The sequence below is a fragment of the Trachemys scripta genome, chromosome 1 (assembly GCF_013100865.1).
Source record: "Trachemys scripta elegans isolate TJP31775 chromosome 1, CAS_Tse_1.0, whole genome shotgun sequence".
Taxonomy (NCBI): domain Eukaryota; kingdom Metazoa; phylum Chordata; order Testudines; family Emydidae; genus Trachemys; species Trachemys scripta.
In genome coordinates, this window is record NC_048298.1 from 234031650 (window position 1) to 234175828 (window position 144179).

At 42.4% G+C, this 144179-nt stretch overlaps 3 protein-coding genes across 7 annotated transcripts in view; 2 read left to right on the plus strand and 1 right to left on the minus strand.

Moving 5' to 3' along the window:
- The first annotated feature begins 19035 nt into the window (after positions 1 to 19035).
- GPR45 (G protein-coupled receptor 45) lies at positions 19036 to 40753 on the plus strand. Of its 2 annotated transcripts, XM_034758036.1 has the most exons (4): positions 19039 to 19133; positions 30119 to 30366; positions 37086 to 37200; positions 38961 to 40753. In XM_034758036.1, exon 4 carries the CDS (start codon positions 39251 to 39253, stop codon positions 40364 to 40366), a length of 1116 nt encoding a protein of 371 aa, XP_034613927.1. In that variant the 5' UTR covers positions 19039 to 19133; positions 30119 to 30366; positions 37086 to 37200; positions 38961 to 39250; the 3' UTR covers positions 40367 to 40753. The 2 variants fall into 2 exon arrangements, with proteins under 2 accessions (XP_034613928.1, XP_034613927.1); XM_034758037.1 differs by lacking the exons at positions 30119 to 30366; positions 37086 to 37200 and having other exon boundaries at positions 19036 to 19133.
- Positions 40754 to 58278: 17525 nt separating this feature from the next.
- On the minus strand, positions 58279 to 119368 carry TGFBRAP1 (transforming growth factor beta receptor associated protein 1). 3 transcript variants are annotated; one of them, XM_034758040.1, is made up of 12 exons: positions 119226 to 119368; positions 112343 to 113047; positions 103259 to 103453; positions 95092 to 95246; positions 79215 to 79297; positions 70276 to 70617; positions 68243 to 68300; positions 66302 to 66445; positions 64950 to 65126; positions 61847 to 62006; positions 60204 to 60637; positions 58279 to 59195 (listed from the first exon to the last, which is right to left on the minus strand). In XM_034758040.1, the coding sequence occupies exons 2-12, from the start codon at positions 113025 to 113027 to the stop codon at positions 59022 to 59024; spliced, it is 2607 nt and encodes an 868-aa protein (XP_034613931.1). In that variant the 5' UTR covers positions 113028 to 113047; positions 119226 to 119368; the 3' UTR covers positions 58279 to 59021. The 3 variants fall into 3 exon arrangements, with proteins under 3 accessions (XP_034613931.1, XP_034613929.1, XP_034613930.1); XM_034758038.1 differs by having other exon boundaries at positions 112343 to 113044; positions 119226 to 119356; XM_034758039.1 differs by lacking the exon at positions 119226 to 119368 and adding an exon at positions 118861 to 118995.
- A 12249-nt stretch (positions 119369 to 131617) lies between these two features.
- Positions 131618 to 144179, plus strand: part of C1H2orf49 (chromosome 1 C2orf49 homolog) — a 15710-nt gene continuing 3148 nt past the window's right edge. The window contains exons 1-4 of one of the 2 annotated variants that reach the window (XM_034758043.1): positions 131651 to 131737; positions 133319 to 133361; positions 133555 to 133721; positions 138543 to 138912. In XM_034758043.1, the coding sequence (XP_034613934.1) occupies positions 133356 to 133361; positions 133555 to 133721; positions 138543 to 138912 (543 nt within the window). In that variant the 5' untranslated portion in view covers positions 131651 to 131737; positions 133319 to 133355. Of the gene's footprint in view, positions 131738 to 133318; positions 133362 to 133554; positions 133722 to 138542; positions 138913 to 144179 lie in introns of both variants that reach the window. The other variant, XM_034758042.1, reaches the window with a different exon arrangement.

A 144179-nucleotide genomic window follows, 5' to 3' on the forward strand; every position in this document is an offset into this window, starting at 1 on the left:
CGTAAGAACCACCACAAAGTTAAAAGAAGGAATCGCTTTTAAAACTGGAAGTAATATTAGCCTGCTGGTGAACAGACATGACCCTGATGCACCATTTCAAAAGAGCAGAGGGTTTTTTGAGGAGAGGATGAGTGTTGAACATATTTATTTTTAAAAGCCCTTGATAATTTCCCACAGATTTAGAAAAATGTCTTCCAAGCCTGGGGAAAAGTCATTGCTGCATCTCCTCTAGAGAGTGTTACTTTTAAGTAGAAAAGGACATCTTCTAGGCTTCTGGGGGAAGTGTGGGACACTAGAGAAACCAAGAATGTAGCAAAAGAGCTACAAAGGTTTTTGCTTGCACCTGTTTCTTATACACGAAAAGGTTAATGTCTAATCTAATGATTTAAGACTGGTGTACAGCAACTGACATACCATTCTTGATTCTGGTTGCTACTCCTACCAGCAAAACCAATTTCATTCCAGGTTATTAAGGCTGACCCACTGTCCTAAACATATGTTGTTGTGCCTGAATATTGGGGGCTCAAAGTCCAGAATATGATCTCCCAGACCACAGATGCTGTCCTATACAGTAAAACAGTATGTGTTAAGAATAGAAAATCTGAATTTCTATGAATTTTTTGACTGTCACAAAATGTAGTTTGCTCTGTGTGTGTGTGTTATTGATAGCCTGATTGGTTGACAAAAATGAATGGGCCAGATTCACAAATGTACTTAAGTGCCTAGAGCTAAAACCGCAAAGGTACATAGGCATTGCAATACCCAGGGCCGGCTCCAGGGTTTTGGCCGCCCCAAGCAGCAAAAACCAAAAAAAAAAAAGCCGCGGCCGCGATCGCAATCTGTGGCGGCAATTCGGCGGGAGGTCCTTCACTCCGAGCCGGAGTGAGGGACCGTCCGCCGAATTGCCGCCGAATACCTGGACCTGCCGCCCCTCTCCCAAGCGGCCGCCCCAAGCACCTGCTTGAGAAGCTGGTGCCTGGAGCCGGCCCTGGCAATACCTACTCCCAAGTGCCCTGCCAACTGAGTCAGCCATCAAAGCTCCCCATACAATGCATGGGGAGAGTTAGGTGCCTAAGAAAGGGAATCTCAGATGTCAGCAAGCTGAGCAGGGAGCCACCTAATCCAGGTAGGATTGAAATGCAGAGGAAAGAGAGGGAGTAGGTCCAGATCCTCAAAAACATTTTGGCACCTAATACCCATTGATCTGGGCCTCTAGACATCTGACTGACAGGTCAGAGGCAGGCAGTGATTTCTGCTCAGTATTCTAAGCTATGAACTCTTTTCTGGCTTTCGGTGCCCAAGCCAGGTCAGCCCATGCTCAGGCAGACAAAACCCAGCCCCATCTAGTACGGAGAAAGCCAGAGCCAGACATACCATGATAGCCAATAGCACAGTGATGAGGGCACTCACCTAGGGTGCAGGAGACCTGTTTTCAAGTCCCTGCTCTAACTAATTCAGAGCAGGGATTTGGACTTGCACCTTCAGTCAGGCGCCTAAGGTTCTGATCAATGGGAGTTTGGGGGCTCTGAGCCTAATTCCCATCCCTTTCCTCTGCATTTCACTCCTGACTAGCTTAGAGCTCCATGCTCAGTTTTCTGGCTTCCGAGAATCCCTAGGTGCCTAACTTGCTGTTGAGAATTCCACTACACAGCAGGGTGTGCAAGTCCATTTGTGATTCTATCCCATATGTCTAGTATGATAAAGAATGATTGAATCTGCTGCATTTTTGTGGAATATTTTTATTTTTATATAAACAGATTTGCAGTGTTTGTTTTAAAAAATGGCATAAACTTAATTCAGAATTTTATGGTTCTATATCATGACAGACTTGCAAAACAAAGCTGAGTACTAATTTCTGGCAATTTAGCTAAGTAATAATATGCATCAACTTTCTATCTCACTAGTGTAAGGCTTTTAATGTTGCCCTAGGATGTGGAAAGTTCTGCAATTAAATCTGCACTTTTACCGGTACAGTTAATTTCTTTCATAAAATGCTCATGCATATAGAAATGAATCATTACAGAAAGTATTTATTTATATAAACACTTTTGGAGGCAAGGAAAGGAAGCAAGCGGGACAATCAATTTGCTCAGCACAAAAAAATCAGAATGCAAGAACATAAAAATGGCCACATTGGGTCAGAGCAATGGTCCATCTAACCCTGTGTCCCGTCTTCCGACAAAGGTAACATATAGTATTTCATTGATGATATTGTTTCAGATATCACCTTTTCATACCATTCATGCTGACCTTTTAATCTATCACCAAAGTAGCTAGGTGCTATATATGAAATGAAAATTGCATTGATTCTACCTAAAAAAAGCTCCACAGATTGTGTGCAATCCTTAATGGGTTCAAGGTTTGGGGGTTGGCTGCTAAGAGGATGTTGCCAGTCATTCTGCAGCTCTTTCACTGGGGTATCTGCCTGTGCAAAGAGGTGAGTTTTGCACTGTGTCCATACATTGGCAAGCCTTGGACACATCCTGATCTGCACTGGTCAGGAATGACACAGCCAAGGCCCTCCACTCTTCCCACTGATGCCTACGAATCTCACCTTTCAGGTTGTTGGCACAGTCGGTTGCTTGTAGCTGCTGTGATTTGGTATGGAGGGAAAGACCATCACAAGGAGAAGTCAGGCAGGGGTTGGCAACCTTTCAGAAGTGGTGTGCCGAATCTTCATTTATTCACTCTAATTTATTCATTCTAGTTTCACGGGCCAGTAATACATTTTAACATTTTTAGAAGGTTTCTTTCTATAAGTCTATAATATATAGCTATTGTTGTACGTAAAGTAAATAAGGTTTTTAAAATGTTTAAGAAGCTTCATTTAAAATTAAATTAAAATGCAGAGGCCCCCCGGACCAGTGGCCAGGACCCAGGCAGTGTGAGTGCCACTGAAAATCAGCTCGCGTGCCCCCTTCGGTACGCATGGTATAGGTTGCCTATCCCTGGTCTAAGGACTTTGAATCCAGAGCCAGTACTGTGAATTGAATCTGAAACTGATTAGAGATTCAGAGCAAAATCCAGAGTGTCTGAAGCAACCTCTCTTGTTCATTCTCCTTAGTAGAAGACCAGTTGCAATTTCTATATGCCCTTCATGCCAGTCGCAGATAGTGCTCATTGCTGTAATCTAGGCTGGGAGTTTCAGAAATGCCTAACGCAATTAGGATCATTGAAAGTCAGTGGGAGCTGCTCGCTTAAATCCCCTTCAGCTTGTCTACATAATGGAGTTATTCAGGAATAGCTATTCCACATTAAATTCATACACTACCCTATTCTGTAACTACTTTCATTTGTAGACAAGTCACGAGGCTCCTTTGAAAATCTAGTCTTGAAATGACAAAAGCACGGAGCCCTGTATCCAGATCTATGTATGTGAGGAAGGGGGTGCGCTCTTTGGGTGGTTGAAGAGGGAAGCTGTTCCAAACCACTATAACTATTAGATATCAATGGAGAGAAATCCAATACTACCCTGCCACTGTACACTATCTTGACAATTAGGGGAAGATATCCTCAGCAGGTAACTGCAACCACTTCCTCAAAATAAGTTCCCCTTCATAGTAGCGCCATCTCCACTTTGTCTGGATTTAGCTTGACCCAACCACTTTTTTGTTCAGCCTCCTGTTCCCCTCCACATACTGGGACAGCTGAGAGCCAATATAGCCTGTACTTAAAGCACACTGCAAGTAAAGCTGTTAGAATAACTGGTTTTTTGGTTTGCTGGCAGTCCTGAAAAATCAGGAAGAAAAAAGACATTTTGGGTTAACCTAAAATAAAAAATTTGAATTTTTCAGCAAACTGAAAAGTAAAAAAAAATCATTTTGGGTTGAGTAAAACATTTCATTTAATTTTTGAGCTTTTAAAAATATTTTTTAAATAAAATTCAATACATTTCTAATGAAAGATAATTCAGAATGGAAACATTTCATTTAGAAAATATTGAAACAAAAAGTTCAGATTTTTTTGGATTCTTTAGGGTTTGGTTTTTTTTTACCCAAATAATTTTGTCAAAATGAATGCATAAAATGTTTTAATTGACCCAAATCTGCATTTTTCAATGAAAAAAGTTTCAGACAATTTTTTTTGCCTAACTCTAATAGTGAATACTACTGACAACAAATAAATATGCAGTATTGTTGTAGCCGTGTTGGTCCCAGGATATTAGAGAGATAAGGTGGGTAAAGTAATATCTTTTATTGGCGAGAGACAAACTTTTGAGCATACACAGAGCTCTTCTCCAGGTGTAAGCTTGAAAGCTTGTCTCTCTCACCAGCAAAAGCTGGTCCAATAAAAGATATTACCTCACTCACCTTGTCTCTCTAACAGATAAACAGGAATGAATATAGATTGAGTGTGCATCACAGCAGAATTAATATTCCTGAGGAAACGTTAACTTTTTGAATTTCCTAACTTTCGGGTGCTTGATATTGTAACTGTCTTATTATTATTCATTATTTATATTCTGGGACAACTGAGAGGCCCCCATTTGTGGCCCCATTTTAGCAGGTGTTTTACCAACACATAGACTGTCTCTGCCCACAAAAAAAGGTACAGTCCTGGTAGGCAAAACAGATGAAGGATATGACAACATACAAGCCAATGGTCAATTTGTCATGTTAAATACAAGGTGTTTTTGTTATTTTAGGGTCCTCAGTGAGAACTATATAGAGATAGAAAAAAGGGGTGGGCTTCAGAGCCTGAGCTCCAGCCCAAGCCATAACTTCAAAGAGCCGTCTACACAGCTATTGTTAGAGCACTCTCACTAGTCTTGCTAGCTGAAGTCTGTCGACCTGGACCGAGCAGACATAACCTTATAGGTCTCCTCAGAATCTCCCCTCTTGCTTGTCCAAGTTACCTGACATTATAGGGGGAGAGGGATGGTAAGCCACTGAGGTTCTGTATATTTTAATGTAGTCAGATTTTGGACAAAGGCTAGCACTTTCCAAAGTGCCTAAGTGACTTGAATCTAAGTCCCATTTACTTTCAATGAGGCTTAGGCTCCTAACTCACTTAGGCACTTCTGAAATTTTTACCTGAGATCTGTGGATTTGTGCATTTGAAGTTAGGCATTGATCCCAAATTGTCTAGGATTGCATTTTTCTTAATAGCCTTACAACTTTCAATAGATACAACTTTCACATTAATTGGGAAAAAGCTATTTTATGTTGCTTCACTAGCATCACAGTCCAGATGGTAAATGCAGAAGCCTTCTTCAGACATTTAAAAAACATACTTAGACTGTAAGCTCTTTGAGGCAAGGACTGTCTGTTTGTGCTGTGTTTGTACAGCGCCTAGCACAGTGGGGTCCTGGTACATGACTAGTTGCTATGGTAATATAAATAATAATAATACCTTGGAATTTTTGGGTCCATTCAATTACTCTTGGACTTTGCAAGGTAAAGCAGTAATATATGGTACTTAATAACTCAATAAAACAACAGAAAACTCACACATTCAGTCACTAGTCAAGCTAATCCCACTCCTCACAAAATCTTAGATCCCAAACACAAGTTACAGTAACTTTCCCATTTTCCCCTGAAGTGGTGCACTCTTCTATCATAGTGCCTTTAGAGATCACCTCTCTCCTGGGGATGTTACTCCTCGTGAAATCAGCTGAGGTTCCTCTCTCCTTGGAATGTTACAGGTGAGATCAGCTGAGGTTCCCATAAGGTGATATGTTGCCAACTCTCATGATTTGATCATGAGTCTTACAATATTTGTTGCTTTTCTTAAAGCCCAAGCCAGGACTTGGATGGAATCTCAACTTTCTTTTTTTTTTTAAGTATGTTTCTACCTTGGTTGCAGAGAACATGAACCCTAAATGCTCAAAAACCCAAAGACAAATAAATTCACTCCCAATTTTATTATTATTTTTTAAATCTCATGATTTTTAAGCCAATCTCATTATTTCTGTAGGCTGATTTCTGAATGGTTGAGAGTGGTAATACTGAGATAAGTCCCTAGACTTGCATGGCTAAGGGCAGGGTATTCCGTGCAGAGAGTCCTTGACTCTGGAATCAGCTTTTCCCCTTTGACCTGACAAACCCCCAGTTTGTGGACTTCCATGATGTGCTGCCTAGCCCCTTTATTTATTCCGGGTTCCCTGAAGAGATGGGCCCAGTGTATTTCCTTTGTAGAGATGAGGGTGAGACTTGTTTTTATTTTATTGCTTTTTTTAAATGTGTGTGTGTGTCCTAGAAATTGTGACAGGCACACTATGGAAATCAACAAGATAAATAAGGGCTTCCATTTATGTGAAACCCATGTCAGAGAGCTTATGCAGCTTAGAGTGGCTTGTTTAGCCACAAACCAGTCCAAAAAGGGGACAGTTGATTCAGTCTTCCTGCTTATTTTTGGCAAACAAAGGACAAGGCCACATCACTCGATCAGGGATACAGCTCCAGATTTAGAAAACCTGAGGACTGTGCCTAACAGCTAGGCAGGTGCTGAGCTATGATCACTGTTACTAATTGATTAATGTGCATATGCTATTATTGCTATTCCTTTGGCTCCCCTACCCTCACCCCGACCCACTTCTCTCTTCCACCTGTTGTTATTATTATGACGTTATGAGCTTTAAGGGGAAGGGATTGTCATTTCCTATGTTTGTACAGTGTCCAGGACATCAGGGTCCCCATCTGGCTGGCCCATAGGCAGTATTGCAATAAATACTTGGCACTTATGCAGATAGACCTTTTCATCAGAGCTTTTCATGAGGGGGAGGGATAGCTCAGTGGTTTGAGCATTGGCCTGCTACACCCACAGTTGTGAGTTCAATCCTTGAGGGGGCCACTTAGGGATCTGGGGCAAAATCAGTATGTGGTCCTGCTAGTAAAGGCAGGGGGCTGGACTCAATGACCTTTCAGGGTCCCTTCCAGTTCTAGGAGATAGATATATATCTCCATATATTATTATTTATCCATACATTTCAAAGCACTTTATAAATAGAGCAGTATCATTATCCCTATTTTACAGATGGGGAAACTGACATTGAGAGCTGAAGTGACGTCCCCAAGATACCCAGCAGGTCAATGGCAGAACCATTAATTGAACCCAGGTTTTGAGTCCCAGCCCAATCCACTGTTAATAATGATCAATGGCAAAAAAAACAACCCGATGTTAATGCAGAGTTAAGGTGGCTTGGTGGTATGTTGTCCCCTTGCAGAACTCTGAGTTGAGCAAAACTCAAATATCTGAAAAATGGTAAATGCACAGTTAAGGTTGCACATGCAACCTTAACTCTGCCCTCTTTCAGCGATGCCCCATTATGTTCTGTTACCACACATACCTTTAGTCTGGCGACTCCACAGTAGCTGAAATGCACAGGCTCTTCACTTTCACAAGTGCATTATTTAGTGTAAAATTATTTACACTTTTACAGAATATTATTTGTATTGTGGTAGTTTCATTGATGATCAGGGCTCTGTTGTGCCCCAAATAGCTTATCATCCAATACCAAAATGCTTTATTTTAATATAAAGCTTATAGAACCAATAAAAAAGAAACAGGTCTATTGTACCAACTGAGAGAAAAGAATATATGTTGTATAAAGAACTCACAAAAAATCAAAGCTCCATTTTATTGGCTAGAAATCTGTATTTGCATTGAAGGCACCAGACTTTTTTCCTTTAAATTTTCCCCTTACCAGTATCATTAAAGAAACATGGCTGTTATTTCACAAGATGAAACCCAGCTTATATTTATTATATTTCTGGCTCATCTCCTTAATCACTTGGCCATTCCATGTGTGTATATGTAAATGTCAGTTGTGCTGGATGTGGCTGCTAAATTTGACATGCTGACACATTTTCAATAAGGCTGAATGGGAAAAACCAAGACCACTCATGTGGGAACTTTTACCAAACATTTCTCTGGAATGTGTGTGTGTGTGTGTGTGTTCACTTCAATAAGAAGCACAGTAAGTAAGCAGATATATAAAGCAAATAATTGTTTAGTTCAAAGCATTCAACTGAGAGGTTCCTAGCTGTGTCAGTATTTAAAGCATAATGTAGAATGTAAGCTGAGAATTACATATTTCTAGAGACACGGAGCAAAGCATTCTGGAATAATGCTGACTCTATACCTATACCTACAACCCAGTATTAGGATTAGGCCGGGTAAGAAGAGTTATATACATCCTTATAAGTTGCTTATGGTTTTAACATTTTAAAAAGACAGCTAAATGGAATTGGGCCAAATCTTGGACCAAAAATGTATGGCTGAAAATATATTATATTATTATACTTTATAGGGTTTTTTTTTCTTGCTGCTTCTTGAATTAACATTGACTGGCTCAACATCCTCCCCCTCCCCCACCAGCACCCCCTCCCAACCCCCGGAAATCCTTCCCAGACCCTGGACTATGCCCAGAGTCTCAAGATTCAAGAACTCCACATCCTGCCCGCGTTCCTTCTCCATCGGAGAGGAGCATCAACGGTGCTTGTTCATCTGGGTGTGGCACATATCTCTGCAAAGTGCAGTATCTGCCGATCCTTCCCATCCAGCACTCGAGAGGCCCAAGAGCTCCAATTGAAAAAGTTCCTGAAGGAGGACCCTGTACCCCCTGTACATCAGTCTCAGACAACCAGCAGTGCCCCTCCATGCACATGTCTGGGAGTGGAGCCTTTAACATTGAAGCCCAAGGACTCTCCTGACAGCGCCCCATGTGAGAGTACGGGGGACACTCAGAGGCATAAGAGCAGACGCCTGCAGAGAACTGTCTGCAGAGTTTCTCCAGGTTGGGGGGAGACGTCGCATGTGGAATCCCCGGAACCAGCGCCACTGAAAACCCTCAGACTGGAGGGCAAGGGGCACAAAAAGAGGGATCTGCAGGTACCAACAGTGACTGCTGTACCAAAGTGGAAAGACAGACTTTCACCAGCCTCATCTACGAGTGCAGGTCCAGGCTCATTGTCAGTACTGCCTCATTTACTCAAAGACCATTTGGCTGCGACAGATGAGCCAGGTCCTTCAGGCATCTCTGCTGGAACTCCCTGGTCTCCAGGCCACACAGAGACCTTTGTAGCACCAGAGGACCTACTCCTCCCCTACTCACAGTCCCCACTCCTTACCGGCCCTACCTTCCTGAGGGATGTCCTCACTCCAGAGGACAAATCGTTGCCAATGTCTCAGGAGCAGTTCCATCTGCAACCGTTGGTCAGGAGCGACCGCTGCTACCGACGGAACTGTCCTTGGCACTGGAGGAGTCAGAGGAGATAGCTGCACCAGTATCTCCAAGGAGGCATAGGAGCCCCAACAGACAGTCGAGAGGCTGTGCTTACCATGCCTCCAGATACAACGCCCCCAGGGACTGTTGGTATCGAGTCCCATGGGGCCCACCGCAACTGATGGATCCCTCCTCTGACCTAATTGGGGCCCTTAGGATTCTTCTGACAGGTGTCTGGACCCCTTTCAGGGGGTCATACCACTCCTCCCCTATCATCAACTGGAACCATCAGTGCACGAGGAGGAAAAGCTGGAACCAGTTCTGCTGGTACTGACTGTCCCAACAGAGGCTCCCTTATCATCTCCAGATGACGGCATGACTCCTTAGTCGCCTTCTCCACCAGATGATTACTGTCTGTACCAGCAGCTATTGCAAAAGATCACTAATGATCTGCAGAGCCCATTAGAGGAGATCCAGTTTTAGAACATGATTAAGAACAGTGCGCTGTGTGGGTCCCAGCCTGGTGGCAGATATGGTTATAAGCTCCTTTGTGGATGGGGGAAGCAGTCGCTATTAAACCCCTCTGTGAAGGTGGCTTGTTCTCCTGGAAAGCATGTAGAGTTCTGCAACATGTTAGAGATCACTGACATATTCCTTAAACTAAGGAAAAGAATTAGTATTTTCAGTGTTCACACTTAGTTTTTGATGCAGCTTGCATGCTGCGTCAATCTGTTCTCCTCTCCCCCGCATAAAGCCTGTTTAAGAATCTAATATTTATTCTAATAAACATGACGGCAGCTCCCTTTATCCATCTCTGTAGATAATACTCATCCCTTCACTGTGAAGACAGATGTCAAAAATTAAAACTGTTATGAAGAAGCCTAAGAAAATGTGTGCTTCAAAATGTTTATTACACAACCATTTAAAGCATCTTCTGAATCATGTCATTGCCCTCATTTCATTTGTTCCTTTAGTTCATTTTTTCCCCTTGTGCCATTTTCCTCCTAAAACTGTTCTTGCTGCTTCCTTATTATTCAGATGTATAATTAGAAATCCATTATTATGTTTTATGGAGATGTAAAGTGTAGGAAGAAAGCAGCGTAACTACTTTTTACATACTGCATGCAAATTATCCACCTTGTGTATTTTGGCAGTGGCTCTGAATGTTCGGCAGATGTAGTTTTCATTTCCCTTGGAGCTCTGTTTACCCATTTTATTGCTAGTCATCAAGCAGAGCAGCAGAAAATCTAAAGAAGAGGGGGAAAACTTTCTATACAAGGAGCTCAATATGTGTGGATTGTAGCTCTTTGGCTGGAATGTATATACATTAATGTGCTGCACCTACACAATGATTTTCATGGCTATTATATATAATTGATGGCCGTAAAACACACGAGGAAGAAATATACCATACAAGAACTGTCACTCCAAAATTACAATTGTTAGACTAGCATTTTATAAGATACGATTTTAAATATTCTGCCCCAATAAAGTACGCGTGGAATAAAGGAGATGGAAATACAGTGCGACTGTTTCCTTTGTACCTCAGCACTGAGAATTTTTAAAAAGCCTGTTTCCTGAGCCTGCTTCCTCTAACTGAGCATATTTATGACCTCATAAATGTCAGTAGTGCCTTGGTTACCTAGGTGGTTTGATGTACTTAGAGCCTGATGAAGTCTTTTGCTGTGCACAAATGTGGCACTATGGTATCATTCATAATGTGCATACTGTATATCATGCCTTGTCTGCCTAAGTGATGTGATGTACACAAACGAACAAATTCTGGTCTCAGTTGTGTCTGTAGAACCTTGGCCCATTTTATGGATGGTCATTACAACTACCTAGTACCTCGGCTGTGTAATGGACATATTATTTTATACTGGTGTTGGTCACTGTATTTGGGACAACCGCATGGAAATAGCTTTTACAAGACAGCAAAAGAGCAACATTTCTTCCACAATTACTTTTTTCTTTTCCTTAAGGTATTTGGAGAGGGGATGGCTTGAGGGGAAATAGGGTATTTGTTAATTGAGGTACTATGGAGCTATGGTATGTAAATGTATTATAAATGTACATAATGTATAGATGCACATAATCTATGGTAGTGAATTTTAGCAGTTCGGTGTAAATTTGATTCCTGTGTTCTAAATATTGGAAGTGCAATGGGGGAAGTCCTCCTATGTATGGTTTAAAATGAAAACAAAGAAAGAATAATGTCAGAAAAAGTTACTATCTGACTCCTTTTATCAAAGGGGCATTCATGATAGCTGAATGCACCACAGATAACATATAGTCTTTTGCCAAAATGAACAGTTCTTTGTTTTTTCCTTAAGATCTAATTTCATGCATCTGACCATAACAATGCAGTATTTCAGAGTATTAGGGCATGTCTATACTTAGGGCTAAATCAGCACTGGTGCGATCAATGCAGCAGTGTCGATTTAGTGGGTCTTGTGAAGACCCACTAAGTTGATAGCAGAGTGCTCTTCCATCAACTTCTGTACTCCAGTCCCCCGAGAAGCATAAAGTAAGTGAGTGGGAGAGTGTCTTCTGTTGACACAGTGCAGCGTAGACACTGCTTAAGTTGACCTAAGTTACGTCGACTTCAGTTATGTAAATTACGTAACTGAAGAAGCGTAACTTAGGTCGACTTATAGCTTTAGTGTAGACCAGCCCTCAGTTCCCTTTCAGTGGTGGAAAGAGGAGGAAGCAGATTTTAGAAAACCAAACAGCACTATTCACTTAATGCTACAACATTCACCTACCAGATTATAAACATAAGAATTAAGGATGACTGTTTCTTTTTTCACTTGACTATTATATTTGTATTAACTTGTTTGCATTAGTAATGGCACATAATGAAAGCCTTTTGTTTGGGAACTGAAACTATGCTTTAGTTTTGAGGGAGGGAGTTGAATTGCTTGAATTGATTTGGAACCCCAAAATTATGTAAGAAAAGAAGGATGGTCCAGTGACAGGTTTCTAATCTGCAACTTAAGAGACCAAGGTCCAATTCCTTGTTCCATCTGCAGACTCCCTGTGTGATCTGGAGCAAATCACGCCGAGCCGGACTCTCAGCTGGAGTTAATCAATAGAGCTCCAATGAAGTCAATTCATTTGTACCAGTTGAGGATCTGCCCCTTAGCCTTTCTGGCTTCAGTTCCCCATCTGTACAATGAAGATCAATTGAGTACTTCCCAACCTCATAGGACAATTGTGAGGATAAATGAATGATTGAAAGGTGGTCAGATACTGCAGGAATTGGGGTGATAGATAGATATAGATATGTGATAAAAGATGTCAGTGAGGTAGAACAGGCTTTCTTCTACTCGCAGGTGTGTGTCTTGTATTTTGGCTTTTTTGCATAAAAGGGAATTATGATGCCTTCTTTCTCATTAGAGAAATAAAGGCATCTCGAGGACCTTTACATGATTCCTATAAAGGAGTAGAAAATTAGGAGAGTAACTTGATGAAAATAGCAAGATCCATTACCCCTCCTCCTTTCAAACCTGCTTTTTCTTCTTTTTCTAAGAAAAAATGTGCACTGAGTGAAAGGTAATAAATTCACAGCCTTGGAGAGTAAAGTCTTTTATCCGTGCACAGGACAGGCATAGCACAGATGGCACTGCAGGCTACCTCATACCGCTCTGTTAATGTGCCTCACCTCTGGACTAGAGGGAGCATCTCCCAGGGTAAAGCATTGTTAGATTTGCATGTCATTCCATTTGTTCTCTGCAGACTGAGACTAGTGATTGGTGAGCTTTAAAGATAAACATCTAAAAATGTATATGTCTGTCTGAATTAATCTCACTCTTAGAAGATGGCATCTTTGTGGTGGGTGTTCAGAAGAGTCCCCCTTGCCTCTGATACGGCAGTCTTTGCGAAGCCTCTCCCCAAAGCTAGGCTCTGAACAGCCTTATCTTCAAAAGGAAGATGCTAGAGCAAGAAAAATATCCAAAGGGGTGGAAGGATGGACTCCAGAGGAAAAAGTAAAGTGCTAAACATGAGTAACTTGGTGGGAGGAGGTACAGTCTGCAAATATTTGAAGGGCATGAACGCAAGAGTGGCTAAGTTCTGAGGAAGGAGAGAAATTATTTACAGTAACAATGGGTGCAAACCTGGATGAAATTAAGAATAGGAAAGGTAAGCCTGAATATCATGACAGATTCCCTGAATGTTAGATCCATTGTGTGACAATGCCCCTCATAAGGCTTTATGGAAATATGCTTATGGATGTATATATGACATAACTTGAATATGTTTTATGCTACATATGCCATGTAACATATCTCTGTAAAGGTTATGATCTACTGAATCTATTAATCCTATTTGTATGCATGTGTCGTTGTATTCGAAGTTATGAATATTGGCTGTGTACTTGCTTGATTTTTAAGTAGCCTTTGTAAATAATTTGGTCAGCTTCTTGAGAAAGGAATGTGCAAATTAAGTGCCCAATCAAGAAGCACTTAAGGGACAATGGATCTTGGAAGGCTCCAATCCATAAGAAGTCTACATGAGGATGTTCAAAATAGCATGTGAGCAATGGACATGTGACTTGCCCAGGTGACTCCAAAACTCCATCTTGGAGCTGGACTTTGCATAGGAGAGAGGAGGGGGTCTCCACCCACAAGAGAAAGTCTATTTAAGCCCATGGGAGACCCCTTCATTTGGTCTTCAGCTGGCTAAAGAGGGAGCCTTTCCACCCCCAAGGATACCTGAAAGAAACTGGAACAAAGGACAATAACTACAGGTGGTTTCAGTGATTGCTGGACCCAGACTAGGAGGAGACTAGTCTGTTAAAGGAAGCTTACTGGAATTCCTCTAAGGGTGAGGTTTTTATCTGTACTCAGTTCTCTTACTGTATTAGACTCAGACTTGCGTGTTTTATTTTATTTTACTTAGTAATTCACTTTGTTCTGTCTGATACTACTTGGAACCACTTACATCCTACTTCTGTATTTAATAAAATCACTTTTTACTTATTAATTAACCCAGAGTATGCATTAATACCTGGGGGGGGAGGGACGACAACAGCTATGCATATCTCTCTATCAGTGTTATAGAGGGTGAACAATTTATGAGTTTACCCTGTATAAGCTTTATACAGGGTAAAATGGATTTATTTGGGGTTTGGACCCCATTGGGAGTTGAGCATCCGACAGGAACACTTCTTAAGTGGCTGGGTTTGTGTCTGGAGCAGAAGGGCGTGTCTGGCTCAACAAGACAGGGTGCTGGAGTCCCAGGCTGACAGGGAAGGCAGGGGCAGAAGTAGTCTTGGCACATCAGTTGGCAGCCCCAAGGGGGTTTCTGTGATCCAACCCATCACACATTGGCTGTGGAATAATCGCCAAGGGAAGTGATGGACATGTCATTGACTGGGACATTTTAAAATGGTAGTATGCAATGTTGCACTGGAAAGGAGATAGACTAGATGACTTACTAGGCCTAACTCACCTCTAAATTCTCTAAAGTGAGTGAAATATAACCAACCATGTAAAGAAATTCTGGTGTGCTTTTATCAGACATGCCCACTGACTGTTGAAATCCCAGCTCTTGTTTTAAATTATATGTAGATAACGATTTGCGATAATGAACCACTGGAACATTGTGCAGGCCAAAGGTTGATCCAGATGAGGTGAGAGATGTTGATGACAGTGCAACATAAAAGCGTGTAGCAGTGGACCGGTAGAAAAAGTGAGTGCTGTGATTTATGTTTTTACCTTAGGTGCTATTATCAGGCTAGTTGTGCACCTATCCTAAATCTATTGATTGTTGTTAAGCATCATTTTGTATACTGCCTCCATGATTAAAATGGCAGGCTTCTTCTGTTCCCCTACTGAATAATACTGACACCTTTCTGTCCTTCTATTTTAAGCCTCTTCACCTTGATTTATTGAAGTAGCTGCACATCTCTCACTGCCACCAAGATCAAGTTGACGCGTCTGAATTCCTTACAATTCTATCTAGAGTGCAGAAGAACCACATGAGCATGGTTTGGGGGTTTTTTTCTCCTCTTCCTTGGGATGGTTTTCCAGAAGACAGAAGGAGATTTCTCAGAATGTATTGGTCACATCCAGGGGCGGCTCAATGTTTTTTGCCGCCCCAAGCACAGCAGTCAGGCAGCCTTCAGCGGCGTTTCTGCGGGAGGTCTGCCCCGGTCCCGTGGATTCGGTGGCGGTTCTGCGGGAGGTCCGCCGGTCCCGCGCCTTCAGCGGACCTGCCACCGAATTACCACCAAAACCGCGGGACCGGCGAACCTCACAAACCTCACGCAAACATGCCATGGAAGACAGCCTGACTGCTGCCCTCACAGCGACCGGCAGGCCGCCCCCCACGGCTTGCCGCCCCAGCACACGCTTGCTGTGCTGGTGCCTGGAGCCGCCCCTGGTCACATCCTGTTTAGCCAAGCATGTGTAGAGCTCGGTTGTTGCAAGGACTCGGAACTTTCCTTCTTCCCTTTGCAGGACTTGTTCTCTTAATGGCTTATTGATACAATTTGCTTAGCTAATAAGTTAAAAGATGTTGTTTTTAATGTAAACTATATGTAATGTAATGTAAACAAAAGTAAACTGACTTTCAGATCCCAGTTTGTCTGGGTTCTATACTGCTTGTGCAACATCACCGCTAATAAGGAATCTTCAGGCCAAATGCTGCCCTCCTTTACATTTGTGCTACTCCAGTGTCTTCAAATTCTGCCCTCAGTTACACTTCTGCAACCCCATTGCCTTCAGCTGAAGCCTTGGCCCTCTATGTGTAGGCCTCAATCCTGCAGACAGCCTCTACACTTGCACTTCTTGAAGTGAATAGCTCCATGTTCACCTTTGGGGACCAATTTGCAAGGCTAGAGTCTGAGGCCTCGTCTATGCTGGATGTTTGCCATGATTACAGCCATTAGTGACTAAGCAATGGTGTAGCTGAACTGATGAGAATCATTAAACAAGCAAAACTGCTATTTGCATTGGTGGCGCTTACCTTTGCTTGAAAGAGAAGGCAGAATATGAAGACAATGGAGGTGCAGATGGGTTGCATCAGTGCAGTTATACTGCAGGCTGGCCACTCATGGCTGCAATTAGGCAAATCCCCAGTGTGGACAAGTTCTGTTGGTGTGTGAACCCGAAAGAATACGGCTCACTGTCCCATAACCATGTTGGCTCTGCAGTGCCAAAAGCTGTAAAGACTAATGCAAACTACAGTATTTTTAAATCACTAAAGTAAGTAGATACAACTCTGGATAGACACAGGAAGCAGAGGAAGCAGGTGTCATTTTTACATAGCTACTTTTCAGAGCAAAATTGCGCTTTAATGATCATTTTTAATTTGAAGGCAGTACTGTGTAAGAAAAATTGAAGTGTTTTTGAAATTCATTTGATCCAGCTGGAGCTTGCACTTCCTCTTTAACTTTTTCTTTTGTTATTTAAAAATCTTAATTATCTGAGACAAAATTGGTAAGGAAATCTGCAGAATCTGGGGATTCCACAGAGCTCTATCTGCAAACACTCATGCTATTCACTGTTGCCAAATAGAAATGTGCCAGCATTGAAATACCCACCCACTCCCTCCTGCTGCTGCAGCGAACTAATAAGCACATTGACTACATTCATTTAAAGAAAAATGCTGTTCTTTTAATCTTTACATTCTGTAGGCTTTAGATTTCCGATTGTGAGTAATGTCATGTTTATCACACATCAGATGGTGCAAAAGCTACTTGACACACCTCAGTGCATTAGGTATTTAAAAAAAATGCTTTAAGGGTGCCAGCCAGTGGAAGTAGCAGAATATCATCATTGCCTGCAAGTTGTCATATACCTTTTGTGTGCCAGTATCACAGCGAATGAATCAGAGGCCTCTGAAATCAGAACTGATTGTTTGTTTGTTTGTTTTGGGGGGGAAGAAGTGCTAGTCAGATTCACCAGTTGACCTCGATAATCCTGAAGCCAGCTGCTCCAATAATAGCAGACAAACTTATTCAACGTCTTCCACAATATTTCCAAACTAAATCATTCTGACAAGGATTACATTATATCTACACTGATGTATAAAATTATATGTTTAAATTAAGACTGGATGACTCTATGACAGAGGTGGGCAAATTACGGCCCATGGGCCCCGTCCGGCCTGCGGGACTGTCTTGCCCAGCCCTTGAGCTCCCGGCTGGGGAGGCTAGTCCCTGGCCTCTCCCCTGCTGTCAATCCCTCTGCCGCAGCCTCAGCTCGCCATGCCGCCAGCGCTCTGGGTGGCGGGGTTGTGAGCTTCTGCTGGGCAGCGCGGTGGCGTGGCTGGCTCCAGCTGGGTGGCGCGGCTGCCAGTCCTGCTGCTCTGAGCAGCATGGTAAGGGGGCAGGGAGCAAGGGAGTTGGATAAGGGGCAGGGAGTCACGGGAGGCAGTCAGGGGAAAGGGAGCAGGGGGCGGTTGGATGGGACAGAGATTCTGGGGACAGGATACGGGGGGGTTGGGCGTGGGAGTCCCGAGGGGCCTGTCAGAGGTCAAGGGTGTGGTAGGGGTCGGGGCAGTCAGGGGACAGAGAGCAGGGGGGGTTGGATAGGGGGTGGGATCCCAGGGGGGCGGTTTGGGGTGGGGGTCCCATGGGGGGGCAGTCAGGGGACAAGGAGCAGGGGAGTTGGATGGGTCAGGGTTCTGAGGGGGGCAGTCAGGAGGCTGGAAGTGGGAGGGAGCGGATATGGGGCAGATGGGGGGGGGGCAGTCTGTTTGGGGAAGCACAGCCTTCCCTACCCGGCCCTCCATACAGTTTTGGAACCCCGATGTGGCCCTCAGGCCAAAAAGTTTGCCCACCCCTGCTCTATTAAGATATATTCTAGTTCAAAGACAAGTTGATGGTTTGACTGGGTGAAATTCTTTGGCCTGTGTTATGGAGAAGGTCATACTAGATCAGTGGTGTCAACCAGGGGTGTGCATACCCCTGGAGGGATGCAGAGGTCTTCCAGGGGGTGCATCAACTCATCTAGATATTTGCTTAGTTTTACAGCAGGCTGCATAAAAAGCACTAGCGAAGTCAGTACAAACTAAAATTTCATACAGACAATCGCTTGTTTCTACTGCTCTATATACAGTACACTGAAATGTAAGTACAATATTTATATTCAAATTGATTTATTTTATAATTATATGGTAGAAAGGAGAAGGTAAGCAATTTTTCAGTAATAGTGTGCTGGGACACTTTTGTATTTTTATGTCTGATTTTGTAAGCAAGTCGTTTGTAAGTGTGGTGAAACTTGGTGTGCGCAAGGGGTCTGGAAAGGCTGAGAGCCACTGGACTAAATGATGCCCTTTCTGACCTTAAAATCTATATCATGTAAATGTCACATGTATATGAAAGCTGGAGCTGGGCTGATTCATTATTTATAAATATGCTTGTTGACTAGGATGAATTTCAGGATGTATGAGGAGCATATTATTTGACTGATGTTTAAGTTATTCATGAGGCTCGGATCTGGAAGCTCAGAGAGCCCGCTCCTTCCTAGGTGCCTGAATCGCAGCCTAGAAATCCTGTTCTTCTTTTGCTTCATGTTTAAACATACAGCTTATTTGGGGGGGGGGGGGGGGGGGAAAGGGGGGGGGGCAGACGCGCCCTGCTGGGGGGGGGTGTGTGTGGGGGGGGTCCCTGGCATACAATGCACTTGCTGCAGCCCCACCTGAGGCAAGTCAGTGAGCCGGAGGAAGACACATCCCCCAGAGCAGGGAGCTGTGATGAGCCATGACCTGGCTCTCGCTCTTCTCCCACCGCCCCCGAGGATTGCCGCCCTCTCCCCGGCAGCTCCCTTGCTGGTCAGTGGGAGGCTGGGGAGCGCCTGGAGGGGGCGATCTCGGGCGCTCGCTGGGCCACTCCATGCTCAGGAGACGCCAGCTGTTGAAATCACCCCGCAGCTTGGGCGGGCGGCTGAGCTCCGGGATCGGCAGCCGCAGCCCCTCCGCCCGCTTCCCGGGGCCGCTGCGTCCCTGCTGCACCGGGGTAAGTGTCCTTTGCCTGAGCGCCGCGAGTTGGCTTTTGTAGGGGGATGGGTGAAAGGGTTGCTGAGGTGGGGGGCTGCCCCCCTGAAGAGTTTGGACGGGGGGTGGGGCTGCTTGTGTCACTGCCCGTGGGCGGGTTCAATCTCCCTTCTCCCCAAGAGGAGGTTGAGCAGGCGGCCCTCCAGCGCTGAGGGTCAGCGTGGTGTGGGGCTGCCCCCTCTGCTGGCTGGGGGAGGTGCTCAGAAGTGCTGTGTTCCCTGGGGCAGGGGCAGCAGCCTGGCGGGTGGACCCCCGCGCAGGCAGTCCTGCCTCAGAGCAGAAACTGTGCTGAGCCCCTACACACAGAGACCCTCCCTGAGTGATCCATCCATGAGGAGCCCAGGATGTCCCCGGGTCAGTACTACCCCTCTATCTCTTCTTTCTTCGTGGGGTAGTGTGAAGGGTTAAGGGAGCCCGAGTTTTATGATTATATGTTGTTTTTCTTCTGCTTCTAGTGCCAGCTCTTCTTAAAAAAAATCCCATTTAACTCAATAATAAATTAGATAACTATGGAGGGTGAGGACAAGGACAGGCGCTCTGGGAGTTTTCTGTCCTGTACATTTGTTTTCCTCCAGTCACTAATGTTGGACAGATCTAATGTTAATACTGATGAGAAGTTAGTAAAATGAGGACCAATGACAGGTCAGCTGTTTGCTGTGGATAACCAACCATTCCATGTGTTGCAGTAATTATCTAAAGTTTTTCATAGCTTCATGGTATAAGTTATGTCTTTAGGGGCCTAATCCAAAACCGCATCTCATGATCTAAATGAGCTTTGGATAGGTCATACTGACAAGAGCACATCTTATCTGAGTAATTTAATACCTATCACTAAAAATGCACATTCTTTAATAATTTATACCTCAGTTCGGTCACTCTCACTCATAGGCACCTGAAGATGTGATGCCTTTGAAATTCCCACCAGGTGCATCTTCAGGTGTCTAAAAACCTTAAAAGTCTGACCCTAACTCCACTAATAGCGGGAACAGCAAACCACAGCCACTGGGAGCTGCGGAGGGCTATGCCTGCAGACGGTCAACATCAGCAAAATGTCTCGTGGCCCGCAATCAGATAACCCTGATGGGACACAGGTTCCCCACCACTGTAACTAGAGGATTGTTCTAGAGTGTTTAGAAGAATGAGGAGCCCAGGAACTCCGGAATCCTAGTCTTGGCTTTGCTATTGTTTTAAACTGTCCACTTTTTCCATCTGTAAAGTAGAGATAATACCCAAAATCTAACCCTTTAACAAAAATCCTAATCCCTTCCCCTCAAATGAAAAAGCAAACTGCCAGAATTTATGGAAGGTGGGACTTTGTCCCCATTTTCTTCTTGCTCCAGCCCCAGTTGCAAGCTGGCAACATGCTGGTGCATGATGGAAGCAGCAGCATAGTATCTTTAGTGACCATGAATGGTCAGAAGCTGTCAGCCATTTCATCTGAAAGAACTGGCATTTATATTTGGTACTTCTGACAGCAGGACTGGCTCCAGGCACCAGCTAAGGAAACAGGTACTTGGGGTGGCCAATACAAAGGGGCAGCACCTCTAGGTCTTCAGCGGCAGTTCGGCGGTGGGTCCCTCAGTCCCTCTTTTCCTTTTTGAGCTGCCGCTGAAGAGGAAGGGAGTGAGTGAAGGACCCACCGCCGAACTGCCGCCGAAGAATGGAGCGGCGCAATTGAGCTGTCGCCGAAGTGCTGCCGATCGGCTTTTTTTTTTTTTTTTTCGCCGCTTGGGGTGGCAGAAAACCTGGAGCTGGCCCTGTCTGACAGAGCTGTGCTGTCAAATCATATGGATGTTACTGGTACTTGTCCTAGGTGTACATGTTCTGTAGAGCAGGGGTTTTCAACCTTTTTCTTTCTGAGCCCTGCCCAACATCCTCCAAAAACACTTCACGGCCCGCCTGTGCCACAACTGTTTTTCTGTATATAAAAGCCAGGGCCAGTGTTAGGGGCTAGCAAGCAGGGAAATTGCCTGGGGCCTCACGCCACAGGGGGCTCTGCAAAGCTAAATTGCTCAGGCTTCGGCTTCAGCCCCAGGTGGTGGGGCTCGCAGCCCTGGGCTTCAGCCCCACATACCGGAGCTTCAGCTTTTTGCGCGGGACACCAGCAAATCTAATGCCAGCCCTGCTTGGTGGACTCCCTGGAACTTGCTCGTGGCCCTCTAGGGGGCCCTGGGCTGAGAACCGCTGCTGTAGAGATCTCCCATCCAAGAATTGTACTGCAGCCTCAGAGCAGCCTCAGCTCGGCTTGCGAGATCTTGCTGGATCAGAGCAAAGAGACGGTGGGATAGCTGCAGACAGTAGTGCAGTTCTTTAAGTTGCTTCTTTGCTAAGGTATCTGCTGCCACTGAATTTTGTTTTCTCATGCTTCTGGACTGCCTACTCCTGTGTGCTCTATGTCAGTGGCTCTCAACCTTTCCAGACCACTGTATCCCATTCAGGAGTCTGATTTGTCTTGTGTACTCCCAAGTTTCATCTCACTTAAAAATTACGAGCTTACAAAATCAGACATAAAAATACAAAAGTGTCATAGCACATTACTGAAAAATTGCTTACTTTCTAACTTTTACCATATACTTATAAAATAAATCAATTGGAATATAAACATTGTACTTACATTTCAGTGTATAGTATATAGAGCAGTATACAGTCATATGAAATTTTAGTTTGTACTGACTGCGCTAGTGCATTTTATGTAGCCTGTTGTAAAACTAGGCAAATATCTAGATGAGTTGATGTACCCTCTGGAACACTTCTGCATACCCCTAGGAATACACATACCCATCTTTGAAAGCCACTGCTCTGTGCTACAGTCAGGGAGTAGGGGTATCTAATGAATGGCTGTGGGGGGCATGGATCAGCTTTCATGTTGCACTCCCCGTCAGTATCTGGCCCAGGCTGGGGAAGCTAATGATCCAACCAGTGGACCAAATTCTGTGATGAATCCTGGTCACGTGCCACCTGAGGCATGTTGCACATATGCTAAAAAGAAGATGAATGGCTGTGAGGGCAGTGGTATGGAATAGCAGCGATGCTGGTAAAAACAGCTTGTGAGAAGGAGATGGTGGGAGGTTTTAAGACTAACTTTGCCCTGTCCTTGACATAAATCTAACCTCAAAGGTTAAAGGTCTGCAGAGACCACCATTATGTGTCCAATGCTTGAATTGGAGTGGATACAGGTAATATCCCACCCCCTCTTTTTTTCTACTGCTGGTGAAGTAAGCCCAGAGTCCCCACAATTCTAGCTCTTCAGGCTGGTTCCTGTTACATTATCCGGTGAATACATCCATAATTATGGTAGCCAACAAGGTGAGATCATTAACACAACTGTTTATTATTAGTCAAAAATACACTCCTCTTTTTTCCCTTCATAGCTTTTGACATATAAATTATTGACAATCACATTTTCAATCAAATATTAAAGAGAGACATTAGAATGAAATTTTTCTTGACATGTATGCAACTGTTCTATACATCTGTCCTAATAGACTTTCGGTGGTGAAATTTCCGAAAAATGTTCCTAATATTATTACTGTTAAGCTCCTCTTTCTCAGAATAGCTTTTCTATAGGAACGTGGCAGATAAAGCATTATCATCATCCCATAATACACAGTGACAGGGGAATGTTAGAACTATACTAGGATAGCCTTCTGTATTTTAACCAGTTTTCCTTTCCATCTTCTTTGTTGTCACATTTCTACTGTCTTTCTCCTCCTCCTCTCCCCCCTCGAATGAGCCCAGACTCCCAGAAGGGTTGATATCTTTCCTTCCTTGTTACTTATAAGTTTTCTGCTTCTGACAGAACAATATAAAACAGCTGACCCTGTCCGGAATAATAGCATTAATGTTACTCAAAGAAGACAGTTGTATTATACTATGTGTTGGTCTGAATCTGTGTGAAGCTCCTTCTGAATTCTTGTGGAATAAGAAAATGTGATTTATTTGTTTTAAGAATTATAAACAAATGATGGGTTTGGTACGTGGTTAACTTCCAACTTACTGAATATAAAAGCATTAGTATTTTAATACCAATGTTAGAAAAAGGGAAATCTGGAGCACTGCATGCCTTAAAAACTCGTTTTAAAATTAGCATTATTTTGATGTATTAAATTCAGTGACCATGATAAGCACAAAGGGATCCAGAGAGGGCTATGTTAACATGGAGTAAAGAAAAGAAATACAAGAGCGTGAAAGAATGCCAGTGGTGTGGCAGATCACTTCACAGCAGATGGCTTTCTCCAGCAAGGGATACCACATGCATAATGTCTTCTTTTTAGACATTTCCTGCAACAGTCTGCTGATCTAAATGTGTGGTGCCAGCTGTCTTTCAAGAAGACCCAAAGACTGCTGGGGTTGTATACCTTGAAGCCATTGGAGATACTAAAAAGAACCACTGTGGAGCCCCATAGGAAAACATAAAATGAACTTCAGAATAGACACAGCTGCTGATATAACTGATTCCATAATTACTTTAGAGGAGGATGAAAGCACCAACGTTTCAAGAGCCAAAAAAGATATTGAAAGGACCAGGACAGTCCCCATTAAACATGAAAGGAAAATATTTGGCCACTCAAAGTACATCTGAAGATGTCTATGTTGTAGATGGCCTATGCACGGTTTTGTCCGCCCAGCAATCATAGCCTTAGGCCTGGTTATAAGGATGGAACCAGTCACCATGGACCTAGAGCCAAAAATTTCCTAAATTATTCCAAGGAGTAGGGAAACTAGAGGGGGAATAACACATTAAGCTTGTACCAAATGCCAAGCCTTTGTTCTGTTGTTGCCTAGGAGAGTCTCTCTTCCTTTTTGCCCAGGGTGAAGGCATAGCTCAGCCACATGGAGCAGATGGGTGCCATTTCCAGAATAGGCACACCAACTGAATGGTGTACAGGCATAATGATCCCAAAACCAAATGACAAGGTTCAGGTCTGTGTAGACCTTACCAGACTTAATGAGAAAGTCTGTTGAGAGTAACTTGTACTCTCATGCATTGAAAATGCCGTGAACAACTTAGTAAAGCAAGTCTTCTCCATATTGGATGCCCAGTCTGGTTTCTGGCAGATATCAGTTGCTGCAGAATCTATACTAGGAACAATTTTCATCACACCTTTTGAAAGGTTTTGTTTCAATTAGCTACTATTTTGGCATATCATCTGCTCCTGAACACCGAGGAAAATCACAACACCTCAAGGGTCTGCCTGGAGGGGTTCTCTGACAAATGGATATCATCTATGAATCAACTTAAACCCAACATGACCAGTGTCTCTTTGTAGTCCTGGAAAGACCGGAGAAAGCACTTAATGACAAATGCAAAGTCTCAAAAGACAGAGTCAAGTTTCTAGACCAGATCATTAGTGGAGCAGGGGTCAGGCCAGATCCAGAGAAAGTGCAAGTGATTACCCAGATGAAGGTGCCTCAGAGTGTCAGTATATTATGTCGATTCATGGGCATGGTGACACACCTGGTAAAATTCTTACATCTCCTAGGAGAGAAGTAAAAGCCATTATGAGATTTCCTGAGGCCACACAATCCTGGTATTGGAGAACTAAACAGAGTCTGACATTGAGAAATAAAGCAAGATCTGAGCACTCCACCAGTTTTGGCCTTTATATAAACCAAATACAACCACCACAGTTTTGGCCGATGCTTCATTATATGGGGTAGTGGCAGTCCTCCTTCAGGAACAATCGCTTTCCCTATGGCATCCAGTAGCATATTCCTCACAAGCACTCACCAGTACAGAGCAGCACTATGCAGACATAGCAAAAGAAGTCCTGGCCATTAGATGGATTTGTGAACATTTTAGACACATTCTAGTGGGCATAAAATTTCATGTGGAAATTGACTACAAACTATACCTATCTCATAGAGCTGGAAGGAACCTTGAAAGGTTATCGAGTCCAGTCCCCTGCCTTCACTAGCAGGACCAAGTACTGTCCCTGACAGATTTTTGCCCCAGATCCCTAAATGGCCCCCTCAAGGATTGAAGTCACAACCCTGGGTTTAGCAGGCCAACACTCAAACCACTGAGCTATCCCTCCCCCTAGAAGAGTTACTAGTTACTCTTCTAGGTTCAAACAACTTAGATGAGTTACCATGTGGGATGCAGCATTTTCAAATGAGTCTCCTGAGGTTTCAGTTCTAGACTGCTCATATACTTTAGAAGAATCTTGTGGTAGCTGATACTTTCCAGGGCACTGGTCCCAGACACACAACAGCAAGAGTGTAAACCGAACGAGTTGTTCATAGAAGGTTCTGTAGATACAGTCCTTACTACTTTCCCAGTCACAGAAAGATGCCTGCAAGAACTGAAAAAGACGCAAGAGGCAGATGAATTACTGAGCCACGTCATAATTAACTGCAAAGAAGGCTGGACCAAAAGACACAGTCAGAAACCTCTGTGAAACCATATTTGGTGGTTTCTGGCGATCTTACCATAAACCAAAGTCTGTTGTTGGTGGGGTCCAGATGGGTTATCCCTACATCCATGCAATAGGAAATCCTTGACAGACTTCATGAGGGACACCAAGACATTACAAAGTGCTGGAAGATAGCTAAACAGTCTGTTTGGTAGTCTGGGCTGAGCAAACCACTACAAAAGAGAGTTGAGAAATGTGGTGATGTGATCCCATGAGAACGAACCCACTGGAATTGTTGCTACCATCTGCTCTACAAGACAGGCAATGGGAGCAAGTTGGGACTGATCTTTTCTGTCTGGATAATACAATTTATCTTTTGATTGATTATCTCTTTATTCTTTGAAGTTTGCCTGGTTGCTCGTCAAGTGCCGTTGTGGAGATTAAACCACATCTTTTCCCTCTTTTCCCATTTTGGGATTCCAGAGTGTGTAATCTCTGACCAGTGCTTCACAGTTTTCCTCTGAAAACTTTAAGAGGTTTGCAAATACCTATGGTTTCACTCATGTTGCTGTTGTCAGTAGCTACCAGTGTGGTGCTCTGCTCTTGTTCGATGCTGATAACAGTCGGCTGCGTGCGTGTTCCCCCTGTGAGCTGCCCCGGCTCTGCAGATCGCTGACACAGCAAACTCCGAGAGAACCCCCAAAGACCACAGAGTCTAGTAAGGTACGAAGGAACCCAAGCCAGGTTTATTGTCAAACTTATAGACTCTACAGGACATACTACGAATATGTGCCCCCTCGCAATGGACACAGCTCAGTCAGTGGCGGGACACTCCACTGCCCCCTAGGCTGGACAAAGATGCGCACTCCGGGACCTACTTTTATACAGTTACAGGACAGATTACTCATCCCTACTGACGTATTGAGGTACAGCCCCTTGGCTCATTAGGGTGCTGTCTCCCCCTTTGATCATGGTGATTCAGACAAACAGATCTATCCATCATGCTGTCCTTTTGACCCTGTCTTTAAGAGGCACCTGCCTGTTCCTTGTTATGTCTGTGGAGTGTCCTGATGTCATCTTGGCACAAGTTCCTCTTATTAGCACTTATGTGTGGATGCACCTGCTTCTAGCAACCCTCTTCTGTGAGTGGGGCCTGCCTCTGGCTCACAGCCCAGCTTTTGCTTAGCAATGCCTGGAAGTACTTTGGTTCAGGATTCAGGCCTCAGACTGGGCCTCTGACACAAGAGTTTGTTTCAGGACCTCATCTTAATACAGTCGCATCCAGCCCACAGTTCCCTCAAAGCAATGGTGAAGCAGAATATGAAGTAAAGACAATAAAACAACTTTTATTTCTAATTCCTCAGATCTTCATCTTGTCCTGTTGCATACTGGTCAACGCCCCTAGCAAATGGATTCAGCCCTGTGGAACTGTTGATGGGGAAGAAGTTGAGATCCATTATCCCAACCATCCCAAGACTACAGAAGAAGGAAGCTCAATATAAAGCCTGTCAGAAGAAGGACTTGAATGCCATAGTCAAATCCTTGAGGGTATTGAATCCAGGAGATTGCATTTGGGTGAAAATTTCTCAGGAAAAGGGGACAGTGTAAGGAGGGGCCAGAGCTCCTCGATCCTGCTTTGTTAGGCTGCCAGGGGAAATTATCTGTCGGAACAGGAGACATCTTGTTCTGGAGGTTCACCTTTTGATGCAACACCCTGATTGCTACCCCAAGACTGAACCTATGAACAACACCCTGCCTGTCCACATAGAACTGCCAGCAGTTTCTCCAGCTCCTTTCCCCGCAAGGAGATATCCAGTAAGAGAAACACTGCCTCCTGCATTCCTGGAGAATTATATAAAATCTTGAAGGTTCAAGGAAGTCAGAGAACTAGTAATCAAATGTCATAAAAGGGCAGAATAAATCCCTGGTGCAAGGCTGAAGATTCAGGCAGCCTACCCTGCTCTTCACATGGCTTTTTGTTCTTGTTTTGTGTTGATATTTCATTCTTGCTATATGCTTTAATGTAAAGTTTGGATAAAGGTCTATGAACCGTCCCTTTTCAGAAAGGAGGATGTGGTATTGGTCGTGAATCTTTAGAGTGGCCACTAGAGGGCATAGAGCAAGCAGTTAAGAGCCTGAACAAGAAATAGTAATTTTTGCATTCACTTCAGCCCTGATATACTGGCTGTCTGTAATCTCTACTGTGGAGATTACGTCCCCCCCAGAGGAAGGTGGGTGCAAGAGACTTGAGTGTGACTCTAAAGCATAGTCTACATTACATACATACTTCAACATAACTATGTTGCTCACGGGTGTGAAATCACCCATGAGCGATATAGGTATACCAACCTCAACCCCCATGTAGATAGTCTATGTTGGCAGGAGAGCTTCTCCCCTTGACATAGCTACCGCCTCTCGTGGAGGTTGACTTACTAAGCTTAGAACGTCTTCACCAGATGCGCTACAGTGGAGCAGCTGCATCGGTACAGCTACACTCATGTAAATTTGTAATGCAGACCTGCCCTGAGATACAATTTGGTCCTTTTTTTCCTTCCTTGCTCAGGGGGTGGAGGGAGCAGGAAGACTGGAGGAATAATCTGAGTTACCTTGTGTGTCTGGGTGGCTCCTGGCAGTGTAACTATGCACTGCCCATTACTTAGGTTTTGTGGTAAAACCGAATCTAGTTCATGGATATTAGCTCACATCAGAGGCTTGCTATAATTTGGGGCCACTCAAAATACTTCATGGCCCGGAGGCTGTATTTAACACAGATGGCTTTTATCGCTGGATATATGTAAGTACCTTAGGTGAATGCACTCTCGGCTAATATTTAACCAAGCACATTTAGTGAATAACTGATGTTTCATTATAACAGGAAGCTTTTAGTACCAAAAGGTTAAGTGGTTTATTTAAATATTGCCCATGTATCTTTGCCATGTAAATTAAAAAAAAAATTGCCCCTCTTGTGGCCAAGTCTGACAGGCAGTGGATAAAAATAACGGTAAGTTACAGGAGTCTGCTGCCATGACATAATTTTACTGGCATTCAGCAGGTAGAAAAATTTTTAATACTTCCTCTGTAGACTTTTATAAGCATGGATCCTCATTCAGTCTAATCATAACCTGGTAATAGGTCATCCTACGATGGGAATTATTGATTGGTTAGATCTGAAGCATTTGCTCTTAGAAGCACTAAGGGATTAGGGGGGAAGTGTTCCTGATACTCAGAGTGCATCAAAAGCAGCAGCTATAGCTAATGGAGATAGAAGAGGGTCAAATTCTCTGCAGCCATTTACCCAGCAGAGAGCTCGGCTCAGAAGACATTGGGGGGTGGGGGAGAGAGTAAATCAATTGCTGAATGCCAATTAAATGATGTGATGTAAGCAGACTCCCATAACCTGCCATTATTTTTACCCACTGCCTCTCAGCCTTGGTCACAACAATGGCAAAATAACTATAAACAATAATGTTTCTTGGTTTACTCTAAACTTTGAGATCTTTGGATAAGGGTGCTATAAACAAATTATTATTATTTATTATTCAGTTTACCATATTCTCCTGTTCTGCTTATTGGGGAGGGGGGGGATGGAGGAATGCACCAGACATATTGACTGTGCACTGTTCTGTTTTGATGCTTTGCCAAATGGGGAGCTATTTCAAACTTGCCTTCCAAGTCTTGCAATAATAGTCTGTTTGTTTTCATATACTAAAGCAGTAACAATCTCCAGAATAACCTCAGTGGGGTTGTCCCTCCAGTGACGCGCATAGTAAATGATTTGTTCCATCTGTCAGTGTTTTAGCAATACCAGTATTGATTGTTTAACTGAGTACTAAGCCTACTTATGTCCTTTCATCTTTTAAATGGGGTTCTGATACTTTTCCATTGTATTTTCCATGTGAAATCCTTTGTGCTAGTGACTAATGATGATCTCCTTGCAACTTTACACCTCTGGAAAACAGATGTTACTTATCAGAGCGATGCAATTCCAAGAGAAATGTGGCTTTGATTTAGAGGTAGAGGTGTGAGGGTTGATGGGGAGTTGGAGGGGAAGGGGGTCAAATCAAATTCTTTGGATGATGTTGGGTTTCTATTTAAAAGGCTGCATTTGTCTGTAAGCAAAGTATGGACTGGTTTCCTTGCCTTATAATTAAGTCTAAAATGTTAATACATTCAAGTATTTTTTCCTGTTTAAGTATAAAATCTTTTTGTTTAATAGGTAAGGTAGAGTGCGGGCTTCTTTAATTTCTTTTCATTTCTTATTTACACCAGTTTAGATTCTTAAGTATTGATAGAGTGGCCTATGGGAGTCGGTCCAAGCATAACTGAATCTATATTAGGGTAAGAGGATCTCACTTCCCCTTCCCCTCCGAGTTTGACCCACGTGCACACCTAAAGCTCTCTGAGACAGTGACTGTGTTTTATTATATGTTTGCATAGTAGGGCCCAACCTCACTGTGCCTGTGGGTGCTATTGCAAATCCCTATTTCTTTTTTCCAGAGTGCATCACTATAATTTTAGAAGTGGGGGAGGAATATCCAATCCATCCTTTCCTTAGAAACAGGTCTAATTTTTTTTCCCATTTACACCACAGTAAATCAGGAGTGACTCCACTGCGGATAAGGGAGTTACGCCAAAAAATGAAGGCAGAACTGGGCCCTGAATCTTTAAAGAATTCCTCAGAAGAACATCCTCCAGAGAGCATCATGAGGAGAAGAACACTTTGTCTTCTACTGTTGGAATGAGTTGAGCTGGACTCTGTGCTGCAGGAATAAACATCAACTGCTCCTGTTTCAAAGACCGTTTTTTCTCGCTCTCATTTTAGAAACTCAGTATTCCAAGGTATGTAAGGGTCTATCTCCATGTCCTAGTTAATGTCACTCGTATATGGGCTGCATCCAGCTAGGTCCTGAGTACACTTGCCCATATCAAGCCAACCACTTAAGCATGTGCACATGAAGCATGTGCTTAAGTCCCATTGACTTCATGTGCTTAAGTGCTTTGCTGGGTCAGGGTCAGAGGGCCCAGCATCTTGCAGCATCCTGTTCCTGGACAGATTATGAGTTTGTGCAGGGGAAGGATATATAAACATTTGAGAAATATCCTGGCATTTGTTGAATAAAGTATTCAGATTTTATTACATAAGATCTAGCTTCAGCATCACACGAACTGATCTTGCTCTCTGTTGGAGCTTGTCCTCTCTGTTTCCCTTCATGTGTCACTTCTGCCTGTTCAATCCGCAGAATCCGGCTTTGTGCGCTGGGTCAGTCTGAGTTTAGTGGACCTCCAAAGTGCATCTTTCAGCAAACCTCTTCAGAGTGTCGCTAAGGATCAGGCAACTAGGTAAAGCGCTTGAGACCAGAAACGCAGTCAACGATTAGGCTTGGAAAAATACGAGAGCACAAATTGAGATCAAACAGCATGTACAGAAACAGGAACTAAATGAACTGGGAACAATTTAAAAGTGGTATTTATTAGGAGTGTGCATTTCCTGCAAGCAAACACAGCAGCCTCAAGAGGGAAAGAGCTGCATCTAATAGAGATTTTGCAAGCTCTGACTACAGGAAGGAGTGGTGGAAGAGTGCACAGTTGTTGATGCATCTTCTCTGCTCAGTGGTTTAACATCAAGTAGAGAACTTATAAAGCAGTCCGTGTGCAACTGCAGTGTGAGAGAAGTTAAAGAAAATCTGCTGTCTTTGGACTGCTCGTCTGTTGAAACCAAAGGCATCAGAAATAAATTAACCAACTATCCAGGCATACTTCTTGGATATATGAACAAGAGCTGTATCCAGTGATGCATTTCAGTGCACTGCCATGCAGTTTCTTGGATAGAGGCCCAGGCCCAGGCAATTTGTAATGAAGGATCACTGTTGGCATGCGCTATCTCCTCGGAAGGTTATCCCTCAGAGGTACAACAGTGCACATGTCATGAGCAGCAGCTGTCCTGGCGTGCAGGCAATGATATGTGAGTCTCCCCTTCTGTGATCATTACTCCATATGCCATGTGGATGCAGACAATTGAAAAGCAAAGCATGAAGCAGGTTTTGGACTGGTTTGATTTTGGTGTCTGAAGTTAGTTTTATTGTGGAAAATGCCAAGTGCAAAATTGGTTGGAGAATTGTTAACGTTTTGGCTATCTCATAACCTGACCCTCTTCTCCACCACCACCATCCTCCCGCCACAGCTCATTGTGAAGTGTTGAGATTCTAAGATCTTGAAAGGCACAGTACTGTGAACACTCAATGTAATGCCGTTTATGGCATTCTATTATAATGCAAAGCAAAACTGGAGATACGGTAGATATCTAATTTACAAGCTGTTTACACTCTACATTGAGAAGCCATGTTGTCATCTGCACATATGCTTTTTTCTTACATCTTCTAAGGCAAATACAGTGTATTGTTTCTTGGCAATATCCATAAAGTATTACCAAAGCCAAGAAGTTTGCATATGATGCATTGTCATTTCTCTCAGCTAGTCAAGGTGATGTTCTGGCTGGGCTCGGAAAGCAAATAGGAACAGGTACACAGCAATGGCATCTCCAGGTCCAATCAGACCCTTGCAGAATTACGTATACTTGAATCGTTAGTTAGCTGTATGTTCTGGAATGACAAACTGATCCAAATAAATTCAGCAATCCCTAGTCCACAGTTAAATAAGCTTGTTTCTTAAACTGCCCACTCCAAAGAGTAAAGAGTGCTATTCTCTCTTAGAGGGCAGGGAAACTCTGACTCTCTGAAACCACTGGGTTTGGGTTTTTTTTACAGGAAGGCAGTTGAAGAAGGCTTATTGCTTAGAAGAACTGCCGTGCAGTTAGGTTAGCAAGCAGCCCATTGTCCACACAGTTTTTTCAATGTCTTGCATGCATTTCAGTCTTCATGGGTAGACTGTCTAACAGTCATCTAGTGTAATCCACTTCTGAATTAGGTGACATTTTTATTCTTGCTGTAACTGTAGTGAAACTTGCTCTAAGGAACCACTTCAGTAGGTATTTTAAGCACCTACTTTAAAGTACCCCTAAGATTTCCAGTACCATCTTCTCCAGCCTTTAGTTAAACCATCCGTGTTAGGCAACTGTTTTTGCTGGTCCCTGGAGGTTGCTTATGATAGTTTCAACTTCATTGCCTTCACTCCCCTGAAATCAAACCTATCTTTTTGTTGTTTAGCTTCCCACCTGCCTCACAGTGGCTTAGCATATGTGGATGATTCATTTATTCTTTGCATTGCATTGTTTGATTACATTTTTTCTGCCTCTATAACCTTGTTTTCTTTTTCACAAAAACTTATTTAGACGCTAAGATTCTGGGTGAATCCTCTATAATCTTTCTGTTTGTTGGAGATCTAGTTATTATTAGATTGTTTACTTTTAATTCTGAAGTTTAATTATGTTTTTCCTTCTGCCATTGGTACAGGTGCAGCAATTAGATGGCATTAAGTCTGTCTCAGGTTCATTAAATAGGCTTGTTATTGCACTCTGGTATATTTTAGGTGCTGTAAATAAGTCCCCCCCCCCTTTTATTTATTTTTTTTTTTTTTTAGTGGATTGGACTGAAGTTGGTGAATCTTTGGTGTTCTTCTGTTTTAGTACAACTGAGAAATTTCTTGCGTTAGGTATCTCCAGTATCATGGCTCATTAACCAGTTCAGTCCAAACCACCCTCTTCCACTGAGGCTGAAAAAGCCAGAGCTGACCAGAGTTAAAAAAGGGTCGATGGTGCACATACACACACATGTGCTCGCTCTCTTTGTTTTAATGTACACTTTGATGTATTTACTTGCACCTTGTAGCCGTTCCCATATAAAGGGAGCTTGCAGAAGTGGTTTAATAGTCAACTAAGATAAATGAACCTCAGCAAGGGTGGGGGGTGTGGACAGTTCCAAGATTCCCAGGGCAAAACTGGTTATACAAAGTTGTTTGCGAATGTACTGATCTGGTTTCCTTGGCAACAACTGAGATGAAGGTTGAGAACAGCAGTTGCATTAAGGGAGCCAGTTCTGTCTATGACAGCAAGGAAGATATCGGTTAATTCCTAGATTTAACAAATGAGAGCCCTATTTTGAGAATGTATGTATATAGGAGAGCGAGAGAGTAATCAGTCCCCTAGGATTTACAGGAAAACAGTCTATTCCACATGTAGACCTCTTCTGTGCAAAAGGAAGTGTCAGCTGCTCTGCAGCACCATCTCCTCCATCTTTGATCTGAAAAGAGCTTTCTGAAGATCTCTAGATCCCCCTGTGGGGACAGCATGGACCAGGGCGGGGAACCAGGTAGGTTATGTTCAGTCCCGGCGGCAATGAGCTGAGGATCGACGGAGGAGTTAGTGCAGTCTCAGACGACATTAACTCTCAGCTGCTTCGCTCTGTGCTACGGTATACGCGGTGCATGTCACTTGCAACTTCTTTTATTGCATCTTTAAATTTCTAAGAGTCTGGCTAGCTGCAAAGCTACTTCCATTTTCTGGTGCAGCACACTGCAGAGGAAACATGCATCATGCACTCTCCTGGGGAAATCTTTTTTTTTGTTTCTTTTTGTTGTTTCTATTTAGAACTGTGGAATGGAGTCAATGGGCATAAGTAAAAATTACTATAGAGTACTTACTCCTTAGTGGAGTGAAACCAGACTCTGGGGTAATGTTTTGGTGCTGGTCCTGTGTAGAACTCTCAGTAATAGAAATTAATGATGCAGCGTGAGTAGAGACCATTCATCTATGTTCTCTCTTGACATTCAGAACACGTAATGTATTTACTTGATTTAGTGCATGAAGACTGAAGCATAACAAAGTAAATTTACCTAAGACCCCAAATTTCAGTGGGCAGTTCATTCAGTCCTATCTGAAATAACATTTGGTTTAGTAGTTAAGCCTTGTTACAATGAATACTTCATTTTATAAAATATATGTCAAAGTATGTTTTCTTTTCAACTCTCCTGTACTTAACCACTGTCAAACAGACATGTATTTTGGTCCAGTATTTGCAAGAGGACTGTTCACTGGCCACTGCAACATGAATCCATTAAGTATAGAAAGAGGGGCACAAAAGCATCTACAAATATTTGAGCAGTCAATGATCTTGAGGATGGAAAAGGTGATGCATAATTAAGAGTAACAGAATGAAATTAAGAAAAGGAAACTTAGACTGGGTAACCAAAAAAATATTTCTTGGCAATGAGATCTGTCAGGGAAGAAAAAGTTCCAACTGTTGAGACCTAGAAAATTAGACGGAACAAAGAACTAGAAAATCAACTGTGGGTAAGATTCCTGCACTGGCAGATGACATAGGTGTTTTCTGTTTTTCACTTCCACCTCTACCCCGATATAACACTGTCCTCGGTAGCCAAAAAATCTTACCGCGTTATAGGCGAAACCGCATTATATTGAACTTGCTTTGATCCGCCGGAGTGCGCAGCCCCCCCCCTTCCCCCCCGGAGCACTGCTTTACCACATTATATCCGAATTCGTGTTATATCGGGTCACGTTATATCGGGGTAGAGGTGTATATTATTCTGGCTGTTGTTTGAAGTGAAGTAAGTATGACAATTAATGGCAATGAGCCACATTTAGAGGTAAGTCTAAGTAAGTTTAGAGGGGACATTAACTGATGTAACTTTACACCTACTTCCAGTAGCCACTCTACCAATGTCTGAGGAAATCTATGCTGAATATGTACCCCTAAAGAGAGTTGGGAGAAAAGGTCCCTTTAACTGCATATTACTTGCAAATTCATGGACAGAATGTCTGAATCATGTCTTTTGAGAGCTAGTTTTACTGTAAAAAAGAGGCTCCCCCTTCACTGTTTCTAGAAGAAATCTACATTTACATCAAACTCCAACATAAGCTGTTGTTTTGCCTGCATTTCTGATGATCAGTCTGCAAACTATCTCTTGTTGCAGTGACATTTGTTCAGCGAAAGGAATTTTGACTACTGCGCTAGCCTGCTGAGTCTTGATTCATGTTTTACTTTTTCTTATTAATGTAACCCTTCTAACTGGTGGGGACGGCAGCAACCAGGGCCGGGTTCGATATCTAGGAGTTCCTTTCCATCAATACAACACAGAACCAGCTCGAGCCCCCACCCCTGAGTGCCTCTGAGAGGCAATACTTCCCCACTCGCAAGCACAGAGTCTGAATGTAGAAAAGAAACTTTTAATGAAAGGAGGGAAGTCACACAACATTAATTAGGGAAAATGCCACAAGCAGGATTCATAAACATAAAACTGTGAGCAGGACACTCACCCCAGAGTGCGAGGGACCATGTCTTCTGCCTCATGTTCTTGAGTTCTATAACCAAAGGTTCCTTTTCTGTGCCCCTCTCTGCTCCCTCAACACACCCCACTCACTGTGGTTGTCTTTGGTCAGTGAGGACCCAGGGTGTAGAAGTGCATCTGTGTGAGTTTTACCTCCCTCCCAGGGAAGAAGGCACCTGGCTTGCTCCACCAGCTGAGCACTTGCTTTGGCTGGCCGCCCTTGCTAGCCACTGTTCCTCTCTGCTGGCCACCTCGCCAGCCGCTGCTCCTCGCCACCTGGACGTCCTGTCAGCAGCTGTTCTCTGCTCGCCAGTCACCTTCTGCCACCTGCCTCTCTTCTGTGATCTCTGCAAGTCAGTCTCTTGAGAGGCCACCCAGCTCTTAGGGCTTGTCTACATTACCCACTGGATTGACGGGCAGCGATCAATCCGGCGGGGACTTGATTTATCACGTCTAGTCTAGATGCGGTAAATCGACCGCCGAGCGCTCTCCTGTCAACTCCGCTACTCCACCAGGGCGAGAGGCGCCGGCGGAGTCAACAGGAGAGCGTCCGTCGTCGACTTACCGCAGTGACGACACCGCGGTAAGTAGATCTAAGTATGTCGACTTCGGCTACGTTATTCACATAGCTGAAGCTGCATAACTTAGATCGATTTCTTCCCCCTTCCCTCCAGTGTAGACCAGGCCTCAGTGATTGTCAGAGAGATGCTGAATGCAGGTTTATTTGAACAAGTGGAACTTTATTAAACCCTCCAGACAGCTCTAACCTAATTGGTTCTAGTCTAACTCCCTGCATTTCTATTGTCCAGTCAATAATAGTCCCTCCAGGAGACAGGGGACCTCTGATTGCAGTTCTACTGGTCAAGATACGCTTGGTTCAAGTCCCCATTCTTGGGGTTTGAACTGGGGTCTGCCACAGCACAGTTGAGTGCCCTAACCTGTGAGCTGTGGGCTAGTCTGTTGTGGGTGGCCTCAATTTCTCCTGTTGAAGCTGTTCTATTGGGGATAAATAAACTTATCACAGCAGGGGGACTCAATCATGGCTCTTCCACATCCCGGGTGAGTGCAGTAACCATTAGGTAACAAGTATTGGGGTAGCAGTGTTAGTCTGTATCCACAAAAACAACAAGCAGTCTGGTGGCACCTTAAAGACTAACAGATTTATTTGGCTTTCGTGAGTAAAAAACCTCACTTCTTCAGGTGCATGGAGTGAAAATTACAGATGCAGGCATTATATAATGACACATGAAGAGAAGGGCTTATTAGGCAACTGTCAGTCTTGTGTGTGCACTCAGCCAGTGACTCTTATTTATCCACAGTGGAACAACTTCAAGAGGAGAGATTGAAAGAGCCTCACAGCTGAGAGATGGCAAATCCCTGTTTAAATTCTCTCTCCTTCTCACAAGTAGGACCTGACGCAGGGTCTCTTCCAATGTGAGTAACCACTGGACTAAAAGTTAGGGGTGGGCTCTCCTTCTCCCTCCCCCCACCATTTTGTGTAAGCGTGCCTATAGAACCTGATACACCAGGTGAGTTTGAGCACACTTACCAGCTAGGGCCCCACAAGCAAGCTTGGTAGAGGAACGCCTATCGTCCCCCAGTTCATGTATCACTCTGGGGCTTAGGCATCTGGACACTGAGCAAGGAGTTGCAGTGAGCATGTGCAGATGTGGAAACATAGATGCCTAGGGAACTTCTAGTGCAACAATTTAGGTGCCAAGAGAGCTTAGGTACCTACAAAGTCTGGAGGCTGCTGAACAGAGGGGGTTTTGAATCATAGTCAGGCCTGATTTCGGGATTTAGGCTTGTAACTTGTATTTCTCAAAATATAGCCAAGTGATCTTGACTGCACTTGTGGTTCGATATTTAAAAAGTTCAAGAGACCAAATAACCAAGCTCCAGACTGGAGCCTCCAGTCACTTATTGTCTAAAGACATGCAGTTCACTTTTCACAGGGGTGCTCCCATACCATGCACGCGAGACTACATAGATACAGTAACCTCTTTACAAGTTAGAGAGCATTCTGTGTCACCGGAGACTAAATTTAACCAACCAGCTTTTGGTCTTGTTCTTCTGGCACCATGGTGTACCTTTCCTTTGCTGTTTTGGGTACTGTATTCCAAACCAATTGTCCATGCGGGTACCGCCATACTTGTACCAGGACAATCCACAACTGTATATTGCCTTTAACAGGTTTCCTGTTTTCCAGTACCAAAGCTGACTTTAGCTTTGCAAAGTGTTGTGGGATACTTGGCATAGGTGAACAGAATTACAGGAAGAACCTGAGATATGTCAGGTAGCCTAATTACACAGCATTCATATTTAATATCATGTAGACAGTATTAGTTGTGTATAACACTTGTTAATGTGGTGCGTGTGTGCATATATAATGTGTCTGTGAATAGAAGCCAGTTAGGGGCGTAAGTCCTTTTGTGAATCTAGCCCAGTGTGGTATTGCTATTAGCAGAATAGGGTTACGTGCTGTTTTACACATGAGTACATAAACAGGTAAAAGGCACCCAGCTATGAAGGGCAGGGAAGGCACAATTGTGGGATGAGACAGGGACTAAGAAGAAAATTTAGGGGAGAGCACTTCCCTCTCCTTTGTAATCAGGTGTCTTCCAGACATTTCAGGGGCTTATTTTTCTTGTTTCCATTTGTCATTTATTTTCTCCCTGAGCACTTCTATGGTGCTCAGTACCACAGAATGAGTATTTGGCCTCTCTAGCATTTCTGATCCTACCAACAGTCAGACACTGGAGTAGGCAGGGGAGTTTAGTAGTTGAATATTAACTCTCACGATGCTTTCAGGAAGGATTTGAAGATGTACACTAGACCTTCTATTTGATAAAGAGACACAGTAGAGCTGACCACAGAAACTTTGAAATAAGACCTGCCAAGTGAAAACCTGAAAAATCATTCAAACATCCAGAAACTTGAGTCATTTGTTTTCTCTGTCCAGGTAATGTGAGGGTCTAAGCATATCTAATACATAAAACTGATCTTGCATCTAATGGGGGTCTTAATAGAAAATGTAAACCTTTTATTGAACACTGGAAGCATGTACTGTTAGGAGATCTGACTATCTTTACATATAAAGATTAAAGGAATTTAATCATCATCATTATATGTATCCCATGGTTATTGAACAGATGCAGAGAATGACTTGTGATTCACCTTCTTATGTTCTCTAGGTCAGAGATTCACCAAGCAAATGTACTTGAAGATGGCTTCAACTCCAACTCCAATAAACCCTGAAGTTACTTGCTCTTTGCTAAATATTAGCTTTTGTTCAGCCCTCCTGATATCTGAAAAATATGTCCTCAAAGACAGACCTCTGTTTTAACCATTGATCTACCACAGCCAACTGCAAATATCTATCCATGGCCTTTTTCTGACAGGCAAGATGAAATAATGGCAACAATCAAAGAGTTAACAGGAAGACTTCTTGGCTCTTCCTTCTCCCACTTCAGGTTTGTCAGTGATGGCATGCAACGACACTCCCATAGTCAGTGATGTTGCTCTCAATGAGAGTACCCCATCCATAGGCTCCAGTTACACAGCTCTGCCTGCCCCACTCAGGATATTGTTGGTAATAATAATGGTCTTCATGATTGCCGTTGGATTTTTTGGTAATGCCATTGTCTGCCTCATTGTCTACCAGAAGCCAGCCATGCGTTCAGCCATCAACCTGCTGCTAGCAACTTTGGCCTTTTCTGACATCATGCTGTCTTTGTTCTGCATGCCTTTTACCGCAGTTACAATTATTACAGTGACCTGGAACTTCGGGGCTCACTTCTGTCGGATATCAGCTATGCTCTATTGGTTATTTGTCTTGGAAGGAGTCTCTATACTCTTGATCATTAGCGTGGACCGTTTCTTAATTATCGTTCAACGGCAAGACAAGCTGAACCCTTACCGTGCCAAAGTCATCATCGCCATGTCCTGGGCACTGTCCTTCTGCATTTCCTTTCCTTCAGTGATTGGATGGACATTTGTGGAAGTACCAGCCCGGGCTCCCCAATGTGTTCTGGGGTACACTGAATTTCCTGCTGACAGAGCTTATGTCGTGATGCTAGTTGTGGCAATTTTCTTCATCCCTTTCAGTATCATGCTGTATTCTTACCTTTGCATTCTAAATACCGTGCGGCGCAATGCCCTTAGGATCCACAACCATGCTGAGAGCCTTTGCTTGAGCCAGGTGAGCAAACTAGGCCTCATGGGACTACAGAAGCCTCAGCAGATGAATGTGGACATGAGCTTCAAAACCAGAGCCTTCACTACAATTCTCATTCTATTCATTGGCTTTTCACTCTGCTGGCTTCCACACACTGTGTTCAGCTTGCTCTCTGTGTTTAGCAGACAGTTCTACTACAGCCCTTCTTTCTACATCACCAGCACCTACATCCTGTGGCTGAGTTACCTCAAGTCAGTATTTAACCCTGTCGTCTACTGTTGGAGAATCAAGAAATTCCGTGAGGCCTGCATGGAATTCATGCCTAAAACATTCAAGATCCTCCCTAAAGTGCCTGGACGAACAAAGAGGAGAATACAGCCAAGTACAATATACATCTGTAGTGAGACCCAGTCAGCTGTTTAGGAAGAAGCTGTGGGCCAGGGAGGGAAAAGTTATGAAAGGATTGGTTAAAGTAGGCAATAGTTCATTTCTACTATTTACTTTCTGCTGTTGTCACAAATCTTTAAAAGGATGCTGTGCTCCATTGTTCTCTGTGTTAAGATTGTATTTCTAACTTCCCCCAAGCTTACAAATAACTCATTAGTACTGCTTGAATTAAAACCACTTGGTGCAATAATGGTGCAATACTTGGTGCCATGTAAAAACGTCACTTGTGACCAAAAATATAGTCTGTCTAATAACAATACAGTGCTAACAGCTGAAACCCTGTATCCTCCTTTTTAAAAATGTATATAACTATTGTTTTCATCACACAGCTCAAGCGGAAAAAAATACAAGATGAAGAATAAAAATGTGGGAGAGTCGTAAGTCTAGAGTACCAAGCTCTAGAACCAAAAAAAACAAAAACACATGTTTTTAATTCTGTTCATTGCCAAATCACTGCAGAATTTGAATCCTCATCTTCCTGTGAATCTTCCTGTGCAATGTGTCAGAGAGATGGAAACAATTGTTTTGTACAGTGGTGTAACTGCAATGTCAGATTGAGTCTGTTCATCTTTGACTGTCATAAGTGTTCACGAATACACACACCAGTACCTCTTAAAGCTGGTACTAGGTGAGGTGCATATTGCCACTAACACATTTTTATATTATGACAATGACTAACAGTTGTGTAGCTTTTCATTTTTTAAAATAGCCATAGCTATCATGTCCTGTGCAGTTCCCCAAGCAAGATTTTTCATGAAGGAGGCTTTTTCTGACTCTGCTTATCTCCCATTATCTAATTTGTCATTGACACTTGTATACACTTTCCATCAAAGAATCTTAATATAACACATACCTGTGAGATAGCTCTTATCTCCATTTTACAGATGAGAAACTGGGGCACAGAAAGGAGGTGACTGACCTCGGGGCACACTGCCACTCTATGGCAGACCAGAAATAGAGTGCTGAAGTCGTGGCTTCCAATCTCATGCATTGACCTGTAGCCTATCCATCTTTTATTTCTATCTTCAGCACTCTCTCCTCTCTTGGTTACACACACTCATTTCCTTTTGTGTTCATCACTCTTGCTTGATCTAGTCCTTTCTCCCCCTGCAGAGGCCTTTGTTTTCCAGTTCTACCTTCCCAACATGTTCCCTGTCACCACCTTCTGGTCCTGTCCTACTTCCCCAGTTTGTCAAGCTGTATCCTGTACCTCACCCCACGATTGGTCCCTCCACACATGCCATGCACATTATCTCCCCATGATCCTGGGGTAGGGAATGTGGTGGTGGTGCTGTTTAGGGCCAAGAGGCACGTGTACCAAGAGGTAGATGTACAAAAGAACCCAGATGAAGCACTCAGTGCTGGTTAGTTTTTCCTTCATGCTGCCTGCTGCAATATGCTGCTCTGAGGGATCGAGAGAGCAGGAAGAGCAGTGAGGAAGGAGAAAAAGGAAAAAGTCTGGACTCCCTAGTAGTAGGAGGAGGAACAGCAAGGGAAACCTTATTTAGTCCACATGACCCTGTTTATGCATATCATCTGGGGCAGATACATGATTGTCATGCCAGAAGTGACCTTTAAATTGCTCAGACTTGGTGCACTCAAGTTAGTTTGCAGTGACCTGTTTTGTTAAAGATTCAAATGCACAAACGAAACTGCTCTAAAGCAGTCCTATCCAGTGCTGCCAATCCAGGCAGTCAGACCAGCATCGTCTCATGATCAAAAGCTGCTAGCGCAAACTGTCTGTATGGAAAACTGCCTAGTATTCCTGTTTCTCACAACCTAAAGCCATCTCCCCTCATTTTAGGTACGTAACTGGGATTGGCAGATAATTTTAAAAAATCCCATTTTCCCCAGAGGGAGTTGTTCTTCCATCATCTTCCCCCCCCTTCCCCCCAAAAGAACAATTTAAGCCTTGGTACAATAATTCAAGAAAACATCTGACATTGAGGGATCTATTGATCAGTGATCAAACTTCAGTGGAAAACCAAAGAATGGAAAACCTTGTGGTACAAAATCTTAGTTATAGAAAGACTATAAAATTACTACTAAATAAAATCCGGGGGAGGCAGCCCAGCCTCGGGGTCTCTCAGCTCTAGTACAGAGGTGCCCCTTCCAGTCGCCCCTCTCTCGGGGAAGATTGCATAAGTACTGAGAAACAATTATATACTTAAAATAAAATGGCTGCAATGTCTACTTTCAGGGAGGCTGTACAGTAAAAAAAAATAATTTTCAATTACCATCCCGTTAGAGTGGAGGATATGTTTAAAATCTATACCCAATTAAAACTACAGGTTTGGAGAAAAGTAGGGTATTCCAAATTATCTGAACATCATTCTAACATAGGGGTTAATGTTAAGGTATAATAGCTGATGGCCTGGAAAGCAAGTGTCAAAAAATACGATTAACCTCACATTTTTTGCAAGATAGCACAGCCGAAGCTACTCTAAAGTTGATGGAAATGCAATACCCAAATTTTCATGGCCAGACTAGTTCCAGCTGTCAAAAACAAGTTAAGGACCAATGCTAAAGTCTTTTGAAACCAGTGGACTTTTCCAAATGCACATCATTTAAGTAGCAAACAATGATGTGAAATGACAAGCACATTGACTCTATCAGTACACTGCACTGCACTGCTGCTGCATAATGATGTGATTGAGCAAACTGTAGATTGGTAGCATGTATGACTCTGGCTCACAGGGCAAGCTATTAAAGGTGACATCCACAACTTTGAGGACATTTGGCTGACTGATTTAAAAATGCCAAAGCATGCACGTACATAATGCAACTGCAGTTGCAGTGTCTTCCTGAAAAGTTACATGTGCTATGGTTAGGAAGACACAGCCACTTTCATGTGTCTGTAACAGTCCCGCCTCCCTAGGTCTGTGGGGTGATAGACATAGGACTTTCAACAGCAAAGACTGCCACCATTTGAGCTCAAGAAGTGACTAGCAGGAGCCTGCTCTCTCCTGGGCATCAAGATAGGGACATGTTACAGCTAATGTCAGCCTGAAAATGAAAGCTTTTTAAAGGGATACATTGTGATGAGGGGCATTTTTAGAATCCAGCTAGGTGTCCAAACCACTGCCAATAATTGGGATGGACTGTCAGTTATTCTGCTTATTGCATTGAGCAGGCCTTTGCAGGAACTTAGCTTATCTAAGGCAAAACTGGAAGGGAGGAGACAGCAATCACATGGAATGTGCTGAGTCCATGTCCTCTCTGATGTGCTGGGGTAAGCATCCGTTGAAAAACAGGAAGGCTATCTATATTTGACTTCTGCTGTGTGTGCGTGTGTGTGTGTAGTGGGGGGGTGGGGGGAAAGCATGAGACTGAAGACTGCAAAAACTCGTCTGTATAACTAATGGCTTAAAAAGTATTTGCTTAATGGTTTTTCTCTGATTGACATGTTTACTAATGTAACCCTTCTGCCCATCTAAGTTGGCAGCAACAAGGGCCGGGTTCTGTATCTAGGGATTCTGTTTCAATAACGCAATGCAAAAATGGCTCGAGCCCCCACCCAGTGGCCTGGGACAATTACATACCACCGCCTGGGCGCCTCTGAGAGACAATACTTCCCCTCTCGCAAGCACGGAGTCTGAGTGTAGCAGAAAATGTTTAATAACATGAGGTAAACGACATCAGCATTAAATTGGAAAAAACACCACAAACAGGATTCCTAACACAAACCATGAGCAAAAGACCCACCCCAGCAAATTGGGCCATGTCCTTCTCCTTTGGTTCTTGAATCCAGCAACTCAAAAACCACCCAAAGTCCCAAAAGTCCAACAACCCCCAAAGTCTCTGTCCCTGGTCAGTGCAGCCCCAGAGTAAAAGGGGGGCACGCAGGGTGTTAAGGGGCACCTTACGTGATCCGAGGCCGACCGGCCATCTCTCCGTGGGGTTCCGCTGCAGCCTTCACCATGAGCCAGTCCACTTCCTGCCGTGCCATGAACTGCTCCGCTCACCGACCTATGAGCCACTCCAGCTGTCCCCACAAATGACTCCACCCACTGACCTGTGAGCCGCTCCAGCCATCCCCGCAAACAGCTCTGCTCGCCGTTCCTTGGGCCGCTCCAACCGTCCACGCAAGGCTCCTCGCCGCTTGCTGCTCCTCCAGCCGTCCCTGTAAACTGCTCTACCAGCCACTTAGCAATATAGCTTCAGTCTCCCCCACTAGTTAACACAGCACTCAATGATCTCAGCTCTTAGTAACTTTAGCTCTCAGTGATTTCAGCTCATAGTAGGGGAGCCCCAGTGCTGTTGCACTATTGGCCCAAAGTAAATTCATCTCATCAGCTTGTAACTAGACTCTTAATGGAATCAAAGTTAGCTCTGACATTCAACAGGGGAGCAAAGGGGCCCAGACCATCACATACAAATACCTTCCTCTCTCTCCATTCACTGGGTTGTGGAACACATGTCCCTTATCTAGTGAGAGCTACTTAGGTGATGGTGAGACCCTCTGTCATAAAAAAGTTTCATTATCCTTGATTCACATAATCAGGGTAACAACACTTTATTCCTTCTGCCCCAATAACAGAGAAACTGGGGATCCCACCCCATCCAAAGTTACCACTATCAGTTGCTGTTGTCTCATGCCAGGCGAGTGGGTGTGCCTATGCAAACAAGATCAGCCCCTGGAGTTCTTTTCCACGCTCGCCATAATTCCCCACCAGATGTCAGGGTAGAGCTCATCCTGACTCTGCTAACACTAACAAAAATGGGGTTGACAGGTCTGAGGAATTTGGAATCCCAGTGACAGGTGGATAGCTGGCCACTTGGACCTTGTCGTTTGACCACTCGCGACCCCTCCAAGCCGTAGGTATCTAGTGTTTGGGGGTGCTGTATAACTGAGGCTGCGAGTTTGTCATAGAAGTCATGGATTTGTCATGGCAGGCACCACCCCCGCAGCCCCCATTGGCCGTGGTTCCCAGCCAATGGGAGCTGTGGAGCCGGCGCTCAAGGAGGAGGCAGCACACAGAGCTGCCTGGTCACACCTCCACCTAGAAGCTGAGGGATGTCGCCACTTCCAGGGAGGCACAGAGTCAGGTAGGGAGCCTACGAACCCCGCCAACTACCCTTGCCCCCCGCAGCACCAGCAGGGGTCCACACCACCACCTGCCCCCGGAGACCCTGTGGGCCGCCTTCCCCAGGACCTGCCGTGCCCTTGGGCTGCCCTCCCCATTCCAAGATTTAGTCAGGAGTTTATAGTACAATCATGGACAGGTCACAGGCCGTGAATTTTTGTTTACTGCCCATGACTTTTACTAAAAATCCCTGTGACTAAAATGTAGCCTTATATACAACCTTGTGTTTTTATGTGCTTGAGACTAAATAAAGCAGAGACTTTGAGTAAAGGCATTCTGGTGAGAGTGCTGGAGACAAATAAAGTGAAGGCTTTAAGTAAAAGCACTTGATTTTGTGTGATTTATGCCAGCCATATAGCAGAGGGAGGTACTGCATCTCCCTTGGTTTATTTCCTGCTACCGCCTTGCAGAGAGTAAAGTTATTGAGCACTTTGGGTTTAGAGAGCCCCGGGTAACAGATTTGGAGGCCCCAGCGAGAACAGCTGCAAGGAAGGAGACAGTTGGCATAAACAGTTTTTGTTACAGTAGGAATTAGAGGACGGCAGGACAGGATCACTCCCTACACTTCCTGTGTTGTAGCTTGCATGTCAATTGACAGAGCTCAGGTCAGTGATATGGTCGAGAGAGAACTTATGCCCAAACAAAAGGGAACTTCTGGAAAGATGGAGACACTCGGCATGGTGTTGGGTAACAGCTTGACTGATTTTGTACAGGAACATGGTAATTATTTTTGGACGCTCAGAGTCTTTACCTGCCCTGGAGCTCTGTAAGCAGTGGGGAAGCTGGGTCCGGGTGGGAATGTGGGTGGCAGCGACAGTATTAGACAAAGAGAGATTTCGATTGAAGGAGAGGGTGCAAGAGTTAGAAAAAGTGAAAGCCGAATCAGATCCCCTCAGAGTGACCACATTGCCTCAGACAGCACAGCAGCAAGCGTGCGACAGTGAGAGAGAGAGAGAGTGACAGGTTGCAGCAGGAAGTATTTGAGTTGCAGAAGTAAACTTATAGCAGCGAGGTTAAAGCTTTACTGAAGAGTCCCAGGATAAGACCCAGGCAGATCATGGGGAAGGTAAAAGACACAGTTGTGCTCTCAGAGCCATGTGGGGAGAGCAGAAGGGAATAGCAGCTGCAATTAGAGGAAGTCGTAGTCTGGGAAGGGTCAATAGGTTAGAGGAAGACCCCGACTTGGATCCTTCTTATGATGAGGATAGGGATGGTCCCATGAGCTTCCTTTTCCCTTGGGCTCTACTGGGTAGTCCCTGTATACTCCCTTGCATGAAACACTGGCAGAGTTGCAGAAGCCCCTACCCATAGCCTCCATAATAAACACCATAATAAGGAAAATTGGTCCCCAAGGGAGTAACCAAGGAAGGGCAGCAGGGAAATCAGTTGGCCGTTAAACTGGAGTACAGCTTTGGGATGGCTGGCTAGATAGCTGGCATCCCCGGTCTCAATCTGGCGGCTGTGGTGGCTTTGATCAGGGAATACATGATCCCAGAGGATTTTGCAGGGCTCTCTTTTACTATCTCTGGCATCGAGAGGAGAGTGGGGTTGTCACCTGCTCTTGCAAATTAATATGCCTGGTGGATTGGCAACCCTAGAAGGTGCCCAAAGGCATACTAATTTGCAAGAGCAGCTGACAATCCCCCCTCTCCTCTCAATTCTAGGATAGGGACAGGGGTACAGATTCCCAGATGCTTGGACCCACGGAGCCCCACTTTTCTTTAGTTTGTTAGATTTGTTGTTGCTGTCTGAACTTTAAGTTTTTGGCTTAGATTTTCCTTCCTAAGTCATTCTCCTCCCCCCCCTTCCCTGCCCCCACCCCACATGCTTCTTTCTATATCCCCCTCTCCCCACCATCTGCTTTTTCTCCACATGCACACACTTTCGCTGCTGCTGCTTTGTGTGTCTGTGTGTGTGTGTTTTGTTTTAAAGGTTAAGGGAAGTAGTAAATTAACAAAAGAAGGATCAGGCCCAAGATTATTGTTTATTTTCAGGCCAAAACAGGAGGTTCATGGTGTATGTGAAGTTTGAAGGGGGGGGTGTATGGACAGAATTTGTTGTTAGATACAGGTGCCACTTATTCCTTGATGAGTACCCAGAATAAGGCTTGTGGTAGATTTCCATCCCCTTAACCGGATTACCTTACTAATGGCTCTGATAGTGGTCCACTATTAGGAGGTAATGGCCTCCCTTGTAAGAGACGGCCCAGTGGTTTTTTGTTTTAGATTTAGCCAATTTTTGTTGTTGTTGCTATCCCTTTACATTGGAACAGCTACTATAAGTTTGGGGAAGCAATTGTGTTTTGCCAGAGTTCCCATGGGCTGGAACAATGCCCCTACTTAGTATACGTCATGCCCATGTAGTCAAGATGTGGGATGGGATGCCTGAAAGAGAATGTAATTTCTTATGTGGATCAGATGCTGATCTGCACTCAGGCCAGTGAAGAGAATCTGGAGGTATTGAACAAAGTGTTACAAAAGATGCAGGAAACTGGGTTTAAGGTTAGCCCAAATGTTGCCAGCAGGTAAATTATTTTGGAGCAACCCTGGGACAAGAGGGGGCACCACCATGATCAACAGAAGGTTGAGATGATGTTTAAACTACCAACCTCCATGGACGTTGCTGCTCTTAGATCCTTTCTGGGAATGGTTAATTTTTCCCGAGATTTTATTGAGGGGTTTTCAGAAAAAGCAGCCCTGCTGTATGAACTGTTAAAGGAGGGAACAGAACTGGACTGGGGTTCTTAGCAACAGGAAGCCGGGGTCCAGTTAAAGCAAGCCTAAGCCCCAGCCCTAACACATCCCTGGATGTGCTGCAATTGGCAACTACAGACAGGAGCTGAGTCAGAACCATGGCATGGGCCTCCGACCCATGGCTTATGCCTCTGGGATGCTGAGGTAGAGATGGAATTCATTCCTGTGAAAAGGAGGTTTTGGCATGAGTTTGGTCTTTGCAGCATTGGGACTATCTGGTGAAATTGTCCTGTGCTATTGAAAACTGCCCACGCCCCAGTAAAATATGTACTCACTGGCAAAATTAACAATGGTCATGTACCAACCCCCGTAAGCCCTAAGCAAAGCAGGGCTGATGAATTTGCTGAGCCTCAACGGGATGCTCAAAGCACAGTTCAAAGTTCAAGAGGCCACTCGTGGGGAAAAGGGGGGAGAGGGTGAAAGAGATGAACAAGAACCCACATGGGTCTGAATAGAAGTTTATAAATTTAGCTTAAATATCTAGCAGTACTCTCCCTATCCAGGGAGGAGAGAGGTTTGTTTTGCTTTACATTAGTAACCATGTAAATGCTGAAAGTCTTTGGAGATGATGCACTCCTGAGTGCTGTTTTTGCTGGCCTGGGTGTCGTGATCCTGCTCCTCTGGGGGTGTGAATTCGGAACCTGCGTTCGAGGAATGGGGAAACTTCCTGTGGATGACAGTAGTATACAAAGCAAATGACGCAGTGAAAATTAATGTCAACCTTGCTGACCAGAAAAGTTTGGAGCAATGCTGCCACTGCCTCCTGAAAGTGTTTAAACGCCCATGGAACAAAAGTGACTCCTCCCTCGACCCCCCTCCAGATGCCGCAATGTCCATCTGCTGCGGGAAGGGGGGAAAAAGTAATGCCAATGTGGATGGGTGACATTTGCTACTTTTATTTTTAAGTTCTTTCCCCATCTGTAAATGCCTGTGTGTTCATTTATGGACTGACACCCCTAAGCGGACAGCACCAGGGGAAAAACCAATTCACTTTAGGCTGAAATAATACCTTTCACCTCCAAACATTGGACAGGAAAGTCTAGGGAAGGCACGCTTACAGCTAGTGCCACCAGAAGGGGAATGGAAGGTTAGCTTGCTCTGCATTTGGAGGGCCCAGTTCTCAAAACTCAGTGCTGAATTTGCAGTGCCAACAAGATCATTTGCTGGGTGTCGGCTGAGAGTGTTGAACGTTCGTTGGATCACAGCTATGGTGCAACCAGGACTCTTTATGGGGATGACCGCAGCTACGCGAAAGACCCCTTTTTTTTAAGGAAAAGAAGGTGACCTTCAAGAAGGGTACTGACAAGGGGCATTTTTAGCAAGCAGGGAGGTGTTCATGGCCCTGCCAATTATCGGGATGGACTATCAATTATTCTGCTTATTGCATTTAGGGCTATGTCTCCTGGTTTATTTCCTGATACAGCCTTGCAGAAAGTAAAGTTATCGAGAGCTTTAGGTTTAGAGAACCCCAGGAAACACACTGGATTGAAGATGTTCATTAGTCTGCACAACAAAACTGCATTCATTTCAGATCCTCACTCCGCACAGAACAGAGTGGTCAATACTAACAGCCCTCACAGCAAACATTACCAGGAGGCAGGTAGAAAAATCAGACCATATGCCGAGAGTGAGCAGTACAGAGGATTTAAACTCCAAAAGCACCATTACTTTGTCGCTAAAAATCAAACCCGAACAGCATTTTTAAAATTTCAATTCAATGCACAAGCCACTTGACATAAGAGATGTTTTCAAAACTGAACTGTGGGGATTTATATATACTACAAATGGTTAAATACAAAGTCAGGCTGTGGAGAAAATAGTATCTTCCTTTAATTTCTTTGAGGTGAATAGAAAAATTATCATGGTGTGGATACTCTAATAGCAGGAGACCATTACAGTAACTCTTGAGGAAAGAAGGTCAAGGAAAGAAACTCTTGAGGTGAACAGTTAACACACCTTTAAGAAAACAAAACACACAAAAGAAACAGCTTATTTCTGACAGAACATAAAATGTGTTTAGGCATATTCTGATTAATAGCTGCAGATTACTGAAGGACTGACTGCGGAGAAAGAAATGGAACAGATACAGCAATTTGCCCCAATTTCTCTTAACCTGTCTGGTTCTTACCTCCTTTTCCCCTCTCCACTTTTGATACTGAGTTTAAGTTAATAAGCGAGTAATTTGCATAAAGGATTGATTCTTTTGTTAAAAGTAACTCCCACCTTTCCTATATTTTTCTTCTTCCTATACTACAGACTCTGCCTTTTTCCTCTTAGAAAGATAGGATTTGCTACACCAAAAACAGCTATATCCCATTTTGAGTGGCAGGGGTAAGTATATCTAATGCTTCCGAGAGAGGTTAAAACGCACCTACCAAACTATACAATGAATACCGGGGAGAACTCTCCTTCTTGTACAATTAGTTTTAGGCCTTGAAGTACAAGATGCTACTACCATAGTCAAGATTGTCCAGTCCTTTTACATTTTCAGTTTATTATTTTAGTGGCAACATGTTATGTAAAGACACTTAGTTGTTCCTCAATGTATTGCACTTTAATGTTCTCCTAGTCAAGAGCAGAATAGAGTGATGAGTTTTCACAATTCCCTTTAATTAATAAGAGCCTAGAAACTTTATATATATATAGTACCAGCTTTGTAATCTACTATGCAATTCATACCACTCATATCTTTTTCAATTTCAGCTTTTTGCATTAAGGAAACAAAACTGGACAGTACTCTGGATATTGCTTAATATAGCATAATGTTCTATGTTGTTTTTCCTTTGAATAAAATGATCCTTGGTTGTATTTACAATGAGAAGTTTAAACTTTGTATTATATGTAAGGTGTCAGATGGCATACGTATAGTGAAGCAATGAATTCTGTGTTGAGTATTTAAGGCCTTGTCTACAGAAGGAAGTTGCTTTTAAAAAAAATTGTGTTGAGTATTTAAGGCTTGTCTACACTACAGAGTTTTGTCAACAAAAATCAACTTTCATTGACAAAACAATGGAAGTGTACACACTACAATCCTCCTTCTGCCGACAAATCTCTCCTGCTTTGCCGACAAAATAACCTCACCTTGACGAGAGGCATAGAACTTTTTGCAGCAGTTATATCGACTATGTGTCAGTGTAGACAAGATACTTGGTTGTGTCGCTGTAAATGGCCTCCACAAAGTGTGCCACAATGCCCATCCTGACTGCTCTGGTCAGCAGTTCAAACTTTGCTGCCCTGAAGCAAGGTACACAGGCATCCACCCTTCTCCCTTTAAAGGCTCAGGAATTTTTGAAATTCCACTTCCTGTTTGCTTGGTGTTGCCAGCTCACTTCAAACCTTCTCAGCTGTCCCACTTGGAGCACACCAGAGTTGTTGGATCTGCTGGCGCTGTGGGGCGAGGAAGCTGTGCAGTCCCAGCTGCACTCCAGCTGTAGGAATTTTGATACCTATGGTCAGATTTCTCGTGGCAAGGGAATCAAACCATCACTCTGGTGCTGCACCGAAGACCTGCCGCTTCTATAAGGAACTGGATGCCATCCTCAGCAGCGCCCCCATCTCCACCACCAAGAGCCTCACGGATACTTTGGCGGGGCTGGAGACAGCGGACATTGGAATTATCTCCGAGGACAAAATCATGGACAAGGAGATCAAGTTGGAGGATGATGTGGAGCACACAGCAGGGTTGTCCAGTGGCGCAGTGAGTCAGGAACTCTTCTCCACTCCAAAGGGGTCTAGCCAGTCCCACCAGTTGGTGTTGCTCAGTTATATGAGGTAGAACTGTCTTTTACTTTGTATATGCTAGAAGTGGGTGAAGGGATAGAAACATATAAGACTAGCTGTGTTTGCCTGTGCTTCACATTCCCCTGTGCAGCTAAGCAGTGCTGAGGAACAATGTGTTAATGCATAGTGAGATTTCACGGGAATTCTCCAAAGAGATCTCTAGGGAACTTTACTGGAGGTTCTCGCCAATCCTCTGCCAAAGGTTCCTTGGCAGGACTGCTTTGTTCCTTCCCCCGTTGTAGGAAGTTTTCCAGTGTGTGCAGGGACCAATGCGGCACATAGGCAAGCAGCCCAGGGACCCCGTCTGAAGCTGCATGCATGCAGGAGATGCACCCTTGCTTACTCTCAGGAGTGAGATATCAGCTTCAATGACCCTCAGCTGTGGAAAATAGTGGCAGGGTTTACAATATTGTCCCCAGTCACCTTCAGTGATCCTCTTAAAACACCACCTATACTTCCCCCCACCCCCCACTTTTTGCCTGCACTGTTAGGCTAACGTATTTCAAGTTGCTTCACCAAGCTCATCTCTGCTGTAGATCTATTTAACTAGCCAAATCGGGGATAATATGGCCAGTCAGTCATATAGCACCAGAAGGCGGCCATTAGAATTGCCAATCTGGAATGCTCAACGACTACTTCTATTGAATCAGTCAGGACATAGGAAGGGAGGACATGGTAAGTAATAAAAACTCCCCTCCCCCGGCCAAAAAACCCAAATTGCCTAGTGTTCAGGAACAAGGAAGCCAATTTATCTAGGATCTAGTGAAAGTTTTGAACATTTCATTTGACCACCTCTCATAAAGGCACAACTGAGCTTCCAATAAGGCAACACTTCACTCATGCGTCTTTTCCCTTCGTTTAGCAGTCACATACCAGGGCACATATCCCTCTAGAAAGTAAGTTACAGAAAGTAATTAAAATAATTTATTAAAATCAACAAGTTTACATTTGTACATTCCACATACCGCTGGATATGTTCACTGACATACCAAGCAAGAAATCAAGAGAGCAGAAGAGTAAGTGTGAAGGGTGCCATAGTAGCAAGCCTAATTCAGGGGTACTTTTAGTTGTGTAACTAACCATTAACTTAGGCTAGCTATCTGCTGCATTCTCCCTTTGCAAGTGGCAGCACATTTCATAATCTGTGTTGAGGACATAAAGCTATTAGCTTACAGTTCAGACAATGTTCTACACCAAGGAAACAGTCGGCATTAGTCATTCATAGGTAATAGTAGAACAGGTGACATGAATTAACTCATTATTGCCAATCTACTTTTAACGTTAAAAAATTACGATGTAACTGAATTTAGATCATGCTGATCGATTTTAAATGATTAGACTAAAGCTAACTGGGAAAGAATGAGTGATTGTATTATTGTAGAGAACAATGAAAACTTATCAACAGAGTGACAACTTTTTAAATAATTACTCATGGTAAAATGTACAGAAAGACTAATAAAACATTTTGTTGTAAAGTCTGAGCCTTGGTTCAGAGTTAAGCTTTCATATAAGAATGTATAATGAAGGTATTAAACTGCTTTTATGCACATATTCCCACCCCGGTAGGATCAAAGATACCAGTCTCATAATAATGATGCATAATGAAAACTGATATTTTAATGACCCCAAGAGAGACATGGCTGAGGATGCATCTAAAGCTCTTAAGGCTACAATCCAGAACTTTCAGTGTGCTGTAGCAGTGACCACATGGGATGTGAACGCGTGGGCTGTACCATCACATTTTGAGGCCTTGTCTACACTTACAGTGTTCAGCAAAGATGCTACCTACGCCAATGGGAAAGCTTCTCCCGGCAGCATACGTACTCCACCTCCCCAAGAAGCGGTAGCTATACTGACAACAGCCCTCCTGTTGACACAGCGCTGTCTTCAGCAGTTCGCTTAGTATAACTGTGTTGCTCAAGGTTGTGGATTTCCACACCCCCGAGCAATAGTTATATCAATATAAGTTTGTAGTGTAGATCAGGGCTGACTTGCAGAGCAGTAACTTGCTGTATAAACACGCCCTTAGTGAAATGTGACATAAACCCCCCCACAAAATAAAGTTTTGGAGAGAGACACTTCAATGAGCATAAAAATCTCATATCATAAACTTTATGTACAGTACATAAAAAGTAACGGTCTCAAACACATGGGTATGGAATTTATCAAGAATATTCTTGTAGTACAGTCAAGTTGTGTGACAAGTTATTGACAGATTAAGGAGGACAATGGATTGAAATCCTTTACAGGCATAATTTGGACTGTTCACTGCTGTTTCTAGTTCTAATTTGAGCAGAACACTGGATTCTGAAGTGCTGTTTTTGTTTTATCAATTATTTTCCCCCTCCTTTTTGCTTCAGACAGGGAGAAAAGCAGACAGTAAATCAGGATAAGAAAACGCCATCAGGTTTTTTGGGGGGGAAAGCAGAGAAAAGTTATCCTTTCTAACCAGGACAAATGTGGACACATTAGCCAAAGTAGGTGACTAAAGGAGAGCCTCCCTAATAGAGAGTTACCTGAAATTCTAGGCCAACATTCAGGGCAGGTTTATACTACAGGGAAAAGGCTATCTCAGGTATGCAATTTGAGTTACGTTAGAAGCAGTACAGAAAGCTATGAGCTGGGTGCTGAAGCAAAAAGGAAACTCAACCAGAGAAGTTTGTTTCATGTTGATAACAGCTATCATATGAATCTGAAATTGTTGGGACAACACAGGATGGAAAGAAGATTCAACTCCTGTAGCAGTGCTGAACAGTATCATTGTTACAATGCTGTGTTTTATATTCTATGCTGAAATTTTGATTGGGAAGCTTAACAAAGATGTAATATACTAGAGAGGCTTGCTCTTGATGACAGAAGTGTTTTGAACTGATTTCAGAACCAGCAATGATTGAATAAATTGCTAGAACAGTGGCAGAGAGCCTGCAAGACAGCTGATGTGAAAGCACGCACGCTGAGGGAATAGTGTCTCAAAGGCAAAAATAAACCAGAAAAATGGAACTTCCAAGTCATAGCTGGTGTCATTTCTTATCTAAGTTGTCAGCGGGGCTGCTGACACCAACCATCTCTACTGAATCCCTCCCAGAGGCAGTAAACAAAGACCCAACATGTTCTTTATGATAGAAAGTGTTACTAGCTAAAACAGAGAAGTTCCAACCTGCCTTGAATATATATGGTTAGCAGGAGGCACTCCATGCTGAAATCACTGCTGCTGCTATTGATATTAGACAGGGTTAAAAACAGAGGTAAAAGGCAGAAATAATGAGAAAGGAAGAAGAAGTGGCTGTAGCCCACGAAAGCTTATGCTCTAATAAATTTGTTAGTCTCTAAGGTGCCACAAGTACTCCTGTTCTTTTAATGAGAGAAAGATTAGTCATGGAGAGGGGCACACACACGTGGGTTAGCATCTTTCTGCAGGTTTTTTTTTTTTTTTTTAAATCCACTCTTGCTAGTTTTTCTCTGACATTTTGCTTCAAATATCTTAAAAGGGTGGCCAGCGAGGCAGACAGTCAATGGTAAAACGTTTTCAACCTTCCCACATTACTCCAAAACTTCTCCAGGGAAAGTCGCTCTTTAAGCAGTCATTAAAGATCTTAGTCAGCCATGTTCTGTCACTGTCCTCTGTGGAACCTGGATTTATCTTTGGATCACTTTCACTGGAAATTTTAGCAAATTTCCAAACATAGGTTATACACAGTTTAGTGGTGCTGCATTAATGTACTGATTTCTACAAAATTTGAATTTAATTGGAGGTAAAGTCTCAAAGTGGATGACAACAGCAGATATGGAAAAGTTGCAGAACATGATGCTGTAACTGAAGAGGTTTTGAAACAAATACCTTGCAAATTGCTCTAGAATTAGAAGTTTAATTATGGTCTTTGTGCCAGAGGCAGTAGTCCCACAAACCTGCTAATTTATTTTTTGCAAATAACTGAGTTGTTTTGAGACAAAATTAATTTATACTGCTTAATTTTGCCAACAGGCTTCCTGTCAAATAAAAGTGTTTCTCTAAATTTTAGAATTGTATTCAAAATATGCACAGCTGTAGTTAATATACTGAAAGCAGTAAGTGATATAGAAGTTGAAATTCCAGCAGCCATATATTGTTTCTCTTTCCCCTTCCCTCCCCTCCCCCAAGATTACACTTGAGTTAAAAACTTAAGCCTCTTTTTTACCCATTATCCTTCCAGTTCAGGTTAGATTATGTTATTCTACGCTATCCATTTTTGTATACCTTTTAACATTGCCTTGCATGTGTGCTATAGCTGGATTTGAATTTGTTTTAGATGAATTACAGGTTATGTTTAGATAACATTAAATATGTTAACAGAAAAACTAATATTTGGTCTTATTCACATGTAAACTTAGTTAAGGTGTTTTACCACGAATTTGCCCTTAGCCAGGTATTTTAAGTCCCCACTTCTTGAAACTGAGTGTGAAACATCTGGATTTCACATTCAGTCTGGATAGTAACCTTACTTTAAAAAAAAAAAATATTTTCTTTTATTAGTTAAGACATCTTTATGAAAACAAAATTAGTGTACTGTGGGTGATATTTTTATATAATGCCTGTTTCCCAATAGGATATATAAAGCATTTCTTACAAATTCCATGCTATTGCCCACATCAAAAACCATCTATATTCAAATCTTTATAGAAGATAACACTGGTTATTTCCTCACATCAGTACTCCTTGAGTTACATGATTTTGGTTTTATTATTTTTTTCAACAATATTTTGTTTACATTACCAACCTCTGAACTTATTTTATTATTTTATCTGTGTTGACCATATTGATTTATGATACCCCATTCAAAAAGTAGTTGCGGTACTGCTACCCTTACTTTTGCACTGATACTGGCAGCAGCACTGCCTTCAGAGGTGGGCAGTTGAAGAGCAGCGGCTGCTGGCCAGGAGCCCAGCTCTGAAGGCAGAGCCACTGCCAGTACCAACACAGAGTAAGGATAGCATGGTATGGTATTGCCACCATTACTTCTGCACTGCTGACTGCAGAGCTGGGCCTTCAGTCTGCAGCCGCCACTCTCCAGCCACCCAGCTCTGAAGGTAGCAGCGCAGAAGTGAGGGTGGCATGATATGGTATTGCCTCCCTTACTTCTGCGCTGCTGCTGGTGGGGCGTGGCCTTCAGAGCTGGGCGCCCGGCCAACAGTCACCGCTCTCCAGTCACCCAGCTCTGAAGGCAGCGCAGAAGTAAGGGTGGCATTACCGCAACCCCCTTAAAATAACTTTGTGACCCCCTCTGTAATTCCCTTTTGGGTCAGGACCCCCAGTTTGAGAAACACTGGTCTTCTCCATGAAATCTGTATACTATAGAGTGAAAGCACACAAAAGACCAAATTTCATGGTCGGAGAATAGATTTCACGTTTGGTGACATTTTCATGGCTGTGAATTTGATAGGGCCCTAGATATTGTGCAGATACACTTTGTGCTGAAAATCTCAACTGACTCAACCTGAAAATTTAGGAGTCATACCAACTATTTCAACCATGTATCATTCAAGAATCTATTACACTTATTACAGCTTGATTTCTTCTTTGGCTTAAGGAATTAAAGTTTTAAAAATATGTTTACACATAATCCTCTTATGTTTAGTGAAATTGCCTCCTTCAACTCTCAGGCTCCTTACAAAATTTGGTTAAACAGTATCTTGAAGAGTTCACAGGATCAATAAATGTTATTTTTTAAATTATTATAGAAAAAGCGTTAGCTGAAGAGCTCTGTGGAAGCTCGAACGCTTGTCTCTCTAAGTTGATCCAATAAAAGATGTTGCCTCACCCATCTTGTCTCTTAAACAGAACACTTCAGAATTTATAGAGCATTTACTAAATCATACCAAATTCACTAGCACCTGGGGGTGTCATTACTGATTTCTTTATGACCTCTCCTCCCCTTTCCATCTAGATCCTAGATCTCACACAGGGATCCCAAAGCACTGACCCTTACTATTGCAAGGAGTCCCACTGAAGTCTCTGCTTGCTGTCAAAGTTATATTACAGCAGACATTTATAATGTAACCCATACTCTTGAGATCATTGGTTACATGTTTATCCTCCAAGAACATTCAATAATAAAACCAATTTATTCAACTGTATTTACAGTATATTTGCATATTAATAAATAAGTCCATATTAAAAATTATTGAAGCCTCTTTCCCCAACAAAAAAGTGACTAGGGTCTAACTAGACTGTATCAGACAGCTTCATTATGACTGGGTTTTTCAAATACAGATGTGTGACTGTATGAGGCCATCAGTTTCCACTGAGTTTATTACTTTAGACACAGCAAAACAGTAGAAACTAGCAACAGGACAGTACTTAAATTTGTTTTATGACAACAATACAGCAGAACGTGGCGGCGGGGTGGGCCGGGGGAGACAAAAAGTGCATCAAAAGCCAACAATTTGTAGCGCACAGAACAAGTTCATAATGTGATCCTGTGGAACAGATTTCAGCAGAAATGAGGACATGCTGCAGCTAACAATCGATATGCATTTTTTTCTTGAGAATAAGCTGCATCATGCCAGTCTCTTCTCTACATGGCTACAACACTGTATAGTCTCTTCATAAAGCATTCTAGAGACAGACAATATCCGACTCCTGAATAAAAGGGTCTCTCCCCGCCACACCATGTTTATAAGCAACACATTCAGTGCAAATTTAAGTTTCCTTAAAAAACATTAGTCTGCCCCGTATTCATCCTCTCTCTGAAGAAAAGGCTTATTTTCTTTCAGAAGGTTGATTTTTTTATTACTATACACAGAAGAGCCTACTCTTGCGTGTCTCTATTTCTGATGGTTAATATTTTCTTTGCTGTCTACATTCATAAAGATCAGCAGATAAGTGGCCATATTTCACATTTATTGAAATCTTCCCATTAGCCCCAGGATAATCTCTTCATCTTGATTTATTGTTAAAGTAGCTGCACTTGGTTCTTTATCCAGCACGCTTTCCAAGAAGTAAGTCATGGAAACTAGTGCAACCTGGAACATACTTCAAGTTTGACTGTGATTGGTCATGTTCGGATTCATGAGTCTCTTTGCAGCACAATGAGTGTGAACCATACCACCATTTGGGTATCTCACGAATGCAGGCTCACAGAAAGGACTTTGGCACACCTGGCAGAGCTTTTTGTCCGAAAGAATAATTGGGCTTCCTTTTAGTTTAACCTATGAATAGGAGAAAAAAAAAACATGAATCCAATATCACTGCAAATTAGGAAGGGAACTAGAACATAACAAATCAGGTTGTTTATAAGACAACAGTGTCCATTAAAGCTTTTTACATTACAGCTAAATGTACTGAGTGGAAAGACCTGGGTCACTTGATTGGAATTTATAAAGCCCAATTACATGGATTATTTAAATTAACTTGGACTAATTTTGCATATTAACAGCAGTTTGTTGTAACTATTCCATGTTTCCTCCTAATTAATACTTAAAAAAAAAAAGGCACTTGGGAAGTGTCAGAATTTGAATCAAGTAACTATGTGGAATGTGTAGCAAGTTTTGCAAGTGTATGTTACTCAGTTTCCCCGGAGATGTATTAGCCCATGGATTCTTGTCTCAATCAGATTCTGTAGGTCAATTTGTTAACTCTCTCAATTAAATGGACATAAGAGCAAATTGGAAGCGTTAAGTAATATAACTAAGCAGGGATGGAAGGTGGTTTCTCAAGTGAACAGAAGTGATCCAGTAGGCTTGAGTTGGGGTGAGTGCTGTGCAAATGTTACCACGCAACTCTATCCAATACATCTCAATCCTGATTAGAGTTCTGAGTTTCTCAAGGAGAGCATGCTAATCGTGAAACTAAACACAAAAGGTGGTAAGATGTACACAACACATGCATTAGTCTGGGAAGACCATATTCTTTCACTTGCAACCTAAACAAAGTACACTAAGCTAGCCACTACTCTACCCAGGCCCAACACCATCCCCTTTTAAAGGAAAAAGGAAATTATTTTTGTCACAATTTTTTAAATTTAATCCTGGGTAGAGTTGGGCAGTTATCAGAACTGTCCTGAGAACTGGAGGTACAACCAGAGAAAAAATAATTTTGGATAACTGAAGAGAACTAAGGGAAGGGTTTTCCCCCCTCAGGAATCAACTACCTTAATTTATAAAAAAATAAAAAAAATCCATGTATTTGCATTATAACAAAGCAAGCAATACACCCACCTTGTCATGTTTATAGATTAAGTTTTCAGCTTTTGCTAACCCAAGTGTAATTTGAGTCATTCTTTTTGTATGAATGCTTTCCCTCATTGCTCTTGTCAGGAATGGGGAGAGGAGCTGTACTGACCAGCTGTCAGGCACAAGCTGTAAGACACGGGCTGCATCAAATTCAGCAGCATGATTATTCAAGAGATCTACAGCAGCCATGACCAGTTCACAGTCCGAAGAGCCTGGATTTAGATAAACCAAGAGCAACATATGGAAAAGCCTTTGCCTGTATGGTAGATCTTTACTCTCAGAGCTCCATATGCAGTAATCTTCAGCAGCAGAAAAGTCCTTTAATTCATGGACTAGGATATGTAAAGCTTTGTCATGTTCTTCCAATTTCCCATACAGTATTGCCCTTTCCATATGAAGATCTGTCCCCTTGATTTTATCTGTCAAAAGAGAATCAATTTAAGACCGTGCTCTGTTCAATAAAGGGCATTATTTGCTGCCCCAGAAGGAATCGAAACTTAAGGGAAAAAACAAATGGCAAAATACAGCTATCTAGGTGACAAAAGGCAGTTCATGTACTTATTCCATGTACTTTATCTGAAAATAAGTATATTTTCTATAAATCTACCTTGTGGGCTCAGTGTACCTCAGTCCATATTGTGAACTGTGAAAAGCACAAGAAGTCAGTACATTTCTCAGCCTCCCTTCAAATTCTGGAATCTTTCAAGTCCAAAAAGAACACAGTATGTTGAGCAAATGTCCCTTTTATGAAAGAGATCATACAAATACTAATCCCAGAACTGTGTTCCAGCTGCCAAAATATTAAGTGTTAACACCTATCAGAGAAGGGGGGATAATTTAATCCATCTATAAATCTCCTGTTAAGGAGGGAAATCTTAATTTTCAGCAAATGTATTTACAATAAGTAGGTGCAGCACAACTGCAGAAATTTAACGTAAACACAAGTAATTTCCTTCCAAAATATGCTGCTTTATTTTCAGTTGGGAAAACACTAGTGTGCATTTCGAACCTCCACATATGAGTAAGCCAAAAGGTGGTTAAGCCTACCTTTAGTTCACTACCAATTTATTCCATGTTCATGTAAAATTCTGAAATAGCAATTCAGTGTTTCCAATTTTAGGTATTGCAAAAGTTAGCAGCTCTTTGCTCTGAAATGTAAGATTTTAAAGGGGATTGTTTATACATTACTACCTTTACCATTGGTTAGGCTTTAACCTACACATTAACATCTTCAGTGACTGGCACTGTCATATTTGTCTGCTAAATGCCAGGTGCACGTATGGTGCAACATAAAAAGAGATCGCTCAGGTTGATAAGGAGTGACTAGGGTATGTAATTTCAGTTGCTATTAAAACAGTAACAGACAGTTCAGTGTATTGGTAAGCAGACTGAGCTCAAATATTCTATTTTTGTTTTAGGTTCCTGAACAGAGTCAGTTTGGTGGCACTGGAAACCACAATGCTTTTCCCATGTAACAGGTATAGCACAGATAAAGGCAATAAAAAGTTTCCCCTCCCCTCAGTGGGCCTCAAACCTGCTCCATCTCCACACCTACCCAGGTGTCAGCAGAAGCTGTCAAAGGAGAATATTGTCTTTCATTTATAACAGGGTAAAAGTACTTATCTTACCTAAAATGAAATGAATTCTATAAAAGTCAGATTTCTGAAGAAGACTGCGTAGCTTAGTCTGTATTTCAGTCAATTCTGCACAACTGTCTGTGGTCACAGATTTTAGTTGCAGCACTGCCTCCAAATACAACACAGCTAAGTGGGTATGATACTTTTCCTTCTGCAGGCATAAAGGACAAGATTAATTCAATATGTACAAAAATGCAATTACAAGACAAAGACAACCCACTCACCCCAAATTAAACAGTGATTAGTCTTTACAGGATATTTAGTGCAAGTACACTGACATGTGCAGTAAATATTGCCCAATAAATTGAACATTTTTTTAATCTTATAGACTGTGCTCTCCAGAAGATTTTAGTAAGTTCTGAAGCCTTTTGTCCCTTCAATCAATGATTCTTCTAGTCCTGTATACTATCTGATGGTTGATTGGTCCATTAGAGCAGAAACTGAGTCTATAGTCCTTATATGTATCCTAATATTACAGCAGATATTCCCGTTATATAAAGTGTCAAATCCTTATTTTACTCCTACTGAGGTCTTGGCCTCAATGGTTTCTTGCAACAATGAGCTCTACAGGTGAGTTGTGGTGTATAAAAACTTATCAGTTTCATTTTTGCTGCCTTCCAATTTCATTGGACAACCCTTGGTCTAGTACTTAGAGTATGAAAAAGAGCACCTGACCTTCTTGATAATAGTTTTAACGTGTCTTTCTGTCACGTTGTTTTATATCTCCCTCCTCTGTAATTGAACAGTTTTAATCTAATTAGTTTCTCTTCATTTTTAAGTCTGTTCACTGGACCTTTTCCATTTCTATGATATACTTTTGGAGGTAAGGCCACCAGAATCGGATAAAGTACTTAATCTGAGGGTATGCCACAGTTTATATAATGGCATAACATTTTCAGCATTACTCACTATACCCTACATAGTAAAACTTAAGTCTGATAATTTTTGAACCACCATTACTGAGGAAAGGTTTTCACTGAAAAGGTCCACAATGACTCTTAGGACTGAGTGGCAATAATTAATTTAGAACCCAGAGTATATGAGTAGTTCAAATGGTTTCTTCTCACGTGCATAATCTCAAACTATGTAATATAACAGGGTCAGTAATCTGGTGACAGTGGTTTACCTAGAAATATTCAGGACATCAGTTGAATGCCACTGCTTCATGGAAACAAGTATGCTCATTAGCATGGTCAGGGCTGCCTCCACCGCAGGATTTTCGTCAATGGTGGGAAGAGGAAACCACCAACTTATTCCAAGAATGCAAAGTTTTGTTAACAGTTCAAGTTGGGGAATTAGGCACCCGAAGTCCTGGTCTCCCCCTCCCAATCATTGCTTTGCTTAGTTATGTGGGTCAAATCAAATCACTTTCCTTTTGTGTCTCAGTGTAATACCATTTACCTGCCTCCAGAGGTTTTGCTTCACTTTTAAGATCTGTTGTATAGTGCTGCTGTGTACTGATAAAAGGCTACTGTGTTCCAATCTGAGGGCTGTTGGATGTCAGTGCTGGGTAAACTATTCCTGTATATGCAATTTCTAAAGTGCTTTGTGATCTTACAAGGGTGCTAAATGACTTAAGTTGTGTTCCTCCAGCTCTTTACATAGGGATTGAAGAACATAGAATATCAGGGTTGGAAGGGACCTTAGGAGGTCATCTAGTCCAACCCCCTGCTCAAAGCAGGACCAATCCCCAATTTTTGCCCCAGATCCCTAAATGGCTTCCTCAAGGATTGAACTCACAACCCTGGGTTTACCAGGCCAATGCTCAAACCACTGAGCTATCCTTTCCACCCATGCCTGCCTCTGAAATATTGAAACTGTGAAGTTAAAAGAAACACCATCAAAGTGTAGCAAGATTAGCAATTATTGCTCAACCATTGTTTTTTTTATGACCTTGCCTACAGTAGAATGTTTTAGATCTTTAATTCCCTCTGGTTGCAAGTTTACTGGTGGAAGCACACACAAGCTCAGGCCAGCTGAGGTGCGTTTAGCACCATGATGTTTAACTCTTGTGGTAAAAGCACTTAAACCTGTCCACAATACAGTTTCCACTGGTGCAGGTGTACCAATTGGAATTAAAGAGTTTTAAAAGAAAATATTTTCGCAGACAACTTTCCCTCCAATCTGGTCTGTATGTTGCTTGTTAAAGTAATGAACTCCTTGCAACAGGAAACGTATCTGTTTATTCACCATTCTTCATGTCTACTGCACTATGCACATGAATAGCATCATATAAGTAATAAATAAGGCTACGATTTTGTCACAGAGGTTGCAGAAGTCATGGAATCTCTGAGTTCCAAAGACCACCGTGACCTCAGCCCACATGCAGCTGGAAGCTGCAGCGTCTGGCTGCCGCCCGTGGTAGAGGGACCCCTGGAGCTCCCTGCCACCATGGGAGGTAGGGGGACCCCAGAGCTTCCCGCTGCTGCAGGCACCGAGGGGCTCTTTGCTGCGGGTGGGGGACCCTACAGCTCCTGGCTGGACCCCCGCAGCTCCAAGCCATGTGGGAAGGGGGACCTTGAGCTCCAAGGCCCCACAGGTGCTAGGGGGCCCCGGAGTTCCCAAGGGCTCCCCATTTTGTCATGGATATTTTTAGTAAAAGTCAGGGACAGGTCATGGGCTTCCGTGAATTTTCTTTATTGTCCGTGACCTGTCCCTGACTTTTACTAAAAATATCCGTGACAAAGTCTTAGCCTTAATAATAGATGGCACTTCCATAGCTCCTTCCATCTGAAGATTTCAAAGTACTTCCCATAAATGATTTAAGCCTCACCAATGAGGCAGGAAAGCATACCTTGTCCAGAGATGGAGAAAGTGTCAGAGAGGTTAAGTGACTTGCACAATATTACAGAAGCACAATGTTGCAGAACTGGGAATGGAAGCCAGATCTCCTTATTCCCATGGTTACACTCTAGTCATAAGATCATCCTCTCTTTCTCTACCTTCTGGGTAAACTTAAAACTCATTGTACAAAATGTTCAAATTTGCCAAGAAACACTTATGAAGTCTAATTGTCTACTTCAGGCTCTCCATTTGAGGTATCCCAGCTTGTACACTGAATCAACCTTTTTTGTGGTATTTCTGAAGAGCTTACCTCTATTTTTCTATCCAAGACTAGGTACTCCAGATATTTAACAAGTGACTTGGGGTATTTGTTAAGGCAGTTCATGACGTTATCTGGATTAAAGCTGTTTTTCCCCTGGTCTTCCAAAGGCCTTTTCGTAAAAATCTGGTCTTCCAAAGGCCTTTTCGTAAAAATCTGTACTCCAACCTATGACAAGTTAGTTGCATTGAGGAAGTCAGACGACATCTTTATTTTTTGTTTTAAGCATTCACTTTTTTGTTAATGATTAAATTAAGAAATCAAATACAAAATATCCAGAACACAGACTATGCAAAAATAATGGATTAACAAAACATACTGAACTGGGCTGCTCAGTCACTGCTTCTTGATGCATCATATACCTTCTGCCCCAATTCAGAGTCGATACATTGCCCAGTTTGTAAGCCTTTTGTGGTAGGGACCTTTTCAAACAAATACTTTTCATTCCAGGACATGAATGTGAGAGAAGCATAATAAAATATGAAATACCACAAAGGACAAGGCAAAAAAGGAAGAGTCAAAGGTCAGAATGTCAGCTCAGATTTTCAACCTTATCTCTGGATTCCTTTAAGTAAAGGTAATTAAAAAGCTTTTATAATGGCTACAATCAACAAGATTTACTAATTGTGGCATTAAATACCATGCTCCTGATACTACGACAGTACAGATCCAGGAGGCTGGTTTCAGTATCAGTTAAGTCTACATGCTAAATAGTAGATGGAACAACAATGCCTTAATTCAGAAATAACTAGAATCTATTTAGATGGTAAATTCCATGGGACAAAGGCTGCGACTTGTGCATTTTCTAGCACAAGCACTCAGTTGGCATTTAGACTGGAGTACTAAATACTCGTGGATATTACAGAAATGATGCACTTGGATTTTGTTGGTAAAGAGCATAAGCCATCTAACTCCTGAAGCAGCATAGATGTTGCCAAGAGAAAAAGGTTGCTTACCCCACTTTCCCACACACGTCACCACTTCTGCAGCCCTTTAGAGCAATGGAATACTACCAGTACTGAACTACTAACATGAGACATCAGCTTGTGTTTTAATCTTCAAACACACAAAAACAATCCTTATTAATATGAAGCAAAACTCCAATATAAATCCCCTTTAGCATGCAAAATGTCATTTCTTCCATTATTTAAGATGACAGCTTAATATTGTTTTTAAATCTATTTTTCACAGTAGACATCTGCAAATTCTGAAATGAAGCACTTTCATCAAACAAATTAGATCGGCGATAGTTAAGACTGAAAGATTTAGAGGGGTGGGAAACATGAAAGGGAAGAAATTTTTTTCTATAACTTTTTTTTTTAAGAAGGGATACAATCACAAACCTCCTCACTTTTCTGTAAAACCCATTCAGCATACTTCCACACTAGTTCTTGGTCTGAGCAGAAGGTAAGGAAGTCTACTATATATTCATAGAGGTCCGAACGTGTAGAATCTTGAACGTCTCCATTAACTATTTTCACCCAGAACTGAAACAGAAAAAGTGTAGAAGAATTAAACTTCTTAAGAGTTTGCCTTTAATATACTTAAAATCTTATACCAAGTCTACTGCTCAATTAAAAAATTACAGCAACATTATTACAATTGTACATCTTTCCCTGGTTCTTGGTTCCTATTGAGTTCAGTGCATGCACATGCGCACTCTCTCTCTCTCTCATCCCTTATCCTAGTCCCTAAAGCTTAGAGATTAGCTTAAATCCTGAAACACGGAGGTTTAATATTCCTTTAACATTTGTTAGCACTAACTCTGGATATCCTTTTTTGAATGTTGCTAAAGTTCTTGGCCTCAGTGACTTGCACAGTCTAATTATATGCAAGGAAATATTTTTTCACAGTATCAGTTTGGAATTTGCTCTCTTTGCTCTAAAGTTACATTCAGCTTCTGGTTTCTACTTGAATCCTGCTCTTAATATTCTAGCACAGGTTCAAAATAGCTTAATCAGACAGCAATTTAGTAAAAAGCAACCTTATTTTCTTTAATGCTCATTTTGTTCCTAAACGCAGAACTTGCCGAAGTGTATTAGTTTGCCTAGCAGCTGCAATCAACTTACCACATTTACTTGAGTTCATACAAGTTTGTCAGAACCAGGCTAAGTAGCTGGCAGACACTATTTCATGGGAATTGGGGTGCTGGAATAATTTTTATAGTGGGGGTGCTAAGAGCCATTTAACCAAACTGTAAACCATGTACACCTCTACTCCGATATATCACGACCCGATATAACACGAATTCGTAAAGCAGCGCTCTGGGGGGGCGGGGCTGCATGCTCCGGAGGATCAAAGCAAGTTCAATATAACGCGGTTTCACCTACAACACAGTAAGATTTTTTGGCTCCCGAGGACAGCGTTATACTGGGGTAGAGGTGTATATAATGGCAATCACTTCAAGCCAGGGGGTGTGGCAGCACCCCCAGTGCCAGCACCTATCAGGTGCATTACTGGGTTCAGAAGTTATCTGCTGAATGATTTTGCTCACCCTACACCACCTCATTTCTGCACCAAGGACCTGACCAGTCTTACCATTAACTTTAATGGGCATTGATTGAGACCCTGAAGAAGGGATTAAACCCTTATAGGAAATACCAGAACATAGGAAAAAACTTCTTAAATGAATAAATATGGCTGTGAAATATTGGAACGTTTTTTGTTGATGCACAATTAAACACCACAGCATATCCAGAGGCTGCTTTTCCGCCCAGGATCACTCAGGTGACTACCTGCCTCATTTACTTAGTCAAATATATGTAAGTTAAAGTTTATTTAAATCTAGGAAACAACCATATCCCAAGAAAACAGAAAAACACAAGCTACTTAAGACATCTTTACAATCTACTGAAGGGACTATCTTCTAAAGAAATTACCAAGATAGTTCTTCAGTATGAGAGGTTCCTGTCAGAGACTGAGAACATTTAAATGCTTCTAGCTGAAGATGCACAGATATGATCACAACAGTAACTAGGGTAAGTACACACACTTGGGATTTTTATGTCCATTAAAACCCATCATAATTCTGGCTAAGAATTATTAAGGTATAAAAGTTTATCTTGAAAATATTTTTTTTAATAATCACTTATGTGACTTTGTATTTCTCTAACATTTTAACCAGGCTGAGGAATTAGGTTTTAAGAGAAAGTTCATCCTGCTGTGGATATATGCCAAATTTTGAAATTAGAAGTTACTTAGACACATTTCCAGGGTGGTTTATGAAGGAACTAACAAAAGCTTTATTATACCATCTTGATTAAATACTGATTTGTCATTCTAACCTGAAGTGCTGCAGCATCTTGACCATTGTAGTGATACAGGAGTCCAAGTGCAAAATACCTGTATTTTAAAAAATGTATGAACATTTAAGTTCTTAGATCCTCTTCATCACTTTAAATATGGTACAAATTGCAAAGGATAAAGAGCAGTGGTTTATTGTCTTCATACATGTCATGCTTTCCTTCATTTTAGAATTCACCTATCCACAAAGTTCTATATTAAGTATCAGTGGAGCAATTCTAATTCATTAACAGCTGCTGGTCAACCAAAATCTCTTTTTTACACTATAGTATTTATAAAACTCTACCTCCTCTTTAAAAAACAAATCTGATTTTCTTTACTGCAATGTAGATTAGTGTCAAGACACAGCAATACGCAGTTCAGAACAAGAGTTCTGTTATAAAATTTGTTCTACTATAGTATGGCTCTCCATTGTTTCCATTATAATGCCTATTTCCGTGGGTTTAAAATTCTGCCTTTCATATTCATTCCAACTAAAATTAGTCATGTAAAGTCTTTGTCATCAAGTGGATTTGTTGGACAATTGAAACAGTAAAACACTCTTAAATCCAATGAAAATCACAACTGAGACTTCCAGTCCAGCCTATCCTATGTTATACTATTGCGAAATATATTTTTGGATGTCTGAGAGGGAAAAAAAATAGAGAAAGGTGCAGACATTGCTTAAAGTTAGCTTTCACACTTATGGGTACATTTACTGTATACAGTTTTCTGAACAGTGCTGAATGTCAAGCACTTGAGTCTCTACTTTTTTTATTCTCTTCTGGGTCCTCCCCCCTTCTAAGGTATTCCAAAATAAACCCCTTTGGGGCTCTCATAACTGTTCTTCCTTTCTCAATTCAGTGGAAGCACCAGCAGGAAAACCAATATCAGATTTCAGAATTCAAACATGAAGTTTCTGACCAGTGAATAAACTAGTAGTTTTAAAGTTAACTACTAAATAATGTAACTATAGATTTAATTAGAATTCAACTTAAAAGTAGTTCTGTTCATGTACTAAGGTGTCTTTTCTCCCAGCGCAAGACATCTCAACAACAAAGAAACATTTTATTCTTATCGTTCCGCTTTTAATTGTCACACTGTCTCTCAGATCACAAAGGGTCATACCAGTCACTCTATCATTTGTTCAATACTGTATAAGTCATTTAGTTTTAACTACTACTTAGGGTTGCCAGGTGTCCGGTTTTCGACCGGAACGCCCGTTCGAAAAGAGGCACTGCTGACCCGGGGCTAAGGCAGGCTCCCTGTCTGCCCTAGTTCTGTGTGGCCCCGGGGAGCGGCCACCAGGTCCCTAGAGGCTGCAAAGACCTGGCGGCCGCTTCCTGAGAGCCTCGGTAAGCGCTGCTGGGAACCTGGACACCTCCCACAAACCTAACCCCCTGGCCCAGCCTGGAGCCCCTTCTGCACCCCAACCCTTTGCCCCAGTCCGGTGAAAGTGAGTGAGGGTGGGGAAGAGTGAGCGACGGAAGGAGGGAGGAATAGAGCGAGCAGGGGCAGGGCCTTGAAGAAGGGAAAGGGGTGTTCGCTTGTGTTATTAGAAAGTTGGCAACCCTACTACTACTACAAATTATCAAATAACAGCTGAGGTCCTTTAAGCCTAGAAACACCTAGGGATCAGGCAATCAAACAGCTTCCTAACCTCAAGGGGAATATTTCCCCCGCCAAAGTTTTCATTTTCAAGCTTGTTAATTATGAAAAGTTCAAATCTTACTTGCCTGAACCAGCATAAAATTGCTGGCTTGCAAGCTCCCTACACACAGCTCTGCCAATGCACCTCAAGTTTGAGCTTCAACTCCACCCAGACATTCCAGTCCATCTCTTAAAACAAATAGTCAAGTATGCTGTTTTGCCATTTGTGCATACACCAACACCACAAACTAAAGTGAGCCTCGTCTGACTGGGACATCTAGAGAAATGGATTCAAATCCTTAAGTGACTGGTAAATGTACAGACCAAAAACAAAACCTTTCTCCCACTCCCACCCCAGAGCTGGTGATCTAATGAAATGTCTCACTTTTTGTGTTTCTCCAGCCAGGCAGCACTGTCTGTTAGAAGACAGAAATTCTCCGAGACCAGTAGATCCAGAAGGCTTTCATGATTAGCCTCTGCATACAGCTTGAGCAAAGCTGTATCAATGTCTTCCTTGTAGCCATTTGCAACTTCAGTGCTGCGGACTTCATTCAAATAACTCATGAGGAATCGTTTGCACTTAGTCATCTTCTCCTGGTCCCCTTGGGTCAGCTGGTTTAAATCAGCATACTCGTGAAGAGGCGGATGAGATCGTATGAATGAAGAGGAAGTAGGCAACAGGAAGGGGTAAAGAGAGATCAGCTCCCGGACATCCAGCTGGCCGCTTCTGCAATTACAGTGTCAAACTAAATGAAGCAAAAAAGAAAGAAAAAGTATACATAGGCACACACAAAAAAAGCCATACTGAGGTTGTCTGCACATAGGCTTTTCAGTACAAAGACGACATTTAAACTGTCCATTTTTGAAAGTTATTTTTATTAATCTTACTATTAGAGACATTTCCCCCAGAACAAATGAGGGGATTTTTCTAGTTCTACGGGCGAATTCTTGTGTCATTCGATGTGTGTGTCCCAGGGCATGAGAACTTCATGCTTCAAAGGGACTAGTCAGGGGACGATCAGCTTTTCACTTCTTGGTGACTGGTATAATCCATCTCAGGTAAGTACTGACAAATTAACATCTGACAGCTGTGGCCAATGTGAAATTAGTTGGTGGCCCCAGTCCAGCTCTTAGGGGACTACTACTTTATATTATTTGTGCTGGTCTCTGGATGCATTCAACTATCCTCTCACACAGGGCTGAGGCACAATGAAACCACCAGTACAGTATGTGTTCTGTAGATAAAGGTGACTTGTCCTATGGACAGTCCACCTGGCACCTTTCAGCAGCAACTAAATTTGCCCTTCTTCAAAAAGAGAGAACCTCAGGGAGACCTCTATGCTTTAAAAGAAATTTTGTATGTGGAATGGAGAGGGTGGTTGCCAACATATGGTAAAGAGTCAAGAAAACAAAGATTGATTAAATGAACAGCTATTTATAGATACACAACTATATGTTGTGTACGGCAGACTAAGTACAGACCTCTAGAGTGTTAAAACCCACTTGAGTTACAATGAATGAATTACCAATGTTGAAAGAGTGCTGCCTGTGCTAACAGAAGCCTTGTTTTTCTTCGAGATGCTCCTTCAGCCAAGGCTGAAAATATTCCTGAAGGATATTTTGAGAGTAAAAAGTCTGGCTAGGAGAAGAAGTTACTGCATATGTTCAGATTTGTAGAGCACCTCAGGATGTCTAAAACATCTGTCTGACTTATACTGTTAAGGTTTCAATGCTTGGGACAGGAGTCAGATTTGGACACAAGTTTAAACAAAGCTAATATTCATAGAGCAGATCCAGAAAGAACAGAAAAGTCCCTCAGAAGACTGCACTAAGTTTTGAGGACCCAACTGAAGTAAATTAGAGTTGCAACCGTACTGATGGGATGACTGGACCATTTTTGTTTTGGTTTCCACACTTCCAGACACTCTACTGGACAGAACAGAAATACTGTAAACCTTCAGAAATGGAAGCAGAATGCTCACAAACAACAGGGGCTGCTAAGTCTCATTCTAAATTACTTCTCTCATCTTTTATCTTGTGAAGTAATGGAAGAAGTGTATTTATGTTTGAAGTACAGCGATCTGATACAATTTCTGAAAACCTCAGCCTCTTTTACTCCAGGGGAATCATGCACCAAAAAATTAAAAATTCTTCAAAATTCTGCATATTTTGTCAAACCACCACAATATAATCACACCAGTTTCAATTATTTTGGTAATTTATTTCAAAATACCTGTCAGCAACTATGTCTGTAACAATGCAGACAACAAAAAAGATTCAGGAAATATTTTTTGACAAATAGATTCCTTACTAGGCATACTAGGCACATTAACACAGAACTCTGAGGAGTAATAATTCATTTAAACTAGGGCTGCTGATTAATCACAGTTAACACACATGATTAACTCAAAATTTAATTGTGATTCAAAAAATTAATTGCAATTTTAATCACACTATTAAATAGAATACCTGTTGAAATTAAATATTTTTGGATGTCTATATTTTCAAATATATTGATTCAATTGCAACAAAATACAGAGTGTACAGTGCTCACTACATTTTTTATTACAAATATTTGCACTGTAAAAATGACAAAAGAAATAGTATTTTTCAGTTCACCGCATACAAGTACTGTAGTGCAATCTCTATTGTGAAAGTGCAACTTACAAATGTAGATTTTTTTTTTTTTTGGGTTACAAAACTGCACTCTAAAACAAAACAATGTCAAACTTTAGAGCCTACAAGTCCACACAGTCCTACTCCTTGTTCAGCCAATCGCTAAACAAGTTCATTTACATTTATGGGAGATAATGCTGCCCGCTTATTTATGTCACCTGAAAGTGAGTACAGGCGTTCGCATGGCACTGTTGTAGCTGGCACTGCAAGATATTTACATGCCAGACATGCTAAACATTTATATGCCCCTTCATGTTTCAGACACCATTCCAGAGGACATGCTTCCATGCTGATGACACTCATTAAAAATTAATCCATTAATTAATTTTCTGATTGAACTCATAGGCGGAGAATTGTATGTCTCTGGCTCTGTTTTACCTGCATTCTGCCATATATTTCATGTTCTAGCAGTTTCAGATGATGACCCAAAACACGTTTGTTTTAAGAACACTTTCACAGCAGATTTGACAAAATGCAAAGAAGGCAAAGAGATTTCTAAAAATAGCTAAAGCACTCAACCCAAGGTTTAAGAATCTGAAGTGCATCCAAAATCTGAGAGAGACTAGGTGTGGAGCATGCTTTCAGAAGTCTTAAAAGAGCACCACTCAGATGCAGAAAATACAGAACCTGAACCATCAAAAAAGAAAATCAACCTTCTGCTGGTGGCATTTGACTCAGATGATGGAAGTTAACATGCATCGGTCCGCTCTGCTTTGGATCATTATTGAGTAAAACCAGTCATCAGCATGGACGCATATCCTCTGGAATGGTGGTAAATTGAATTACTTGTATTAGGGGAATTAAAAAAAATACAATTTCTCTTTTTTTTTTTACAGTGCAAATATTTGTAATAAATAAATATAAAGTGAGCACTGTACACTTGTATTGTGTAGTAATTGAAATTAATATATTTGAAAATGTAGAGAACAGCCAAAAATATTTAAATACTGTAAATGGTATTCTATTAACAGCATGACTAATCACAATTTTTTTAACAGTGCGATTAATCACGATTGATTTTTTTAATCTCTTGATTGCTCTAATAAAAATAGATAATATGCATATCTAGCTTTTCCCAAAGGCCTACCATTTGCTAGATCTGTGAAGACCTTACTGCTTAAGACTCCCTCTTCAGAGTCTCTCTCTCTCTCTCACACTCAGCCTAGCTCCCTAGACAGTTTCTGTCAATCAACCCCGTTCTCGCTCTTAGAGTAACTCTGGAATGTTTGATTTCTAGCTTCCCAGCTTTGGCAAAATAAGGTTTGCAACCTATGAGAGACTGGATATTGCATTCTTGAAGCTAACAGCTTGAGCCATTTACTGTCTTTCAAGTGCATGTTGGGGTGTCAGATCTATTGGGTGACTGTCTTGTTTGCTCTTCCCACAACCCGCTATTAAGTTAGATCAGTACATTCATATTGGAAATTCTAAGAACTCTATAATTACATAGTGTTTTGACCTTACTAAGTCACTTACAATATTACATATTATTCATAGATTAATACACAGCAGCTCTACAACCATCACAGTGGGAATGCTTAAAGCAAGCCTTTCAGCCACCAGTGTCTATCCCCAGCCACCTGGAATCTGCTTCTGTAATGAAGTACTTTGATAGCTTTCCATTTTGTGACTGCCAAACAGATCAACTGCTGGGAAGCCATACTTCCATGAGATCAGTTTGAAGATGTCCAGATTCAGACATGATGAGTTGTTGATGGTGCATCTGCTGAGTCAGTCTGCCTTCTCGTTTTGTTCTCACTTTCTATTACTCTTATCGAACTAGTTTCTCCTCAGTCCATTCCATTACTTCCAAGCATAAGATCCACCTCTGAGTTCTCCCTTGTTTGTTGAGGTTTGCTAGCATGCCGCTGCTGTCCGACTGGACCAGAATAGAACAGGATTCACGAGGTGGCTCTGGAACCTTCACAGGACAAGCTTCACCACTCACTTCCACAAGGCTAATGCTCTCATTCCTATCAATGGAGCTCCATGTGCCCCGCACTGTTCTGGGACCCAGATGTGCTCTTCACCCCAATAGGCTGGCATCCTTCAGGAGTACCAGAGGGACCACAGAGCAGACACAAAGACCAGACAGTGGACTTTCCCTGGGATTGTCCAACATCTGAGACTCCAGTAACTGGACTGGAACCAGCACCCACTCTTGCATGCATAATGGTGTGCAGTTCCAAACCGTCAACAGAAATTTCTGGAAACTTGATGTGGAATTATGACCATCGCATAAGAAACCAGAAGGCCCCACTCCATCCAATCACCCGATCTGGCAATCCTATTAAACACTAGATGGGTCTGACTGAAATCATGCCTTTTGGATATAAAAGCAATACAGTCCTTCTGAGGGAACCAGTTCTTAGGGATATTGTTGAGAGACACCATCCTTCTGAGGAGTGGGATATTCTGTCTCCTAGATTCAAATCAGGACAGATGCACAGTCTTTTGGTACCATAGCGAAGTCCATACATTGCAATCACCTCTGCTTTTGACCCGTGATGCATGGTTTTCCCATGACTTACCTGACATCTTCCTTTTGGTACTTCTGTGATGTGGATGAACAAAAGGAGCTTTTCTCCCTGTTGTTGGGCTTGTAATGCCTTTGAGGTACTATGGAGATGGGAGGGTCTGCTTTGGTTTGGATGCTCCTTTTGCATCTATCTTATCCAATTTTTTCTCCAGAAAGGGGAAAGCCTATGAATTTGGATGAGCACAGGGTTTGTCTGGTGTGAGCAACTGCAGTCCAGGATCAGATGTGGCACCTAGCTGAGGTGTCTGAAATGAAAGGTGTTGCTAGGGATATTTTTGTAAGGGCAGAACTGAAGTCAGGATGGGCCTCGTCATCCAAAACTTGTACGTCATCTAGCCAAGAGACCATAGCTCTCATAAAACAGATAGTGGCTAGGGATGCTCGGAGCACCCAACTAAGGCTCAAAGTCCTTACTAAAGGTGACCTCCATCTTTCTTCCAGTTGTCTCTTTGGGAGAGAAACCCCTTTCAATGTGACCATCATATCCTTTGCTACGATGCCATCACAGCATCTACTTTCAGTATTTCTTAATGGCATTTTTTGGCTCTTGCATCTTACGGTACCTAAGTGCATGCCTGCTCCTATGTTTTCCCTTGTCAGGGCATTCCCATTCATCCCATTCATCCCTGATTATGTCTTCAAAAGAAGGGGGAAGCGAATTCCTGTCTCAGGATGGGATTTGGCAGGTGTTTGAACTTAATCTTCCTATCTACTGCCACATTTGATTAGATCTATATGGAAGATGCCATTTTCCTGCAGTATCAAATTTATCAGGAGATAACATTTTCCTCCCCTTGCCCTGCTGAGATACCAAATCAGAAAGCTTTCCCTCCTCCTGAGTAGTGGAGGTGGGGTCTAAGTAAGAATAGGAAACTTAGATATTTTATACTCATTCTCTTTTGTGTTTCCTGGCAGCGCCTCTTTTCCCCCATTTTGCAGGAGTAACTCCATGCCTGTGGCCAAGGTGAGGTAACTCTGCAGCTCAAGACACCTGATAAGAGGTTGAGCCCTTTAGATACATAGAATCATAGACTATTAGGGTTGGAAGAGACCTCAGGAGGTCATCTAGTCCAATCTCCTGCTCAAAGCAGGACCAACACCAACTAAATCATCCCAGCCAGGGCTTTGTCAAGCCGGGCCTTAAAAACCGTTAAGGATGGAGATTCCATCACCTCCCTAGGTAACCCATTCCAGTGCTTCACCACTCTCCTAGTGAAATAGTGTTTCCTAATATCCAACCTAGACCTCCTCCCCCACTGCAACTTGAGACCATTGCTCCTTGTTCTGTCATCTGCCACCACTGAGAACAGCCGAGCTCCATCCTCTTTGGAACCCCCCTTCAGGTAGTTGAAGACTGCTAACAAATCCCCCTTCACTCTTCTTTTCTGCAGACTAAATAACCCCAGTTCCCTCAGCCTCTCCTTGTAAGTCACGTGCCTCCGCACCCTAATCATTTTCGTTGCCCTCCGCTGGACTCTCTCCAATTTGTCCACATCCCTTCTGTAGTGGGGTGACCAAAACTGGACAAAATACTCCAGGTGTGGCCTCACTGGTGCCAAATAGAGGGGAATAATCACTTCCCTCGATTTGCTGGCAATGCTCCTACTAATATAGCCTAATATGCCGTTGGCCTTCTTGGTAACAAGGGCACACTGCTGACTCATGTCCAGCTTCTCATCCACTGTAATCCCCAGGTCCTTTTCTGCAGAACTGCTGCTTAGCCAGTTGGTCCCCAGCCTGTATCAGTGCATGGGATTCTTCCTTCTTAAGTGCAGGATTCTGCACTTGTCCTTGTTGAACCTCATCAGATCTCTTTTGGCCTAATCCTCCAATTTGTCTAGGTCACTCTGTATCCTATCCCTACCCTCCAGCGTATCTACCTCTCTCCCCAGCTTAGTGTCATCTGCGAACTTGCTGAAGGTGCAATTCATCCCATCATTCAGATCATTAATAAAGAGGTTGAACAAAACCGGCCCCAGGACCAACCCCTGGGGCGCTCCGCTTGATACCGGCTGTCAACTAGACATCAAGCCATTGATCACTACCCATTGAGCCCGACAATCTAGCCAGCTTTCTATTCATTTTATAGTCCATTCATCCAATCCATACTACTTTAACTTGCTGGCAAGAATACTGTGGAAGACTGTATCAAAAGCTTTTCTAAAGTTAAGATATATCACATCCACCACTTTCCCCATATCCACAGAGCCAGTTATCTCATCATAGAGGGCAATCAGGTTGGTCAGGCATGATTTGCCCTTTGTGAATCCATGTTGACTGTTCCTTATCACCTTCCTCTCCTCCAAGTGCTTCAAAACTGATTCCTTGAGGAACTGCTACATGATTTTGCCAGGGACAGACATGAGGCTGACCGGTCTGTAGTTCCCCGGGTTCTTTTTCTTCCCTTTTTTAAATATGGACAATATATTTGCCTTTTTCCAATGTCCTCCCCTTCTGGCTCCTAGTCTCACTGTTTATGGGAGTCTCCTCACAAGAATCCTTCAATTAATCTTTGGGAGAAAAGAACTATTTAGCAGCCCTGCTTTCTTTCCTCGCAAGAAGCTGACAACACTCTTCATATTGGGAGTATTCGGGATCTCTTCTGGCTAGGGACTTCCCATATGAGCTGCCCTGATGGAGTCCTCCTTGTCCTTAGACTCTCTCCCTGAAGTGTTCAGCAACTCCTAGTTGAGCTTTTCTGCATAGCGCCTCTGGAGAGAGGGTGTCCTGACATGCTGGTCTAAGTCTGAACGCTGAGCCCAGCACAGCAAAAATCGGGTGACTGAACAGTCAGGATATAATTTGCACTCTGTAGAGCCTATAAATGCCACTTCACGTACAGAGCACTGCTCTGATTCAGGAGCAAAGTAAGCCATCTGTTCTGGCATTTATTTTCCTCAGGAGATTTCTCTATTTCACTCTGTTTCTTTATCCTTCCCTGCTAAATATTCACTACTCCCCATACATCACAAAACCCTAGGAACATTGGGCCGCACGTTGGGAAATTTCTTTCCCATTTATTTCCTTTTTTGTGATAGCATTTCTCACAATTCTATTCTCCTTGGCATGGGTTCATTAGCCAAGGGACAACATTTAATTTTTTTTGTCTACAGTTGTAGGGCAATTAGCATTTTATACATAACTCACTGGTTGGCATTAAGGTTTTACAAATCATATTTCAGGAGTTTCTATACAGCTTTGGAATGATTTCTGGTGCGAAGCCAAATAAGGGGTGGGGACAGCCAGGACTTCATTGCAACAGTGAAAAGTCTCCAGAATTACAAAGAGGGGAACAGCCTATGCGTCTCAGAAATGTAGGAGACACGGACAGCAGAAACAAAACAACAAAAAACAGCCAATAGGGTGAGCAGCATCATTTTTAACCACATTTATGGAATGAGAACAGAGCAACAAGATTGTCAGCAGCCATTTTGTTTCCAAGTCACAGTAAAGTCAGGAAAAGTTGTAGAGATTTTTAAAAATGGCAAGTAGTTCTTGTGTAAGACACCCAACACTGTTTAAGAAGGCAAATCTGAATATAAAGAGCTTAATAGAAAAATTGACAGTCCAGTTGTGTATCACCAGTATATAACCTGCAACTGATTTTACCTTAATGCAGAAATGTTACTGCTTCCTAATTATTCAATTGAAGAGCAATAATACATCTCCACTTCCACTACCTCCTACCCAACAATTTAAGTATTTTAAGTGGACACTGTGCCATATTTTGGCGTTTAATAGATTTAAGAAAGCAGAACAAAAGCTACATCAGACCCTGATCTTGGAAGCTGATCTGCATGGGCATGAAATCAGTGGGTCTCCACATGGGCACAGTGGAGATTAGATTGCAGGATCAGGGCCCTAGTACTTTATGTCAATTACAGTTATGGTACAAAAATATGAACTTAACACATTATGGGTTACCCTTCATCCAATCATAAAGCTGTTCCAAAATTATTTTGGTCCTCTTCAACTATAGCCATTTCTACCACAGCAGTATTACACTTGCATCATAAAATATTCCTATGAAATGCCTTTAAATTCAAGCATGTAACCTTGTTTAAAGACGATTAACATGAGTGTTTTTCATTTTGTCAACACAAAATTACCTGAAGAGTTCTTTTGCTTCTAGGAACTGAAGCTGTGCAAAGTGTATAAAACCTGCTTGCTGCAAGATTCGTTTGTACATTACCTGAAAGATGGGGGAAAAAGGTTTGTTAGTGTAAATGACTCCATTCAAAAACTGTCATTACTGCAATAGTTAACTACTTCACAAAGTATTCAATGCATGATATAGAACTATGCTTCTGAATTACTGCACATGATACAAAACCCTCAGCTTATGCATTTAAAATCAGGTTTACTCAATAACAAAGATAATTTTGAAAATACTACCTACATGAAATTTCTGAATATTTAACACAATTTTAGTCAAGACTCCTGAACACAAATCCAGATTGACAAATTTAACTGTTCACTGCACCATTTTACATCAGACTCTTAAGATATCATATACCCGGACTTGTCCTGAAAATTTAAAATAGGGCTGTCAAGCGATTAAAAAAATTAATTGTGATTAATCACGCTGTTAAACAATATACCATATCAATATTTTTGTATGTTTTCTACATTTTCAAATATATTGATTTCAATTAAAACACAGAATATGACGTGTACAGTGCTCACTTTATTTTTATTACAAATATTTGCACTGTAAAAATAAATAAGTAGTATTTTTCAATTTAAAGTACTTGTATTAGGTGGTGCAATCTCCATCATAAAAGTTGAACTTACAAATGTAGAATTATGCACAAAAAATAACTGCATTAAAAAAAAATCAATGTAAAACTTTAGAGCCCACAAGTCCACTCAGTCCTACGTCACCCTATTGCTCAGACAAACAAGTTTGGTTACAATTTGCAGGAGATAATGCTGCATGCTTCTTGTTTACAATGTCATCTGAAAGTGAGAACAGGTGTTCACATGGCACTACTGTTACCAGCGTTGCAAGATATTTTATGTGCCACATGCACTAAAGATTCATACGTCCCTTCATGCTTCAATCACCATTCCAGAGGACATGCGTCCATACTGATGACTGGTTCCGCTCGATAACGATCCAAAGCAGAACAGACCGACCCATGTTCACTTTAATCATCTGAGTCAGATGCCACGAGCAGAAGGTTGATTTTCTTTTTGGTGGTTTGAGTTCTGTAGTTTCCACATCTGAGTGTTGCTCTTTTAAGACTTCTGAAAGCATGCACCACACCTCGTCCCTCTCAGATTTTGGACGGCACTTCAGATTCTTAAACCTTGGGTCGAGTGCTGTACCTATTTTTAGAAATCTCACATTGGTACCTTCTTTGTTTTGTTAAATCTGATGTGAAAGTGTTTTTAAAACGAACATCATCTGAAAATGCTATATTAACATGAAATATATGGCAGAACGCGGGTAAAACAGAACAGGAGACATGCAATTCTCCCCCAAGGAGTTCAGTCACAAAATTAATGCATTATTTTTTTAACACGCATCATTAGCGTGTCCTCTGGAATGGTGGTCGAAACATGAAGAGGCATATGAATGTTTAGCATATCTGGCACGTTAATAGCTTGCAATGCCGGCTACAGAAGTGCCATGCGAACGCCTGTTCTCACTTTCAAGTGACATTGTAAATAAGAAGCAGGCAGCAGTATCTCCCATAAATGTAAACAAACTAGTTTGTCTTAGCAAGAAGTAGGACTGAGTGGACTTGTAAGCTCTAAAATTTTACATTCTTTTGTTTTTGAGTGCAGCTATGTAACCAATAAAAAAAAAAAAAAAAATCTACATTTGTAAATTACACTTTCACGATAAAAAAACTGCACTACAATACTTGTATGAGGTGAATTGAAAAATACTATTTCTTTTGTTTATTTTTACAGTGCAAATTTGTAATAAATATAAAGTGAGCACTGTACACTTTGTATTCTGTGTTGTAATAGAAATCAATATATTTGAAATGTAGAAAAACATCCCAAAATATTTAATAAATTTCAATTGGTATTCTATTGTTTAACAGTGCGATTAATCGCAATTAATTTTTGAGTTAATTGCATGAGTTAACAGCGATTAATCAACAGCCATACTTTAAAGGGCGAAGAAAAAAAAGGAAAAGTACATGCAGTCAGGTAGGAATAGCCAGACCTTATAACAACTATAAAGTGCTACAAATCTAAGGGTCTTCTAGTGTTTCTATTATAGCTTTCCTTCTGAAGTTTTACTTTCAAGATTTTTATATACTTGGCATACACATTTTCATCAACATAGAAATAGCATTTATTTAAATTAACCCATCCCCACCTATAAAAGCAGAGGTGAAACAGACCAGTATATTTTAAGCTAAATGTTGAGTTAGTTGTCACTAGATAATGATAAAGGTATATGCAATGTTTTAGGTATTCCCTGTATTAACAGAAGTATCCGTATTAATGAAAATACAGAGACAAATACACTTCTCAAATTGCAGTCTGCAGTACACCTGCCGGTGGTCACATGATGCTGGTTCCTCTTGTTTCCAGGAGCATCTACAGTTATGATAATCTGCCAGCTTCATTGATATAAATTGATTTTTTACACACTACTCAAAGCTCTAAACAGTGTTATGAAAGCTGTCAACACACACAGTGCTAACAGCTCCAATTTTCAACTGAAGTACCTAGGAAAATTGTAGTATTCCTCAACAATCTATTGCATGCAGAAAGATACCGCACAAGAATCGGAGGCCTACCACAGGGTGGATTGATTTACAAAGTGATTTTAAGTAACCGACTTTAATCATGATTTAAATCAGCAAACAGGAAACTTTGATTTACATTGATATTAATTGTATTTTGTATATGAAACTTTTCAGTTATTTTCCTAAAGCAAGATTCACTCTCATTGGTTGATATAACCATTAACAGTTGATTTGCAACCAAATTTGCTATTTTTTGCTAACTGAGAGGGTATATGATCCCTATACGTTTAAACAGTTATATGCTTAAAACACGTATTCAAATTCTTAATTTTTACATTTTTTATGATAAAAAACGGTGGATGATGCATTTCTTATTTACTAGGTAATTTTTTTACTCTCAATTTGTGTCACGCAACATTTGAATGGAAACTGGAATTCAGTTAAAATGTATAAAAAAGCATTTTAAAATTAAGTTTGCTAGATACATAAAGTATCAAATTTCAATTTAACACTGCTTTATTAAGCAAAGGCTGTAGATAGTGAATTGATAGCTTGTTTCTGGTCACCGTGGGCCAGATTTTCGAAGGTATCCAAGTGCCTAAAGATGCAGACAGGTGCCTAATGGGATTCTCAAAAGTGCCCAAGCAGGACAAGGTGCCCAACTGCCATCAAAATCAATGGTAGTTAAGCATCTATCCTGCTAAGGAGGTTTGAAGGTCCCACTGGAGACCTGCCTGCATCTGTAGATGCTTAAACCCTTTGAAAATCTGGCCCCATGTCCTTTTGAGAACTAGCAGATCTCATTTTCTCCCCAACCTGTTTTTTATTCTTAGATTGGGAGTTGAAAAAGCAAGAAAACTTGTTTTCCTCTTCCAACCTGTGACTCAACTTCCAGCTAACTAGTCCAAAACAAATGTTTTCTCTATACACTTGCTAGAAAAAGTTAAACCAAAAGTATCGTATATATTCGTTCATAAGCCGAATTTTTTTTAGTAAAAATGGGAAGCACCAGAAAAGGGGGTCAGCTTATGAACGGGTATAGAGAGGGAGAGGTGGGACACAGCCCCTCCCCCCAACAGAATTAGCAAGGAGAGGCAGCACAGCCAGAAGGGAAGAGGCGGGGCCAGAATCTCTCCGCTTCTGGCCATGCTGCTCTCCCCCCCCGCCTCCAAGGCATCTGCAGCTCCGGGGCTGGAAGACTGTGGTCGTGCTGCCTGGTCTGGCCCGCCGGAGCAGCTCCAGCCAGGGACACTTTGTTTACTTAGGTTTACCTCCGTGCCTGCGGACGCTTGAGATAAACAAACCATCTCGGCCCACCAGCAGCTTATCCTGATGGTCCAGGAGCCAAAGTTTGCTGATCCCTGAATTATAGGATCGGTTTATGAATAGGTTATAAAAATTTTCCATTTTTACTTATCCATCGGGGGGGAGGGGGTTAGCTTATAAACGAACCGGTTATGGTCGAGTATATACGGTAATTTAAGGCAAAAGCTTTTCTGCCCAACAGAAAGTTCCTATATCTGGGAGGGGGGGGGGGAAGGGGGGGGAAAAAAGGACAGCATTCACTCCATTGCCAAGACAGCAAATATATACTTAATGAAATACAAGACATGACATATATAAAGCTTGAGTTGCCCTAAGAGGTTAAAGATATTTTCCCCCAGATTCTGTATAACTAAAAAAGCAGCACCTTTAATTCATTAAAATTTGAGGGCTCATTTATGCAGCATATTTTTATTGAAATTATTTTAATAGCTTATAGTAAATTTAGGCCTCAACACAGGCTAACAATTTCAAGTTCAATTTTAAACATGTTTTTTATTAAGAAAAATGTATTTAATTTATATTAAAGCTTTTAAGAACAATTTTTATCAACTTTGGTCATAATGGAATATTTGACCGACTTGCCAAGGCTCATGTACTCAGTGAACCCAGTAAAGGGGAGGATTTATTCATTCTGGAAGACCATTTAGAACAAACACAAAGGTTTGTAAATTAACAGTGACTAACAAAGGCAAGAAGAGTCAGTTTCAGAAGTCATTTTTCCACCATGCCATTGAGCCTCTCCATAGCGCTGTATTTCAGGTGTCCCTAGAACTGAGGGCATGTATGAACCATAATATAAATCTTGGAATACCAAGGCACAATGAAGATTATCAATTGACTAGTGGTACCACTGAAGATCAACACCAACAAAAAGTGTATTCATGTCATTTGAAGACCCCATTGTAATATAAATGTGCTTTCACAGCATTTTTTTTTTTTTTTTTTGGCCCAGCTAGTTTAACACTATTGGCTCTGCATTTATCTCTGGAAAAATACAAAAAGCAAGCAGCAGCTCACTCTCTATAGTCAAGCCTTTTTCCAGCTGCTGAAAACTGCATATTATAGGACATGTTATTTTTTGAAGAGGCATCAAAATACAACCTGCTACAGAATAAGTTACCCCACATGCTTCTTTTCCCCTACCTTCTTTGTTTTGTGGATTTATTTTGTAAGGACCTTATAAGAATATTCCACATTGCTCCTTTAGGTTCATATAAGGAAAAATAGACACTCTTGTTCTTTGCAACTACAACCGACAAGGACAAATTTACTAAAACTAAATAAAAATGAGGTGAAAAACTGAATATTTAAAATAGACTGCTATACTTTAAATGGGTCAAACAAAATAGCCAGAGGACAGCCCAGAATAGTAAGAAAACAGTCTGCTGTACTTGCAATTGTTTGAGTAACAATTCACCTGTCCTACAGAATCAAAATAACCACTACAGAGTAGAATGTGTTTCCCAACCTCTGCTAAGTCTGTATATTTTCAAATACGTTACTAACTTCCAAGAAAACGACCATTTAAGCCACAGTTCATATTTATAAGTCTACAGGTAATTTTAATATTTGGTAAAATTATATTGTACAAAGAATGAAGAATTATTCAAAGGAATGTGCACCAGAAACATTCCCAAAACAAAGCTTGCATTTGAGTGTTCCAGCAAAACATGTTCATAGTCATGTATAAAGTGCAATTTGCTTGATTTTTTAAGTGGGTGACATTTATGTCAAGGGACAGAGTCTATTCTCAGTAATGGTAGAAACAGTCACTTCTTGTCCCAAGACTTGCTTAGATGCGGTCTTAGGGCAATACGGCTATCATCATTGATAAATGATCAACACAGAAAAAATGCCCACAAAGAGGAAAAGCATTTTAAACAAACAGAGGGCGCCAGCTCCTAGTACGTAGGCCTTGAAACAAGTGGCTCTGTCTGCCTCTTCTCTGTCCAACCACAATGGCAGGCAGGAGATGCTACTAACAGATTCCCTTGATCTCTGCCATCATAAAATGACCAACATTAAATTAGCCTCTTTCTTAAGAGAGCAAGGTGGAAATGAACAGCAAGGCTAAAACAAGATGTTGGACAAACCACTTTTGAAAGAAAAAAGGATTTGCAGTTTGCATGCTTAAAGTTCAAAGAATGGAAAGGAAGATCAAAATGTTGGGGGAGGGTGGGGAAAATCAAACATACCAAGAAAGCGAGTGCTGGGTATTCTAGAGGGAGAGGAGAAAATACACCTGGTGCAAAATTTGGTAATATTACTAGTAAAACGTTTTATAAAGGGATGAGGAAAATACTCCTTTTAAACTGAATTTTCCTATAGATTTCTTTCCCAGCAGGGCCTCTTGTGCAAAACTAAACAGGTACTTTGACTGTGGCAATGACAGATAATCAAAGAGGGGAAAGGTTGCTGCTTCTAAACATCAGCTCTTTGGTAACATTTTCAGAAGGCTACACTGTAGAAGCCAGCTGCTTCAAGGTAACTTACCTTCCATTTAAACTTTATTTTGATGTTACTGAATGAGGAAGGTGGAAACTTTACAGACTGACTCCCCGTTTCCCAATCAGTGTTTTCAACTAATTTTTAATTTCATCTTTAGACTTTGTTGGGATGTGTTCTTCCTGGGAAAAGTGGGTGCTCGTATCTATTTAGAATGAGGCCATTTGAGAGTCCCCTTCTTCTAAAATTTCCTCATCGTACTTTGCTTGTTTATACTATAATTTTTTTTAAAAATTATGCCGCCTAAGTAACCTCACAAATAGGTAAGAAACCACCACTTCTGTTATCCCAGCCGCATCTCACCATGAATGTCTTCCTGACATTCTGGAGAGAAGTTTTTCCTTCTGGATAGTTGGCTTTATTCATATTAAAAGCAATAAGACAATGTATCAAGTTTGTCTTCAGACTTGTTAAACATAGAAGCCCTTTTAGTCTTTCCAGAAGACTAGAAACTATAAAGATAATGAGCCTAAAAAATGAAATGAAAGTTTGGAGAAACAGTCAAATAAAGGAAAACATCTGAAATTAGAATTTAGGAGCAACACTAAAGCTAGAAATCTAAATTTGTGGATTAAAGGAGTGGTTGATTAGTACAATCAGATTAGTGAGTGAGAAGCAAAAATTTACTTTTCTTGAGGTCATTCTTGAGGCAAAATTCTATATGCTGTTACAGAATGGAAGTGTATATTGGTTCTGGTCATTGCTATGCAGAGACTGGGTCCACATCAACTGTCAAGTCAACTTCTCCCCCCCCCCCCCAAAAAAAAACAAAATTCTTAATGAGAAACACTTTCCTTATAAAATCTAAGGAGAAACCTCCCAGCATAGTATACACATCAACCCAACTTCAATGTCATCTTGGCTCCTTAGTCAAGTAGAAGTTTCCAAAGTTAGAACACAGCAATTTGTTCTCTCTCTATTTTAAGGTCTTAAACAGTAGCTATCACACAATAACCCAGCATTGGGTGATTTGACAGCTGTATTATCTAAGTAGGATGAAGCCAAAAGGTAGGTAGGTGTTTGTTTTGAGGGAAGGGATTGTATGGAAAAAAATTATGTCTCAAACTCCCAAAAGGAAAACTCTGAGGTTTTACCTCTTACCTTATTAAATCTGGTGGGCTAAATTTGGAATAATTTATCCTTTTTGGCTTCAATAAAGTTATTCCAATTGGTAATATTCCCTATCGGAATATGACACTAATTCCTGTTAGACTATATGTTAAGATTTTTAAACAATTTAGAAAAAAATGCAATTGCAATTTTTCATACATTTGCTTGTTTCCTTTTCATAAAAACTGGTCTACAATGACCTGGGACAACATTTTACATAAATATACTTAAGCTTTTATATTAGGATATTGTTCTGTCATCATGGAAACATCTAACATTTTAATGAACATTTAAATGATATAAATAGTAAAAAGGACAAGGTCTTTAAGAGCTGTTACAAAAAAATATTCTGTATAGGATGCAAAATCTTTATTTCTTTTGACTTGCCCTTACTCAACACTGAAAGAAAATGCAACAGATTAAGAAAGCATTTCTTAATGAGGAGACGGATGCAGCCTTCTTTATATACTAAAGACCACATGTCAGCTATACATGACATGACTAACCCATTTATTTGGGGATTCTAGTTCAGCCGTAGAATTGGAATCCCTATTAATTAACTAGGATAAATAAATTTATTTTCTTTGTGATGTTAATCTTTCAAGTGGTTTTGGGAAAAAAACCTGTGGCCAGAAGCCAAGGCTAAGAGCTAGCCTGAGTCTGAAGGAATTTTTGGAAGACAATTCTGTTAAAATGGAAGGATCCAACAAATGTGAGCAATGTTGCAATAAAAAAAAAGCCCCAAACCTAAGGTCCAGATTATGAAGAAAGAACTAACTATAAAAAGTTCCTCTCACCCTGGAAAAACTAAAGGGATACAGGTCAAGTCTGGGCAAAGATATCAGTTGTTTTCATACATGCACACTACGTTGATAACTTATGGTAACAGTTATTCTACGTAGTGTACATAGAGATTTAAGGTAATTGGTTGTCTCTATGCTAACTGCTTTAGGGGAAACAGAAATGGTTTATTGAGCGTTTGATTTTACCCATACTTAATGTACTTTCATGGCAATTTTTGGGCAATTTTTAAAATTTGAACTGAACTGTAGTAGACAAAGCAGTGGATAAATCCCAACACTTTCTTCAGATGTCTGGACAATTGTGAAAGTCACATTTGCTTGCATGTACTGAAGTGTTTGAGATGCCTACGTGGAGTAATTTGGTAAATCTTGGAGAAAATTGTTGTTAGCTTATATAAAGTACGTAGGAACAGAGATTTATTCTAAAAACTGTAAAAATGTACAACTTGGAAATACTTTCAGTTCCAGAAGTCCTGAATCATCTTTATTTTTAAATAATGGATTGCAGTTAAATATGTGGCACGAACAGAGTGTGGTATGGTCTTTCCCATACTTCATCCATACAACTTAAATGAAAGTAGTACAGGGGAAATTATTTAGCCTTGTGGCATGGAAAGGTGTTAAATATAATGTGACATTGTCCTTGGGGTACCAGTCTTGGTTTGCTTCTTTATGATTTGAAAAAGAGCTTGATTTTTTTTTTCCTGCCTATTTTGTTCCTCCGATATATTGGGAATTAGAAGTCTGGTCTTCCCCGCAATACTTCTCAGCCATCTCAAATATTTGCAGACTATCACACCATAAAGGAGGGAGACTATTGAATTTAAGATATCTTTCTCCCATCTACTCACTGGGTAGTAGACTTATCAAAGCCATGATAAATCCATGATTAAAATTCCCTTTCAGTTTGTCATACTTCATTTGCTTGTGAAGTTATCATTAGTTCTCCATATGTCACAGAATTTTCTAGATAAGACATTACCTAAATGTTTTAAAGTAAAACTAAAAACAGGGGGAGTTAGACAAAAGCCATCCAGGATTTCTTCATGCATCATTAAAATGAGATTGTGATCTTTTCATTTTTTAAACATTTCACAAGTCACCTTCAAAACTTAACACTGACATAGCACTTAAGTTGTAGCTTGGGAACTTAATGTATTACAATCTTATTCTCTGGGCAAGTTAGTAATAGAAAGGCAAGGAAGGTGTCACTTGATTCATAAAAATTAATAGAATCATAATTCCAATGGTTTTACCCTCTGCACCATAACGGCAGGAGGAGGGGAGAATTGCTGCCTTCTCCTGCCTACCAGCTCCCAGTCCACCCGTTGGTGGAAATTCTGAAAAAACAATGTCAGAAGTGGGTATCATTAGAAAGCCCTTTCTCCCACAGACATAATTGTTCCAAACGTCATAAATCTATAACTGTTTATATATAGATTTGAAAGTTTATACTTTAACAAAGGGATGTATTACTTACATAAAATAGAATGATCTTTGGTAATCCTAAGAAAGTTAGCCTTGACATGGTAGGACTGAAAACATTTATTCAAAGTTATCATTCTAGGGCAACATTGCTAGACATGCTGTCACACTAATCCTCGTCCATGCTGCACTCGCATATCTCTATACAAGGCAGGCTGCTAGCCAAACATTTGAAAGGGGGTGAGCATTTGGTCTTTGCACATGAGTATTTGATTATCAGAAGGATTGATTTGGGAGTGCCTGCAGGGCCGGCTTTAGGAAGTGCGGGGCCCAATTCGAACAGTTTCAACGGGGCCCCGGCAGGGAACACACAAAAAAAACACTCGGGGCTTGTACTCACCCAGCTGTGCTCCTAGTCTTTGGTGGCGGGTCCTTCACTCACTCCGGGTCTTCGGCGGCTCTGAAGGACCCGCCGCCAAAGACCCGGAGTGCCTCCAGGTGAGTAAAAATTAAAAAGGTGCCTCTAGCCAGGGAAGGGATTCTCTGCCACTTGCCCCCCAATCTGGGCAGCCCTGCCACTGGATGCGGGGCCCTCTTAGGCGCGGGGCCCGATTCGAGGGAATTGGTGGAATTGGCCTAAAGCCGCCCTGAGTGCCTGGTAATTCACACAACTGCCTTGATCAATGCAACCTCCAAGACCTATCCAGGCCTGAGGGGAGGGTAGTTTGGGATGTACTCAATTATCCTGGAGCCATTGCACTGCTTGAAAATTTACCCTTTTAATAACAGGTAAATGCCCTCATTGGTGGCCATTTTTCTCCATTTGTCTGCTTCTCGGAAAGTATCCACCAACGTAGATCTGCTAGTGTCATAATGTTTGTCTTCACATGGCAAACTCCACACATGAATGCCTCCAGTTCATTTATGACCTCACCAGTGATTGTCTCAGCCATTCAGAGCTAGGAGAGACTCTTTTGAGGCTGAATTAAATGCCTTCCAGTAAGATAATTTGATCTTTTCAGCTAACGTTACAGTAGTGTCACATCCTGAAAGGGTGTGGAAACATAGCAGTGCAGTGACTTTTAATGGTTCAAGTGATAGAAACATCGGAGGGATATACAGTGATTCTGTTCACCAGTAGTAGGCACAAAAACCATCTTGTGGAAGTCTTCTGTAGCATCCCACAGAGAGCACTAGAACATCTGTGCCTTGTGCAAAAATTGAGTTTAGTAGCACTTCTCTTTGTGACATTGATGGCATGCAAGAGAATTCTAATGGCAGCCTCCTCATGGGAACTACTAAGAAACTCCACTGAACAGCATGAGGCAGCAGCTTCATTATGCTATGTGACAACAAAAACCCTCGCGCAATTCTTTACATGCTGGAGCATTTTTCCTGCAAGATGTATGGTTGATTCATCCTTTGTGTGAGTATGAGACAGTAGCTTCTTCACTGCAACATTGGGGATGTTTGTGGAATCAACAATTTTGTATTAGACAGGTGCAATGCTATGGAATCTTCTTTTTGGTAAGCTTTTTAATTGATTCTTCTGCATACATGTCAAACACGAGGTGGACTTCAACATAGGTCCAGTATTTTCTCTGTAGCCTCATAATTGAATGTTCAAGCAAATTCAGGCAGGTGTTACAAGTTTCTGGTTTGCTGAGAGCTTGTTCCTCAGCCATACCAACTATGATTTCTATGCTGAAAGGCCCCTGCTGGCATAAGGCACTGGGTCACATTGTCAGGAGATGCTGGCTTGGGAATACCATGCACAGCATGCACTGGATTGCTTTTTGTCTTGCACATATACCCGGTATCATGCTGCCTGGTAGGTGACACAGCTAAGAATGCCAGACTTAGGTCAGACTGCCAGAAAGTAGGGCATGTACCCCAAACTGGTGGTAGATTCTATCATAAGATTTCACCAAATCAAAATACTATACTAGTTATTACGAAGTCACAGACAATCCCTTTCAGGCACTCTAGCCCCTCATGCGCCACCCAGTCAAACCAGACTTCTGCAATAAATTATTATTAAAACCCCAAAATCACATATTAGGTTTTTCAGTTCCAAAAACCACACATACACCCCTGGTCAAAATATACTTCAGATCTTACCTAAAAACCATACTGGCAGCCAAACCTTTAGTAACTAAAAACTAAAGGTTTATATTAAAGAAAAAGGAAGAGAGTTATTCAGAGGTTAAAATGAATCGTATACATTACAGTTGATTTCAGAGTTTGTAGATCAAGATAATAGCAGTGACATTAAATCTGCCAGTTTTTAATAAGTCTCTCTAGTTCATCTCAAACATTGGGGTCCTCAGTCCACTGCTCTAAGCTCTTCTTTGTTAGAAATCATAATCCAAAGATGTGGAGCAGGAAAGAGACAAATGAATGTCACAGTCTGCAATTTACACTCTTAGTCCAGGTACATGAAAAGTTAATGTCAAAACATGGAGTCCTGGGTCACATGTGCCTTGCTGAGACATGAGGCAAGCACTGTCTACGTGCTGCCTGAAGAGACATCAGGAGGAGTCCCTGAAAGAGCCGATTGTCCTTAATAGGCCATCAAGCAGGCTGGCTAGCCTTGATGTAAATCTGTTTTGGGGTTGTTACCCAAAAACACAACAGGTTTGAGATACAAATATATGGCAAAGTTTCATAATTACATGCATATAAACAGGATAATCATACTTAGCAGACTATAATTTTTCCGATGATACCTTACCCGATTTATCACAATTGTGCAACAGTGGTGATATATCAATGATGATACATTAGTGGAAACATGGTCACCTCTCTTTCATAAAGCGTCACACCTTGTTCCATCACATTCGAACATGTATTGTTGTACCATGAAGAACTTCTACTTCCCCAAAGTCTCATATAGATCAGCACCACACTGAGATTAGGACGCAACCAGGACACGAACAATGATCTGTCTGCATTTAGCTCTGTAACAGTCCCAACCACCTTCACTCTGACTTTCACCTTTGCATTTGAGCACAGCTTTAGTCTGTTCTTACCTGGAGCCCATACACGTATGAAGTCCTCAAAACCCAAAGAATTATCCAAGGCTCCAGCAAAGTCATGATCCAAAGTAGCCAGTCAACTGACAACTTGTAGCTATCTCATCACTGAAGACGCCTTCCATCTTGACATTAATGAGCTCCAGTCTGTTATATGTGAATGGGTTGCCAGTAAGAGTAAGTTTATCTTGTAGCTTTAAAATTGCCCCTTCCTGGCATTTATCAGAGGTGGGCAACCTGCGGCCCACGGGCTGCCCACCACTGGTTTAAATGGTGCATGGTTACTTCTGCTATCCTTAAAATTTTGATCGAAATTCAATTGAGTGGGGGGGGGGGGGGGGGGGGGGGGGGGGAAGGGCGAGGGGAGGAAGAACGAGCATTTGGATGCTGTGTCATACCCCACCAATCTCCCAACCGCTTTCACCGCTCTGTTTTCATGTTCTAGGGCTTCATCTAAACCAAGTGCACAGAAGGGAACTGGCAACCTTTTAAAAACCCAATTTCCTTTTCAAAACTCCTCCCAAATATATAATCAATACCACTGAATTGCTTCTTTTTTTCCCAGTGAAGACAAATCAACTTGAAGCACTCCTTCCATTTACAACAATCTGTACCATTAAAAAAATTGATCAGGTATCACGTTCTGAGCATTAACTGATAACAGTACTATCAGTTGAAAGCCACAATTTAATTTTGAGAGGGCTGCATATTTGACATGTCTGTGTTAAAGTACACCGAAAAAAAAATTGTTGATTTTAAACATTTTCTTGACTATATTTACATAATTGTTTGAGATTTGCCATGTTTGGTACCATTACGTTCCTGGGAGAAAGGGCTTTCAGAATGCTACCAAACTTAACCCATTTTCAACAACACTATTATCAGTTTCCACCAACCAGAGGACCTGGAAGGGCAGTAATTCCCCCACTGTCTTGCTGCAGAGGGTGACACCATTAAAATAATAATTCTGCATTTTTTTAAAATGCAAAACAAACAGAAAAAAAGACACCTCTCCCTTGCCTTTCTATCATTAACTTGCCCACTGAATTACAGATGCTCCAAGACTATTGAGAAAAACCCATTGTTGAATGTCATTATAGTGACCAAAGAAGGCCTCAAAGAGAAGGAAGTCAGAGAAAGATGATTAATGGTGCTTTGGAACAAGGATATATTTCTACAAGTTTAAAAATGTCATTTACTTGGAGAAAAATAAATCTTATTTCGATCAAATTCATTTATTGGGTCGATGTTTTATTACATTTTAATTTCTTGAGCACTTGAAGCTTATTTTTTTAAGAACTATGTTCTTTTAATGCATTTGTGGTGACTTCATGCTACTTCTCTGTATATTTGGGCTTCCAATACAAAAGTGTTTATTAGTATATTTACTCCACTCGGTCATCTAGGACAGATCTACACTACGAACTACATTGCTCAGGGGTGTGAAAAATCCACACCCCTGAGCAACATGATTATACTGAGCTAATCCCCAGTGGAGATAGCACTATATCAATAGGAGAGCTTCTCCCGTCAACAGCTACTGCCTTTCATGGAAATGGATTAACTACATCGACAGAAGCAGCTCTCCCATTGGCGTAGTAGTGTCTTCACCAAAACCTGTAGCTCAGCATTTCAAGTGTAGACCTGCTCTTAGAAGCTCACGCACATGTAGGAGGACGGGAACAGATACACACATCTCAATGGCTCAACAAAAGTAGTTTCCAACTGAGATTCTGCCTCATGAATGCTTGTGATGACAACCAATAGTCATAATAGAATCATAGGACTGGAAGGGACCTCGAGAGGTCATCTATTCCAGTCCCCTGTACACATGGCAGGACCAAGTATTATCTAGTATTATCTTAAGTCAGCACTGAATTTCACTTTTTAAAATGCATCCATATACAAGTAAACCACACACACACACACATATATATATGTAACTAAGATTGTATTTGTCAGGAGTTACAACAGGTGCCTGAGTCAAGTCTCTCGGGTTCTATTCCTGACTGCCATCATCTCACTTGGTTACGTCACCTTTGCTTTAGTTTTCCATCCACCTTATCTGTGAAATGGGCATAAAGCTTACGTCACATGTTTGTGAGGGGCATTAGTATTCATAAAGAATTGAGACCCTTAGATGGAAAGTTGGAACTAGACAAATTCAGACTAGAAAAAAAAATGCAACTTTTGTTTATTTTTAATAGTGAGTATAATTAATGGAACTTATCAAGGGTTGTGGTGAATTCTCTGTCACTGGAATTTATTTTTTTTAATCTAGAAAGGATGTTCTTCTAAAGAGATATGTTCTAGTCCAATCACAACTATTAGACTTGAAGCAGAACATAATCCAGGCAAGTCCTATGGCCTGTGTTATATAGCAGTCAGGCTAGATCATCACAATGGTCCCTTCTGGCTGCCTTACACATCTAGAAAATGTTACAAGTGATAAGATTTCATAAACTAAAAATAAAGATTGCAAAAGAAACTGATCCACATCCACACAAAATTGTTTTTTCTCCTTAAAACCAAAATGTCTTGTTCTGTAATCTTAATGTGTTAAATAGTTGGACAGAGACTTTACAAAAGTTTGCCCGTGTGGTTCTTCACTTATTCTCAGGTTTGAGTTTTTTTTAATTATATGCTCTATAGACTGAGATTTCAAAAAAATCACAACACTGAAAAAGTGGGATGATTTCACCATGATGAGGCAACCTGCCCTGCACAAGGAGAAACTAAGTAAAAAGCACAACTCTTCATTCGCTTTTCTATCCATTCTCTCACCTTCTCACCTTTATAGAAACATGATCTCTACCAGCATGATAAAACATGCACCATCTTTTAATGATGCCATTAACACCTTTGAGAAAACTGAGAAGACACCCAGACAGTAGTACTCAGCACTGCCAACTCAACTTAGAGTCAAGACAGCAGCATACCTAACTCCTCAGACCCAAGGAATAGGAGATATTAGATTTCTCCCTAGCAAGCTCTCACTCTTCAGTTACTTCTTTGCCACTGGACCAGCTTCCACATATTTTGACATATGTTCAAGGTAGGACAAACCTGAAATTTCTCTTTTGGAATGTTTCTTCGGGCTGCCTTTGCTAAGACTAGGGCTTCTTCCACTCTGTGGCTGGTTAGAAGATCCTGAATCTGTCTTTCTAGAGGTAATGGCACCAAGATGTACACACCTTTATTGGTAGCTACAATTACCTTTCCTGAGTAGAGAAGACAAAAAAAATTGGCAATTGGCATTTTGAACAGTACAAACTGATTTCTAGAGACTTCATTAAACATTAACATTGCTATAGAATAACCGAACGATATAAAAGCGTAGTTGTCTCTGTTTTCAAGTTCTGAAGCTCATCTTTGCAATTAATATATTTAACCGATTTTATACTATACCAGGGATTGGCAACCTTTGGCACGCGGCCAGTCAGGGTAAATCCCTGGTGGGCCAGGTCGGTTTGTTTACCTGCTGCGTCTGCAGATTCGGCCGATCGCGGCTCCCACTGGCTGTGATTCACCGTTCCAGGCCAATGGGGGCTGTGGGAAAGGCAGCCAGCACATCCCTCGGCCCACGCCACTTCCCACAGCCCCCATTGGCCTGGAGTGGGGGGACCACGGCCAATGGGAGCCGCAATCGGCCGAAACTGCAGACACAGCAGATAAACAACCAGCCCAGCCTGCCAGGGGCTTACCCTGATAGGCCAAAGGTTACCGATCCCTGTACTATAACTAAGTTTGTCTTTAAAAAACTACAAAAATAAATTTTAAGTCCGCTCATACTAGAAATTTTTCTTCATTTTCACAGGCATAAATGTTTGTTCTAGTACAGAAAGTTTTCTGTACATCACGAAACAGGAAAAAAAAAAAAGGTGCACCCCAGCCTGCAAACCTGTATTTGCATATTTGTCAGGGAAAAGTATTTTTCATGGTCATTTTCAGTCAACACAGAAGGGTGGGTGAGTACATTGTGCAGAAGTAGTAAAAATTCATAATACAAGGCTGGGGTACTCTGTAATTACACAGATACATCGGCTCTCACACACATCCCTCACTAAACTGGAAACATTCCAATTTATGATTGCCAGAGACAAAACCAGAAACAACATACTCTCAACACAAGTGCCACCTTGTTCTGTGACCAAGCTCTTAAGCCAGACCTAGAGCAACATTCAGCTGATTGTTGGTGTATTACTGAGTTCTGAGGATTGCTCAGTGTTTTGCTTTCCACTGGCTCACAGGGAGAGCAACATTATCTATGTTGGTACTGCTTAGATGATTCATGCTTTAGTGAACTGTAGGCTTGAAAACAGATTCCAGTGCAATTTAGCAAGGTTCTACCATAATATACAAAGCTATATTATAGTCAATGTAGATATGAAACTGAAATCCATAGCTAAAGGAAAGCCAACTTGAAATCACTTCTAAAGTTTTTTTGGCATTGTTTTTAATGGATACCACCTATGTTTTAGTAAACAAAAAACATTGGTATTTTCAATTTTTTTATTATCTGCATTTGTCAGCTTTTTCAAATAGCTTGTTTACCCGGTTTCTGATCATCTTACACAGCAACCAAAAAGAGAGAAAGTGTTATAAAGTGTGATTCCACACCTACAAAAGGGTTTGGCAGGAGGAAGAGGCGTCATCTGCAGATGTATTACCACAAACTATTCAACTCACTTACAAAATTTTAAGTTGACAGTGTTCCCTTGAAGGAAAAAATTGTGTAAAATCACAAATGAGGGCTCCAGTGGCAGACACACGTGCTCCACTTTATGCACAATGGTATCAGATGACTCGTGCATAAAGATTGCAAGTGTTTTACTTTACTCAGTTCAAAACCAATCTCGTAAAGAACCTCATAACTGGAGGTTCTTCAAGATATGTAGTCCCTATCCGTCTTGCACCGGAGGTTACACATGCGTACCATGAGGCAGTAGCCAGAGAATTCGAAAGTAGCATCCATTGGTCTGCATACATGCGCTCTGGCTCACCTCGTGCCTCCGACCAAGGGGACTGCCTCTCCAGTTCCTTCTCCACCATGAATCAGAGGAGAAGAGGGCAGGTAGTGGAATACACATAGGGACTACACTCCTCATGTAAGTAACCGCCTCCTCTTCTTCCAGTGATTGTCCCTATTGTATTCCACTGAAGGTGATTAACAAGCAGTACTTAAGTAGGAGGGGAGTGCAAAGATGTAAATGGCAGGGCTGAGTAAAGGTCAGCCCTTCTAAAGGAAGCATCAGCAGAGGAGTCCTGGACTAGGGTATAGTGTCTCTCAAAGGTGTGAACAGAGCCCCATGTGGCTGCTTTAGAGATATCAAGAAGGGATACCTTCTGAAGCGATGCCATAGTCGTTGCTTGTGCTCTCGTGGAATGAGTTCTTATCCATGGTGGGGGGGTGGGGGGAGGAGGGAAAGTTTGATAGTTGATGGTGTAGAATTCAGCCAGAGATCCATTTGGAGATCCTTTGAGTAGAGATCACTTGTCCCCCAAGTCTGTTATAGTGATGAATAGTCTATGGGACTTCCCAGTTGGTCTTTTACCTACAAAGACCATCATCAAGGACTGCTGGACATCGAAGGTGTGGACTCTGTTCCTCTGAGGAAGTGTGCAGTTTAGGAAAGAACACAGCTAAGGGGATTGACTGGTTCAAGTGGCTCAAGTGAAATTTCAAAACAACCTTGGGGGGTGAATTTGGGGTATAAATGTAGTGGAACTTTATCTTCATGGAATACAGTACAAGGAGGATCCGCCATCATTGCTCCAAGCTTGCCACCCCTTCTGGCTGAGGGGATGGCCACAATGAATGCAACTTTTGTGGAGAGAAGGGAAATGGAGCAGGAAGCTATGGGTTTAAAGGGTGGCATTGTGAGTGCTGAGAGAACAAGGTTCAAGTCCCACAGAGGAGTAGACTTATGAATAGGTGGAAAAGTTCTGATTAGGCCTTTCCAAAATCTAATGGTCAGTGGGTGAGTGAAGACTGAGTAATCTTCAGAAGGAGGATGGTAGGCACTAATTGCTACCCAGTGGACTTGTAAGGTGCTGATGGATAGCCCTGATGCCTTTAGAGAAAGGATATAGTCTAAAATGAGAGGGATACCCACACCTTCTGGAAGAATGATCCTTTGATGTGACTGAGAAAACTCTCTCTACTTAGCCAGGTAGCATTGTCTAGTGGAATCCTTCCTAATGTTAGAGAGTATGTCTCATATGACTGTGGAACATGAGCATTCTAAGGATGATGCCCATCCAAAAATCAACCCCTGAGGTAAAACTAATACAGATTGGGGTGCCTGATCTTGCCATTTCACGAGGCCAGGAGCTCAGGGAATGTTGGGAGGATGATCGTTACTCAAGATTACATGCACAGGAGATTTAGGAACCAAAATTGTCTAAGCCAGTAGGGGGCGATCAGGATAACTCATGTCCTGTCCTGCCAGCTTTTGCACAAAACTCGTGACAAGGGTTGTAGCAGAAGGCATGCATAGTTCAGGTGATCTGATGAAGGAAGAAGTAATCTCTCTCCGTGGGAGTGGTGACCTGGGGCTCCCCTGCAGCAGTGCGTTGCATTTTCTGTTCGCTATGAAGGCGCACGGATCTCTGATTAGGGTTCCCCATAGATCAAAGATTGTGCAGTACCAAGTTGTGGAGCTCCCACTTGTAGTCAACTGAAAAATGTCAGCTGAGGGAGTCAGAGCATATTTTGTTTTCTGGGAAGGTAGGCTGCTGATGGGGTGATTTGGTTGCCTACGCACCAGTTCCACAAGCTAACTGCTTCTGCGCACAAGGAGATGGATCTTGCGCCTCCCTGTTCGTGGATGTAGAAGACTGTCATAACACTGTTTGACAGCATAAGGATGTAGTGGATGAACAGAAAAAAGGCCTCGGCATGCCTGCTGGACTGCTCATACCTTCAGAATATGGATGCGCATCCTAGACTCTTGTGGCGTCAAGGTGCCTTGTGCTGTGTGGCTGTCCAAGTGAGCTCCTCAACCAAAAAAGGATGCATCTGTAGTAATGGGCCTGGTCTGGAGAAGTGGGGAGAAAGGAGACATCCACTCTCATCTGTGGAGGATTTGTCCACCATAGTAGGAAAGAAAACTACCTTTGCAGGAATTGTTACCATGCAATTCATAGGATGGCGGTTTGGAGAGTATACCAACTGGAGCCATATTTGAAGGCAACGAAGGTGGAGTCTTGCGAATGGGGTGACATGAGTGCATGATGATATATGACCTAGAAGAGACAGGCATGTTTTGACCAGTACTGGAGGGTTGATTGCCATTGGGGCTACAATACTATTCATGGTCTGAAGCCGGTCTATTGGCAAGTATGCCCTTGCAATAATTGAATCCAGTGTGGCCCCAATGATGTCCAGAGACTATGCGGGGGTGTGAACAGATTTTTCGGCATTTACACTGACCCCCAGGGAAGAGAGGTTTAGCATGGGCCTTCTGGCACGACTTGGCAACAAGGAACAAGTCATCAAGGCAGGGGAAGACAACGAGACCGAGGCATCTGGTGTGAGCTGCCACTACTGAAAATACTTTAGGAAGCGTCTGTGAGCGGGATGAATATCTACAGGAGAGTAAGCATCCTTCATATTGAGAGCTGTAAATCACATCCTTTTCTAGTGATGATATTACAGGAGCCAGCATAACTGTATGGAACTTGAGTTTGCAAATGAAGAAGTCAGGGTGGTGGTGGTGGTGAATTAGTCTCCATGCGCCCTTCTTTTGGCATATAAGGAAATAAGTCCAATAAAAGCTGCCCCCTTGGTATTCAGGGGACACATGTTCTATTGCTCCTCACTCTAAAAGGGAGTGCACCTCTTGTTTGAGAATAGTCTTGAGAGCAGTCCCCGAAAGTTAAAGGGGAAGGTGACTGTGGAGGAGGTAGGGATGCAAACTCATTCATATAGCCAGAATGGATAATGTTCAGCATGCATTGGTCTATTGTTATTGCACTCCATGTGTTCACAGAGTGCACTAGATGACCTCCAAATGGTGTGTGAAGGTCCGGCAATGTCAGGCTTAGTGGCTCAAAGCTCTTGAGGTCCCATCAAAAATAGTGCTTCGCTGGGGGTTGAGATTGGGATGGTATGCCTATTGCAGAAGGTGCAGGGAAGCAGGTCCTTTAAACCCGCTGCCTGTTGCATGGTGGTTCATAAGTAAGGGTAAGATTATGTCATGGAGGTCATGGAATCTGACTTCTGTGTCCTCCATGCCATTTTCCATTTCAGCCCTGGGGCCCCGGCAACTCCCAGCCACCGGCCCCACAGCTGAGGGATCCTGGAACTATCAGCTTTTACTAACACTGGAGAGGGGGGCCCTCCGGAGAGCCCAGCCACAGGGGGTGCTGGACTCCCCTCCTTCACAGCAGGGCTGGGGCTCAGCCCCATTTTATCACTGTTATTTTTAGTAAAAGTCATGGAGGGTCGCAGGCAATAAACAAAAATTCACTGAAGTCTGATCTGTCCCTGCCTTTTACTAAAAATAACAGTGATAAAATCTTAACCTTATTCATGGGGCAGAGGGTAGCCCTATAGTCCTCCTAGGTAGGGATGTTAGTTTTCTGACTGAATAACTGATTAATTGAAGGTGAGGTCCTCCACACTATTCTGAACCTTTCTAGAGAACCCTGACACACGGAGCCATGACTCTCTAACAATGCCAGTAGCCATGGCTCTACAGGATGTATCAGCAGCTTCAGCTGCAAATTTGAGGTTGGTCTTTGCTATTAATTTGCTTTCATCCATCACCACCTGGAAACAAGCTCTGTCCTGTTGTGGAAGACTGTCAGTGAACTCTGCAAACTTGGAGTAGTTCAGGAAGCTGTACTTGGCCATTAGTACCTGGCTATCCTGAACTGAAAGCTAGATAAGAACACCTCTCTCCCAATAGGTCTAGTAGTTTAACCTCTTTGTCCACAGAAGTAGACCAGGGGTGTTGCTGTCTAGCCCTTTTGGAAGATACTTTGACCATCAAAGAGTTGGGAGACGGGTGAAAAACAAAGATTAGCCCCTTACCACTCTGAGTAGAGGATGTCAAGGAGTTTGTTCTAGGATTCCTGAATCTCTTCAAGAGAAATCTGTAGTTCACCAACAACTCTAAAAAGATGCTCCTGGAACTGCCTGAATTCACTTGGGGAAGTAGGGGTGCAGAGGCGAAGGAGACAAAGGGGTTACTGGTTTGTCTGGAGATGAAGGTGGAAGCCTTGCTGGTTCCAGCAGAACTGCTGGATCCAGTGCATAATGCTCTTCCTTCTCTGAGGGGAGGCATGGAGTAACTCCCTAGCAGATCTGACCAACTCTGCAGGGGTGTATTGGTCCCGGGGCCCCAATACACCCCTGGCCAGTAGGAAGAGTCGAAAGGGGGATGTGGAGGCCTCCTGGCGAGGGGTGACAGCAACTCAGAGCTAAATGTGGAGGTTGATCCCAAGGTGGTCTAAGTCTTTCGGGCAGCAGAGGAGATGTAGGGTAAGGAAACGAAGGGTCCTCAGTTGGTTCGGAGTTTCCTGATGAGGAGAAAATGGATTCCTGTTCCAGAGGTAGTACCATCGGTGCCACTGGAGAGAAGTTGTATCTCAAGGAAAGAGTGGGAAATAAACTTCAAGTTGTTGACTCCCTAGGTGATGTTATGACATCTCTGAAAAGGAACAGACCCGATGGAGGGGATTTTGGATCCAGCAGTATGAAGATGTCCTGTTAAGCAGTATGGGACCCAGTTCTCCCCAGTGCAAGCAGGTCATCATTGCCCAGACCACTGGAGCCAGAGAGGATGCTGTTGAAAACTGCTATGAACAGGCAGTGAACATCTTTGTTGGTGCTGATGGATCCAGAGGTTTCGGAGGTGCCAAGGAGGACAATACCAACAGATCACGTTCTATTATCAACAGAGCCCGATGTTTAAGAGCTTTCTTGTTAAGCCTCTGGGACTTAGTACATTCTAAGTCCACTTGGGATGAGATGCTAGTCTTGCTCAGAGCTGAATCAGACTTCTTCAAAGTGGATTTCAAGAAAAGCAGTCTCATGCATTTGAGAGTGCTTCCTGGGCTCCCGAGAGGATCCCACCAGGAGGTGGGAAGGTAGATTCTCTGGCACTGATATTGTGCTTAGCAGCAGGAGGCTCAAACCTTGCTGAGTAAGGCCACTGTAAGGGGGTGGAGGGGGGAGAGACAAAGAGTTCCCTGGCCTGCTCTGATTGAGGCCTCATGGTCTTTTCCATGAGGTATTTTTGAAGGTGGAATTCCTGCTCTTCTCCAATATGGCTGGGGAACAAGAAGCAGATATTGCACCTCACTGTGATGTGAGCTTCCCTGAGACAGTACAAGCAGCGTTGGTGGTTGTCGCTGACCAAGACGTATCGCTGGCAAGAAGCACAGAATTTAAAGCATGGAGTCATGGGCCTAGTCGAGTACCCACACAAGGTACAAGGGAGGGAGGGGAGAGAAGAGAAGTGTTCCCCCAAAAATTAATCTAGCATTAAAAACTATGAAAATACTAGAGGGGTAGCCGTGTTAGTCTGTATCCACAAAAACAAACAACGAGGTGTCCGGTGGCACCTGAAAGACTAAGACTTATTTGGGCATAAGCTTTCGTGGATAAAAACCCCCACGTCTTCTTGCCCAAATAAATCGGTTAGTCTTTAAGGTGCCACCGGACTCCTCATTGTTTTTTATGAAAACACAAACTATTAACAGTACAAGATACTAAAAACCATTTACAAAGCAAAATCTTATAAGGGACAAAGCTGAAGCTACAGACAGAGGTTCTGACCCGGATCATGTGGTAGTGAGAAGGAACTGGAGAGGAAGTCGGTCTGCCCCATGCTTTATCGCCTCAGTTGGAGGCATGAGGTGAGCCAGGGTGCATGCGCAGACCAACAAAAACCACTTTCAAATTTTCCAGCACAGGATGAGCATGCGTAACCTACAGTGGAATACAATAAGGACCATCACTCAAAGAAGAACAAGAAGTTTCATTTGCAATGTTTTGTAGGAACACAAGACATAATATTCTTTAGCGAAAATACTATTAACAGCAGGATAAAGTGTTACATTTAAGGATATTCTATTATTGTGTGTTTCACGAGAGGTAGCTTGTTCTTCAAAGGAGCTCATTTTTTTTTTTTACTTGATACTATGTCAGCATAAAGTTTGATTTTTTTTTTTTTTATGTCCCAAGAAATTCATGCAAAGAGATAGGTGTACTAGCTAATACCTTCAAAGTCTTGTAGGATGTGGCCTTCCTTAAAAGGTAGGGTCTGTTTTAGTTGTTGATCCAGCATGCTATGCACTGTAATAAACTCATTGTCAAGAGCAACTACATAAGGAAAACACAGGGCTGCTCCAATCACATTCTCTGACCAGTGCACAGGAGCACGCTGGGAAATGCCATCCACAGTTGCAAACATACCTGCAAAGAAAGGGAAGAAAGTCTGAAGCTTAAGCCAAAGCCTGCAGTTTTTCAGGAATCAAGCACTGGAACCTTTCTTGCCATGAACCCAGGATTATGAGTAATTTACAAGTGTAAACAACGAAGGACTTTTTACAATGGAAGGGCATTTCTGTTAAACTTTTTACAAAATACTGACTCTCCAAGGATCCTGTTGCAATTAGATATTTGTTGATTAATTATGCTCAAATTAGTACACAAAAATTATTTTCTTGCGCACAGTAAAGTGATACAAGCTTCATTTCAATGCTTATTCCTCCTACATGTAAAAAAAAGTCCAAGAAACTTACAGTGAACTATTTCTTTTAAAAACAATGTGTACGCCCTTTAACCCACCAAACCCAAGCCAGCATTCCATGAGCCTGTCCCTTCTAACACTGCTATCTTAGTTAAAAAATATATATATATTCCTACAGGTTGCCTGAGCACTCTTCCTCTTGCAATTTGGCCTGTCTGCTCCCTTTAACATCTCAAATGCCAGCAGAACATTTCAGTATCCAAGTTAATTCAATTCACCCATATTTTCCGAGTCAATTGCTATAGCAGAGTGAGGGCCCCCAATTCTTTCAGAAGAGGGTTTTTTCCCCCTTGCAAGACATATGTCTACAAAAATTTGAAACAAACTCCAGAAAGAAAGGTAGAGGCTCTTGCAAAGCAAACTGCCACACAAGGCAAAAAAAATACACTGGAGATTTAATAAACACATTAAAAATTAAGATATAGTCTCCAAAGTCTTATTGAATTTTTAGTAAGGCTCTTTCCACTTAATTTGTGGTTATTTTCTCTGCTAGACGTTACGTATTTTGGATTTTTTCAAGTAACCATTCAATAAGTTTGACTCATCTCTCTCTTTTGGATCATTTGCCACTAATCATACTATAGACTTTAAGAATCTATATCTCCCTTCCACTTTCTCTCAGAGATTTATGCAGCATTTCTGTTCCGAGAGAAAAATCCATTAGCACTTCCAAAAATTGTACAGTAAATTCCTTATGGAAAATCAAGCCAGTTTTTTTATACAGAATACTCAATATCTAGAGATAATAAAAATCACTTAAATTAGGCTTCATAATATAATTCAATATGCAAAGTTTAGAATGGAATATTGTACTAGTACATTTTGGTTTTAGTGATAATCTACAGGTACCCTAGACATTTAAGTCCTCTGGAACAGGTAAAGCCTGGGCAGCAACAATATAATACTTTCTCAAGCCAATTTCTGCCTGTTTACCTCAACCCTGAATCTGAAAGGCCTAAGTAGCAAGATTATATGTCTGTCTCCATCCTCATCTGAAATTGCCAATAACACTGCCAATTATTGCCAACAGTCGTTTTGGTAGTTTTTGTGATGTGGACATGTGGCTACTGGGAACTAGAATGAAATCAACTCATTTCACATAAGAAACTGAGTAACTATGTGATGGTAACAAGTCTTAGCCACTACTGAACTACACTAGTTTCAAAACTGGAAATGCAGAGATTTTTCCAATTATCAATCTTCAGCTATCCAGACACCAGCATTTTTCTTTTGAAGCATGCTGCTGAGCATGCACATAAACAAGTCAGGCAAATTAAGCCTCACTTTTCTTCTCATCTGCTTTTGCCTTTGTTTGTCAAAATGGGATGTGTCCAATTAGGTAAGTGATAGAACTTTTGCCTATCACAAAACCTGATGGTATTAGGAGCTTTTCAAGTGGGTGAGAAGAGGGAAGAAAACAACTGTATTGGTAACTGATGACTACATAGTGTGAGCAACTGTGAGGAAATGCAACACATAATCTTCTTATTCCTCTGTCCAGTAAGTATGCATGGAAATGATAGCCAGCATGAAGAAAAACAACCCTCATCAACATTTGCTCTAGTCCTGTCTACAGTAAGGCTCAAGTATTAGTTGGAACCATGTTTGAAATGGTTATTGTTAGAAGAGTGGTAACACTTAAATGCCAAGGTACATAGAACCTAATTATGTTACAAAGCAGCTGTAAAACCACATATAACATACCAGGAAAAGTGCTGGAAGCACAAAATTCTACTTAAAGTGAAGAAGGAGATGGTAAAAGTAAGAATGTAGAAAGTTACAGTGAAACAGAATGAAAGGGAAAATGTACACATTCAATAACAGGCAATTTAAGTAATGAGACACAAGCAGTTAGACCCTGTCTAGACTAGGGAAAAGGCATGAAAAATTAAACTCAGGCCACACTTTTGTTCTTAACACAAGAATGGCCATACTGGTTCAGACCAGTGGTCCATCTAGCCCAGCAGTGGGCAAACTATGGCCCGCGGGACCCTCCTGCCTGGTCCCTGAGCTCCTGGCCCTGGAGGCTAGTCCCCGGCTCCTCCCCTGCTGTTCCCCCTCTGCCGCAGCCTGAGCTCACTGCGCCGTCGGCACAACACTCTGGGTGGCGGCTGTGAGCTGTTGCTGGGCAGCAAGCTGCAGAGCCCGAGCCTGACCTGGTGCTCTGTGCTGCACAGTGGCATGGTTGGCTTCAGCCGGGCGGCGCAGCTGTAGCACCGCCAACCACCGGTGCTCCAGGTAGCGGGGTAAGAGGGCAGGAAGCGAGGGGGTTGGTTAGAGGGCAGGGGAGTTCGGGATGGTGGTCAGGGGTGTGGATAGGCAGGGCCGGCTTTAGGAAGTGCGGGGCCCGATTCGAACAGTTTCGACGGGGCCCCGACAGGGATGACTAAAAAAAAACCACACACACCACCTTAAAAAAAAACACGTGGGGCTTGTACTCACCGGGCCGCACTCCTAGTCTTTGGCGGCGGGTCCTTCACTCGCTCTGGGTCTTCGGCGGCACTGAAGGACCCACCACCAAAGTGCCGCCAAAGACCCGGAGCGAGTGAAGGACCCGCTGCCAAAGACCTGGAGCGCCGCCGGGTGAGTAAAAATTAAAAAGGTGCCTCTAGCCAGGGAAGGGATTCTCTGCCACTTGCCCCCCACTCTGGGCGACCCTGCCACTGGGCGCGGGGCCCTCTTAAGCGCGGGGCCCGATTCGGGGGAATTGGTGGAATTGGCCTAAAGCCAGCCCTGTGGATAGGGGTCGGGCGGTCAGAGAGCAGGGAACAGGAGGGTTGAATAGGGGCAGGGATCCTGGGGGGGGGGGGGGGGGGGCGGGGGGGGGGGGGGGGGGGGCTGTTAGGGGCGAGAAGCAGGAGGGGTTGGATAGGGGCCAGGACCGGGCCACGCCTAGCTGTTTGAGGAGGCACAGCCTCCGCTAACCAGCCCTCCATACAATTTTGGAAACCCGATGCAGCCCTCACGCCAAAAAGTTTGCCCACCCCTAATCTAGCCCAGTATCCAGTCTTCCAACAGTGGCCAATGCCAGGTGCTTTAGAGGGAATAAACAGAAAAGGGCAATTAAGTGATTCATCCCTTAACATCCAATCCCAACTTCTGGCAGTTAGAGGCTTAGGGGCACCAGGCGCATGGGGTTGCATCCCTGACCATCTTGGCTTTCCCAGACCTGAAGAAGAGCTCCGTGTGGCTTGAAAGCTTGTCTGTCCAACAGAAGCTGGTCCCGTAAAAGAGATTAAGAGAGAGACAAGGCTGGTGAGGTAAATATCTTGAGTAATTTCGTATCACCTGCAAACTTTGCCACCTCAATGTTTACTCCTTGTTCTAGGTCATTTATGAATATGTTGAACAGCACTGGTCCCAGTACAGATCCTTTCAGGAGCCCACTATTTACCTCTCCCCTTTCTGAAAGCTGACCATTCATTCTTATCCTTTGTTTTCTATCCTAACCAGTTACTGAACCATGAACCTTCCCTCTTATCTCATGATTTGCTTAAGAGCCCCCGGTTGAAGGACCATGCCAAAGGCTTTCTGAAAGTCCAAGTACACTATATCCATTGGACCACCCTTGTCAACATTTGTTGACATCCTCAAAGAATTCTAATTCCTTTACAAAAACCCTGTTGATGCTTCCCCAACATATGTGTGTCTGATATTTCTGTTCCTTACTATAGTTTCAACCAATTTGCCAGGTACCGAAGAAAAGCTTACTAGCCTGTAATTGCCAGGATCACCTCTGGAGCTTTTTTTTTTTTTTTTTTTTTTAAATCGACCTCACATTAGCTGCTATCTGCCAGTCATAGACTATCCGGGTTGGAAGGGACCTCAGGAGGTCATCTAGTCCAACCCCCTGCTCAAAGCAGGACCAATTCCCAACTAAATCAATTGTTGATTTAAGCAATAGGTTATATACCATAGTCAGTAGTCCTACATTTCATTTTTGAGTTCCTTCAGAACTCTTGGATGGATACCATCTGGTCCCAATGATTTATTATTAAATTTATCAATTTGTTCCAAAACCTCCACTAATGACGTCTCAATCTGGGACAGTTCCCCAGATTTGGCATCTTCAAAAAAAATGGCTTAGGTGTGGGAATCTTCCTCACATCCTCTGCAGTAAAGACCAATGTAAAGAATTCATTTAGCTTTTCTGCAACCGCCTTGTCTTCTTTGAGTGCACTTGAGCACCAAAATGGTCCAGATGCCTCTCTGATAGTTTGGCAGGTCTCCTGCTTCTGATGTACAGTACAGATCTGTTTACGCACGAATCCGCTTAACGCACAGTAGCGCCATGCCTCCCAGTGCTACCTATTTAACACGCGAGACTCGTTAACATGCGGCACAGGAACTTGCTATGTAGCGCTACAGATTTGCTCACTAACTCACTGACATAGAAGTCGACAGGAAGTGCAGAGCGGAAACGTGTTGTACATCTTTACTGCCGACGGGGGAAAATGGGGGGGGAGGGGGAAGGGGCAGCAACGTTAAAGCACTGCTGCGGCAAAGGACCCTGCAGCGGTTTAAGGTCCCTGCCCCTTTTGCCCCACCTCTGCTGCCGACGGGTGGGGGGCTGGGGGCAAAGGGAGCAGCTGCCTCAGGGCCAGTGATTTAAAAGGGCCCAGGGCTCCAGATGCCACTACCGCAGCAGCGGTGTCCGGAGCACTGGGCCCTTTAAATCGCCACAAGAACCCCGGGCAGCAAGGACCAGGCAGCCTGGAAGGGCTGGCTGGGGGATGCTGACCCCTAGCCCCGCCCCTTCCACCCGCGGCCCTGCCCCTTCAGGGGCCAGAGCCGCCCCCGGCCCCATACCAGTAAGTGTCCTGAGTTACTTTCCCTCCTGTATAGTAATAATAATGTTTTTATTAGATTACACATTTGAATTTATATTCTTGCAAAGTGCCATTAACAGATAGGCCTGCAGTATTTGGGACGCTGTGAATACGTATGTAATCCTAGATAATTATATATAAAGATATTTCAGCATGACCCTCTTAACCGTGGTCCATTAACACGCGGTCGTGACGGCTTGACTCCCGACATCCGTGTGTAAACGGGTCTGTACTGTATTTAAAAAAAAATGCTGTTAGTTTGTGTTTTTTGCTAGTTGCTCTTTGAAATCTTTTTTTGGCCAGCTTAATTATACTTTTACACTAATGTGTTTGAACACATAAAAAGATACACTGACTAATAAATAGCCTTTAAACACAACATATTTTCCTAGTCTAGACCTGAGTCCTAGATATTATGCCAGGTGAGACAGGCAGAGGGCCTAAACCGTCATTCTCTCTAGAACAGGGGTAGGCAACCTATGGCAAGCATGCCGAAAGCGGCACGCCAGCTGATTTTCAGTGGCACTCACGCTGCCTGGGTCCTGGCCACTGGTCTGGGGGCTTTGCATTTTAATTAAATTTTAAATGAAACTTCTTAAACATTTTAAAAAACCTTATTTACTTTACATACAACAATAGTTTAGTTATATATTATAGACTTATAGAAAGAGACCTTCTAAAAACGTTAATGTATTACTGGCACGCGAAACCTTAAATTAGAGTGAATAAATGAAGACTCGGCACAGCACTTCTGAAAGGTTGCCAACCCCTGCTCTAGAACTTTCATGTAGGAACACAAACTAAAAACAGAACAGTATTTAGCTAGTTGAGGAAGGCAGGGAAGAAGAGGCAAGAAAATTAAAAAGAATGATCCAATGAAGAAGTGGTTGAAGTGGATGACAGGAAGTCTTTCATGTGGAGTCTCTTTTACACTAAAAGTAAATAAATAAAATGAAAAATAAAAAGGGGAAGGTAAGAATTAAATTCTTCAGAGAGACTTATTCAGAAGTGGGTGTTAAAGAACAGATTGATTAGATAAAACAAAACATAAATGCCATCTTGATTTTCACTGCAGCACATCAAATCTATAAGTGCCGGTCTACATTTAGAGCTAGAGCAGGGGAAGGCAAACTACGGCCCGCAGGCAGAATTTGGCCTGTGGGATTGCCAGCCCCATGGCGCAGCAGGACTAAGGCAGGCTCCCTGCCTGCCCTGGCCCCGTGCCGCTCCTGGAAGCGGCCTGCACCACGTCCTTGCAGCCGCACGGGCTGGGGGGGGGGGGGGGGAAAGGGGGGGGGGGGAGAGAGAGAGAGACAGAGAGCTCTATGTGCTGCCCTCACCTGCAAGTACCCCCCTCTGCAGCTTCCATTGGCTGGGAATGGGGAACCACAGCCAATGGGAGCTTCGGGGGTGCTACCCACAGGTGAGGGCAGCACACAATGGAGTGGCCTGCCCCACCCCACCCCCAGGAGCCACTGGGAGACATGCTGGCCATTTCCGGGAGTGGTGCGGAGCCAGGGAGCCTGCCTGAGCCCCGCTGCCATCCCAGAGCCGCTTGAAGTAAGCGGTGCCGGGCCGGAGCCTGCACCCCAAATCCCTCCTGCACCCAACCCCCTGCTGCACCCCAACCCCCTGCCCTAAGCCCCTTCCCGCACTCCGCATCCCTTTCTGCACCCCAGTCCCCTGCCCTAGCCCCCTAACCTCCTGCCTTGAGCCCCTGCCACACCCTTCCTACACCCCAACCCCCTGCCCTGAGCCCCTTGCTGCACCACGCACCCCAACACTCTGCCCTGAGCCTCTTCCTGTACTCTGAACCCCCTCCTGCACCCCAACCCCCTTGCACCCCTTGCCGTGAGCCCCTTCCTGCACACCACACCCCACACTCTCTCCCCCACACCCCAACCCCCTCCCCTCCCGCCCTACATTCATAGACCTGCATACAATTTCCCCACGCAGATGTGGTCCTTGGGCCAAAAAGTTCGCCCACCCCTGAGCTAGAGTGATAAATCACAATAACTTTTTGCCATACTATTTTGAGGTTACTCATGAAAAGATAATCTAGATATTAAGCACAGTTGTCCTACATGGGTATAAAGGTTCATCCTGCAAGTGACAGAGGGATATGACAGCTGATTCTCAACCTCTGATGACTCAATTGATATATTGATTCATCACTTCACGCCTTTTAGGGCAAACTGGTGGTCTGGCCTGTTCTAGTCTACATAGGTTTTTACACCATGCTCATCCCCATAGTATCTGAGTGCCTTCCAGTAGTACATTAAGCAACATGACTATGTATGTCAAATGTTTGTGCTCTCATCTTCTCTTCAGAGGAAGAAGCAGATGCACTGGAGTGTCTTATATTAAAAGCACACCCTCGCAAAACAAGTGTACTTGCTGGTATGTGTTTATGTAAGAGAAGGGAAGTTCAAAGAAAAGTGCTTTGTATTTGGAATCCAGACTGGCAAGGTTTGTAATGGACTGTACTTAACACTTCAGACACATGACCAGCAAATCTAGTAAATTCAATATAATTGAAACAAACCTGATTAGTAACAGTAGTCTTGTAAATGCCCATAGCAGCTGCATTTTAATGCATTTTATAAAAGCCGCATACAGCCCTGAATTGGGACCTTGATACTTGAAACTGCTACATGCTATACTTATGATCAGAGAGGCACTCAGGTGGCTCCCCATCAATCTGAGAGAAGTGCTGGTGGTAGAGCATTCCCTGTGAGGGGCCTTCAGCTCTGAAATGGGCTTGCTTGTGATCGGAGAAGTTCAAGTATACTGGTCTTCAGAGCATGCTCTAAGACAGCTATTTATGCAAGCTACAGAGGAAGTAGGACAGAGAAATCAGACCTCCCAGGAAGAGGGGACTTTGATGTTCTGCATGCAATCTAGTTTTGTTTTCATAATTTATGGTAGAATTCCCCCAAGGTGTCCCTTTTTAATTTGTCTAATGTAATTATTATTATTCCTGAAGTCCCTTATGGAGCACTACTAATTAAACAGCACTATCCGGAAAATTTAGGCAAGTGAGCAAGGCAACCAAAAAACTAATTTCTGCTGCTATACTGCAACATTTATAAGGAACCAAGGTGGAACGCCAGTTCTGCGTATCCTGAAACAACACTTAATGTTAGTATTATAGTGAAGCAGGTGTATCAGTAGCTCTCACACTGCTTTATGAAGATGGGGAGTACAACTGTCTTTCAGTGATGAAGAAGCAGAGACACGGATTTTAAATAGCTTGTCCCCAGTCATGCAGCAAGTCTGGCACAAGAAAATGTGGGTTGCCTGAGTCCCAGTTTCAATCAGTCATTATAGCCAGAATTTGATGCCAACAGCTTTTAAAATTTCATTTGGTTCATACTTTTGTTTGCCCTGGGCGATGAAACAGTAGAATTTATTCCACCTGAATTTTTCTATTTCACTATAGACACCCCAGAATCAAATTTATCTAGATCAATTCAAGTTTACCATTTTTAAAGTGTTATGCAGATTTTGCAAATTTGTAAAACCATGCAATAAGAATACCCAGGACTAGTTTTAGTGAATTACTTATCCTTCAATTTTCAAGTATTGCAAGTACAGCCCGTAAAGAAATGCAGCATTTATTCTACATTATGGCATCAATTACTAAAGTTACCTCAATCCGGGAAGCTGATCGTGAAACGGAGGGAAACTTTAAATTGCAAGTTAAAACATTTTTAGTCTCACCTAACCCTCCAGGTCCAGCCAGCAGAAACTCCTGTCTGCCTATCCTTTTCACAATTGGCCGTTTCTCATCACTGCAATAAGGGAACAGATCCTGGGAGATGCCAGTATTATAATTCAATATGATATATTGTGTAGTGAGAGCAAGGCACAAGTAATGACCATCTACAGCCACGGCACAGGGTTGCTCCGGAGTCGACACTTCCTTTACTATCTGGACTCTATCCTCATATACCATGAACATCTGGATGGTCCGCCGTTTCACTGAGATAATGCAAACTTCTACACAAAAAGGGTCCCCACTCATAGGGTTTTCATTTAATGTGAATGTCACAGCTCCCTTGATTCTAGCTCCAGTGGGGATAGGTTCCAGGTTCATCATGTTAACTAATGTTATTGTGTTGTCACAAAGCACCAGTAGCCTGTTGAGTGCTGAAGCTGCTTTCAGCTCACTGACTGCTTTCTTGAAGCCCAAGTATTTATGCAGTTGTTTGGTGGCAGCAAAAGTTATTTTTCCAGCTGATGATATCTTCTCTTCCAGTAGGAAGTGATAGACAAAGCATTCATTGGTTCCAATATAGAGGTTTTTCCCACAACACTCAATGCATTCAACATTGATTCGAGCTTTGTCTCCCATTAGCATCTCCCGCTCAACAGCAGGAACGAGCTTGAAGGCCTTCAAACTCATTGTGTCTTCTGGATGATCTGCTTTGGAAGGGAGAAAGAAACAGCATTTTATTCACATACACACAAAAGTAAGGCCAAAGATCATCGCACAAAAATGTTATGTAATCAACACAGAACATCAGATTGTCAGCGCTCTCAGAAATATATACTTGAGTCAAGTAGCAACCGTTAGTTTGAGTACAATACAGCCAGCTAAGTTAGCACAGTTGTGAATATGAAAGACACAAAAAACAAACCGCAGTATTTCATTGTAAACAAATGCAAACCACTAACACCAAATTCCAAAGCAATTTGTTAGAAACCGGACAAAATTGTCAAGAACATCCAACTCAATAGGGCCCTGACAATGACTGAGGCTCCTAGGTGCTATTACAATACAAATAATACGAGCATCTAAGTCCCATTGACTTTCAATGGCCTTAGTCGATTCTGAAATCATTATCCTCTGTTTTTAACATGTAAAAGGTTTGGCTACCATCAATAAACTTCTAGTGAAGGACAGCCTTTAGGTTGATAAGTTAACGTCTCTCACACAGCACTTATGCCCTCTTTGATCAAATTTAAGTTAATGACAATCTAGAATGCCTTTATAAAATAAGCCATTCAGAAATCTTCTGCTTCTAATCATCAGCATATTCCACCCTCAATATGCACATGACATCTTTTACTGTTAAAAGGCAGTGCACAAAGAGAGTATACAACATACATATAACCCTCAAGCAACCTAGATTGTGGTGTGTATATTCAAAACAGACTCCTGATTCAAAAGAAGTCACCTTACAAAGGAAGAAATGAAAACCTTTAGGGGACTGAATAAATTGAAGAAGTATGTGTAAAGGGTGCAGAGAAAATGGAAGCATTTTGGTTAATTCAAAGCATAGCTTATTTGAGAATATAGCTGGTTGCTTTGAGTGCATAAACAAACAGGCTTCTTCCAATTGCTAGATTGTCACTTTCTAGTTTTACCCTTCAACCAATGGAGCTCTCAAGTAGTCACTAGTGTAATACAACAGCAAGCAAGCAACTTAGTCTGTGTCTACATGTAAAGACACTAGCATATTTTGGGCACTGTAGAAGTAACTTTTCATAGCACGCTAAAAATTGAAAATCCAGACAAGAAACTTGGGGGGACAAAATGCTGCCGAGACAATGATTCCTTTATCTGAATTTAAAGAAAGGTGATTTGCAAGATAAAAAGTCTAGATCTAGTTTATTCGGCCACAAAGAATCCATTTCAAAGCAAAAGAAAAGAAAAGACTAAATAACTTAAATGTTGGTGCTGCAAAACAGCAGTTCACAATAACCAAAACTGCAATTTACATATTCCAATATATTGAAACAATTTGGTACTTTGAGTCTACATCACATCTTTCAAAACTCATTTTGAGAAGGCCGAATTATATTTTTAATTGTAGCCTGAGGGGTGAAGTTAAAGCTAGAGTACTACACTACACAGAATCCATAGCAAATCTCCCAGATAATGGGAGCTTTGCACAAAAATAAAGAGCCATATGGTACCCTCACACAGTAATTAAGTTTTAACTGGAAATTGTCAGTTTCATTCTATGAGGAAAAATTAAGAACACTACTATTTCTGCACTCTATTTGATTATCTGCATTTGCAATTACTAGATTTACCCACATAACTGCACACCCAATTTATTTGAAAATGCGGCCCACAATGTGTTCTCATGAGGTTTAAAAGTCAACACCTCAAAAATTAGTGTGTACTGTTCCTTGTTCTCACAACTATTTGTCACACTACTACACTGATTCACTTCAGAAGGTTCTCTTTCCATCCACATTTCCCCTGTATGACAGATATATCCTGAAAAATGTGAATCTCATGGATCGGGCCTTGTGTAAATCAGTTTTTATTTTAAGTTTTTAGAAAATTCATTATAGTGTAAATGGCAAAGTACTGAATTCACAAAGTTTGCATGGAATTAATTTTACAACTAAATGTGGTCAGTTTCAAAGACTGAATGATATTTTCACACAGCACTAAGTAATTTTTTGTACTGAAGACTTCATTGTAGACATTTTCCTTTTTATAAAAAAATGGAAAGATCATGATTTGGGGGCATTTTCATGATTTCCATGAAATCATGATTTACACAAGATCCTACATATGGATAACTACTACAAGGGGATGGATCCAACTCAGAGTGTGGTTGTTTGACACCTGATCTACACTGGTATCAATTATAGTTTCATTGTATCCAAATTAAATTTGGAACACTAAAGTTAATTTCCCATTTAACATACTAAATGTTAGGCATGTCATCGATGAAATCGAAGCATTGACTAGCTTTTCCTACTCAAAGAGGCCCTTGTCCTTAAGAAGTGTGAACCACCCGAAAGCAGCTCTCTCACATCCCTCCCTGACAGAGTTGGTGAGGAAGTAGAGTGGGTGACAAATTTAGGCCTGATCTACACTAGCAGGGGAATCGATCTAAGTTACGCAACATAGTAACGTTATTCACATAGCTGAAGTCAATGTACTTAGATCTACTTACCGCGGTGTCTTCACTGCAGTAAGTCGATGGCTGACGCTCTCCCGTCGACTCCACCTGTGCCTCTCGCCCTGGTGGAATACTGGAGTCGACGGGAGCGCACTTGGTGGTCGATTTATCACGTCTACACTAGACGTGATAAATTGACCCCCACTGGATCAACCGCTGCCCGTCGATCCAGCAGGTAATGGAGACAAGCCATAAACTACATGACAGTTGAGCAATTTCCCTCTAATGTGTCCCTAAAACCTGAGAATTCTGACTGGTCTTTAGTCAGTGTACAGACTGATGCTACTCTGAACATCACTTGAATATATTTTAGAGTTAGGGATCTGTGGGGGAAATCACAAGTAAACAAAACAAAAAAGTCAAATAAAAATGAATGTGTCCTAAACATCTGCCTGCACAAGTACAAGAAGACCAATACCTCCAAAACACCACTATTCATCATTCAGTGAATAAATATCAAAGCATTAAATATGAAAGTTGCCATAAATATTCCCAAAACAGTCTACTTTCGAACCACTAGATCACAGAAAAATGTAAGCCTTCTCAGAAAGACACCACCAGAAACTATTTTGGGCCAATGTTTTCAAACCTGGGTCATTAAAGTTAAACTCCAAAATCCATTTTTAATCATCTGCATAGAAGTGGCCTGATTAAGAGGAGATAAACAGCGGCAACTTCAATTTAAGATAGTGAGTTGCAAGTGCTAAGGACCTTTGAAAAATCAGGTCACTTCTATTCAGATGTTTTAAAATAGCTTTAGGGGCATAATTAAAGGTACTCAGGTTTTAAAATCTGGCCGTAGGGCTCTGTCTGCCCCCATGGCCGACTCAGGCAGGGGGACGGGGGACTGCAGGGCTAAAACTTGCTGTGGAGACCTTAGCGCTCAGGCTGTAGGTGTCGGAAACCCTCCCCACTAGCAATTTACAGCTCCACAGCCCAAACCCTGCAAACCCAAGCCAGCTGACCAAGGCCAGTCACAGGTGTTTACTTGCTTTGCAGATGTACCCTGAGACCTAGACCCATATAAGTCGCATTTAAAAAAAATAAACTGATTCAAAACTCAGTGGGCTTGTCAGCTAACAGTCACACACAGAATGATGTTAAGTAGAAGCTGTTTTTGACTATGCTGTTTGCTGCTCTGCCTTCACAATCAGTACCTTCTAGATCATTTTAAATTGATCAAAATAAATGTGTATCTGAATGAAAGAGTTTGATAGAGCTTATGCTCTAATAAATTTGTTAGTCTCTAAGGTGCCACAAGTACTCCTGTTCTTTTTGAATGAAAGAGGAGAGCCTGTTCCAAAATAGCAACTATATTGGTTAAGAATCTCACCATGAGATAAACCTAGCCAAATTTTCCTCTATAAAGACTGAATGTATACAGTAAAAGAGTTGCACCCAGGTTGGCTGCCAAAACAAAAATCTGAAGAATAGCCTGTAGTCTAGAGTGAAAAGCCAGCCCCTTGAGACTTTAGACTGGCCTTCTGACCTGATTTCAGAGTAGCAGCCGTGTTAGTCTGTATCCGCAAAAAGAAGAACAGGAGTACTTGTGGCACCTTAGAGACTAACAAATTTATTAGAGCATAAGCTTTCGTGGACTACAGCCCGCTTCTGACCTGAAGCGGTCAACAGTCACTCAAAGTTCCTGTAGACCAGGGTAAAAATGCTGATTGCCAGTGGAAGAGCTATACAATTCTGGTCAGAATGAAGGGAATAAAAAACTGATATACAAGTAACCAAAAGAGAACTACAATCTTTCTGTAGCCGGGGAGAGGAGATAGCTCAGTGGTTTGAGCATTGAGCTACTAAACCCACAGTTGTGAGTTCAATCCTTAAGGGGGCCATTTGGGGATATAGGGCAAAAATCTGTCTGGGGATTAGTTCTGCTTTGAGCAGTGGGTTGGACTAGATGACCTCCTGAGGTCCCTTCCAACCCTGATAGTCTATGATTCTCTGCTACAACCAAATCATGCAAGTCCAGAGGAAGATGCTCTGACAATATAGATCTAGTGCCTAGAGAAAATAAGTGACTGAGCTATATAGGAGTAAGGTTGTAGAGAAAGTTTTTTCAGCTTAAGTACAATCTGTATGCTATATCATTTAAATGTATATCTGATTAAATGTTTTGCAGCATGTTGTGTCATAAGCACATAGCACTGGAATATGTACCCTGGAACATGCTGTTCCTTGTAAGTGCCAGATTACATCTCTCACAGAAATACCAAGGGAAGTTGTTCAATATTGAACATCAATAGCACGCTCCCTAAATAAGATACATGGTAGCATCCATTATAATTAGTATTGTTTCCATTACCTGAACATTCAACATACATAAAAAATACAATATTCTGACTTTTAAACATCAATTAAGAACATTCTGAAGATATCATTGGATATCCTCTTAAGGCTTTGCCACATTGATTAGTCAGTACAATATAATATGCAGTGTAGTTGTAGCCCTGTCTGTCCTAAGATTTTATGCACACAAGGCAGGTGTGGTGATAAAACACCCTATTCCTCCTGAGTGAAAGCTTTTCACAAAATGATCACTCTATAACTGACCTAGCAGTCCTTATTCTCAAAGGAAGCCTGCATAAGCCTTTCAAAAGATGAGTCTGAGAGCTTAAATTCATAATTCTGCTAGACACTAAAAATCATGGATTGAATTGACACACAGGATTTATAGCTTATTACAACAATCTACAACCCGCTAACTCCCCTTTTTGTCCTATGACTGCAGAGCTGTTAAGGGGTCACACTGCCTTGAATGGTCCCTTACAATAGGGCAGTGGTTCTCAAACTTTAGTACTGGTGACCCCTTTCACATAGCAAGCCTCTGAGTACAACCCCCCTTAAATATATACAAAATTATATGGAGATAGGTTTATCTCATAGAACTGGAAGGGACATTGAAAGGTCATTGAGTCCAGTCCCCTGCCTTCACAGCAGGACCAAGTACTGTCCCTGATAGATTTTTGCCCCATCCCTAAATGGCTCCCTCAAGGATTGAACTCACAACCATGGGTTTAGCAGGCCAATGCTCAAACCACTGAGCTACCCCCGGCTTTTTAATTTCTAACAGCATTATAAATGCTGGAAGCAAAGCAAGGTTTGGGGTGGAGGCTGACAGCTCGTAACCCCCCCCCCCCCCACAATAATCTTGCGACCCCCTGAGGGGTCCCTACCCCCAGTGTGAGAACCCCTGCAATAGGGGCTAATACTTATGCTCCACAGCTCTGATGCTGGGAGCACCTGTCCCAGGCCCAGAGAAGATGCCGTGTGCCTCAAAAGCTTGTCTCTCTCTCTCACCAGCAGATGTTGGCCTACAGCAGGGATCACTGCACCACCTCCGGTCATTACCACGGAGCGCCCACCCCACGCGGCCTGGGCTGACGCGCAGACCCGCCCAGCACCGGGCAGAGCAGCTCCCCGCGCCGCTCGGGCACTAGCTCACGAACGGCTCCGGCCACACAAAATGGCTCCAGTAAGTTTCCCCGCAGCGCCGTGGGCGCGGCCCACGCCCGGATCCCCTTCCCCGCTCGGGCCAGCGCTGCCCCCGCACACGGGGCCGGGGCCGGGCGGGCCCCGCGCTCGGGCCGGGCGGCGGGTGGCGGCTCAGCTCCGCCCCGAGGCGTTGAACGCGGCCCCGGCGGGGGGGAGGGCCCGGCGCTTACCCGGGCTGTCGGGGCCGGGACCCCTGGCTCCGGTCTGGGGCGGCTTCGCTACCGGCGCCGCGCTGCTGCCAGCCCCGCTGGTGCCGGCGGGTCTCCGCCTGCGGCCAGCCCCGGCTCCCAGCCTCCTCCGGGGGCGGCTCCCCCGGTCCTTCCGGTCACATGGGAGGCGCCGGCACGGAGCCCGGTGATGGACAGGGGAAGGGCGGGGCCTGAGGCCGCGGGGGCGGGGGAGAAAAATGCGCCGCCCCATTGACTTCCATGGGAGCGTGGCCTGAGTGAGGGCAGCTCCGCTCCAGCCAACCTACTCTACCCCCCCACCCCCTGTACTTACATCCCAACACCATCTACTCCCCCTGCGTCCCACAGCCTCACTGCTCCACCCCACACTAACTCTCCCTGCCACCCCCACCCAGCTTCCCCTGCAGGCCCTCCCCTGCCCACGCACTCACCTGTCCCTTGCAAGTCACACCTCCCATGCCCTACGCACAGCTGCTCGTTTCCCCGTGCACTTCTTGCCAACCAACAACCCTCACACACGATTCCCTCCATGTATGCCCTCATGTGGACATTCATTTCTTCCGTACCGCACCTAGGGTTACCAGGCATTCAGTTTTCAACCGGAACCCCCAGTCGAAGAGGGACCTTGGTGGCTCCAGTCGGCGCAGCAGGGGCCCGAGGCTAAGGCAGGCTCCCTGCTTATCCTGGCTCTATGTGGCTCCTGGAAATAGCTGCCAGGTCCTTGCGGCCCTATAGCACATGGGTGACCAGGAAGGTGCCATGCGCTGCTCCCGCCCCAAAGGCTGGCTCCACAGCTCCCATTAGCCAGGAACCACAACCAATGGAAGTTGCAGGGATGGCACCTGTGGTTGCAAGGGCAGCGCATGGAGCCTCCCTAGCCACCCATCTGCCAAAGGGCCGCAGGGACCTGGCAGCCACTTCCTGGGAGTCACAGTAAGTGCTGCCGGGACCCTGCACCCCCTCTCATACCCAACCCAGCTCAGAGTTCCCTCCCGCACCCAAACTCCCTCTCAGAGCCCGCACCCCACACACTCCAATGCCCTGCCCCAGGCCTGAGCCCCCCCCCCATCCCAAACCCCCCACCCCCGGCCCCCCCCCGGCCCCCCCCCCCCCAGGGGCGGCCTCCCCCCCCCCCCCCCCGCATCCCAACCCCCGCCACAGGCCAGAGCCCCCTCCTGCACCCTGAACCCCTCATTTCTGGTCCCACCCAGAGCCCGCTTCCCCCGCCCAAAACCCTTACCCCACACACACACAAACCCCCTACCCCAGCCTGGAGCCCTCTCCCACATCCCAAATCCCTCATCCCCGGCCCCACCTCAGAGCCTGCACCCCCAACCGGAGCCTTCACCCCCCTCCCGCACCCCAACCTCCTGTCCCAGCCCAGTGAAATTGAGTGACGGTGCGGGAGAGCGAGCGACAGAGGGAGGGGGAATGGAGCGAGAATACCAAAACAGCCCACTGCTGTAGCATTTAATTTCAGAAAGGGGGAACTGCACAAAAATTAGGAAGTTAGTTATACAGAAATTAAAGGGTACAGTGTCAAAAGTTAAATCCCTGCAAGCTGCATGGAAACTTTTTAAAGACACTATAAGAGATGCTCAATTTAAGTGTATACCCCAAATTAAAAAACATGAGGACCAAAAAAGTGCCACCATGGCTAACCAACAAAGTAAAAAAAAAAGAAGTTAGAGGAAAAAAGGCATCCTTTAAAAGTTAAATCCTATTGAGGAAAATAAAAAGGAGCATAAATTCTGGCAAATGAAGTGTAAAAGGATAATTAAGAAGGCCAAAAAAGAATTAGAAGAACAGATAGCCAAAGACCAAAAAAGTAACAGTAAAAAAAAGTGTAAGTATATCAGAAGCAGGAAGCCTGCTAAACAACCAATGGAGCCACTGGACAATCCAGATGCTAAAGGAGCACTCATGGATGATAAGGCCATTGAAGAGAAACTATATGGAATTCTTTGCATTGGTCCTCATGGCTGAGTATGTGAGGGAGATTCCCAAACCTGAGCCAATCTTTAGGTGACAAATCTGAGGAACTGTCTCAGATTGAGGTGTCATTAGAGGAGATTTGGGAACAAATTAATAAACTAAACAATAATAAGTCACCAAAACCAGATGGGATTCACCCAAGAGTTCGGAAAGAACTTGCAGAGCTACTAACTGTGGTATGTAACCTATCATTTAAATCAGCTTCTGTACCAGATGACTAGAGAATAGCTAATGTGACAATGATTTTTTTTAAAAGGCTCCAGAGGCGATCCCGGCAATTACAGGCCAGTAAGTCTAACTTCAGTACTGGGCAAATTGGTTGAAACTATAGTAAAGAACAGAATTATCAGACACATAGATGAACATGATTTCTTGGGAAAGAGTCAACATGGTTTTTGTAAAGGGAAATCATGCCTCACCAATCTACTAGAATTCTCTGAGGGGGGTCAACAAGCATGTGGATCTGGGTGATCCAGGGGCTAGAGTTTACTTAGATTTTCAGAAAGCCTTTGACAAGATCCCTCACCAAAGGCTCTTAAGCAAAGTAAATTGTCATGGGAAGTGGTAAGGTCCTCTCATGGATCAGTAACTGGTTAAAAGACAGGAAACAAAGGGTAGGAGGAATAAATGGCCAGTTTTCAGAATGGAGAGAGGTAAATAGTGGTGTCCCCCATAGGTCTGAACTGGGACCAGTACTGTTCAACATATTCATAAATGGTCTGGAAAAAGGAGTAAACAGTTAGGTGGCAACATTTGTAGATGATACAATACTACCCAAGATACTTAAGTCCAAAGCAGACTGTAAAGAGTTACAATGGGATCTTACAAAACTGGGTGAATGGGCAACAAAATGGCAGATGAAATACAATGTTGATAAATGCAACATAATGCACATTGGAAAACATAATCCCAACTATACATATAAAATCTAAATTAGCTGTCACCACTCAAGATTGAGATCTTGGAGTCATAGTGGATAGTTCTCTGAAAATATCCACTCAATGTGCAGCAGCAGTCAAAAAAGCGAACAGAATGTTGGGAAGCATTAGGGAAGGGATAGATAATAAGACAGAAAATATCATATTGCTTCCGTATAAATCCATGGTATGCCCATATCTTGAATACTGTGTGCAGATGTGGTCGCCCCATCTCAAAAAAGATATATTAGAATTGGAAAAGGTCAACAAAAATGATCAGGGGTATGAAACAGCTTCCATATGTGGAGTGATTAAGCAGACTGGGACTTTTCAGCTTGGAAGAGAGATGACTAAGGGGAGACGTGATAGAGGTCTATAAAATCATGACTGGTGTGGAAAAAGTAAATAAGGAAATGTTATTTATTCCTTCTCATAACACAAGAACTAGGGGTCACCAAATGAAATGGGCAGCAGGTCTAAAACAAACAGAAGGAGATATTTCTTCACACAGCGCACAGTCAACCTGTGAAACTCTTTGCCAGAGGATGTTTTGAAGGAGGCCAAGAGTGTAACAGGGTTCAAAAAAGAACTAGATAAATTCATGGAGGATAGGTCCATCAATGACTATTAGCCAGGATGAGCAGGGATGGTGTCCCTAGCCTCTGTTTGCCTGAAGCTGAGAATGAGCGATGGGGTGGATCACTTAATGATTACATGTTCTGTTCATTCCATCTGGAGCACCGGGCATTGTCGGAACACAGGATACTAGGCTAGATGGACCTTTGGTCTGACACAGTATGGCTGTTCTTATGTTCTTATTTAAGTCAATGCACTGGAGTGAAATACAAGTGACATTATGGGAGCTCAATACAGGCACAAAGGTCTGCTTTCAGAATCAGGGCCTAATTTAAGACAAGATATAACAATTAATTATTATTATTATTATTTATGTATTTATTATTTTATTTGTACTTCAAAAGTCCCAGCCATGGACGAGAACTCCAGTGTGCTAGTACACTGTACAAACACAATCAAAAAGACAGTTCCTGTCCCCAAAGAGCTCAAGAGACAACAGGTGAACACGGACAAAGGGAACACAAGGAAACAATGAGAAAGACAAGTGGATATAACAGACAATTGGGGAATGGGGCAGGGTGATAAAATTGTGTGGTTACATAGATTGTGCACAATTAATTTGTGTTGAGTCATTCAAAGTCCAAGTTCAATTTCTTTTTAGGGTTTTTAGTACTGATATATATATATATATATATATATATATATATGCATAATTTATTTTCCTTTGCTTTTTCTTACTTTTGTAAAATGCATTAAAAACTTGTGGCATTATAATTGTATGTTGTAATGGCAACATGGTTAATTGCCAAACGTAATTATTTTTAATTCTCTATTTTGTTTTTAAATGGATAAGTAGATTACTAACTCAAAGCAATGCACAATTATTTTACTTTACAGTAGCCAAACCTCTTTGGTTATTGCAGATCATCAAATGTTAATAGGCAGAGCTATCATTTTTATCAGCCAAATTCTGATCCCGTTTACTTCAATAACAAACCTCCTGTGTGTAGCTATATAAATTTTTTGTTTATTGACGCCTGACTAAAGTATTTTACTATAATTAGTTTTTGTTGGTTGTACCCTGCAACACTATGCTCCATATTCTTCATAAAGATATTATTATAATATGATTATGGCATAACTATAATGTATTTTATGCAAGATAGGTCATGTGAGATATAATTGAAAAGATTATGATTTACTGAATATGATTATCCTATTTGTATGCATGTATCATTTTGGCATCTGGAGTTAGGTATATTGTCTATGCATCTATTACAAATGTATTTACACCTGGGGAATGCCCACTAGGCAGAATGCAATCAGTCTAGATGGTTGGCTGGGAAGGGCCATTAGAGAAAACAATAGGCCTTAGAAATTTATTTCCCAACCTGGGAGCCTTCCTGAGGATGCTACAAACAGCCTCAGAATCATGACTGCTATAACACTACAGGGGCATGTGACCAGATCACCTGGTACTAGACTCCATCTTGGAATACCCAGTGTTTTTCCACTGAAAGACATGGGAACCAAGCTTGGAGACAAGGGGTTCCCACCATATGCAAAAGCTATTTAAGGCAGGAGAGTGACATTATCATGGTTCTTCACTGACTCCCCACCCAAAGAGACTCCTGGAAACACCTGAGAAACAAGGACTGGAACCAGGCTAGAGGGATTTCTAGGCCAGGCTAGAGGGATTTCTAGGGTTTTAAGCTGCAAGCAAGTGCAGTTTGCCCTTTAAGAGCCTGCAGCCAGCTTAAATCATCATTTAGGGTGAGAATTTGCTACTCATATCCAATCTCTTTAGTATATTAATTTTAGATTGCGTTTTTGTTTATTTGCTAGGTAACCTGCTTCGATCTATTTGCTATTCCTTATAATCACTTAAGATCTATCTTTTGTAGTTAATCAATTCATTTTTGCTTTATCACAAACCAGTGCATGGAAGTTATAACTTGGGGTAAAAAGCTGTTGTATATTTCCTCTCCACATGGAGGGATGGGGGCGATTTTTATGAGCTTACGCTATACAGTTCCCTGTGCAGCGCAAGATTTTGGGTTTTGGGTAATTTTATAATTTTATAATTTTGGGTTTACACTCCAAAGGAGGGTGCATGCCTAGGTGGCTGGGAAGTTCCTTAGCTGAAGCCTTCCCATGCAGAGCTGATCATATTATCTGTATGTTTCTGCAGCTGGGTGTGTCCCTGCCTGTATGTGTGCTGGTGAAGGTGCAGACTGGAGCCTGGAAGAGGTCTTGGTAGGCTGGTCACAGCAGTACAATGTAAAGGGAATCCAAGCTGGTAGGTTAGGTGGGCTCAGTGGTACCCAGTTCCAGGTGGCACCCATCACATACCCATTTTTAGTATTTTCCATATTGATATATATGGTGTAGGGACCACCCTTCCTGACAGTCACACTAAAAGCTAATTACACCTGCCTACTGAGAGTGTCAACTCCACTTCTGGATTGGTCAGAAAAGGTTGCTTAAAAATGACATGAGGTACAGCCCCTGTCAGGATTAAACTTAAAATAGGCAGAATATTTCACTGTTTTGACTGTCAGCCTGGCTAGAATACAATTATACTAAATAGCAACATTTAACATAGTGATATAAACTGAAAAATAACTCTTCACCACACCACTATTATTTTTGTAGGTTTTGCTATGCAAGTAGGCATAGCAGTGGCTGTATTATTGCTCTCTATGGACTACTTAATATATTATGATGAAGTATTCCTGTATATGTTCTTCCCCATTGTGCATTGCATCTTTGTGCTTAAGATGTTCATTCACTACATATAATTAGGCCTGACAGTTCAGCTTCAGTCCACTTTATTTCCCAAATGTTAGAGGACAGAAAACTGTACCCTCCCACTATCTGTACATGTTTGGAGCATGTTTGTGTGACATACTTGTTCTTCCACAGCTAGAGAAGATAAGTTCCTTTTCAGAAATATGTCTTTACCTTCTCCATAACTGAATATCCATTTTTCATATCAGGACCTCTATCCCCACATCCCCAACTAGTTGAGATCTAGCCAGGAAACTCCTCTCCCATTTAGCAATTTGGAAAGGGAAAGGGGGTTGAGATCATAGGCACTGACTCCGTGGGTGCTCCGGGGCTGGAACACCCATGGGGAAAAATTAGTGAGTGCTCTGCACCCATTGGCAGCCAAGCTCCCTGCCCCCCCCCCCCGCCCCACCTCACCTCACCTCCTCCTCCGCCTCCTCCCCTGAGTGCGCCATGTCCCAGCTCCTCTGCCTACCTCCCAGTGCTTGCCACTGCCAAACAGCTGTAGCAAGTTCCAGGAGGGAGCGGGGAGGAGTGGAAACATGGCGCGCTCAGGGGAGGAGGCGGGGCTGGAGTGGGGATTTGGGGAAGGAGTTGAATGGGGCAGGGAGGGGGCAGAAATGGGGCAGGGACTTTGGGGAAGGGGTTGGAATGAGGACTGGAGGGGGCAGGGCAGGGGTGGAGTCGGGGTGGGACTGGGGGCAGAGGCGGATTGAGCACCCACCGACGCCATTAAAGTTGGCACCTATGGTTGAGATCCATGTGTTGAAAAGCCCTGCTGCAATGCACTATTGTCACTTGCATATGCAACAATATGAGTTATCAAACACGTAAAGATATAATTTGTGATTCAAGAGAAGTATTGATAATAAATATGGTAATATAAATTGAAAGGACCTAATGGGTCTACACTATTCCTTATTTTGTTTTTTAATATATTAAAATACTCTGAAGTTTAAACTTTTTTACACTAGGAACCGAAGGTACTTTGACAAATGCCTGGAAAGATTGGTTTGATTTCACTTAGTGTGTAGGTAGGAGAAATACAAACAGTGACTTAAAAGAATATGGTATCTATCTTAAGGTTTGATAAAACACAGCAAACTTATTTAAAATGGTTACAAATACAGTGAAAGATATTTGGTATTTTTATAAGTAACAAATACTTAATATGTAAATGATATGTGTCCTTTCTTAGACCCTGATTCTGCAAACATTTATGCACATGCTTCATTTTGCTACTATAATTCCACTGATTTAAATGAGACTACTCACAGAGTTAAGCACATGCATAAGTGTTAGAAGTAGGATCTTAAAATGGTACATGGATGCAACTGCAAAGAAGGAATGACTTCTAATATTTGAGAAGTGCCTATCTCATTTATTATTGTTTATATAATACGAAAGTTGAGCATGGTGTTTACAATATAAAGATGAATTCGTTGACCTAAAGGACATACACAAGATTTCCATTCAGCTACAGTGGTAACATGGGCTGCTAGAAAGTTTTAGAAATGACTGTATGAGTCCATAATGGTCAGACACCAGTAACCAGTAAAACTAGGCCCCGAGATCGTTATTATCTTGTCCAAGATGTTAGCACTGTAGCATGAGAATTGATCTTTTATTCTTTTTCTTGTGTTATGTACACCACTGCCCTCTGCTGGATACACTGTGTCAGACCACATATCTATTCAAGTAACATCATCATAGGACCTAATCACATCAGGGGCTCGTTCACCTGCACATCTACCAATGTGATATATGCCATCATGTGCCAGCAATGCCCCTCTGCCATGTACATTGGCCAAACCGGACAGTCTCTACGCAAAAGAATTAATGGACACAAATCTGACATCAGGAATCATAATACTCAAAAACCAGTGGGAGAACACTTTAACCTGTTTGGCCATTCAATGACAGACCTGCGGGTGGCTATCTTACAACAGAAAAACTTCAAAAACAGACTCCAACGAGAGACTGCTGAGCTGGAATTGATATGTAAACTAGATACAATCAACTCTGGATTGAATAAAGACTGGGAATGGCTGAGCCATTACAAACATTAAATCTATCGCCCCTTGTAAGTATTCTCACACTTCTTATCAAACTGCCTGTACTGGGCTATCTTGATTATCACTTCAAAAGTTTTTTTTTTTCTCTTACTTAATTGGCCTCTCAGAGTTGGTAAGACAACTCCCACCTGTTCATGCTCTCTGTATGTGTGTATATATATCTCCTCAATATATGTTTCACTCTATATGCATCCGAAGAAGTGGGCTGTAGTCCACGAAAGCTTATGCTCTAATAAATTTGTTAGTCTCTAAGGTGCCACAAGTACTCCTGTTCTTTTTGCGGATACAGACTAACACGGCTGCTACTCTGAAATGTGTCAGACCTGTTCAATTGTTTGTACAGTAGAACCTCAAAGCAAGCACAGAAACAGTTTCTTTACTTTGTTAAATCTTTTTTTAAACTTGTTTTTACTAGTTTACATTTAACTCAGTACTGTTCAGCACAGTATTTGCTTTTTTTTTTTTGGTCTCTGCTGTTTGCATACTTCTAGTTCCAAATGAGCTACGTGGTTGACCTGTCAGTTCTAAACTCTGAGGTTCTACTCTAAATGACAACAGACACAGAGTATCTTGTATGCAGTGTAGTTTACTCCTCGGAGAATTATGCAATCAAAAATTAAACATTCTTTGCACAATATTTTATTTGTCAAAATAATACAATATAATCATGCCAGTTTCAATTATTTTGATAATTTATTTCAAAATACCTGTCAGCAAGTACCGTATATACTCATTCATAAGCCAAATTTTTTTTAGTAAAAAAGGGAGGCATGAGAGAAGGGGGTCGGCTTATGAACGGGTATAGAGAGGGAGAGGTGGGACACAGCCCCTCCCCCCAACAGAGGGAGCAAGGAGAGGCAGCACAGCCAGCAGAGACAGAAGGGAAGAGGCGGGGCCAGAGTCTCTCCGCTGCTGGCCACGCTGCTCTCCCCCCAGCCTCCAAAGCAGCTGCAGCTCTGAGGCTGGCAGGCTGTGGCCGTGCTGCCCAGTCCCGCCTGCTGGAGTATGCTGCGGCCGCACCGCTTGGCCCTGCCCTCCAGAGCACGCTGTGGCCGTGTCGCCCAGTCTGGCCCGCCGGAGCAGGCTGCGCCCGTGCTGCCCAGCCTGCCGGAGCAGCTCCAGCCAGGCCAGAGACATCCTCACCCTGCCCTCCCCAGCTAAGGTGGAAAGGGATGGGTTTGGGAGAGTGTGAGGGGCCTGGGCTAGGGGTGGGGTCATGTGGGGGGTGATCCCTGACCCCCAGCTTCTCCCCCCCCCCCAAATTTTCCCACCAGTTGCTGTCCCGGCCCATCAGGGTAACCCGCTGGCAGGCCGGGACACTTTGTTTACTTAGGTTTACATCCATGCCTGCGAACGCTCGAGGTAAACAAACCATCTCGGCCCGCCAGCGTGATGGCCCGGGAGCCAAAGTTTGCCGAGCCCTGAATTATAGGGTCAGCTTATGAATGGGTCATAAAAAAATTCCATTTTTACTTATCCATCTTGGGGGGGTCAGCTTATAAACAAACCGGCTTATGATTGAGCATATACGGTATGTCTGTAACAATACAGGAAACAAAAAAATTCAGGAAATGTTTTTTGACAAATAGATTACTTATTAGGCATATTAATACCGGCAGATCACCTGCAGAAACACTGCCGAATCCGCATGACCACCAGACCGCCCACAGGCGTGCCGCCGAAGGCCGCCTGACTGCCGTGCTTGGGGTGGCAAAAAACATAGAGCTGCCCCTGAATAGAAATCAAGGGTAGATGCTAAGTGTATTTGTCTGTTTACCTATATCTTGTTAGAAGTTTAACAATGTAACCAGATTAGCTTGTAGATGCTAATTCTCTTTCATGTCTTAATTGCCTTATATTATGCACGCACATGGTTCTGTTAACCTTAAGATCGAATATGTAAGATACTACAGGAAACTAATAATATTATCTATGTTGTCTTCAGCTTAACTATCTATGCTATAATGAAGTACTGACTGATTGCTTTATGTGAATGAGTGCAACTAGTTTACCTGTGTATGCATAGGAAATAGAAGATTAGTTTGAAAGCAATGATCCACTGACAATCTACACTGTCTATTCTTCCTGGGGGGAAGGTCCTGCTTTGACAAGAGACTTCTCAGCTTGCTAGAGAGCTATAAAGGGCCTGATCCTGCCATCTGTAGTCTGCTTAAACTTTGAACAGGGAAAGTATAAGTCATAAGATGGAGATCTTCCAAATAATTATTTGGAATATCCTGGAAAATGCATGGAAAAACTTTAACAGACATTACATCTAAGCTGCCTTTGGATTCGGACCTGAATCCAGAAAGACTTTTATGAATCATCTCTGCTATGAAACTGTCCTGAGGACTTGACACATATTGGTATGTATATTGATCTTTTAACCATTTGCAACTGTCATTCTTTTTCCTTTTATTATTAAACCTTTAATTTTAGTTACTAAAGTATTGGCATCAGCATAATTATTGGGTAAGAACTGAGACTCATATTGGCCTGGGGCTAAGCGTCCGATCCTTTGGGATTGATGAACCTCACATATGATGAATCAGGTTTTCAGTAACCCCTCACTATATTAGATTGAGCGTAAGTTTCATGGGCTACAGTAGGGCAAGGCTGGCGGGGAGGCTGGCTGGGGCTGGGGCTTTCCGCCACCCTGCTGCACTCCTCAGGGGTGGGAAGAGGTGGGGCTGGAGCGGAGCAGGGGCAGGAAGAGGCGGGGCTGAGGCAGGACAGAGGTGGGGGGCCTGGGGAAGGGGCAGGGCAGGGGCTGGAGCAGCAAGCAGCTGCACAGGGCACCAGGAAATTTGCATATGGGTAAGGACAGCCCTGACTATAATGATAGTTGAGTACTGGAATAGGCTTCGAAGGGAGGTTGCGGCATGCCCTTCATTGGATGATTTTAAGACCAGACTGTAAACACCTGTCAACGATGATCTAGATTTACTTCAAGGAGTCCGCTGGCACCTTAAAGACTAACAGATTTATTTGGGCATAAGCTTTTGTGGGTAAAAAACCCCACTTCTTCAGACCCACTTACTGAAGAAGTGGGTTTTTTACCCACAAAAGCCTATGCCCAAATAAATCTGTTAGTCTTTAAGGTGCCACCAGACTTATTGTTTTTGTGGATACAGACTAAAACAGCTACCCCTCTGATACTTCTGTTTACTTTCTCCTGACTCTGCTCAGGGGGCTGAATGTGATCACTAAGTCCCTTTCAGCGCTGCATTTCTATGATTCTGTGATCCTCTGCTTAAAATTAAGAACAGGGCCAGCTCCAGGCACCAGCGAAGGAAGCAGGTGCTTGGGGCGGCCAATGGAAAGGGGCGGCACGTCCGGGTCTTTGGTAGCAATTCGGCGGCGCGTCCCTCAGTCCCTCTCTTCCTCTTAGAGCTGCCGCTGAAGTGCCGCCAAAGAGGCAGAGAGGGATCGAAGGACCCGCCACCAAATTGCTGCCGAAGAATGGAGCAGCACGATTGAGCTGCCGCCCAAGTGCCACCGATGGTGGCTTCCACCCCGCTTCGCTGCTTGGGGCAGCAAAAAAGCTGGAGTCGGCCCTGATTAAGAATGTGCTTAAATACTTTACTAGCTAGCAATTAAAGTAGGTAGCGCCCCGCAGGATCCTGTTCCATGGGGGGCGGGGGGTGCTGCTGCAAGGCATTAATGCTGTGGACAGCTACAGGCAGCACAACACCCCAGCAAACCCTACAAGGCAGCTCCGATGCGCCTTGTGGGCGACTCAAGTGAAGCTCAGCGGCGCGCAGGGCAGGGGTGCGAGTTCTGGCGCTTCGCGCACTGGGGCAACGCTCGCGTGAAGCAGGCGCGGCGAGCTGAGCGCGCGGCCCCACCCCCGGCTGAAGCCGCCTTTTTTGGAACGTGTAACGCTCACTCACGCGCCTCCCGGCGCCGGCCTGGGCGGGGTTTGACATGCCTCCCCTCAGTCCGTATTGCGTCACTTCCTGCCCACGCGCCACTCTGCAGCATTGTGGGAACGGCAACGGGAAGGAATCGGCGCGGGAAAATGGCGGCGCGGGGAGGAGGCGGAGGCGGCGGCGGCGGCGGCGGCGGGCGGATGGACTCGGACCTGTTGCTGCACCCGGAGCTGCTGTCGCAGGAGTTCCTGCGGCTCACTCTGGAGCAGGTGCGGCCGGGGGGGGGACCCCCCTCACCAAGCCCCAGAGAGGCCGCGGGGCGCCCGGCACCGCCTGGGGTCCCTGGGCCAGGAGAGCGGAGTTGGAAGATCCCTGCCCGGGCAGTGAGTCTCTCCCCGGGAGCCATCCGGCCCCGCGCGGCCCGGGTCCTGCCGCGTGCCAGCCTGAGCCGGGCTCTGTGTCGGCGCAGCGCAGAGAGCCGGGGAGGTCGCTGCTGTAACCCAGCTCCTGTCCCTGCTCTGGTTGTACCCGTGTCTGTTCGAGCCCGTTTCACGCGGATCGATGCTTCCCTGTGAAACGGCCTTTGAAAATAGCAGGCCGGCTCTGGAGAGGCGCTGGCCTCCTCCACGCCAGGATAGAGTCAGCTTCCATTATAGCGCTTTATTTTAGCAAGGCTTGTCGCTTCGGTTTGGATAACTTGTTCGGCTTGAAAGCTGGCAGATTTGCCAGAAAGTAAAAGAACATTTGCACGAAGTTAAAAGGGAATTCGTCAAACTGTTAAGTTATTTTAAACCTACATTATTAAAATGCCCTGATCTGACAGTAACTTTAAATACATTTATTAATATACATTGTTGATGACAGTTTGAGTTCACCTCCTGCTCTAGCAGCAAAGAGTCCTGTGGCACCTTATAGACTAACAGACATATTGGAGCATGAGCTTTCGTGGATGAATACCCACTTCGTCGGATGCATGTCCACAGGATTCTTTGCTGCTTTTACAGATCCAGACTAACACGGCTATCCCTCTGATACTTGCCCTCCTACTCTAGTTGATGTCATAGTGGTTTATTTGTCATCAGTTTAACTGGAAATATAATTTAGTACTGTTATCCTTAACTTGTTAAATCTTACCTGTGTGAGTAGTTACCTTGAATTTTAATATGCTCTCACGTATAGAGTTACAGGCATAAAGGTTTACAGGTTCAAGGCTCATATGTGTGGGAGGGTTTGTTTTCTTCTCTTGGCCCTGGTCTACACTGGGAGAGAGGGAGGTCAGCCTTAGATACACAACTTCAGCTACGCAAATAGTATAGCCGAAAGTCGGCATATCTTAGGTTGACTTACCTGGCTGTGAAGGCGATGGCGAGTTGACCGCTACCGCTCCCCCGTCGATTCTGCTTCTGCCTCTCACGAGCTGGAGTTCCGAAGTCGCCGGGGAGCGTGTTCAAGGATCAATTTATCTGCATCTAGATGAGACGCGATAAATCGATCCCCAATATATCGATCTCCAACCAAGGGCAGTGAAGACCTGCTCTTGGTTGGTTGTATCTTAGAAAATCGGCATTCGACTATAGATAGCTAATGGAGATCTGCCTTCTGCTCAGATGGTAGAAGCTTGTGTTTTGGGAGCTGGGGAATCAGGACTACAGATCTAGGGACTTGATAGACCACCTGTGTGTGATTTTCATGAAGAGGTCGTAGCTTCTCTGCAGATAAGGTGGAAAACCCATTAAAGTTGGTTTGATCCCTTCTGTAATTCAGAGAAATCTTCATAATTTAAAATGTTTTGCATTGAGTTTAATTGAACTAGAATGTGCTCTGAGAATTATTTAAACCCATTTTTTCAGATGAGCTAACAAGGGCTGTGATCCTGCTGTTGGGTCCATGCAGGTACATCCTTATACCTGCGTGGAGTCTCACGAATGTATGTATTGATCTGCAGTGTTCTGTAAATCACCTATTTCATTACTTGTTTAAAATGTTAGTTACGTTAAATTAACTGTTAAAAAGGTGAAGTGCCATTAAAGTTATTTGTGTTTGAAAGTTTCTCCTGTTAATAGTGGCTATGTTCCTTTTCCCACAGAAGAACATACTAGTTGAAAATAATGCAAAGCTCGACAAAGATGGCCTCACTAATCTCTATGTTCAACATGCCATACCATTGCCTCAGCGGGACTTACCCAAAAGTAGATGGGGGAAAATGATGGAAAAGAAAAGGGAGCTAAATGAAACAAAAAATGAGAGTAAAAGGTAATTCAATTGTGCTTGTAACTCCTGGATAGCCGTTGGCACATTTTGGAAAACATAATTAGGTTGATCTTTTTCTACTCAGTTCATAAAATGTGTAAATTACAGTTTTTGTACATGTTGCTAGTACTTGCAGGGGATGCTGTGTGAGATATCAGAATGTATTACCATAATGGTGACCCAGAAAGGGAAGAAGTTCAATTGTAGCAATAGAACGCTGATGATAATAATACCTAGTTCTTACACAGTGCTTTTCATCAGTAGATCTCAAAGCACCTTGCAAAGGAGGTAAGCATCATTATCCTCATTTTACAGACGGAGATAGATAAGGGATGAAAAGCTTAGCACTTGTCATTGTTAATAGTAACAGTTAATGACAAGTAATAATAGTAACATTACTATTGCTAATTGTAGTTGTTAGTTACTATTAACATGTCTCAAAAATCAATATCAAGGCATAATATAATTAACCGACTGTGAATGATATAGGGTATGTCTATACAGAGACTATATTCTTTTACAGAGACTATATTCATGTAGGTACATTGCTGAAGCTGTGCTGGCATAACACTGTTGTGTTGGTGCAGCATTGATGGAAGGGGTTTTTCCATCAGCAGAGGAATACCACTTCCCTGAGCAATGGTAGTTACGTTGACAAAAGCATTCTTTCATTGATGTAGCTTCATCTACATTGGTTGTTAGTTCAACATAGTTACACCAGTCAGGGGTGTGGATTTTTCATACCCCCTGTCTAATGTAGCTGTGTTGACCAGATTTTTAAACAGTAGACCAGGCCATAGTAATTTATGCTTGCTTGTGTGCTAGGAATTGAGTAAGGGGCATGGGCACCAGTCTGCAACAAAAGTGTGTTTATTGTACCTGCTGGTAATTCGATACCAATTTTTTAGTTAAATGGCTCTTCTCTCATATAAGGCCTTAAACTCAATTTTGATCAGAAAATAAAGTGGTCTGAAAACTTTATTTTATTTAAATTTCAGTTCCACACTATGGTCCAAATTCTGTAATGCGATGTTCATGGAAAGATCTCTATATCCATGTCAAATACCTGTGATTTTAAAGGGTTTCCCTCTGCTTCACATTAAAGGTTCAGGGCCTCAGTTTCCGACAGCTTTATGTGAGTGAATTAGATAGTTTCTTTATGAATACATCTAGCTGTCTGTCTGTATTTATGCACTCCACAGTACTTCAGCCAGTGAGCAGACATAAGCCTGCAATAACTGATCTCATACATCAGCAGCGTTTTGAAATAGCTGAACAGGAATTGAGTTTTTGGTACAGGCATGCAGATGAGCAACCAAGAAATCTATATTTCTTAAGAATTCCTGTACCCAATTTTACACTACATATAGATCTCATACTTGAGCAGAGTTTGCGTTTGCACATTAGAAATAATTATGCTGGTACAAATAAAACTTGTTTATAGTTAAACACATTTTATAATAAAAAGTAATGAATACATGGAGACCAAAGAATAGAAATAGGCCCATTTAGACAGCCACTTTGTGTTTTTTTTGTAAGGGTTGCATTAAGATTATTTTATTGGTGTTTAATATATTGTATGTTGAAAGTGCCAATTACAGTTTAAGTGCTTCCTACTGATTAGCCCAGGTGTGGGCGAACTACAGCCCACAGGCCCAATCCAGCCCCTCAGGGCTTTGGATCCGGCCCACGGGATTGCCCCCCGTGGCGCCATGCGCCACTCTGCAGAAGCGGCTGGCACCACGTCCCTGCAGCCCCCGGGTGGGGAGGCAGAGGGCTCCGTGCATTGCCCATGTCTCCAGGCATCGCCCCCCGCAGCTCCCATTTGGCCTGGAACAGGGAACCACGGCCAATGGGAGCTTCAGGGGATGTACCTGGAGGCGCAGCAAGGGCAGTGCACGCGGAGCCCTCTGCCCACCCCACACCCCTCCTGTACCCCTGCCCTGAGCCTCCTCCTGCATCCCAACCCCCTTCCCTGAGCCTCCTCATACACTCGGCACCCCTCCTCTGCCCCAATCCTTTGCCCTGAGTCCCTTCCTGCACACTGCACCACCTCCCACACCCCGCACTCCCTTACGCACCCCAACCCCCTGCCCCGGCCCTGCATACAATTTCCCCACCCAGATGTGGCCCTCGGCCCAAAAAGTTTGCCCACCCCTGGATTAGCCACAATTAGGCAACTTCAAGACTTTTCAGTAGTTAATCTGCTGTTCATATTCATTGCTTAAAAAATTTTGTCTAGCTAGTATTTTATTGGGTTATCTTTTTACTGCCAGCATTCATGATGCACACAGTGTGGAGAGGGTAGGAGACAGGCTGCTGAAGGCTTTTTAAAGTTCTAGACTTACAGCAGTTTTGGTAAGCAAAACTAAAACGGACATAGAGAAACTTGAGTTATTGTAACACCCTAGTGAGATGAATCAAAGTAGTTCGCACACCTTTTAGGAGTGTATACTGTCCCCTCCATGGCTGTTGATGACCTTTTAGTAGAACCAATATGGTTCTTCTCTGCATGAGATGGAGCAGAATTTGGGGAGCTTCATAACCATCCTCTGTGTACTGTAGAGTTCAACTCCCCCAGGCTGCCTGAGTGTTGCTGGGAAGAAGGGTTTTGTGAGTGTGGGGGATGAATCTACCGGTTATACCCCGTAACACAGTATGGAAGCTGCTTCAGTAATAAAGCTGTGTTGCTGCCAAAGAGTAGCTTGCCTGCTGTGGAGTTTGGAGTGAAGGATTCTTGTATCATCCTGCCAGACCTTGAAGAACTCCCCAGAGCACAGCACAACTGTCTAGACTGTGTGCTGGGGCTCGGAGTTGGGTCTTAGACAGTTTATACCTCTCTGTTGTTTCAGGATATCTGTCTGCAGGCTCAGGAAGACAACACTACATCAGTTTGCATTTTGTTCACATTCAGCAGGTAATCTTCACAACTTTAAAGATTACAAATTGAATTGTTTTTGAATGGAAACTGAAATTCTGTAGAAACAGAGTTCCCTGATTGCCAGGAGAAGTTTCCTGCTTTAGTGGCTTCCTTAGGAATATGTTATTTATAAGATATCACTCTGTCATTTGTGATAACAAAGGTGCTGTTACTCCTCAAAAATACAACATGAGTGATCCCCACAATAATAAATACCAAATATCCTACCTAAACATATATGTAGCTCCTGAGTGTCAGTATCCACAACATGGAGTATTTAAAGAGCAATTCTTAACTAAGGAATATCTGCTACGTCTTTAGGCATGTTAAGGAAGGAGACTGAAACAGATAGTATAGCTTTATATTGTGGTATATTGGGAGTGGACATTGAAGATAACTATTATGGAGTGCATTCAAGATTAGGGTGCTGTTGTCAGGAATAAAAGTTGTAAGGAAAAATCCAAAGTGAGTGGTAGAGATTAACTCACTTCATTTGTGTGTGTGTGTGGGTTGCTTTTATTAGGCTCTTTAAGTATTTTGCTCATTTAAGTGTTAAATTAATGGATTCATTAAGCACAATTGCTATATAATAAAAGGCAAACCTGATGGCCAGCTTTGATGCACTGTCAGTTAATGTTGTCTTGTGAGCATGGATGCATGTGCACTCTTCAACTATTGTTCCTTTCATTTTTAAAGAAACGTTGGTAAGTGCTATCATCCAGCAGATCTCTGGAATTACTTTTATTTTTGCATTTAAAGGCTACCAGCAACTCCATGTTTAGTGGCTGTTCTAATGATGTTGTAATTGAATCATATGGGTGTCATGGCCTAGTTATTAAACATGTATGGTATTAAATATGTAAAGTATATTGATTATTTACATTTAAATAACCATGTATATCTAAACCACTCATGTGTATAGCCACCTCAGTGGTACTTGTTATAAAGTAACACTTTATTTGAACAACTTCTGTGGAGTATATCACAAATATAAGGTATTGTCACAAATGAAAAATCAGCAAACTGAATGGTTGACACTGAATTAATTTCATTAATTTACAGATATTCAGGTTTCCTGGTAATTGTCTTATCCATGTCCCTGAGGTTTAGAATTCTTTTAGTCCTTACTTCAGTATGTGTAAAAGGATAGTTATGTTAAAATCATATGTAAACTTTTTTGCCACTTAGGCTGTTTGTTTGCCTTTTGAATTATCTTTTGGATCTACACAATTTTACAGTCTTCCTCTATTTATAAATAAAATATTTAATTAGCCTGACCTGATTGCATGTAGATTGAAAAGCATGAGCAGTTCCAACAAAAAATAAATTAGACCCACTATTTTGGCTCAGGAACAACTTATTTCGGAAATAGGGATTTATTTATTTATGTTCGTTTGTTTTTATTTTTTTGTGAAATATTTTCACTAATAGTCTGTCTAGCCCCCATTTGGGCTTTCTCACCGTAAGAATCATGAACAAATGCAGATGTTAGGAGCAGTAATTTTTATAAAATTTCAAACTGCCAGTGAATCTTAACTTAAATGAAGAAGGCAATTCACAGCTCCTCAAATATTTGCCTTATATCTGGAATAAATTGTATCTGTTCTGATACAGTCGAATCCTAAAATAACTGTAAAGAACAATATTAAGGCTCTGCGAAATTTGACAGTTGTATTGTTTGGAATGAGTTTAAATTGGCTAGCTTGATATTTTTGAAGCAATTGCTTTAATTTAAATTGGAATGAGTAGAACAGTTTAAGGAAAACTACATTGACAAATATTGCCAGGTTGGGCTAGATTAATTTTTTGAATTGTCTATTTACATTGCTTATATCTTGAGTTACTAACGGAACTCTTGATAATCTAGTTTGTATTTCTGAGAACTTTAAAACTTGTATTTTCAGTGTTACAACTGTGGAAGGCTTACGGAAACGGCCACTAATTGTATTTGATGGCAGTTCAACAAGTACAAGTATAAAAGTGAAAAAGACAGAAAACGGAGCTACTGATCGCCTAAAACCTCCTCCAGCTGGAATCACTGCCGATACTTTTAGGAGATTATCTGTTCCTTCAAATGCCTCAACACACATTTCAGCCTCCAGTTTATCACAGGATGTTAAACTGGAAACTAGGAAGAATGAGGCTAAACAGAACAGTGTTCCAGTGACTAATAGCATATTGGCTAATCTGAAGGTGCCACCTTTGACCCCTGTAGCAGGAGCTGCTGTTGTGAAATTAAAGAGAGCAGCTCCAAAAGAAGAATCTGAATCAGCGGTATGTATGTTTACACCACTGTATAGTTTTTTGCAAATCTTTTTCTTGAGCCTATGAAGGAGCAGGTAGGTCCTCAGATCCCTATATTGAGAATCCTTTTATAACATTATAACTGTTATATTTTAGTTTTATCTTGAAAGTCATTTTATATAATGATTTGGTATATGCTTTACTGTAGTACGTGCAGTATGGTTGGTAGTATGCAAATACATAGCAAGAGACAGTGATTCCCCTGAAAAGTTTATAGTGTAAAGAAACCAAACAGCCAGAAGGTGGGAGGGTAAACAGAGGTGCAGAGAGATGAAGTGACTTGCCTAAAATTGCATAGAATTTTACATACATAGGTATTAGAACTCTGGTCTCTTGATTCCCTGTCCTGTATCTTATCCATTAGACTGCCCTCCCAGTAAAATACTAATTCTTTAGCACTCATCACTCATGTTAATAACTAGTGTTGCAGAATCACTTAAGAGTCCCAGTCATGGGCCAGGATCCCATTGTCTGGGTACCGTTCAAACAAAACAAAAAGATGATTCTCGTCCCAAAGATCTTACAGTCTAAGTACAAGACATGAGACACAGGTGATTAGATGAATGAGCACAAGGCAACGATGAGATAATACTGTTCAGTATGATAGTCAGCTCTCTCAGCACATCAGCTGTCTAACTGTTATCAAGTTGCTTTTGTAGGCATTGTTACCCAAGGTTTTCAGATTCCAAAGCTGTGGATTAACTGTTTCGCTCCAGGTGGTCTCAGGAATAAATCAATGGGAACACAATGCTTCCGTCCTATGAAAGATTGATACAAGGAAATGTGCTCTTATCTAAAACTATTTATTAGATTTAAGCGTGCACACACACGAGCAATATGTTTAGGACATCCGAAATAATTACCTAAAAGCTGAGATGGTATTGAGTAATTAGCAGCAGGTCAGCAATGGCTGGCCGCTTCCCTGCCGGGGAGTATGGTGTCAGGAAAAAGTCTCTCAGGATAGCTTCAGCAAACTGCTCCAGAGTACTCTTTAAATCTAGTCTTTTTATAACTAAATTTTTACAGAACACATAGCTTATAACGACCCCCAGTGGGTCATTACTTCCTCTAATTTCAGTCAACTAGTCATCAACAAAACATTCCTAGCAATCTTAGCCATAATAAACTTCTATATCAAAGGCACCCAAGCTCAAAGTCTTCATCCACTTATTTTCTTTCAGACTTATAATTTGTTGAATCTTTTCCCCCCCTCCTCCTATTCTGATTAGCAGAAACTGCAAGCCTGCAGCTAGTATTTGACCTTCTCTCAAAAGCCTTCCTTGTCCAAATAAACCTGTAACTATGTGGTGTTCTATTTTATTAATTCATGGTGACTGAATGCACACAATATGGCTGCAATTAGTTTGATCAAATTCTGGTGTAACATACCCCTCAATTCCAGGGTAACAGCATCACAGCAAAGAAGAAGGGATTTGAAGGAGTACAATGAGGTGGTTTTATGGATGTTGGGGAGCTCCTCATGCATGAGGAGCAGCATGGGAGAAAGCATGAAGATGCTTGAAAACTTAACAAGTGGGCAGTCAAGGTTGGTGTCATTGGCAGACCAGAGGCAGGAGTTAGCGTTGCGATAGCGTATGAGAGATGATAGGTTGGGGAACAGGGTGTGAAGGGCCTTGAACTACGTGTCTTCACTTTCATGTTTGGTGCACTGGAGAAGTAGGACCCAGTGCAGTGATACAAAGAGAGGTTTCAAGTGACAAGCTGAGGAAGTGATCTTTGCAGCAGCATTTTGAGTGGCTATGAGTGGGGCAAGAGAAAAGGCCACTCAAGAAAAGGATGTTGCAGGAATCAAGACACACATTGTTGAGGGCCTGGATGAGAGTTATAGCTGTGTGGAGGGAGAAGAGGCTATATTTTTAGAGATGTTGTGTAGTAAGAATTGGCAAGATGAGGACCTAGAGAAGGCAATGCTCAAGATAATACTCAGGTTACAAGGGTTGACTGACAGGGGAAGAGGTCCACAGTGATTGAGGAGGAGGATGGCAGGAGGGTTTGAGAAGGAAAAGACCAAGAACTTAAGTTTGGACTGGGGGGGGGGGGGGGGGGCATATTTGAGTGTTGTAAGCATAGAGATAGATGCTAGTGAATTCGTATACAAATAAGATTACCCAAGGACAAGGTATAAAGGGAGAAGAGGAAGGGACCACGGATGGGACCCTGTGAAACACCCACAGAAAATTTGAGAGTGGATAAGGAAGATCCTGCAAATGACACACTGAAGAAGAGAGGTAGAAGAAGAACCAGGAGAGGACTGAGTCCCAAAAACTGAGGGAGGGCAAGATCTTGAGAAGATAAGCATATAGGCAACAGTGCTGAAGGTAGCCAACAGGTAGAGGCAGATGGAATGTTGGTTCTAAGCATTGACCAAAAAGAGATCATTAGAATCTTTGAGAACTGGTGCAGTGGAGCACAAAGGGCAGAAACTAGAATGAAAAGAGTACTTTACATCTATTTTTTTAGAGCCCTACTGTGAGGTAGGTATAGCTTATGTAACTTTTATCCCAAAAGAACCTAATTTAAATCCTTTGAGATAAGGGCCAACATACAGGGATATTGGCTGACATCAAAGAATTACTTACCACTGTAATGTGACTACATTTGGGTGAAACAGCAATGTTTCATGGGAGTTCAGGGAAGGAATGAAAAAAAATAATCTCAGATTTGAAGTGCAGAAGGAATTTTAGATAGGCAGAATGTAATTACTGAATTAAAATGTTCTCAGGAAGCCACTTCTCTACTCTTAAATAATGCTAATCTCTTAGGAATACGTGTTTACTTTTCAGTCTGGGTGTGTGATTCCCAGCTCGAGGAGACATACATTCGCTCTGATTGAGCCAGCCTGCTAAAAACAGAATGTAGCTGAGTGAGAGGGGCTAGTTGCCCCAAGTACGTGCCTGTGGTCTCTGACGCTGCTGTGGCTACATTCTATTTTTAGTGTGTTAAGTCATTCAGAGTTAGCGTGACGGTCTCCTTGTGCTGAGAATCTCACTCCCAACTCAGAGATTAGACCTAGCCTTAAAGCAATTTTCATCCACTTAGCTAAAAAAATCTTTCTAACGGGAGGCCAAATAGAATAGGGCATCTCCATTTTACAGATGGGGAAGTTGATTTCTGTGGAAAATGCCATGTAATTTCTGAGTGCTCGGGTACTCATTTGTATGTTTTTAATCTCAAAGGCAGCTCTTCCAGCAACACTTCAAAGCCATGCTTAAGCACTAGATCAATACTGACCCAGCAGGAAGAGTACCACCTACTGAAAACATCACTAAACTACTGCAGTGTTCTTTAGAGATCTTTTAGATACTGCCCATGTCCAAACTTAAGTGGTTTTGGAATTTGTTTGGTTCACAGCACAAAGGTGCTGTATGGTATGTCTACAGGTTTTGTTCACCTATTAAATATTTAATAGAGCTGTCCATTAATTGCAGTTAATTCACACAATTAACTCAAAAAATTAATCACCATTTTAATCGCACTGTTAAATAGAATACCAATTGAAATATATTAAATATTTGCGGATGTTTTTCTACATTTTCAAATATATTGATTTCTATTACAACGCAGAATACAAAGTGTACACTGCTCACTTTATAATATTTTTATTACAAATATTTGCACTGTAAAAATAAACAAAAAAATAGTATTTTTCAATTCACCTTATACAATACGGTATATTATTTATTATGAAAGTGCAACTTACAAATGCAGATTTTTATTTTTATTTTTTTGGTTACATAACTGCACTCAAAACCAAAACTTCAGAGCCTACAAGTCCACTCATTCCTATTTCTTGTTCAGCCAATCACTAATACAAACAAGTTTGTTTACATTTAAGGGAGATAATGCTGCCGGCTTCTTATTTACAATGTCACGTGAAAGTGAGAACAGGCATTCGCCATGGCACTTTTGTAACCAGCCTTGCAAGGTATTTACGTGCCAGATACGCTAAATATTCGAGTGCCTCTTCATGCTTCGGCCACCATTCCAGAGGACGTGCTGATGACACTTGTTTAAAAAAAAAAAATACATTAATTAAATTTATGACTGAACTCCTTGGGGAAGAATAGTATGTCTCCTGCTCTGATTTACCTGCATTCTGCCATATATTTCATGTTATAGCCGTCTAGGATGATGACCCAACACATATTCGTTTTAAGAACACTTTGCAGATTTAACAGAACATAAAGAAGGTATCAATATGAGATTTCTAAATATAGCTATAGTAGTCGAACCAAGGTTTAAGAATCTGAAGTGCCTTCCAAAATCTGAGAGGGACGAGGTGTGGAGCATGCTTTCAGAAGTCTTAAAAGAGCAAAACACTGATGTGGAAACTATAGGACCCGAACCACCAACAAAGAAAATCAACCTTCTTCTGGAGGCATCTGACTCAGATGATGAAAGTGAGCATGTGTCGGTCTGCTCTGCTTTCAATCGTTATTAAGCAGAACCCCTCGTTAGCATGGATGCATGTCCTCTAGAATGGTGGTTGAAGCATGAAAGGGCATATGAGTCTTTAGGGAATCTGGCACGTAAATAGCTTGCAACGCTGGCTACAACAGTGCCATGTGAACACCTGTTCTCACTTTCAGGTGACATTGTAAACAAGCAGGCATCATTATCTCCTGCAAATGTAAACAGACTTGTTTATCTGAGTGACTGAACAAGTAGGACGGAGTGGACTTGTAGGCTCTAAAGTTTTCCATTGTTTTATTTTTGAATGCAGTTATTTTTGTACATAATTCTACATTTGTAAGTTTAACTTTCATGATAAAGAGATTGTATTACAGTACTTGTATGAGGTGAATTGAAAATATCTTTTGTTTTTATAGCACAAATATTTGTAATCAAAAATAAATATGAAGTGAGCATTGTACACTTTGTTCTGTGTTGTAATTGAAATCAATATATTTGAAAATGTAGAAAACATCCACAAATATTTAAATAAATGGTATTCTATTATTATTTAACAGTGCAATTAATTGTGATTAATTTTTTTAAATCAGTTGGCAGCCCTAGTTTAAATACGTTCATGTTCAGAATTGATTACCGTTGACATTCTTGAAATCAAAATCTTTACTGCATCTTATATTATTTTGTAGCCTAACAAAAATAATTTAGGTCCCAGTTTAGCAAGATACAGTTAAGCATGCGCTTAAATTTAAACATGAGACATCGGTGTGAGTATTCATGCTTAAAGTTAGATATACCTTTAAGTA

Coding starts and splice junctions, on each gene's coding strand:
- GPR45 (XM_034758037.1), top strand. CDS start 39,251: ATGGCATGCAACGACACTCCCATAGTCAGTGATGTTGCTCTCAATGAG.
- TGFBRAP1 (XM_034758040.1), bottom strand. CDS start 113,027: ATGAGTTTGAAGGCCTTCAAGCTCGTTCCTGCTGTTGAGCGGGAGATG. Junction 70,618..79,214: donor GAAGCAAAAGAACTCTTCAG/GTAATTTTGTGT, acceptor CTGTAATTGCAG/AAGCGGCCAGCTGGATGTCC. Junction 65,127..66,301: donor TTTTACAGAAAAGTGAGGAG/GTTTGTGATTGT, acceptor AACTTGTCATAG/GTTGGAGTACAGATTTTTAC.